The sequence below is a fragment of the Xenopus tropicalis genome, chromosome 4 (assembly GCF_000004195.4).
Source record: "Xenopus tropicalis strain Nigerian chromosome 4, UCB_Xtro_10.0, whole genome shotgun sequence".
NCBI classification, from domain to species: domain Eukaryota; kingdom Metazoa; phylum Chordata; class Amphibia; order Anura; family Pipidae; genus Xenopus; species Xenopus tropicalis.
This window is the reverse complement of record NC_030680.2, coordinates 30235616-30379794: the sequence shown is the minus strand read 5'-3', so window position 1 is coordinate 30379794 and position 144179 is coordinate 30235616. Positions and strand designations below refer to the sequence as shown.

Here is a 144179-nt window from a genome sequence, read left to right as displayed (position 1 = left end):
ATGGGAGCTGCCCTGGGCTGAATTGTAACAATCTTTATTTAATTTGTGGTTTTAGAGGTTTTTGCAATTTTTTTTTTAAATTTGAAATACTGCAAATTCACTTTACAAAATATCTGATGAAGTACTGCTCAGCTTGGCTGTGATAAATGTCAAGAGGAAGAACAAGGAATATGATCTCAGTGAAAGATAAATTGTACTTTGTAACTGAGCCCTTCAAAGTACAGTATGGAATTATCCAAAAACCCCTTATTCAAAAAGCTCGGAATTACAGGAAGATCATCCCCCAATGAAATAATTACTTTTTTTTTTAATCCTTTTTCTCTGTGATAATAAAACAGTACCTGTACTTGATCCCAACTAAGATATAATTACCCCTTATTGGGGCAGAACAGCCCTATTGGGTTTATTTCATGGTTAAATGATTCCCTTTTCTCTGTAATAATAAAACAGTACCTGTACTTGATCCCAACTAAGATATAATTACCCCTTATTGGGGGCAGAACAGCCCTATTGGGTTTATTTAATGGTTAAATGATTCCCTTTTCTCTGTAATAATAAAACAGTACCTGTACTTGATCCCAACTAAGATATAATTACCCCTTATTGGGGGCAGAACAGCCCTATTGGGTTTATTTAATGGTTAAATGATTCCCTTTTCTCTGTAATAATAAAACAATACCTGTACTTGATCCCAACTAAGATATAAATATTCCTTACTGAAGGCAAAACAATCCTATTGGGTTTATTTAGTGTTTAAATTTTTTTTGGTAAACTTCATATATGAATATCCTAATTACAGAAAGATCCCTTATCCAGGAAACCCCAGGTCCCAAGCATTCTGGATAACAGGGCCAAAACCTGTATAAATTTGATGTAGGGACTAGGCTTACTCATGCAGTGAATCCCATTGTTGTTGCAGTCACAAGGGTGGCATTTCAATTTCAGTTGCGCTACTGCAACTGATGTGTCAAAATGAATACAACTGAACTTTGTTGCAAATTGGTTGCAATTGCAAGTTCAGATGACATGTGCGCCATATTATTTAAACACAAATTCACTACACCCATTGATAGAAGATGCTCAGCAAAACCAGAAACTACCACCTGGTCCTAAGGTGGCAGTAGCTCTTGGGTTCCTCTGTAAAAATAGATCAACTGCTTTGTATTCAGAACAGTAAGTAAAATGGACTGAGTGGTGCCTTGTGCAATTATACAGAAGCAAAAAGAGTACATTTTGGCACAAGTGCCTCTAATGAATGGGAATTTATGTGCCAGTGAATGCAGGGAACTTGTGGGTCCTCCTTATACCTCTCCATAGACAAAGAGGCCCTGTGTGTACACATATCAGCTTCTGAATCAGTGTATTGCAGTTATCTATATATATTATACATTTTTGTGTGGAGCTTTATTTCAGAACCCATTAGGTGGAGATCCTGTGTATATATGTGCCAGACTTTCCCAGTCTTTCCTACATCTTGAAGGTTCCCTGGTTTGCTTGAACATCAGCAGATGTTCTGTGTCCTTTGTGGGCAACAGAGTAATCATGTCCTTAAATAAATAGCCAGGAAAAGCTATCAGCTATGAGGAAATTGTGAGTATTACTGAGTGGGTATAAAAGAGTAAGACTATAAATGTTAGAAGATAAAGTGAGAATGGCTGGTGTCAAGGAAAGAGCTATAGGTTGGTAAAGATACTATCAAATATTTGACCTTTTCTTTCTTGTTTAACCTTTTGGAAGATCCTGTTGGAATGTTACCTTGATTTTTCATAAGGTTTGTTTTATGTGCTTATAACATAGGGTAATTTTTGTTTCAGTCAATGAGCAAAACTAAAAAAGTGCATGGAATGTCTTTGGTCACAATTAACTTAATGGATGCCATCAATGAAGTTATACCAATGTGAATGCTCCACTGTGGCAGTCTACTGATCTCATAATCTGTTTCAATAACAATAAGCCTGTCAGGTGTGCCTCCAAAACATAATGTGAGCCATTGCCTCTCATGTTTTTCATGTTATTATGGCATTGAACCCTGATCGTACACCTAAATAAATAAATAATCTGCCAGGTTATGAAAAGCATTTGCCACTACTAGAGATGTCAACACAGCAAGAACGTTCTTCTGACCTGTTTTTGTCCACCACACTCTGCTGTGCCCTGATCTTAGCTGATCCCCATACTTACAGTTTGCCCTGTGCCTATGGATGCTCTACATATATGTATGTATATATATTTTTATTTAAATAGTGCTACTTATGTTTATAGCTCTGTACAGCTGAACAATAAATTGATAGGACAAACAAGGGTCAATACAATAATGGTTACAAATAACGACAGAGTAGAGTTACATTAAAGATTAGGGGCTTAAGTATTAAGCATTAAGAGTTAAGAGACAAACAAACCCATCACATGGCAACTCAAGGGCACCTACTAAGTATAACTGCTTTACTGCTAAGAAATCCAAACATATTTTCTGTATTTTTATTGTATTATTCACCAAGGGGCATGTCTCCTAATTTCATGAAGGCCACATATGTACACTTGAGCAACATATCTCTCTCTCTCTGTATATACATATATTTTAAGTTGTACTACAGCTTCATAACTGTGCTGTAGCTCAATAGAATCTTATATACATTTCCTGAAAGACAATGCCACTCAGAGCTCATCTTGAGCTCCTGAGTTCCAATAAATGGTGATATTCAAAACACTATGAGCCCTTGTTTTATATAATGGAATTATACCTGCAATCAGATATCTTTATATGGCTCAGTGACTTCATGTTCTAAATCAAAAGCTACATTTACAACCACAGTGTAGTGTATGCAGAGCTCAAATGCAAATCTCCATGTTTTGTTTTTCTACCATACAACAATTTACACTGTAATTGTTGTATGCATTGCTGTAATTGAACACAGTGCACCAAAACACATGGTTTTACATGTGAATTTTTGTCAGGGTCAGGCTGGGCCAGTGGGGCACCAGGAAAAAAAAACCTGGGCCCCAGCCCTTGTGGGCCCTGTAGCTCCCACCGAGCCAGTTGGCTTCCTCCACCAACTGCGGGCACTGGTGCATCTCCCCACCCATTTCTGCTGCAAGAAGGAAGTGTGGTACATGGTGGTGGGAGGGTGTTTGGGGGAAGGACTGGGCATAGCAGCCCCAGTGGGCTCTGGGCACCCAAGTCCAACCCAGTCTTTTGTGAACTGCCTGAATCAGTAGACTGAATGGGCGCGTTGGCACAAAGAAAAAATAAGTAAGTGCAAACAGAATGTTGCAAGTAACTTTATAAATAGAGTTTATACAAGCATGCATTTCTGTCCAGTTTAGCGCTCCATAATTGCAATTGTGCTCGTAAATGAGGCGTAAGGCCTTTTTATGGGTAAAGTAAAATCAGTTATAAGGTGTTTAGATGTCAACCTTATAGCCCTTTCTGGCAACCTTCCAGTAGAAATAAACAAATGAATGCATGTGGAATATTTTACACAAACTGAGTTTACAGAGATGCACAACTAGTTTTTTAACTTTAAAAGGCAGATATAGATCAGATGTGATAATGTGATTTTATCTGCATTCAAAGAAAGTAATGTTCTGATAAAATACAGTAAAAAAAACATCACATTTGGCCTAGGCTTCAACATCTGCAAAGGCAGCAGTACCATTGCCAAACAGCAAACTAAAGCATACATCCAATATCTGACACATCCCAAATGCCCACCAAACCGACCAACTCTTTGTAGGTATTATATGGATCAGTGGTTGCAACTCACCGCCATAGTAGGTGAGTTTTAAGATGATGCAGTGATGTGCTCTGGTGTCTAAAACTATGTGGTAGGGACCTGAAGGCAGAACTGGATCAGCAGATTTTATTGAGCTGGCCAGGGGACCCTGATAGGACTGCACCAGGCTACTGTTGCAATGGACTTTTAGAAAAAGCTTTTATGTCTTTGGTAGAGTAAAAAAATCTGTGCTAAAAGACTTTAGGGCTGATTTACTAATATATGTGCTATTCACCAATAAAAAAATTGGTAATAAGTTAGACTTACATAACTGGTGCAATGTACTATCTTTGTTTGCAAATCTGTTCTTGAACTGGAAGCATCCACTGAGGAGAGGGATGGTTACTCCTCTGTATCCTAATAACTTACAGCCAGATTCAATTTCATTAAAAAATGTTATTTTATGGTTTATCAAATGAAAACTTATGGACAAGATTCAATTTGAGGATAAACAGTTTTCTTCTAATTCAGGTCCAGTATTTATGTGATAAAGAGTAAGATAAGTTTTTCTTATTGAATTGCATCTGGCTCTATGGGAAAATCTGAAATTGAATTAGGAGATAAGCTTTTCTCATCATATTGAATCTGACTCTTAATATGAATATTGCTACCATACTAACAGCTGTCCATTTAATGAATATGTGTCATAAAAACCTTGTTTCAGTTACTATATATGTATACTATATACATATACGGCCGAGGTGGCCGGCTGGGTTGCCTAGGGCAACATCGGCCCCAACCCCGCCCTCGGCGGCGTAACCTCAGAGTAGGGGAATGTACAGTGGGAGTAAGAGATCCCAGACTAGGGGTAGTACTACAGGTATAGGACCCATTATCCAGATTGCTCGGGACCAAGGGTATTCTGGATAAGGGGTCTTTCCATAATTTGGATCTCCATACCTTAAGTCTACTAAAAATCAATAAAATATTAATTAAACCCAATAGGATTGTTTTGCATCCAATAAGGATCAATCATACCTTAATTGGTATCAAATACAATGTACAGTTTTATTATTACAGAGATAAAGGTAATACATTTGAAAAATCGGAATTATTTGATAAAAAATAAAGTCTATGGGAGACAGGCTTTCCGTAATTCGGAGCTTTCTGGATAACGGGTTTCCGGATAACGGATCCCATACCTGTATTAGAGAAAAACAACTTAGGAACAAGTGGGCAGCTCAAAACAGGCAATGTGCTTCTTATTGCAGTATTATACAGTACTGATACAATTTATTAGAAAATTACTTACATATTTGAGGCTCTGGCCATTCAGAAATGTGTTATCCTTTCCATGTGAGTGCACAAAATGATCTTTCTCACCATGTTGGACAAGTGAACCTTTAAAAAAGAATGAAGTGGCTAAAATCCAGGATCATAGAGTAATGGAGTTTCCATCATTTTACACATAATGGGAAACTGACATTTTAAATAAAGCTCCCATAATTGTGGTTCATGTTGCTCACTGATTCAGGTAACCGCGAGCAATGTTTATGACCTATAATGGACATTCCCATCATAAAAAGGCAATATTTTATGTATCTAATTTCATTCATTGCAACCATGTCTGACTATGACCCTGAGAGCAAGTGTTCTGGCCAAAATTCTAGGCTCTGTGGGTTTGTGATCATATTCTCAGGGTCATGAAGCCCAGAGTCTCTATTCCCAAGTTCTCCGTTGATTTACAGCTAGATATTTTTTAGGTGTTGCTATTTATAATAGGATGGTACAGTCCATTAATGGTTCATTATTGTTTAGATTTCTAACAAATAAATCAGTTGGTCGCACTGGGAATAAATTAATGACCAATAAGATGAAACAAGTAGGGACGTTATTTTAGAGTTTTAGGATGAATTAGGTGAGAACTGAAATTATTTTATTATCATATTATTTATTGTTGGAAATGGGTTATACTGTTACATTGATGATTTTCTTTCTATTATATGGTGGGAAAAACAATATATAATTATTTTAATATATACTGCTATAATACTGCTAATCCTATTTCAATTTTATAAAAATTGGAAAAATTGGAAAGATTTAATGCTAGTGTTAAATTCTAGGACAGGGGTCCTCAAACTACAGCCCCCTCAAGGTCATTTACCCTGCCCCCACTGCGTCCTCACCCCTGGCTACTACCTGTCTGGCTCAGCGTGGTCCTTGGCCCCAGCGTGTCGGGTCACTGGCACTAATGGTGTAGTGTCACCTGGTGTGACACAGTAATGTGGCACTCTGGGGTAGAGATGTAGCGAACTGTTCGCCGGCGAACTAATTCGCACGAAAATCGGGTGTTCGCAAGTTCGCGAACTTTTAGCGATGTTCGCAATTTTGGGTTCGCCTTAGCTGGAGCCAAATTTTGACCTCTCACCCCAGAGCCAGCAGATACATGGCAGCCAATCAGGCAGCTCTCCCTCCTGGACCACCCCCCCCAACCCTGGACCACTCCCTTCCATATATAAACTGAAGCCTAGCAGCCATTTTACATTCTGCCTGTGTGTGCTTGATGAGTTAGCATAGGGAGAGAGCTGTGCAGGGATTTGAGGGGCAGTTTAGGTAGCTTTGCTGACTAGTAATCTACTTTCTACTGCTCTGTATGTAGCTGCTGGGAACAGCTGTCCTGCTGATCTCATCTGCTGTAACCCAATAGTCCTTGTAAAAGCAGTTTATTACACAAGTTTAGAAATGTAGTGTGATTTCTGCCCTTTACAGCACAAAACGCAACGCTGTGTCAACAACGTATTTTTCAGAGAAATTTTTGCCTTTGATCCCCCTCCTGCATGCCACTGTCCAGGTCGTGGCACCCTTTAAACAACTTTAAAATCAGTTTTCTGGCCAGAAATGGCTTTTCTAGGTTTTAAAGTTCGCCTTCCTATTGAAGTCTATGGGGTTCGCAAAGTTCGCATCTTTTGGCAGAAGTTCGCGAACAGGTTTGCGAACTTTTTTTGTGAGGTTCACTACATCTCTACTCTGGGGCCGAGGACCATGTTGAGGCAGACAGGTAGTAACCAGGGGTGAGGACACAGCAGGGGCGGGGGTCATAGTTTAAAGACTAACTATAGTCCGGCCCCCCAACAGTCTGAGGAACCGTGAACTGTCCCCCTGTCTAAAAAGTTGAGGACCCCTGTTCTAGGATGTAAGCCTGGTGGGAAGAAAAGTTTTTCAATGATAGTCTGTAAAGGTGCCCATGAAATAGGTGGTTTTTAACCATTCATTTGTCTCAGTCTCAGCGGGTAGATGAGACACTACCATATTGGTAATCTAATATTTCTTCTTGTGGGATGAATCCACCTATAGAACCGGGTAACCCATCATGGGTAACACATCATTTGTCTCAAATTGTAACCAAGGGAAAGAGGCCTCATAGAGACGTCATTTAGCTAGAGCACTCAGAAGAGTTAACATGGAGGCCCCCAGACCTCTGCAAAGTTGTTTGCAGTTGTATGCAGTTAGCATCCAAACGGTTATTGCCTTTAATTTAAGTCACATCATTACATAGCCAGTTCAAGTAGTGTTGGCATCCAAGGCCCTCACCCACACAGCCACATCCTGTCCTCCCCACTTGGCCAGCAAACCACCTGCTATTCTCCCCTCTAGTGCTTAGTCTGCACCAACTTCTTCTCCAACTCTCGATCCTCCCCTGAACCTTCCTGAAAACTGGTTCATGCAGATTGCTCTCCCCCAATTGTGGCCCCCCAACAGCATGAAAGACACGCACCTCTGTTACAAACCCGTAGTTTCACCTCTGCATTGTTGCCACTCTATGGTCTGCATTTACTCTTATCAATCAGCATTCAATTGGGCTCTGACCACTCGAAAAGAGTTTCTCCAACAATAACTATAGGTTAGAAATATGAATTACTTCTTTCCTGCTTTCTTCTCACACATTTGAAGTGAATAGTGGAAGCCGATATATTAATTTTTGTATTAAATAATCACAAAAGTACATGGAAGAACAGTGTACTGTGTATGAATGGGGCAGCTATGCGAGCTACAATAGGACTGTAGGGCCCACATTACATATTCAATATTTATATTCATTACATACTCAATGGGGGAGATTTAGTAATCCACGAATCCGAATCCGAATCCGAAAAATTCATATTGGAAACAAAATTTTGAGACTTTTGGGATTTTTCGTATTCGTCACGACTTTTTTGTCGCCGTCGAGACTTTATCATATTTTGTGCGACTATTTCGTCGCCATCGCGATTTTTTCGTATTGAGCGATTGTAAACAACAGAAAAACCAATCTGATTTTTTCGCAACGGCGGCGACAAAGTCGCGGAAAATATACGAAAAAGTCGCAACGGCGACGAAAAAGTTGCGGAACATACGAAAAAGTCGCAACGGCGACGACAAAGTTGCAAAAATACCGATCATTACGAAAAAAACCCATTCGGACGCCCCAATGAGTTTTCAGGGTTAGATGTTTTTTATGGATCTCTACGTTCCTGTAGGTTTAAAACTTTTCCTACAGTATATAAAATAAAACTGAAGATGTCAAGGAATCATTTATTGACAGATGTTCAACAAACAGAAATAATCTTAAATGTACTACCATTTTAAATATGTACATTTTTTGGATGCCCCCCTACTTTTTATTGTAAAAAGTATGCCTTTAATTGCAGATATCACCAACAATGGCCAATACTTGCAGTTTGTTGGCAAAAGGCAAAGAAACATTTCACAATAAACAGTGGCTACCTTATTTATATGATAGCAGTTACTATGTGCTGTGTAATTGAGTTAACCTCAATGAACCTTTGGTTATCTGGCACATTAGGGCTCCCATCTTGGTTTAGTGTTGTGAAGCAGAAAATAACATAATAAACATTTAAGAAATGTCATGAATCAGATGCCAAGGTTTTTCTAGACCAATACAAAGAGGACACAAGAAATACAGCCGGAATTGAGTGTCCTAACTAGCTGGGAAAACCACCAAGCTTGACATCCTTTGCCTGAACACTCCTACCATTAAAAAAAAGTTCTAGAGAACTGCATAGCTGCTCTTGCCAGCTCCTTCACCTATAAGAGTCGGACGAGTCGAGCACATGATCCATTGCCAGTGCCAGCACTGTGAGTCTGCAGATAGCATGGCAAATGTTCTAACCCTAATATCGTGGATCCTGTTCCTTGTTTGTATGATTACTGGGCAACAGCAGCTCCTTCGAGGTAAGAAATTGCTTTTTCATATATAAACAGTTAACAACCTGCAAAGGGAACAATTCTTTTATTCTTTAATATATGGTTCTTTGTATCGCACCCTTATTGTTTCATTCTGTGTTACTGCGCCATTTAGCATGTTGTATTCTTATTCCAACTTCTGAACATGGAGGAAACTTATGAAACTGCAGCAATTTTACTCCAGAATTGTAATTCTTTATATTTATAGTATTAACATATTCCAGAACACTTAATAGAGGTTCTTGTGATTCACATTAGAATAAAGCTAATAACAGCTGTGACTGTGATTTTGTTTAGCGTACTTTCTTCTACTGACTTAATGAATACATCAGCTACGTCATTTAGGAGACGCATTCACTAATGAGGAGTAATAGAGAACATACTGAGACAAACTATTGGTTTAAAATGTGTGCAGGGCTTGTTCTATGGGAAGATGTATTCCCAGCAACCCTTAGTCAGCAGCCATTTGCCTTTGCAAAAATGAGATATCCTATTCAGCTGGACCCCCCCTATTGCCACTAATGACCTTTACAATGATATTTAACCTTGAGTAACATTGGTATGATTTTTTTTTTATCACACATGCAGACAGGTATTATAAACAAATGCCTTTTAGTATTATGATTTTGTTTACAAATTAGTATTATATTAGTATTATATGTAACATATATGTGGTCTCAAAAGAGCATCTTTGTTACTAGACAATATCATCAATTTCATCTTTGTTACTAGACAATAATTTCCAGATACATAAATCCTCATCCATAAATCATTACATCATAGATGTCTCTCTGCTTTACATTTTTACTGTTGTTCATATGTTTTAATCACTTTTATTTCTTTTGATAGTCAACATTATTCATCTTCCAGTCTGTAATTCGAACCACTGTCTGGGTGCTAGTGTATGTGGGACCTTAGCAACAAGTTCCAAACTGTTGAATAACTGTTTAAAATACACAATGGGCCTGATTCACTAAAGTGCGAAAAAACGTGCGCTATTTTTAGCGTGCGCTAAAAATTTTACCGATTGTTGATTTTTGCGACTTTTTGCACAATTCACTATAAGCATACTCGCGGCATTTTACGCGTGATACGGCGTGCGATATTTTATTCGTGCTAAATAACATGTGCGCTACTTTTCGCACGTGCGCTACTTCTGAGGTGCGGTACGTAGCGCCCACGCGCTAATTATCGCATTCCCAAAGCGGTATGGTACGCATGCGCGCTAATTGTCGCGTCTTTATACCGCAAAAAATGTGCGATAATTTGTATCGCACTTTAGTGAATCAGGCCCAATATGTATTATTATGGTCATGTTTACTACTATTATTATTACTACTAGTAGTATTAGTACAATAACAATTTTAAACAGGATGGAAAATGACTGTATTTTAGAACAGTGGTTGCAACTCACCGCCATAGTAGGTGAGTTTTAAGATGATGCAGGGATGTGCTCTGGTGTCTAAAACTACGTGGTAGGGACCTGAAGGCAGAACTGGATCAGCAGATTTTATTGAGCTGGCCAGGGGACCCTGATAGGACTGCACCAGGCTACTGTTGTGATGGACTTTTAGAAAAAGCTTTTATGTCTTTGGTAGAGCAAAAAAATCTGTGCAAAAAGACTTTAGGACAGATTTACTAATATATATGCTAAAGTCACCAATAGAAAAATTGGTAATAAGTTAGACTTACATAACTGGTGCAATGTACTATCTTTGTTTGCAAATCTATTCTTGAACTGGAGACGTGCATTGAGGAGAGCGATGGTTACTCCTCTGTATCCTAATAACGGCCAGATTCAATTTCATTAGAAAAAATATTTTATGGTTTGTCAAATGAAAACTTATGGACAAGATTCAATTTGAGGATAAACAGTTTTCTCCTAATTCAGGTCCAGTATTTATGTGATAAACAGTAAGATGAGTTTTTCTTATTGAATTGGATCTGGCTCTATGGGGAAATCTGAAATTGAATTAGGAGATAAGCTTTTAAAAATATGAATTTTTAATAATAGCTGTTTTTATTATTGTTTTTAATTTCATGAACAAAATGTCTGCTGCATATTGTTTGAATTGGAAATGAAATAAAGTAAAGGTTCTACATAGCTTCAAACATATGGAATAGACAGGGTACGTCAAATTTTCGTTTTCGTTTATTTAGCAAATGGGTGTAAAGGTGGCCACACATGTGGCGATTTGTGATCTTTCGTGCCACCATTGGTCGCACGAAAGATCGTACAATCGGACGGCCACAAATCGTTCAGGGCTGAAATGGCAGATAAACAATAGGATTTCTACATCCTTCTGCCGATTCAGCGCTGAAGGCAGATTTTGGTCAGGCGCCTTCTATGGCGCCCGATCAAAATCTTTTAACTGGCCGAGTCGACCGATATCAGCAGCCTCCTGCAATATCAACTCACCGACTTGCCATACACGCACCGAATATTATATGAAACGAGGTTTTGTACGATATTATCGGTGCGTGTATGGCCAGCTTTAGTTAGCTGTGTGTCACCTATTGTAAAAGTGTTATTTATTTCTAGGCTCAAACATATGATTTCATAAAAACATAATATTTAAATGATAAGGAGATATTATGTTTCATTTGTCAGTGGGATTCAGCTCTTTGACATTTGGTGCTGAAGTTCAATGTTTCTTACATATTTAGAATAAATGTATCGACACACAGTTGTTCCGATATTCATTTTATATCCCAAGAGGGCGCGGTTTTGTTCTACAACTATATAGAGTAATGAAAGTGAAACCAAAGGATTACTTATTGTTAAACATCATATGTAAATAATAGTGACTAGTTTAACCCCTATGATGTCAGGATTGTTATTAATTAAACTGCTAAGGATCATGGTTAGGACATAGGGAGTTAAAAAGCACAGCTTGGGTGCAATTGCTCTTGATTGATTACAATGGATAAAGTCCAACCCCCATACGTAATAAAACCATTTCAGTTAAAGAACTCTCCCAATGTCAATAATAAAAACTAACCTATAGGGTTATGTAATAAAAGCCACTAAGTCTGCCCAGGTGCAGTAACCTAGCAACCAATAAGATGTTTGCTTTTCAATCGGTGACCAGTAAATTCTACTGATTCTGCTAATTGGTTGCTATGGGTTACTGCACTTGGGCTTTTATTACATAACCCACTAGGTGTTTTTATTATTGACTTTGGGAGAGTTTTTATTTAAATTTTTAGTCTTGATTCTACATATTTAAGATTTCAATGGCGTAGAGTCATAGGTTATATATGAGCTTGATAGATCAGACTACCAGTGGAGTTCCTTCAGTTCACTTTATGAGCCTTCTTTCTGATGGCAATTTTGCCATGAAGCAAGGTTAGAATCTTGCTTGAGACTAGTAGACAGGGTGGCATATAGCTGTCCCTAGTAACTGTTTTAACTGGAAATTCAACTGCAGAAAGTACAAGTGTGTTTTCTTCACAAGCAATGTAGGCCACCCCTAGGGGCACATTTACTAATCCACGAACGTCCGAAAGAGTCCAAATGCGCTTTTCTCATAATGATCGGTATTTTCCGCTACTTTTTCGGCGCCGTTACGACTGTATCGTATATTTTCCGCAACTTTTTCGTCGCCGTTGTGAAAAAAACAATTGGTTTTTCCGCAGTTTACAATTGCTCAATACAAAAAATCGCAGCGGTGCCGAAAAATTTGCGCAAAATACAATAAAGTCGACAAAAAAATCACACAAAATACGTAAAAATCGCAACGGCGACGAAAAAGTCGTAAAATTTTCGTTTCCAATCCGATTTTTTCCCATTCGGGATTCAGATTCGTGGATTAGTAAATGTGCCCCCTAGACTTGCTCTGAGCAAGAGAAGTAAGATTAGGGTGGCATTGGAGATACTGTGTCAGATGGCAGCATCTCTACCCCCATTTGTAAGAAAAGACACTAAGTTTGCCCAGGAGCAGTAACCAATGGCAACCAATAAGAGTTTTGCGGGTGGCTGATTGTTTGTTATGGGTTACTGCTTCTGGGCAAACTTAGTGCCTTTTATTACATAACCCCTCTAGTGTCCTGCTCCAATAGCTTTGACCAGTTGCACTATATAAGCCACAATAAAATTGGAATAATCTGTCCATCAGTTTTCTATAGTTTAAAATATTGTATATCGAGACCTTCTGTCTGCTAAAACAGACAAAAACCCCATAATGCAATGTGTGTCCTAAATGCATATACAGACATTTTAGAGTTACAGTTAACTGTTTTACAGGCACAAATGACAAGCAGTATAGATATCTGATTCACATCCCTCTGGAAGTATAAATGTTATATTCAAGTGTGTGAACAATGCAGAACATTGCTTAAATGCCTTGTGATTTAGAACAAGGGATCATCAAAATATGGCATTTGCAAGGTCAATGCAACCTCGGTTTAAACAACGCAAAAGAAAATAAATAGCCAGGTCAGAAACACACCTAAATTGCTGCTCTTTAACCCGAACTACTTTTCCTACCAGGACCAAAGGTAGTAAAGTACAGGTATGGGATCCCTTATCCGGAATCCCATTATCCAGAAAGTTCCAAATTACGGGAAGGTCATCTCCCATAGACTCCACTATAAGCAAATAATTCAGATTTTTAAGAATGATTTCCTTTTTCACAATAATAATAAAACAGCACCTTGTACTTGATCCCAACTAAAATATAATTAATCCTTATTGGAGGAAAAACAATCCCATTGAGTTTATTTAATGTTTAAATGATTTTTAGTAGACTTAAGGCATGCAGATCCAAATTATGGAAAGACCCCTTATCCAGAAAGCCCCAGGTCACGAGCATTCTAGATTACAAGTCCCATACCTGTACTACAAAGGGCTACTAAAGGGCTTATTACAAAGCAAGGACAAAATGCAAGGTGTGGAATGAGGACACAATCCACCATGTTTGTTACCCACAGTGCACTTTATTTCCCAGAATTCCAATGTAATTGAAGGCACCAGTAAAGTATCTGTTGAATCAGAGTTACCATCTATGGGTGCAAATAGCACAGTCGATAATTAAGTAATTTGTGGCAAGGCTCAAAGATAGCCCTTGTACTGTAGCTACAGCTCCTTAAGGGAAAGCTGTTTGTGCAAGGAGCAAATATAAAGGCTGATCATTTGGATAGGTGCAATTTTTGCTTTGTATTGTGGCTTGCCCTTAAGAGTTTATTGTACAGTAAAACTATACTGTATAGTAATAATATAGATACTGGGCCAGATTTAATTCATTAAGAAAAGGTTATTTCATGGTTTGAAACTTAAGGACGAGATTCAATTTTATCCTAATACAGTGAGATATGTTTTTCTGAATTGCATCTCAAATTGAATCTCGCCCATAGGTTTTTATGTGATAAACCATGAGATAATATTTTGTCATGGAAATGAATCGGGCCCATTGTAAACTAAGGGTAAATATGTAAAATTGTGTTAAATATTTTATTCATAAAATAAAGAATACATGGTTAGGTACAATACCTCAATAGATTACATAAGGTCCAAAATACATTTGCTACTATAGTTAATGATGAGCAAATCGGTCCGCTTCTACCGTTTTTGTCACCCATGTCTATTTTTTTGTCACTCGCGTCTATTTTTTGTCAGATATTTTGTTGGATTTTTATGTGACTGCGCCCAATTTTGACGCAACCGCACCTTTTATTGTGTGACAGCACCCAATTTGACGTGACCACGGCCTTTTTGACGCAACCACCATAAAATTTGCGAAGCGCCAAGAAAATTTGCGAAAAGGCGTCAAATTGGTGAAATGCATTTGTCACGTGATTTTTTTTGTCGCCCGTGATTTTTTTGTCGTCCGTGGTTTTTTTTGTTGCCCGCGTCTATTTTTTGTCACCTTCGACTTTTTTTTACACTACAGCACCCAATTTGACGTGACTGTGCCCTTTTGGACGTGTCCGCCATAAATTTTGCGAAGCGGCAAGAAAATTCGGTAACGGCGAAAAATTTGAGAAACACATTTATTGCACGATTTTTTTTTGTTGCCGTGTCTTTTTTGTCGCCCGTGTCTATTTTTTATCACCCGTGGGTTTTTATGCGACCGTGCCCAATTTTGACGCAACAGAAGAAGTAGTCGTCCAGCCATTGTCCATTGTTTCCTATTGGATATTAACTTGCAAAACAGTGGAGAATTCTCAGTATGAGCATTACATTTTAAAACAAGGAAAGCCTATTTCACTAGGAGGTGCCAAAATGTTAGTCTGTATTCATGGGGCTAGTGCTTCAGTAATATTATATGAAACATAACATTTTCAACTTCAGGTGACAGGTGGCAGTAGAAGATGTCATAAAAAAGTGCCAAAATAAAATAATACATTCTTTAAATTCTCTGTCTCTAAATTAAATTTTCGCACAACAATTTGCCAAAGCCGAGATGCGGAATTCCGCTGCAAATCCATGCCTGGTGAAAAAATTTGCTCATCGCTAGTCGGGACTTAGGAGGAAGCTTGACATAGAATAAAAGACCAAAGTCCAATAGTGAAATATTAAAGTGATACTGAAACAAAAAAACTACTTTTTTAATTATGAATCTACATAAAAAGTTACCTATAGGTCATGTTGATTATTTTTTGCTTATAGGGCTGCTTAAGGTTAGGTTCTTAAACCTGACTGTTTTGCCAACCTGACTGTCCCTTCTCAGCCTGTCAGTTACAGCTTCTAATGCTAACGGCCTACTGCTGCACAAATATGGCCGCCCCCTCATAGGGGAACATGGGGGATCAGATAGGGAATGTAAAAGCATCAGAAAAAACTTTTATGGCAAAATTATAAGCTCATGCAAAGACAATGGTAGGCTAGATGTAAAAGGTTTAATTTCTCGTGTCAGGATCTCTTTAGGGTTTGTACAGTCTCTTATTTGATACACAGGCAATGGTCAGGACAGGCAGAATTTGGAATGGTTAGGGACAGGCAGGAATGTCAGAAATCAGATAACCATTAATAATTGTAGTGAAAGTAGAAGACCCAGGAACTTACAATACTGTATAAGGCCTAAAATCAGACATTGAACCCAGGTCTGGAGAGTGCATTAATTTTGAAAGATGAGCCCATTTGACATGGAGCATCATGACATAATGGCACAGTAACCTGCACACCCACCAAAAATATCACCAGGTTGAGGCTCAATTTTCTAACAGCTGTTTTTTTTCTGATACTTAAAAAAGTAAAAAGCTTTGATAAAAAAGCAAAGTACATCAAACAGCCAGGGGAACCTTATTCACAGATAAATTCAAACACATTTCTGCATCTGTGTTATTTCATGGTTTCCACTTCAGTCCAGCAGCCTGCACTTTTTCATTAGTAGGAGATACTTCAAATATATACAAGCTCTACATCACACTGTGTAGAGATATGGCAGTTTAATCTATTTACTGGGATTTATTAGCTTTACTACATTTCAGTACAGGTAAGGGACCTATTGTTAAGAAACTCTTTATCCCGAAATACCAGAAAATACAGGAATGCCATTTTCCAACCTAATCCTGTAGATTCCTATGATAGGAAGGTTGTTGTTACTATCTTTTACTGTGGAAAGCAGGTATGGTTTATGTAGATCAGGGATCCCCAACCTTTTATACCCATGAGCAACATTCAATTGGAAAAGTGTTGGGGAGCAACACAAGCATGATGAAAGGTTCCTGGGGGTGTGAATAAGAGCTATAATTGGCTACTTAAAAGCCCCTGCATGGACTGGCAGCCTACAGACAGCTCTGTTTGGCATTATACTTGGTTTTTATGCAACCAAAACTTGCCCCCTTACCAGAAATTCGAAAATGAGCATCTGTTTTGTTGCCATGGGGAGCAACATCCAAAGGGTTGGGGAGCAACATGTTGCTCACTAACCACTGGTTGGGGAACACTGATGTAGATAAAGGATGTTTATTTGCCAACAGAGTTGACAGCAGTACAGTTCCTCAGGCACTTACTGTATTAATAGACTTTACAAACATCCCCTTACATCTCAAGTTTCATACAGTTGCTTAACTTGAAGATCTCAGTTCTCTGGTAGACTGGACAATGCTGGCATTTGAGAGTGCCACTAATCAATATGTTCCTCTCTGTCAGTTGTGCCCAGCACTTCCGTGTACAACTTCTTCCAGCTTTTATAATGGCAGCTCCCATAAATTGCCACTAATCACAGTACCCACACTAGAAAAGACAAATGCAGGTCAACTACCAAAGCAAAATATTCAAACAAAGATGTAATGGGGATCCATAGATTGGGCACCTTAACTCCAAGGGGGGGGGGGGCAGACTAAAATTATGAATCTTCAATTATTTATATGAGATTAGTTTATTAGGTCCTGGCTAAAATGCCTTGTAATTATGTACTTTCAGTCCACTATTGATTTTCATATGTTTTGTCCTGCATTGAGTACAGTATTCCCTTGTCACAGTAATGTATGGGTTGCCATAATGATGAATCCTGTTTGGGTGTGTATGATTGGTAACATAGTACATCATCTCTGGCGCCACCTGCAGTCATTTTGGGTTGAGAGCGGTGGTGCTGATGTGCTCTTTGCGAGGGGCTGGCATGCTGTGATGTTGGCGTGTATAAATAGTGGCACCAAGGCAGAACTAGGTATAGGCAACAGAGGCGGTTGCCTGGGGTGCAACAAGGTAGTGGCCACAACCCACCGGGGCAATGATGTAGTTCGCTTACATTCAAGGATTGCTCTGATTCACTTATAGTAGATTCATTTAATTATTTCTTAGTATTGTCATTAATATCCACGCCCTGAATGACAATTTTGCACACCTATATCTTGGCATTAATGTATTCTCTGGTCATTTCTCTCTATGATTAATACACATTTGATAAGAAGTTACACAAGGCTGCCCTTTTATATTATTCCAATATAAATCTAAAGCAATGTGCACCATGAGTGATTTCTTTTACTATATCATATAGCTGGGTAGGTCACAATGTGGTCACCCATATGTAGGCAAAGCCACAAAGCTTGTGAGAAGAGTTACATTGCTAACAGACCTGCTCATTTAGTGACTCTTCAAAGTAGATCTCATCTCAGTGTATGGCTGCCTTTACACTATAACACTATTTTTATTATGAATTAACAACTTATAATTAAAATTTTGTTATTGTCTAAGTGCATGGCTTCTGGAACAGGAGTACAGTGCCCAGGCATTTTTCTCCAGTACCTGTGTGCAAGTAGCACTTCTGCCTTCCAGTTCTGGGGTCCTCAGTTCTGGCTTTGGGACTATCTGAATTTGTGTGTTCTCCCTGTGTCTGAGTGGGTTTCCTCTAGGTATTCTAGTTTCAGTGACTTAGGATATCCTTATATTTTACAATAGGGGTATACATAGAGGTACAGGAATGCTTGTGACTTGGACTTTTCCTGATAGGGTTTCTTTCTGTAATTTGGATTATCTTAAGTCTTCTAATAATCATTTTACTATTAAATAAATGCACCAATAAGGAGTAATTAAATCTTACTTAAGACCAAGTACAAGGTACAGGTTTGTTATTACAAAGGAAATCATTTTTTAAAATTAGAATTATTTTCTTAAAATAAGAGTATTTCTATGGTAAGTTAGAGCTTTCAGGATAATGAGTTTCCAGATACATACAGTATATAGGGGCAGATGTATCAAAATGTCAGTTTAGAACTTAATAGATAGGATAATAAGTTTCCAGATATATACAGTATATAGGGGCAGACGTTTTGCTTCGCCGAAAAATCTGCGAATCTTTCAAAAGATCCGCGAAACGGCTAAAATGTGCGTCAAAAAAATTGTCGCCCATGGCTATTATTTTGTCGCGCGGCTATTATTTTGTCGCCCGCGACTATTATTTTGTCTCCCGCGGCTATTATTTTGTCGCCCGTGGCTATTATTTCGTCGCGCGGCTATTCTTTTGACGCCCGCGACTATTCTTTTTTGACACTGGCGACAATTTTTGGACGTGCAGCGAATTTTTCCGCGGTGAATTTTTTCATCCGTTTCGCGAAACAATCCGCCAATGGCGAAACGCGGAAATTCGCCGTGAATCCATGCCTGGCGAAACATTTCGCCCATCACTAATCAAAATGTCAGTTTAGAACTTAATAGATAAAAACTCCTCATGTTCTATTCATACCTATGGAATTTTTAGAAGTGTATTTATCAAATGGTGAAAGTTAGAGCTCACTAAATACACTTTTAAAAATCCCATAGGAAAGATAAACCTGCTCCTAAAAATAATAAAAATGTATTTTTTCTCCTAGGAGCTGTTAAAATTTAGAATATTATCTAAACATGAATATCCCCTTTCAGATATGGAGATCCAAATTATATAAAGATCTCATGTCTTGAGCATTCTGGATAACAGGTCCCAATAAAAATATATATTTAAATACAGCATTCTATTTGATCATTCATAATTGAAAAGGAATAAAACACACTGTACTTTGTTGTGTCATTAAGATAATTTTTATTTTGTTATCACTATTTGGGAAATACTCGGCGCTATTGGTGTACAAATTGTCTCCTTTTCTTTCAGTGTAGAAGTCGGTGAAATGTAGAGCTGTAGTTGCTTGCTGCTTCCTCAAAACATATGATATGCAGAGATAAATCAAAATGAATGTTGATTGACGTGTAATTCAGAACCTTCATAAGGTTCCACGGTTCTTGAATAAGCATGGCTTAAGAAAGTGACCAGTGACCCGTAGTGAAGTGTAGGGAACTTGGGGCATGACATAGCCATTGGGGGTTTAAGCCACGCCCAGCTGGTAAGGGATTGGTGGGTTTTGAATGAGGCAGGCAAGGGGTATAAATAGGGGGGTTGGAGTTTCTCCCGCTCACTTCCATCTTAGGCAGTACATGAAAACGCCCACCCTCCCTCCCTACCCAGGTGAATTGGTATGGAAGTTTGATGGCGGGGTAGTTGAGTCCGGGAACCAATGGTTGCATAGTTATTGGTGGTTGTCACACCTGGCACCTCAGGAGTAAGAAGGTGTATCAGGAGGTGAAGTGTTTGAGGAGTAGGTGGTTCCGGGCTAGGATGGCAGCTGGCAGTGCGTTGTTTGTTATACAAACGTTCAAGTTAGGTTTATCATATGTTCATGATATGTTTACCATAATTTAATGTTATGTTTTGATATGTTATCATATGTTCAGGTGTATCAGGAGGTGAAGTGTTTGAGGAGTAGGTGGTTCCGGGCTAGGATGGCAGCTGGCAGTGCGTTGTTTGTTATACAAACGTTCAAGTTAGGTTTATCATATGTTCATGATATGTTTACCATAATTTAATGTTATGTTTTGATATGTTATCATATGTTCAGGTTATGCCATATGCTTATAGTATGTTTTAAATTAAAAGTCTGTTGTTAATAAATGTTCTGCGGCCCTTTTCATCCAAACTGGTGTCTGTGTAATTTATTTGGGATTCGAGGGATAGGGGGGAGTGGTGTGGTAGGTTGTTAAGGGGCAAGGCAAGTCCCAACGATGCGCCTGTCATGTTCCTTGGCACTTCTAATACCAATAAAATCTGAAAACTTTTGCTTTCTCCTGTATTTTTTCCTCTTTTCCATTGCTGGGCCTGTAAAATCTGCAGACTTTTCCTTTGTTAGGCATATAAAATCTGCAAACTTTTGCTTTCCGCTGTATTGTTTTCTTTGGCCCAGGAAGTTAACAAATCTTTGCTTCCTTATATGTATAGAATTTACACATTTTTGCCTTCTGCTGCTTTGATTTCTGAGGTGACTGAGAGCTGGACTCAATTGGCTCCACTTCCAACAGAAGTTCCTCATCACCACATATATCTTCACTTGGTTTAACAAACACAAGTTTCTCTTTGCTGTGGATTACAAAAAAATTATGAATATTTTCACATGTATTTAATTTGAGTTTGAGTGTTTCTGTATGCATTACACCTTAACCTAATCCTTGTGTGACCCTGTGGTCCATTACTGATTTGATTTGTATATAGGTCTATAAGCAAACCACTACATGCCTACTTGCACCCTGAAACACTACAACTTACTTCTTGTTGTACTAATTAGTGATGGGCGAAATGTTTCGCCATGCATGCATTCGTGGTGAATTTCCGCATTTTGCCATTGGCGGATTGTTTCGCGAAACGGATGAAAAAATTCACCATGGAAAAATTCGCTGCATGTCCAAAAATTGTCGCCCATGTCAAAATAATAGTCGCGGGCGACAAAATAATAGCTGCGCGACGAAAGAATAGCCAAGGGCGACAAAAGAATAGCCAAGGGCAACAAAAGAATAGCCACAGACGATGAAAGAATAGCCGCGGACGACGAAAGAATAGCCGCGGACGATGAAAGAATAGCCAAGGGCGACGAAAGTATAGCCAAGGGCGGCAAAAGAATAGCCACGGGCGACGAAAGAATAGCCGCGCAACGAAAGAATAGCCGCGAGCGACAAAAAGGATAGCCGCACGATGAAAGAATAGCCGCGAGTGACAAAAGAATGTGCGACATTTTCGCCATTCCGCAAATTTTCTGCTGTTTCGCAAATCTTTTGAAAGATTCGAGAATTTTTCGGCGAACCGAAATGGGACAGATTCGCTCATCACTAGTACCAATACTATTTTCGCCCAGTTACTAAAATAAACTTACTATATCTAGGTACACAATACTCTGTAGCAGTCTACTCCCACTACACACATTTGCATTGTTTTATGATTTTAAAATGCTATTGGGCTATAGAAACTAGCAAATGTACCTCTTGGGTTCTGCAGACTGTTTTGGTAAATGGGAGCTTTTTACCAATGTGGAATATATTGGTGATTTATAAATCCACGTCAAAAATAATAATAAAATTAGCTCCGTTTGCAATAGAAGTTCCTCATCACCGCAGATATCTTCCATTGGTTCGATGTGCACAAGTTATTCATCACTGTGGATTACAAAAAGTGTTAATTCTTTACGTTTATAAAATCTGGGGATTTGATGAACAAGTACTACTTTATAAAGTCAATATTTGTATTTAAGATATCATTAAGACTTTCGCACTGTTCTATCACTAAGGGGCTGATTTACTAAGACACGAATTCCGACCGAATTGGAAGAATTCCGATTGGAAAACGAACATTTTGCGACTTTTTCGTATTTTTTGCGATTTTTTTCGGCGCCTTTACGACTTTTCAGAAATTATCGCGACATTTTCGTTACCAATACGATTTGCGCGAAAAAACGCGAGTTTTCCGTAGCCATTCCGAAAGTTGCGATTTTTTCGTAGCGTTAAAACATGCGCGAAAAGTTGTGCTTTTTTCGTACCGTTAAAACTTAAAAGGCGTGACGTTTTGCGCAAGTTTTAACACTACGAAAAAAATTGCAACTTTTTGCGCAAGTTTTAACGCTACGAAAATATCGCAACTTTCGGAATGGCTACGAAAAACTCGCGTTTTTCCGCAAAAATCGTATTGGTAACGAAAAAGTCGCGATAATTTTCCGGAAAAATCGCAAAATACCGATCATTACGAAAAAAACGCAATCGGACGCAATCGGACGCATTCGGCCCGTTCGTGAGTAAGTAAATGGGCCCCTAAAAGTACTACAATCTGAATTTAAAAATGCTATAGTGATTTGGGATATAGAGCTTAGAAATCTCACATCTCAGGTTCTGCAGACTTATGTATACATGTTAATAATAATATTAACAGCTCCAGTTGCAGTAGAAGTTCCTCTTCCTCGTTACCATAGATATTTTCAGTTGGTTCGAGAGGTACAAGTTTCACTTTACTGTGAAGGAGAAACAAAATGAGAAATAAATTCATTCACAACAGTCTGTATCAGTGCACTACTCTGCTACCCAGTATCATTTACTGCAGGGATCCCCAACCTTTTTTACTGGTGAGCCACACTCAAATGTAAAAAGACATGGGGAGCAACACAAGTATAAAAAATGTTCCTGGGGGTGCCAAATAAGGGCCGTTATTGGCTGTTTGGTAGCCCCTATATGGACTGCCGGCCTATAGGAGACTCTGTTTGGCAGTACACCTGGTTTTTATGCCTCCAAAATTTCCCTTCAAGCCAAGAATTCAAAAATAAGCACCTGCTTTAAGGCCACCGGGAGCAACATCCAAGGGGTTGGAGAGCAACATGTTGCTCACGAGCCGCTGGTTGGGGATCACTGATTTACTGTATATACTCGAGTATAAGCCTAGTTTTTCAGCACCCAAAATGTGCTGAAAAAGTCACCCTCGGCTTATATAGTCGGGTGCCATGGGTCCCTCTAGACTAGCACCCTCTCTCCTTTGTGTGCAAATTAGTCCACCTGCAACCAGACCCTCCAGTGCCCTGGCCTAGGCTCCCACTAGCAATACTTATTTCCCCTTACATCTCCTCCGGGACTGGGTCTGCTGCCAGTTTGCCATTGTGCAATGAGAGTGGGGTAGTACTCATATTGTTTTTGTTGACCTTCTTCTCCACTTACAGAGCTAGTTTACTGTTTTTCTTTGAAATAAATATTGAAAAACATATACCCCACTGATGCCTCAATTAATGTAATTTTATTGGTATTTATTTTGATTGTTAAAACTTAGCAGTAGCTGCTGCATTTCTCACCCTAGGCTTATACTCAAGTCAATAAGTTTTTCCAGTTTTCTTAGGTAAAATTAGGTACCTCGGCTTATATTTGGATCGGCTCATACTCGAGTATAATTTTTTTTATGATAAAAAGTAATAAAATCTGATTTTATAAATTATTATTATAACTTAAATACATAATAATTCTGTTAGTTGAATATAAAAATGCTAATGTCTTTCCTTTAGTGTTCTAGTCTCTACCAAAAATAATCATCTTGACTACACTAAAAAGCATATTCACATCCCCACACCGCAATAAAATCCTGAATCAAATGTTTATATAACTGTTTCTATTTACACATAGTATAATGAACTTAGCAAACTCACATCTCAGATTCTGAAGGCTCTAAAATCTCAGGCGGGAAAGTGGAGTTTTCTAGCTCAAATTTCAGTGAGGGCTCCCCTTCCTCCTCACTATAGGGATCTTCAATCTTTTCATAATACACCGAACTATAAAATAAATGAATTATTACATCCCTGACATGTATTTTGTGTTGTGCTGAGCAGGTAATTATTTATGAATTTCATAGGGCATTAACTAAGGGAAGCACTGTTTGGGTTTACAATTCTTACAAGTTGAGGTTTTGAGCAGTCTGGGACTTGCTCTTTATTTCCATCAACCGCTGGAGCAAACCTTCTTTGTCTTCAGTACTTTCTAGAATCTATTCAATTTTCATAGACCGTAGTACCCTGTACAAACCAAAGAGTGTCAATTTAAGGAAACCTCACAAATCTGTATTTGTAAAGAAATAATTTATATAAGCAGCACATTAAAGCTTCTGTTGGATTCTGCTAACGTATAACGTATAAAGCTCTACGGGGCAGGGACCTCCTTCCTACTGTATCTCATACCACATGGCACTTATATATATATATATATATTTATTTATTATCACTTGTCCTCCCTGTGTGTAATTTTGTAAGATTGTACAGCGCTGCGTACCCTTGTGGCGCTTTATAAATAAAGTTATACATACATACATAACCCAAATTTCAGCTTTAGATATCACAGATTCTAAGATAGGGGCCCCATTCCAGCTGTTATTAACACCCCTAGGACTTGCATAAATATTCTCAAAATATTCTATTTATAATTATGGCTTGTAAAAGATAGCATAAAAGATGCATATATTTGTGGTGCTATACTGTACAGATTAATACAAGATATCTATAACAATTTCTTCTTCATCTTATAACCATCCAGTTATTTTCATTTATTCCAAATCAAATGTCAAATCCATAGTTTAATAGTAATTGCTACATTCTTCCTATTAAATGACATAATAAACACATGTGCGGTTTAATATATGCAAAGCAAACTCACTTTTTACGTTTTTTCTGATTCTTAGTCGGCTTTTCATTTAAGGTCACCAGAGGCTCAAGAAAGCTGAAAGTATTAATTGGCACTAAAGCGCCACTTTCAGGTTCTGGAAGCCTTTGCTCTATATGATCTTCTATTTTCTCCACCTTTTCTCTGTGCTTTCTACTGTACAAATAGAAAAGTGTAAACATCATTACACCCTCTATAATCTCTGCTTTGTAGAATATATAATCAGTTTAACTCATAGACATACTTCCTGAGTGTGTAGCTAATAATAACCATACTACTAACCCTAATTTTAGAGTTGTATTATATAGTAATAAAGTATTACTGATTTGTGGGTTAAAGCTTTGACATTAGCATTACCATTAAACCTAGCTGTAGCAGTTGGCTGCTTTAGAACTGGGAGCTATAAGGTAGGGACTAGTGATGGGCGAAATGTTTCGCCAGGCATGGATTCACGGCGAATTTCTGCGTTTCGCCAATGGCGGATTGTTTCACGAAACGAATGAAAAAATTTGCTACGGGAAAATTAGCCGCATGTCCAAAAATTGTCGCCCACGTCAAAATAATATTCGCGGGCGACAAAATAATAGCCGTGGGCGACAAAATAATTGCCGCGGCCAAAGAAATAATAGCCGCGTGACAAAATAATAGACAATTTTTTTTGACGTGCATCATTTTCGCCGTTTCGTGAATTTTACGCCGTTTCGCGAATCTTTCAAAAGATTTTTGAATTTTTCGGCGAATCGACAGATTCGCTCATCACTAGTAGGGACTTCTGCGAGACAGTGTTACTGTTAAAGAATGACTGTTCTAAATAAAAATAACTGTAGGCACAAACCTATCAGGGCTTTCAGATGCTGCTTCAGGCTGAGCTGCTACTGGAAGCTCTGATTTTTCAGCGACTTTCTTTTTCTTCTTCTTTTGCCGTTTTCCTTTATGCACAGAACTTTAAACAAAAAAAGTACATTATTTAAAATTTGAGTGCATGTGTGTATTAAAAGAATCAATCAAGGCAAACAATATATATAGTTAATTGAGGCCTACAAACCTAACAGACCTTTTAGCTGCTTTTAATATTTGCTCAGACTGAGCTGTTTCAGGTGGGTTCTCTACATCTGGAACCTTTGGTTTCTTCTTTCTAATCTTCTGCATAATCTTTTTCCTCAGACACCTGAAGAAGCTATGGAACAAAAAGTTATTCTTTTATTTTTACTTATTTATAGATGAGAATTTTATCAATTGTGGTAAAAAAATCAACCTGTGAACATAGGTCTAAAGGTACATATGGATAAATGCAAATTTAAAAGAAGCAGTGTTGTTTTATATACTCTAGGCTAGGCATTTGATAGTTATGCGCAGTTTGGGCTATGCAGGTTTGGGCCAACATCTACACTAGGGGGCCCATTTATCAATGTACGAATTTCAATTGTTTCGAAGTACGATTTGCGAAAATTCATATTCTTAACGATAATTTCTGATGTGCGGAAATGTTACGAAAATTCCGAAAATATTCAAAAATATCGTGGTACGATCCAAAAGATACAATTTTTTTTTTATCCAAACGATCGTAAACACCGCAAAAAACTTCCCGTACAACTCAATGGCACTCTGCAGCTCCAACCCGGCCCAAGGAAAGTCTCCCATAGGGCTCAATGGCACTCTGCAGCTCCAACCTGGCCCAAGGAAAGCCTCCCATAGGGCTCAATGGCACTCTGCAGCTCCAACCCGGCCCAAGGAAAGTCTCCCATAGGGCTCAATGGCACTCTGCAGCTCCAACCCGGCCCAAGGAAAGTCTCCCATAGGGCTCAATGGCACTCTGCAGCTCCAACCTGGCCCAAGGAAAGTCTCCCATAGGGCTCAATGGCACTCTGCAGCTCCAACCTGGCCCAAGGAAAGTCTCCCATAGGGCTCAATGGCACTCTGCAGCTCCAACCTGGCCCAAGGAAAGTCTCCCATAGGGCTCAATGGCACTCTGCAGCTCCAACCTGGCCCAAGGAAAGTCTCCCATAGGGCTCAATGGCACTCTGCAGCTCCAACCCGGCCCAAGGAAAGTCTCCCATAGGGCTCAATGGCACTCTGCAGCTCCAACCCGGCCCAAGGAAAGTCTCCCATAGGGCTCAATGGCACTCTGCAGCTCCAACCCGGCCCAAGGAAAGTCTCCCATAGGGCTCAATGGCACTCTGCAGCTCCAACCCGGCCCAAGGAAAATCTCCCATAGGGCTCAATGGCACTCTGCAGCTCAAACCCGGCCCAAGGAAAGTCTCCCATAGGGCTCAATGGCACTCTGCAGCTCCAACCCGGCCCAAGGAAAGTCTCCCATAGGGCTCAATGGCACTCTGCAGCTCCAACCCGGCCCAAGGAAAGTCTCCCATAGGGCTCAATGGCACTCTGCAGCTCCAACCCGGCCCAAGGAAAGTCTCCCATAGGGCTCAATGGCACTCTGCAGCTCCAACCCGGCCCAAGGAAAGTCTCCCATAGGGCTCAATGGCACTCTGCAGCTCCAACCCGGCCCAAGGAAAGTCTCCCATAGGGCTCAATGGCACTCTGCAGCTCCAACCCGGCCCAAGGAAAGTCTCCCATAGGGCTCAATGGCACTCTGCAGCTCCAACCCGGCCCAAGGAAAGTCACGATACCAAAGCTTGAATGAATTACGAAACTCTCGTACTGGTTGTGACAAATACGATTTTTTCGGAAATTAACGAAAATATTGTAAAAAAAACCGCAAGGTTTTAAAAGTTAGAAAAAATAAGATTTTTTTGTAATCATAAACCATTGTACATATAAATGGGCTCCTAGGTTTGTGGGTCACGTGGGGATTTGGGCCAAGCTCTTATTTCCACCCTTCCCACCCATGACCTTACTATGCCCCACTTCTGCCTCCAGCAGCCACTATTTATAGCCATGCACCTGCTCCGCCCTCTTCGTAATATCAGAGGTGGGGCAGGGGTGGGCCTATAAATAGAGGTGGATTGTTGGTTTGGGAAAGAATGGGTTAGAAAACTTAGTTGTGGTTTACAAACCTATCAGAGCTTTCAGGTGTTTCAGAAGATTTTTCCTCTGGCTGCACTGTCAAAATGTTTAACTAAACAACAACAGTAAAAAAAAGTGACTTTGAGTAACGTGACTTACCCAGCAATAATACAAAGCAAAGGAATTGCAGCGAATTTCCGCATTTCGACATTGGCGAATAGTTTCGCAAAACTTTGCAGCAGAAAAATTCGTCACACAGTTTTTTTTTGCCACGCATCAATTGGGCGCGTCAAAAAATGTGCAGTTGCGTAAAAAAAGCATGGTCACGTCACAATTGGGCGGGGACACGTCAAAAAAACACGGGCGACAAAAAAACATACACGGGTGACAATTTCGCAATTTCGCGAATTTTCTTGCCGTTTCGCGAATTTTATGCCGAACCGAAACGGGACAGATTCACTCATCACTAATGAAAAATATAAAATGAGTACCTAAACAGAAATATATACGTAAATTATATACAGGAATCGTTCATTAAACAGGGGAACTATTAAATGAGCTGCTAATAATAAAATAGATGTACTGTCTATGTAAATGCTAATATCCCTACCAGGGGTACTCTGGGGTACTCTGGTACCCTACTCTAAAATCCCCTACAGGGCTAACCATAAGAGTTGCTGTCACCTGCTTGACAAACAAAGGAATGTATTAATAAAAAGAATTCACTTTGTTACATGCCATTTTCCGTATGCTCTTATTTACGCAAACAATTTTAAGAGATATGAACATTAAGGAATGGAGCATTAAACGACAGAAAGGCCCCTTATCAGAAAAGCCCTTTGTTCCAACCATTAGTGATGAGCGAAAAAACCCACGTTTTTTTTTGTCGCCCGTGCTTTTCTGCCGCGACCGGGCCCAATTTCGACGTGACCAAGCCCAATTTGACACAGACACGCCCTTTTTTGGCACGGCCAGTTAGACCCGCAACGAAAAAAAATTCAACACAACGATTTTTTCCTCTGCAAATGTTCATATAAGTTTCACTAAACAATGCGCCAATGGCGAAATGCGGAAATTCGCTGCAAATCCATGCCTGGCGAAAAAATTCGCTCATCACTACCAACCATTCCTAAACCAGTAATAGATCCCATACTTGCGTTCTGTATATTGCTGACATACTTTGCTGCCGAGTTAATGAAGTAAGCAAACATACTATGGTTTGTTGAATGTTTTTTTTCTAATATCAAAAGTAGAACATCGAGCACTCCGGACTCAGAGAATCTGCTAAAAAACTCGGTCTTTCAATCGTTGTCTTAGGCAAAATTCAAGACATATTTTTCTATTTAAGATTTTCTAGCTTTTTTGGATTTTTTTGAGTTTTTAAACTTACAGATTCAAAATATTCTAGTTTTTTTATTCAATTAAGTTTTGTATTCTGATTTTTTAATAAATAAAGAAACATTGGCATTCGAAAAAACTTAAAAATGTATAAATAAAACCAGTGATTTTTTGTGATACTTTTTCAGTACTTTAGGATACTCAAGACTAGCGAAGACTGAATTTTTTCGGCCGACATGGATTCGCAGCATATTTCCATATTTCGCCATTTACCGCTGAGTAAAAATTAGTCGCGGGTCAAAAAAATGTTGTGGCTAAAAATTCCTGCAACAAAGGCAACGTTGCACAGATTTTTCGCCGTTTTGGTGAAGGGAAACAGGACAGATTCACTACTCAAGACAGCTAGGGGGTGATTTATCAACGTTTAAATTTTTCCAAGATTAGACATTTTTATGATAAAACTCCCAATATTCAAATTATGGTTCCAAACCTCAAATGTTCTATTTTTATTAAGTGCAAAAAACTTGAAAAAACCCATATGCAAAACATTGGCATCTAAAAGCTTGCGAGTTCATGTAGAAGTCAATCGTTGTCTTAGGCAAAATTCAAGACATATTTTTCTATTCAAGTTTTTCTAGTTTTTTGGGGGGGGTTTTGAGTTTTTAAACTTACAGATTCAAAATATTCTAGTTTTGTTTTTATTCAATCAAGTTTTACGTTCTGATTTGTTTTTAATAAATAAAGAAACATTGGCATTCGAAAAAAAAATAAAATGTATGAATAAAACCAGTGGTGTATTTCACCTTTTGAATCAAATGGAAAGCTTACTTAACACTAGCAAATATCACCAATGCCAAGAAACTACACTATTTTAGCCTAGAAACCATTACCACCATTATCCTTAATTAGAGATACAGGTATGGGATCCCTTATCTCATTATCCTGAAAGTTCTGAATTATGGAAAGGCCATCTCCCATAGATTCCATTATAAGCAAATAATTCTATTTTTTAAAAATGATTCCCTTTTTCTCTGTAATAATAAAACAGTACCTTGTATTTGATCCCAACTAAGATATCATTAATCCTTATTGGGGGCAGAACAGCCCTATTGGGTTTATTTAATGGTTAAATGATTCCCTTTTTCTCTGTAATAATAAAACAGTACCTTGTATTTGATCCCAACTAAGATATAATTAATCCTTATTGGAGTCAAAACAATCCTATTGGGTTTAAATGATATTTCAAGGATTTTTTAATGCATGGAGATCAAAATTATGGAAAGACCCCTTATCCGGAAAGCCCCAGGTCCTGATCATTCTGGATAACAGGTCCTATACCTGTATACTGTAAATGCAACAGTCGCCCCAGCTCTGCAAACTCTTTATTGCCCACAACTCATGTTTATAAAATATGTGACTATTTACATGGTATTATATAGCAAACAGAGGTGTATATTTTTGCACTGTTATGTGACTTTTATAAATAAGCTCTTTAGACTCAATCCCAATTTAGTGTACATTTGTTCAATTAAGATCTGATTTAGTTTTCTTGGCAAGCCCACATCTTGAGAAACTAACTTAATTTAACAATAGGCTATGGAGAAAGACCCTGTTTTTTTATCATTTGACACTCAAACTATTCATTACCAAAAGTGTTAAAGTTTACCGATTGGATCCCCATAAGCTATCACTATTTATTATTAATATAGTTTCAAGGGGAACTCCACCCAAACACAACTTGAGCTTTTTGAAAAGTAAATATCATTTCAAGCAACTTTGCAATGTACAACAATAATAATATATGCAGCCTTTTCTTGATTTTCATGTAATAATATGGTTTGGAACAGTTCCCTAAGCCCCCCCCCCCCCCCCCGTTCCCCTGCTGATCTGGCTGGCTACTTTGACACTCAAATAAAATGTAACAGTAGTCGACTGTCAGCCTGCCTTTGGCCTGCATTCTCCAAATCCCACAATTCCCTGCAATGATGTCAATAAGGAAAGGGACATCACAGTGCAATGCATTGTGGATTATACAGTTCCTGCATGCTGTCTGTAAGCTTTTGCAATTTGTAACATCAGTGTTTTAGTCCCTCCTCCCTTGCCAGAATTTCACATGATGCAGAAAAAGAGGAACTGTTTTGCAGCTGGATTTATTAATGGTATTTATTCATACTTTTTAAAAGAACCAATATCAGTGATAGGTATATTAAGGTTTTCTGTGTTCTATGGGGCTCTTTAACAAAATGATGGTTTGGACGTTCCCCTTTAATTTGGAGTTCCCCATTAACCTTCTATATTTTACTAAACTAAGTTTTCTTGTCCCATTTGTAGTGGAAAAGTCTCATGGACCCAAGAGCCACTGTGTGACGTGGGGCAGTAACCACTACCTAACATTCGATAAAGTTCAGTATACATTCTCTGGGCAGTGCAGCTATCAGTTTGCATCCGACTGTTCCCCCTCTGCAACCTTTGATATCTATACACAAAAGGTTCAAGTGGACGATGACTACAGAGTATATTTTACCGTCATTATTGACGATCTGTTGATTAAAGTGGAAGATGAAGGGATCACTGTTGATGGAAACCAGTGAGTACCTGGCAGTTCAATATTAATGTGAGAAAGTGGCGGCTACTTTCTTTATAGCTGTTGTCAGCAATCTTGCTAGTAAAAGGAAATACACTTTCAATGTTTTCCATACACATTGTGAATGTGTTTGCTGTTTATAAGTATGTTATTAAATATACATTTTTAAATGCCATATATGGCAGAAGTTATAAATATCATAGAAGTTATAGGAGCCATAGAAATCATATAACTCAAACCGCCATATGTAATATAAGGCACTAAGTTTACCAAGTAGCAGGAACCCATAGCAACTAGTGATGGGAGAAATGTTTCGCCAGGCATGGATTCGCGGCGAATTTCCGCATTTCACCATTGGCAGATTGTTTCACGATACGGATGAAAAAAATTGCAGCAGAAAAATTCGCTGCACGTCCAAAAATAGCCGCAGGCTACAAAAGAATAGCTGCGGGCTACAAAAGAATAGCCACAGGTGACAAAAGAATATCCGCGGGTGACAAAGGAATAGCCGCGGGCGACAAAAGAATAGCCGCGGGCGACAAAAGAATAGCCGCGGGCTACAAAAGAATAGCCGCGCGACAAAAGAATAGCCGCGGGCGACAATTTTTTTGCCGTGCAGCATTTTCGCCGTTATGTGGATTTTTCACCGTTACGTGGATTTTTTGCTGTTATGCGGATTTTTCGCCATTACGCGAATCATAAGATTTACAAATTTTTCGGCAAAGCGAAACAGGACAGATTCACTCATCACTAATACCAACCAATAAGATGTTTAAACAGGTGACCATTAAATACTACCTGCTGATTGGTTGCTATGGGTTCCTGCACATGGGCAGGATTAGTGCTTTTTATTATATAACCTCATATGTCATAGTCATAAGTCATAGAAGTCCTCTCATGTGCCTTAATGGCTAATTAATTTAAATCACTGGCACAATGTGTGTTCACATTACAACTGACACTGCTTGTTCAACTGGGACACTACCAGCTTCAAATTTAAACTGAAGGTTGGAGAACAAAAGTTACGTTAAGCAAAGTCCAAAATTTTCAATGTTTCAGTGTTAATTCTAATGTGGCTTATTTACATGTATTTATTATGTATGGTACATTGTGGCAGACAGAAGATTTGATGCACAGTGACAAACTGAAGTTAAGGGTTCTGCGTAAATTCTTCAAATGATCATTGATCATATCTGGCATGTTTTTCTAGAATAGCTTTTCCATACACCAAGAAGGGTGTCGATATCGATGACGCGTGTGAAAATCTAAAAATAAAATCAAAAATTGGTCTGATAACATGGAACTGGGGAGATGACTTCAAGGTGAGTGTATATTCAAGTCATATTTATAGAAAGTTCTTATATTCTATTTTCTATCTATACACATGCAGCCAGTATAGAGTATTAGGTTATAGTAATTTAGGCAAAAGCATAAGTAATAACAATTACTTTCATGAAACACTGACTTTGCACAAGGGTTAACCTTACCCACATATACACAATACAGGTATGGGATCCCTTATCCGGAAACCCATTATACAGACGGAAATCCCGTCTCTTATAGACTCCATTTTAATCAAATTTTAATCAGAATTTTAAAACTGATTTCCTTTTTCTCTGTAGTAATAAAGCAGTACCTTGTAATTGATCCCAACTAAGATATAATAAAATCCTTATTGGATGCAAAACAATCCTATTGGGTTTAATTACTGTTTTATTGACTTTTAGTAGACTTAAGGTATGGAGATCCAAATTACGGAAAGACCCCTTATCCTGAATACCCTTGGTCCCGAGCATTCTGCATAATGGGTCCTATACCTGTATCCAAATCAGTTCCAAAACCCCTTATTTAAAAGTGGTACTTTCCACAACTTGTGCCAATACAATGTTAGGATACAGCGCAAAACTATTGGAAACCTATTTCTACTTCATATAGTCCCAAAAATGTTTTTGTACCTACAGAAATATTTATTCTAACAACGTCATCATCTTCCATAAGATGTAAGGCCTTTTATTATCGTTTGTATTAACCTCAAGATTCTGCAGGTGAATGTTTATTTAATATACATAATATGCTTTCTAGATAGAACTCAGTGACACGTACAGAGGAAAGACCTGTGGACTATGTGGCAATAGCGACGGCAATACCTCAAATGATCTTGTTTGGCAAGGTTAGTGTAAGTGTTAGATACATTGTTTTAGACCTGCAGCTGGTGTCAAAGGTACCTTTAGATAAAATGAATTGACAAGGCTATACAAAAGCTATTGTAGGTGTTGGAAGTTCAGGACCAACTCATAAATCATTGCTGCCTTGCACAAGTATTTGAACATAGAAAAGACCAGAAAGAGAAGCAATAGCTCATATGTCGTAGAGAGATTTACTTAAGCGGGTTGGCACTCTAACACTTTTAGAAAGGGATTCTCGAGGGGGGTCCTGAGAAAACAGCAGTGCTCAAACGTTGGATTTTTTTTCAATAAATAACTTGTTTGCAATAGTTCCCGGATCAGTGCTGTAATGCTGTATGTAGGAACTATTGCAAAGGCTGTATTTTTTTGGAAAGTGCAGGTCCTGCACCCATGCTGGCTTTTTGCACTTTGTTCAGTGCTGGAGTTGGAGAGAGATGCAAAGGGATTCTATCCTTCCTCGGGGGGTAATGCAATAGTTTTGCCCCTTACCACTTCTTACCACAGACAGGAAACTTGGGCATCACAGTGGGCATCAAACTGTTTAGTAGATAAAATAGCGAAACCAGTGCTGATGGATGAGGCTTATTATAATAGTGGGTGTGCCTTATAATTCTGGGTGTGGATTATTTTTTGGACCCTGAGTTAGATGTGGCACACCTAGCACCCCTCCAGTTTAACTGGCCCTAAGTATGTCAAATTTTCTCAGTATACAAAGAGCTTTAAAAGGCTTTGGACACATTCCACTGTTTTTATCTTGTGGAGATAACGCAGTAGTTTTGTTCTGCAAAAAACTGCAGAACAAAAAACCCAGGCTATCTGCCATTTTCTGCTATCTGAAAAACTTCAGGCAATTTCAGATACAAAATTGCATGCTTTCTAGATATGACACTGAGTGCCAGTGAACTTTATATATAAATGCTTTCAGTGCAGTTTACATAGTTCCATAGTTAAGTTAGGTTGAAAAAAGACTGAAGTCCAACCCTTCCAAGTGAACCCAAATATTAAAATTTTTTGGTGTTACTGCCCATTTGGTCGTTGTTCATTTCTATTTATTTTCTTCTGCCGGGCTAATGGACATAGAAGTTGCTCCTAGGGTTAAAACTGACTTACTGTCCAACAGTGGGGGTAGCGACAAAAGGGGTGGTCAGTGATGTCAAAGTGGTGGGGTGATGATGAAAGGGGGTGGGGCCATGAAATCAAGGATGTCCTGTAGAGCGTTGAGGAAAGTGGAAAGGCAGAGAAAAGGTTTGCAGCACATTCCTGGCAGATCAGGGGCGCAATTTACCTGCAACTACATTTCCAGTAAATATGTACTACTGGCCCAGGCCTTGGCAGGTGTTTTATCAGCTAGGACAGTAAAATACTGACCAGGTGGCAACCTTAGTTGCTCCATTGGGATTTTTCCTCTGGCAGAGAAACACTAGTCATGCTGCATGCCAATAATGTGAATGATGGTGGAACAAATGCTCTGGGTGCTATTTGGCTAAGAAAATGAGCATAAATGACCAGTAGTACATAAACCAAATGATAATATTAAGAGGTCCTTGTATTAAGAAGTCCTTGTCTTAGTATTGCATGTATTTAATTCTGTTCTGCAGGGCATAGTGTCTCTCCAGTCCTTTTTGGCAATGTTCACAAGGTCAGTGGACCTGCGGATGATTGCTCAGATGTCTCAGAATTTGACAGTAAAGAGACTGAACAGGAAACATGTAAGCAACAGGTATGCAGTGCTAATCTCTAGGGCTCCTACCATTTGCTAATTTTTCAATGTCTTTTTATTTGTGGAGGTTTTGATAGCAGGATTATTTGTATGTCACTTTGTTCCACTTCACTTTGTATGTAACTTCGTTGACATGTTGTCCTCTGTACTATTGTTGCAAAAGGGGTCACCCCACACTGCTATCAGTCATTATGGTCCAAGGCAAAAATGCCTGATACGTATTTCACCAGCCTCAACAAATAAAATCAGTATCAACAGCTTTGATGGAGGTTCTGTAAATCCCATTAAATAAGATCAAAAGAATAGAGTATCTCATGGAACAATGTTTAAGAAGCCTCATGTGGATTTACAGTTGCTTGAGAGGCAGCATTTTACTGTTATTAATATTTGGAAGCCTAAGAACTCACTGGTATCCAAGGCTTTGGCCTCGTTAATCCACCATATACGCACCAAATATTGTACGGAACCTTGTTTTGTAAGGTAATATTGGCGTGTCTATGGCTGACTTCACCTCACAACAAGGTACTAATTGTACTAGTATTAGCATCCTTGGCAGAGGGAGGCTAAATTGTTTATTTTGGGAGGCTTATTAATATCTGGGCTGAAAAATTATCTTGTTTCAACATGTCCCATGGATTTGTGAAGTGGTAAAGATCTAGATTCATTCGTTATCCCACCCAGTGGATCCATTTGTTATCCCACCCGGTGGATCCATTTGTTATCCCACCCGGTGGATCCTATTGTTATCCCACCCGGTGGATCCTATTGTTATCCCATCCATTTGTTATTCCATCCAGTACAGTAAATCCATTTGTTTTCCCACCCGGTGGATCCATTTGTTATTCCACCCGGTGGATCCAATTGTTATCCCATCCAGTGGATCCATTGTTATCCCACCCGGTGGATCCAATTGTTATCCCATCCAGTGGATCCATTTGTTATCCCACCCTGTGGATCCATTTGTTATCCCACCCAGTGGATCCATTGTTATCCCACCCAGTGGACCCTTATCTTGTCTCTTCACTTTCTTCTTGTCTAATTCCCACTTTTGCACTCTCTTGTTAACCCCACCCTGTTCTGTCTTGGTGTGTATAAATGTCTTATAGTACAGTCTCATATAATGTAATGTATTTAAGCCCAACAAAGAGATGGAATTCTATCATCTCAAAAGCTTTCATTTTTTTTTTCAATTTAATTATCCAAGAAATGTGGAAAGCTAAGCCCTAAGTATATGGATCCAGCATATGGCAATAATCTTAATCTTTGATTGATTGATTGATTCCTTCATCTATTTAGAGGCTTGAATGTGAAAATCTCCTTTCAAGAATGGGTAACTGCAAAGATCTGTTGGATTCATACCCAGATTATCTCCAGACGTGCAAGGAAGACCTGTGCAATTGTGAATCTCTAAACAAGACATCATGCATTTGCAGCACATTGAACCAGTTCTCCAAAGAATGTGTCCTTGCTGGTGGGCATCCTGGCAACTGGCGCCGCCCGGATTTGTGCTGTGAGTAAATATTATTTTGTATCTAGCTGTTTCATTTATGTTTGGATCATTTTATTTTATGATGCTCAGTATGAATAAGCTATTCAGCCACATATACAGAAACATATGACTCATTTTGCTTGCTTGTATTTTTTGTCTATTAATCAGAAGGTTGGACATTGAATACTCATTAGGCACAAGCTACTTCACAGCTGGAGGCATGAACAAACAATAGGGCATTAATGGGTGTGCTACAGTGCATTATATGTACTTATTCGTGGAAGAATTCTATTTAACACTTTGGCCAGGCAAGCCATTGTGTATCATATAGACTGATTTAATACTGCCAGAAATACTGATAAACAATTTAAACAAGGATGGATGGTCCCCCATTTAAAAGGAAAATAATTTGACATGGATTACTGCACATAAAGCAAACTTTACATATATTATATCATTACCCACCTTTCTTCTTAAAATCACTATCCGAAGGAGCATAGATATGCCACTCCCAGTATCGGAATATCGGAATGTACCTTACTCACTATAGGAATCATTCACAAAGACAGAACACAAAGGGGTGCAAAAGCACTACCCTAAGTACTCATTCAAGCAGCATTTCTGTCTATAGTCTGTCTGCACTTTACACCATTAGCCAGATATAAAACCAACAAGGCACAGAGCATCATGCTGGTGGATGGAAGCCAACCTGCCATAGGGCAGGTGGGAAGTACAGGGCCCTATTAAGGCCTGTGACTCATGCTGCTCCCTAACTTGGGATTTTACGTAGCTTTGAAAGATAATAGGGGATATTTAGTAAGACCTGGAGCAGAGCACAGTGTTGGAAGATGCAGGCCAGCCCTGTCCTTACCACATTCCATAAGTGCAAGGAGTACGTAAAGTACCCCATTGTGGCCTGTGTCTGCTGCCATTCCCTGACTTGGACATCTGAATGACAAACAAGTTTATGGATGGGTTGGGGGCAAGAGGGGGGCTACCTATGTACCTCCCAACTGCCCTGGAGTACATTAAGGACAATGAGCAACCAGGATGTGAGGGCAGACATGGGGGAACAGTTTTATATGACATAAGGCTTCTGGGTGTAGGAAGTGGCACTACATACTTAGTTACTACTTAGTTAAAGCCATGTTTACACAAAGGGTGCTACTTTCTCCATTTTCTATCTTTACCAGCAATACAATGTCCACCTACCATGATGTTTTATGAATGTGTGTCACCTTGTCCCGATACATGCTCAAAACCTGATGCAAGTGAATTATGCAGTGAATCGTGTTCTGAGGGATGCTCCTGCCCTCCAGGTATGGTGGGATTTTCATTGTGCCTTTAATGTCTCAGATTATGAGTTGTGCAAGGAGGAAAAAACTGGTAAAATATATAGACCTTCTTACATGTCTGCTATGTATCATCAAGGAAAAATAACTGTTTATATTATTTATTTTATATTATTTATTATTTCAGGGAAACAGTGGGGTTATTGCCAAAATGTTTAACTCCAAAATGTTTCCTACAGCTAAATGTGGTCACTAGGTTGAAAGAGCCTGTACTAATTAGTGATGAGCGAATATGTCCTGTTTTGCCTCGCCATAAAATTTGCGAAACGGCAAGAAAATTAGCAAAATGCGAAAAATTTGCGAAACGCATTTGTTGCAGTTTTTTTGTTGCCCGTGCCTATTTTTTTGTCGCCTGCGCTTTTTTTGCCGTGACCGCGCCTTTTTTGACACAAATGCGCCCCTTTTTTGCAGCGATCGAACCCAATTTGATGCTACTGCGCCCAATTTTGACGCGCCTTTTTTATGCGACCGTGCAAATTTTCATGGAAGTTTCGCAAAATGATTCGCCAATGGCGAAATGAGGAAATTCCCTGCAAATCCATGCCTGGTGAAAAAATTCGCTCATCACTAGTCCTAATGATATTTGAAGTTAAAAAAAGTAAAATTTTCGCAGTTTCGCACACATTTGGCACGGTCATGTAAAAAAAGAATGTACGCCCCAAAAAAGTTGCACGACAAACTAAACGGGACAGATTCGCTCATCACTAGCCTTAATGTTTCCTTAGTAGTTCTGAAAAATACCAGATGGTGGGAGCATAAGATTGTTGATGTACGTGTATTTCCATACTTATTTAGAATCAGAAAAATGCAATGAGAGAAAGGACAACAGGAATCCTGTCCAATGGTCAGATATGACATTCCAGATAAAGCCAGATAAAGCTGACAGTTAGTGGGCAGGGTGGATCAATATACAGGGTTTGATAAATATACATACCTACTTACCTATTGAACCTGAAATTTTAATTTCAAATTTTAAAAAAAATCTTTTATTAAAAATGCCACCCCCTGTAAACAAATGTCCAAAAATATTTAGCTGCCATAAATAAATATTCTATGCAAGTTCTATCATTTTCAAAATGAAGTCAACCATTTCCAGTAGTCACTTTCCTTTTTGTCTGCCTTTACCAGGTCCCATTCAGAAAACCGCCTATCTACGTTAAGACTGCTCAGGTTTATTAACCACAGAAATGGATAGCACTAGTAATAAGTGAATCTGTCCCGTTTTGTCATAAAATTCGCGAAACGGCAAGAAAATTTGTGAAATGCCGAAAAATTCACGATACGCATTTGTCGCACAATTTTTTTTGTTGTCTCCCGCACTTTTTTGACCCAACCACATTCAAATTTTTATGCAACGTACCAAAAAACCATGGCCAATTTGACGCGACCGCACCTTTGTTTTGATGCAGTCACTTTCAATTTGATGTGACTGCACCCTTTTTGACGCTCCTGCGCCCAATTTGACGAGCGACAAAAAAAATTTTACGAGCGCCAAATTTTTCCACTGCAAATTTTCACTGAAGTTTTGCAAAACCATTCGCCAATGGCAAAATGTGAAAATTCGCTGCGAATCCATGGCATTCGCTCATCACTAGATAGCATCAAACTGAGATTAGTTTCAGAAAATTGCCTTGAAGCACTGTCAAGAAGTTTAGTAAGGAAGTTTGCATAACACTGTAGTAGATGAGGGACAGTGCTATATATTCATTTCTGGTTATGCCAAAAGACAAGGCATGAGTGATTTTGGACTACACGGTCATGTCTGGTATTAAGAAAAACAAGGCAAGAGTGATATGTTTGTGAAGGTTCTCATTCATACAGGTCAGGTCATCTATAGTCAAATCAACTGGACTCTTGATGCTCTTGAAGATGTTTCACTAGTCATCCAACTGGTTTCTCAATTCAAAATGATCTTAAATACCCTGGAATGTTGCTCCAATCAGCATTATCTGTTTAGCATAACCATCATGGTGTCATCATGGTATAACCTCATGGAGGTAACCTCCTCAAGCAAGGCAAGGGTGCTTCCAGATATGCACAGAGGATAGCATGAAATAACATTCCTGAACCTATTTAAAACTGATTTTGATTGATAGTAACATTACTATGATATTTGATTGGGCTTGCCACTTATGACTCTGATAAAGTCTCAAAAGTGATAGAGCCGTTACTTAATGTGTGGACCATGGCTGGTGGAATAAACCTAAATAGTCCCAATATAGATAAGCAGGTTCCTGGGGACTGCTTAGTGACTAAATGAAAGACAATTTTAATTGCCCTAATATTTTGCTTCAGTATCTGTTATGACACATTGGTGTCATGATGTAAGTAAATACTGGGCTTGTGTGTTCCCACCAGAAGTGGAAAATATACAGTGTCATATTAATGATATATGGTAAATGCTGTTGTCTTCTTTTCTTTTCATGTTATAATTATGTTGTGCATTACAACTTCAGGATTTTTGGACCAGATTGACATTTCATTTAATTGTACTGTTATAAACATTGAGCCTTTGGCATTTTTACATAGTTGGTCTTTATATTCCAGGAACTGTTCTGGATGATATCCATCACCGTAAACAGTGTGTGAAATTGAGGAATTGTCCTTGTGTTCATGGTGCGAAGATATTTAAACCCAATGAAAACTATGCCACTGCCTGCCACGACTGGTACAGTTTCTTGTATTGGCTTTTGTTCTGGTTTTGTAGTGTTACGGAAATGGAAAGCATGATGCTTATGACTTTGACATGAATTAATGTTTACAAGGTTCTGTCCTTCTTTACGTTTGCACTCAATAGATTAAAGGAGTAGGAAAGGTAAAAACTAAGTAAGCTTTATTAGAGAGGACTATGTAAATACAGCCATAAGCACTCACAGAAAATCCTGTGTTTCTTTTAAAAGAGGACTCAGTGCAGCCACCGAGTCCTCTTTTAAAAGAAACACAGGATTTTTTGTCTCCTTTTTTTGTAAACATGTTCTTAGGGTATCTGACTTCCTCTCTCAGAAACATCCTTTATTTCTGAGTCTGCACAGCTCTCTCCTCTCCCCCCTCTCCTGCTCCCCCTCCATAAGAATTCATAAAACTCACTCCCCCACCCGTAGGAATGTGTAATCTGAGCTACCAGCCTACAGCAGGAAGCTAGGAAGACCAAGCTAAAATGGCAGATGCTATCTTAAATAGAGAGAGCTTCTAGAGCTCTTTACTCAGGTATGGTAAAGCTTTCTGCAGAATAAATATAGTGTTCTAGGTGGCACTAATGTGGCTAATCTATAGGCAGTAAAATGCCAAAATGACTTTCCTTCTCCTTTAAGGGTGATTCTCCTGTAGGGGTGGCAAAATGCGGAAATTATTTTGCCCATCACTAGTTTTTATGTATTAAGCTCTAAACCAGGGATACCCAACCTTTTTTACCCATGAGCCACATTCAAATGTAAAAAGACTTGGGGAACAACACAAGTATAAAACATGTTCCTGGGGTGCCAAATAAGGGCTATGATTGGCTATTGGGTAGCCCCTACGTGGACTGGCAGCCTACAGTAGACTCTGTTTGGCAAAGGTTTTATGCAACCATAACTTGCCTACAAGCCAAGAATTAAAAAATAAGCCCCTGCGTTAAGGCCACTGGGAGCAACATCCAAGGGTTTGGTGAGAATTAGATAAATGCAATTTTCTCATATTTGATCCATTATTCGACTTTAGAGCCACAAATGTGAAACTGGAAATGGGGTCACATTAAGAAGATACTACATTCAGAAAGGAGACATTTGTTTTGCAAAATATTTACTTTTGATTTGGGGATCCAAAAATTGCATCCATTCTTAATTATTTTTTTTAAATTATTACTTGTAAATGTAATTAATAATAAAAATCTACTATATGTAAAGCTGGCCATACACGCACCAATACTATCGTACGAAACCTCATTTCGTACGATATTCGGTGCGTGTATGGCATGTCGGTGAGTCGACCGATATCGCAGGAAGCTGCTGATATCGGTCGACTCGCCGATCGCCCAGGTTAGAAAATTTTGATCGGGCGCCATAGAAGGCGCCTGATCAAAATCTCCCTTCAGCGCTGAATCGGCAGAAGGAGGTAGAAATCCTATTGTTTCTACCTCCTTATCTGCTGTTTCAGCCCTGACGGTGTGTGGCAGATCTGACGATGTTTCGTGTGACCGATGGTCACGTGTATGGCCAGCTTTAGACTACTACCCAGTGTAGTTTGACCCAATTTAATTGTAACTTACTAGTAACCATTTCAAATTACTATTATGCCAAGAAAATTTTTTATTTTTTTTCAGCACTTGCAAGTTTGGTCATTGGTCCTGCACACAATTTGCTTGCTCTGCCAACTGCACTCTGAGAGGAGGATCACATATCAGTACCTTTGATGCAAGGGAGTTTACATTCCATGGAAACTGCATGTATTTAATGTCCAAGGTCTGTATATTATTTCAGCATTATTCAAGATATGCATAGTAGATATGACTAGTGATGGACGAAATAATTCGCCTGGCATAGATCCGTGGCAAAAATCTGCTTTTTGGCATTGGCGGATTTTTGTAATAAAAAAATGATGCACATCAAAAAAAAGTTGTACGTGCACCATTTTCGCTGTTTTATATTTTTTTTGGCATTTCACGAATCTCTTCAAAGATCACCAGTGATGAGCAATAAGCATTTTTTTCCGCCAGGCATGGATTCCCAGTGAATGTCCACATTTCTCCATTGGTGAATTGTTCCGCAAAACTTCCGGTGCAAAAATATTTGCCGCTCCTCAAAAAAACGCAGTGGTCACGTCAAAATCGGCAAGATTGCGTCAAATTGGGCACGGACGCATAAAAATGGATGCAGTCATGACAAAAAAAGATGTATGCAACAAAAAAAGTACACAGGCAACAAAGATGTTGTGCCGTTTAACAAATTTTCCTGTTTCACAAATGTTTCAACGAAGTGAAACGGGACAGATTCGCTCATCACTAGAGACGACCAAAATGATGAAACTGATACTTGGGGCACATAAGTAAATTGTTAAATTGTTTGGGCCCGAGAGCGCTCTGACTATGAAAGGAGGCCATTATGGGCTATATTCATTAAAAGAGAGATTTTTGAAATTTTAATTGTTTACATAAAATTGTATTTGTGTATTCAGACAAATCTAGCAGAACTAGGGAGGCCTTTTAGTTTAGACACACAGATTTCACTGCATTTCTAATTTCTGTTCACATTTTTTTTTTTTTAAATTTCAAGTAATTTATAGGACAACTAAAGTCTCAATCGCTGGGGTTGCCAAAAGTTAGGAACAACCAAGTGATCGTAATAGCAGAAATACCCTGGGCTCCATTTTCAGCAAACAGGAGCACCAGCCCAGGGTAAGCTATTTAAATCAATGGAGTGCATATCATTTTGGTATACCCCAGTGATTTAAAGGAGACATATTTGATAAATGGGAAAAACCTTAATTCTGTAGGCAATTATGAATAATATACGGTGCTGGTTTCACTTTGGGCTAAAAATTAATCCTATCTGTAACAATGGCCCCTTTATTGGAGCTCCCTATAGATCCTATCACTTCTCTGTCAGAGTTTGAAATGAGGGGTGGGCGGGTCCTAACGGTCCCTGCCAGAAGCACAGTAGGAGGGGGAGAGCCAATCACAACCCTGCAGTCACACAAGCACAGACAGGCTTTATCTCCCTATCAGGTCAGCCTAGCTGCTGATTGGTTCCTATCCTACAGTGCAGGGTACAGAGGGCCGCCGGCTCCCCAGCTCATCCAGAGAATTCAGCCAACAGGAAGTGGAACAGATGGGCGGGGCTAGTGGGGTTTAGGTTGAATTTCTCAATAAATCAGTCCAAAACACAACTTTTTTTAGCACAATCCTTCTATATCTAGAGGAGTATAATTCCCTGGTACATTGTTAATTTTTATAGGATATGTCTCCTTTAAACGTTAGTTCTCCTTTATGCCTTTGTTCACATACCAGTCCTTTCCTTGAATATAGGTAAAATATTATCATGTCATTAGCTTTTAAAATACATTTCTATATACAGGTATAGGACCCATTATCCAGAATGCACGGGACCAAAGATATTCCAGATAAGGGGTCTTTCCGTAATTTGGATCCCCATACCTTAAGTCTACTAAAAAATCAATAAAACATGAACTAAACCCAATAGGATTGTTTTGCATCCAATAAGGATTATTTATATCTTAGTTGGGATCAGTTACAAGGTACTGTTTTATTATTACAGAGAAAAAGGAAATCAGTTTTAAAATTGTGAATTATTTGTTTAAAATGGAGTCTATGGGAGATGGGCTTTCCGTAATTCGGAGCTTTCTGGATAACGGGTTTCTGGATAAGGGATTCCCATACCTGTATTGGTTAATTAGAAAGAGAAAACAAAACGGCTAATTTAGGAACACATCCATGCAATCTGCAATATTCAGACACAAATGACTGTTTTTACCCACAATGCAGCATTTGATTCGTCGAGAATTGTTAGCATATGTTTTTATAGTGATCTTTGTTTACAAATATGTGCAATGTCAGTAATGGCACTCGTGTCCAATGCAGTGGATGCATGGAAGATACATGTCTTGGCACAACCCAGTCAGCTGGTGTTTATTTCAGGGTGCATCCATACATACAACTACAAGCAATTCATCAGAGCAGGCTGAATGAGTTTTTGAGTAGTGATGAGTGAATCTGTCCTGTTTCGCTTTACTGTAAAATTTGCAAAACGTCAGAAAATTTTGGGAAACTGCACAAAATCTGGGAAACATGACTTTTTTTTACATGCGCAATTTTTTTGACGTGATCACACCCATTTCAACATGACCACATACGATTTGACCCAACAGTGCCAATTTACTTTTTTTTTTATGCAACTGCGAATTTTCAGCTGACAATTTTGAGCCTCTCTTTGGCATTTGCTGATGCCAAAATGCGGAATTTCGCTGCGAAATCACTAATTTTCCGTAGTTCTGGTATGCCCTTTGTTTTGAATAGTTCTCATCTTTGAGGTCCAAAGGAAGGTGAGAAAGTGAAAAAGAAAATTCTCATGAAGCAAAAATTCTTTTGAGATCAAATGGAAGAATAACATCTCGACCTTGAATAATTTTGCCTCTGTGTGTACACAGGCAGAAGCAACCTCAGACCTAGAGGAATGCCATAGGCCCAGCAAGAAACATTAGATCAAGGGGCAATTCCCCCTTTTTTAAAATGTATTTCACTTTTTGCCATTGCATTTTCTCGCATCATTTTTCTTGTTTTCTCGGCTCTGCCTGGTTATATTTTCTTCGATATAATTTTTTTTCTGTATTCTCTTTTTCTGTTTCCCAGTTATCACATTGTTTTACTGGGCTGGTGGGAAGGGCAAGGCACAAACAGAAAAAAGGTGCCCTATTACCCGGGTATAAACCCTTAGTGTTCTCTTGAACCAATGAGACCTTATGTCCAACTTCAATGCAAGTGTTTATTCTTGTTTTTCTTACTACAAATCTGCAATTTTACAGTATATTTCTGTATGTTTATACTGAATGACAACATGCATGATTTAAATAGATAAATAATAAATAGTGATGAGCGAATCTGTCCCATTTAGCTTTGCCATAAAATTTGCGAAATGGTAAGAAAATTCGCCAAAGGGTGAAAAATTTGTGAAACACATTTGTTGCGTGATTATTTTTTGTGCAATTTTTTTTTTGTTTGTTGCCCGCATCTTTTTTGGTTGCCGTATCTTTTTTTTTTGGCACTACACTTTTTTGATACAACCGCGTCCTCGCCCTTTTTTGACGTTTCCGCACCCAATTTGACGTGACGGCGCCCTTCATTGAAGCAACCGCTCCCAATTTGAGACGCAACAAAAAAATTTACGCACAACAATTTTTTTCCATGCCGAATTTTCACGGAAGTTTTGAGAAAAAAAATTGCCAATGGCGAAATGCAGAACTTTGCTGCCGAAAAAATTTGCTCATTACTAATAATAAACCTTTCTGTATAAGGATAAAAAGGAAATCTCGAATTTTACATTTCTAAATATTTAATTGTGTTTTATCCATCCAGGATACTGAGAAAACATTTGCTGTAACTGCCAAAATTGTCCAGTGTGGGGTATCTGAATCTGTCACCTGCTTGAATGCTGTCCATATCACCATAGGGAAGGTGGTAAGTTGAAGAAATAAAATGAATCAGTGCTTCGGCAGCTTACTAATACATGTAGGGGGCAAAGTGCCAATACCCCCCCCTGAAAATCTCTAAAGCCATGAAGCAAAGAAAGAGGACATCTGCCATTGACTTCTACTGACCTCAACAGCTTTCAGAGGCATATTTTTACTTTCAGATTTGTCTCAGTTTACCGCATAATAAATGGTAACAAAAATCTCATTTTTTTCCCTTGTAAAAATCATCTTTTAACTCAAAAAACACAAATTGTTAAAAAAAAATATGAGTTATGACAAAATACATACTCAAAATAATTCATGACTTTTAAGCGTTTGTCTGTAGTCACAAGTTTGATTATTGCTGTATTGATCATTTTTTCCTATATTTTTCCTGTTTTTCAGAATATAAAAATCTGTTATTGTGGCAATGTATATCTCAACAATTTTATAACTCTGCTGCCCAAATATAAAGGTTTGCTAAGTTTCATATTTATTTGTATTTGTTGCGCATCACGGAAATGCTTCTAAAAAATGTAGGAAGATCAATTTATGCTTCATGTGTGTATGTAAAGTATAGTTATGAGAATCATTAGTAAATAGATAACTCAATGAAACAGTTTGTTCACCTTAGGGTTGCCTCTAGGGATGAGCGAATTTTTTCGGCAGGCATGGATTCGCAGTGAATTTCCGTATTTCGCCATTGGCGAATTGTTTCACAAAAGTTACGTGAAAATTCGCTGTGGAAAAATTTGTCTCGCTGATTTTTTTGTATCGTGCATCACATTGCCCGATAAAAAAAACCCCGGACAACAAAAAAATAGCTGCGGCGCAAAAAAAAATAGATGCGGCCCACAAAAAAGACGCGGGCGGCAAAAAAATTGTGCGACAAAATGCGTTTTGTAAATTTTCCGCCATTCCATGAATTTTCTTGCCGTTTCGCAAATTTTATGACAACGCAAAATTGTCAGATTCTCTCATTACTAGTTGCCACCTTTTTTCCTATTAATATCAGCCTTTAGAGTAAGGCAGGGAAATAGGTGGGTTAGACAGTAGAACAGATGGATGGGGTGGGAAGGTGGGCAGGTGGGGGGGTTAATAGCCAGAGGCTGGCCCCTATATAAAAGGCCGTGATCTGCCATGTAAATGACTCAGGGGATGGAGGGATTATAGGCAGGGTTGCCATCCTTAGAAATTTACCAGTAGATATATTGTTGGTAAATTGTAATACCTAGCTGGATACTTGGATTTTCCCGCTTGGCCGGTCAAATACCAACTGGGTGGCAACCCTAGGTCATCTTTACATTAACTTTAGGATAAATGTTTATTTGGGGTCTGGATAATTTTAGAACCAGGAACAGGCAAACCATTGGTGCTACCCGTGAAGGTGCACAAGAGCCCTGTGGAGTGGTTGGTTCCTGTGGAAGCCACTGTTCTAAATTTTAGTAAAATAGAAGGGGCCCAAACACAACTAATCAAATTGTAACTAATAATGAGCGAATCTGTCCCGTTTCGCAGAAAAAATCACGAATCTTTCCAAAGATTCGCGGAACGGCAAAAAAATGTCACAAGTTACAATTCTTTTGACACGCGACTATTTTTTGGACGCCCGCGACAATTTTTGGATGTGCAGCGAATTTTTCTGCTCCGAATTTTTTCATCCATTTCACGAAACAAGCCGTGAAACATGGATATTCGCCGTAAATCCTTGCGTGGCAGCTTACAAACAATGGAAAAAAACAACTCAAAATTAAAATGATTATTTGTGGCCTGCTACTCAAAAGCAATCTGTTTTGTGAGGATAACTTTCACCTTCTAAATAAGGCTCCAAAACAAAATGGACCCCAAGGGGAACCTTGAACAAAAAAGTGGGTAAAATTCTGCCTAAGAAAACCAAGAAACACTAAATGGTACTTCTAGTACTTGATTAGATTGGTTCCTAAATTCTTTGGGGTTTTCAGGATTGTATCAGTTTCATAATTACATGTTTGTATCTCATTTTATTTTAACATTTCTATAACAAACAGTAACTGTGCTATGTTTATTATTTCCTGCAGATGGTGTCACCCTCTTCAAACCTACTTCTCATGCTGTCAATGTGATAACGCCCTTTGGCATGACCGTTCAGGTCGAAATTAAGCCTATATTTCAGCTCTCCATTAGTGTTAATGCTACATTTAAACATAAAACAACAGGTAAGTGAACCAATAGTTAACATTTTTTATGTGAGTCTTTGCAGCTGATTCTTAAAAGGACAGTATACACCCTTATTTCAACATTCAATAAATAGGGCTTGTGCTATTTAAAAATGACATTTTGACAAATGACAATTGACATTTTTAAAATTAATCTAAAGACACATTCTACTTCCTGGTTCCAATGAGCAAAGTCAGACAAACCAGCAGACCACTGAGAAGCCTCTTTATAATGAGCTGCTCTTTAGCTAAAAAGATAGGGTAGGGAGGGGTTTGTTTATACAGAGGGCTTCTGGTTTGTATGAATTTGCTTTTTTAGGATGTTCATACTGAGTCAATTTTTTACCATTGGCTTATGTCAGTTAGGGTTGCCACCTGGCCGGTATTTTACTGGGGGGCTGGGGCTGGTAAATTTGTAATCATCTGCTGTTCCGCCCTTGGCCCACCCCCAACAGGTCAGCCCTGTCTGATAGATCTCTCTCCCCCTGCCCAACTCACCAAGATTTCTTAAGCGCTAGCCCCATATGCCCCTCCTGCCCCTATCATATTACAACCCTCATGCTGTTACCCCACCCATTTAACATCATAACCCCGCCACTAGCTGACCCCGCCCCCATCCCCTAGTCAGTGTTATTGTTTAAGAAAGGTGGCAACCCTATTGCCAGTACCACATGAATGTAAATCCAATATATAAATAACATGAAAGACTTTGCTTATATAGCTGTGGTGGCTATAATATTTGCAGGCAAGGCAAGTGAAATAAATAGAATAAACAAAAACTTCTTACCCCCATTCTTTATGCTTATCAGTTTAAGTAAAGACAGGGCAGCTGTATATGTGAAACCTTGAACTTTTCAATCACATACTTACTTAGGACTCTGCGGGAACTTTAATGGGGCCCAGTCTGATGACATGAAAACGCTAAGTGGTGTTCTGGAGACATCAGCTTCATCCTTCAGCAACTCGTGGAAATCACAGGCTTCATGCTCTGATGTCGATGACAACTTTGATAACCCTTGCACCAACAGCATTGACAGAGGTATAGCCATCATTACAACATATAACTGCCATCATAATGTCTATGGAACTTTTTGTAATATGAGATGGAACATTTAGAGGTCAGCTCTAGCAAAGACTGAGTGCCTTGCATGTTCTGATTACCAGACCTGTAAAGAAGCTTGCAAGGCATTGTGGGAAATGAAGTCTTGGCTGAAGGAAAGCAACTTTTGCTAAATAGCAAGTTCTAATGTTGATATTGATGTTGGATAGGGGATTTGTAAAGTGAAGTGATAATTCAGAAGTGGATATAACTGGGATACAATAAAACATTTCCGGTTGGTTACTAGAGAGTGTGAAGTAGCTCCTTCCCTCTCTGGGATTGTTCAGTGTGATGGTCTTTTATGTAACATGCTACTTCCTTTCTATTATTGTGTGTGCATATATATCAATACAGGGTTGGACTGGGCTGACAGCACACAGAGAAAAAACCTGGGGGCCTTTTTGGCCTTATTGACTGGACTCCTGGTGGCCCTTTTTGGCCCCATTGATCCAGTCCTGCTCCCTGTCTCCACTGAAAACTGTCTGTGGGGGCAACTGAGAACTCCCCCCCTCCATCAGATTGCATCCATAAAGAGGCGGACGTGCAAGCACATGCAGTGGGGGGTGGGTAGCCTGTGTTGCGATTGGTGTTAATCTTTTCCTGCAGAGAAGCTCTCGACTGGGGTGGGGGGACCCTGAGGTAGCAGCCTGGTGGGCCCCACACACCCCAGTCCCCCAACTTCCTTTATATTCAACTTTAATATATATGAGCAGACTAGTGATGTATTGTTTGACAATATATTGTGATTTAAGGTAATTATTAGACTGCATTGTGAAGCTTTCTCTCATTAGAACCTGTGTGTATAACAAAGAAAGACTATAGGGCACATTCACTTTACCAGATGCAGTGAGCAAAGTGCTATTTTGGACACAATCAGCATGTTTTTTCCCCACAATGCACCACTTTTCCCAGTATTCATGTGTCATTGTGGGCCTTGAATCGAACGCAACTGCACTGCGTCTGACACTTGCACGCTGCGTCTAGTGCAACTGTGCCCGATTAGTCAAAATGGATGCAACTGCAAATGTTTTCTCAGCCTGACTGGCATTAGTTTTGGTATTTGCTCACTTCAGTTGCAGTGTTTGATGTGTGAATGACGTCTGTGCCCAATTGTTTAGTCGCCAGTTTATTCTATTTACACAAGGTGCTGTAGGAACCCTAGGGCCACTGCCTGGTCAGGAGGTGAAGGTAGTTCCGGGGTTCGTACTGTTCTGTGCGTCAATAGACATGGCAGCACTCAATTCGGAATGAAAGGAAGGAAGGACTGATCTGAATTTGGACGCAATTACATTTTGATTTTAAATGCTTGTGCTTAGCAATAGGGAAAACACACATTCAGTATAGTGTTAGGGTGTATTCAGGATATAAGCGTTATTGCTTTTGAGGTTCAGAAGTTTTTGGCTGGCTACACCACCAGCAGTAGGTTGACATGGTCATTTTCAACTAACAGTATGGCTTTAGAAGGAAGTAGGTAGAGCTTGAGGAACAGCATTATTTGGCAAGGATCAGTACAATTCTAACCGAAGCCAGAAGAATTGGTTTGGAGACTTTGTATGTATTTCTGGCTGAAAGTAATGTTCCAGTTATAAGTAAACCTTTTCTTTGCTTGAGCGTTTTCATTACAGTAAATATTTTGATATTATTCTGAGTTTAATTTGTCTAATTTTCCACAGAACAATTTGGCACACATTGGTGCAGCCTTCTTACAAACACCAGTGAAGTATTTGCAGCATGTCATTCATATCTTGAACCTCATTCTTATTTTAAGGTAATAACTAAATTACAGATTTGTTGTAGTAAAGGCAAATGTCCTGTGCCCTGCAGGCAATAGTTTTCATTTTGACACATCATGTGCTATTGGGACTGATACAGCTTGGTGTGTGGCTGCAATTACCTTGAAATTCTGGGGGAAAACAAGGAATACTGTTCCTTGGGGTTAGCTTTATGTTCCAGGGAAACTAGGCCCTATGTACCCTACTAGTGCCAAGTATTACTGGGACACTGGTTCCTCTCTTCCTCCTTGTTGGAGCGACAGCTGCATGTCTCTCTTCCCGTTCACTAACTCTCACCACCTGCAGTTAGCTCCAACAAATGTCTGCTACTACTATCTCACCTAATCTCTCCCCCCAGTTACTTCCGGCTTCCTGGCATCAGTGTACCTTGTTCACTGCATTAAATAACCTCTCCTGCGGAAATCCCCTCCAAGTGCCGCAAAGGAGAACCAGATCTAGAACTTCCTCAGGGGAATCTACCTAACCTACCTAGCCAATCTAGTGGCTGTAACTGAAATCAGATTATTCATACAAACAAAACTATGTGTACTCCTTAAACTTCCCTCTAGGTAACCTAATAACGTCTTCGTTGTTTACTAATAACAACTCACTAATAACTCATGCCTAAGGGTGAAGACACACAGAGCTACTAGTAGCGGCTACTTGTCACAGCTACTAAAATAGACAATGCTGATCATTTACTGGTAATTGTCTCTACGTGTGTTTTAGCAGAGGCTATTCTCAGTATTGTCTATGGCAGGGGATTTTCTGGAGTTTAGTAGCCAAGACAAGTAGCTGCTACTAAGTAGCTCTGTGTGTCTTCATCCTAACCCATCTTACCCACTGAATTGTGCAAAAATAAACATGGAAATATGCATCCACAATGTACTGTAAATGCCCCATATAGTCTTAACTCCTTACCTCTTATTTTTGAGCATTAGTTGTATGTATGTATGTATGTATATCTTTATTTATAAAGCGCTACTTATGTACAGAGCGCTGTACAGTAGAATTCATTAATACAGACAGGGGGTTAAAGATAATGGATAAATACAAAGTACAGGTATGGGACCCGTTATCCAGAATGCTCGGGACCAAGGGTATTCCGGATAAGGGGTCTTTCTGTAATTTGGATCTCCATACCTAAAGTCTACTAAAAAATCAATAAAACATTAATTAACCCCAATAGGATTGTTTTGCATCTAATAAGGATTATTTAGTTGGGAACAATTACAAGGTACTGTTTTATTATTACAGAGAAAAAGGAAATCAGTTTTAAAATTGTGAATTATTTGGTTAAAATGGAGTCTATGGGAGACAGGCTTTCCGTAATTCGGAGCTTTCTGGATAATGGGTTTCCGGATAAGGGGTCCGATACCTGTACAACAATAAATACAAATAAATACAAGGTACAGTTGCAATAAGAGTCAGAAACACAAGATGAAGGAGGTCCCTGCCCCGTAGAGCTTACAATCTATATGGGAGGGGTAACTAACAGACACAAATGGGCAAATGTAGGTGCTGTAGGTCACAGTGGGTGACATTACAATATAAGTGCCAGTTCATTAATCTCTTCTCTTGTTTGCTATTCCCTTCATTCACATTTAGCACTGCATGTATGACGTGTGCAACTCCGACCATGCAGAAAATGCTCTGTGCATGTGGCTATCTGCGTATGTCATAGACTGCGGACACAGAGGAGTGGAGCTACAGAATTGGAGAAATCGAGTTTGCGGTAATTAAAAAGAAAATCCTCTTTATATTATACACAGGGAAACAAAAAAGCAAATATATTTAAATATTTCCAAATGGTGGAGCGGACCAAAAAGTAGACTTTTGGCAAATTGTAACATCTCATCAATGGGCATGGCCAGGGTAGCTTTAGACATGAGTGGTTAAAATTTTAAATTCATGATGACTTAAATTCATTCATGATGAGTTACATTTCTAGCTTTAAAGGAAAACTATACTACCTAAATGAATACTTGAACCAACAGACAGTCTATATCTTATAAAGTGGCCTAATACAGAATCTTACCAAACTGGAATATATTTATATATATCTATATCAGTAAATATTGTCCTTTTACATTATTCCCTTGAGCCACCATTTAGTGATGGGCTGTGTGCTCCCTCAGAGATCAGCTGACAGGGCGGCCCTTAGTAACTAAAATGGCAGTTTTCTTTTTAGATTACACAATGGCACATATCACTAAAAAGTATATTTTGATGAAAATGGTTTATTTAGATAAAGCACTGGTTTACATATTAGCTGTTTTATGCAGTATAAAGACCTATATTGTTTAGTTCCTATTTGAGGAAATATTAAATGTTCTTCTGTCAAGTTGCATATGTGCATCTAATCCTAATCATCTGTATATTCTTTGCAGAATGTTACTTTATGATGGTTTGCTACAGGCATTTTATTTGTATTAGAGCTAAAAGATTTCGGTGATTTTGTGTCTTACCCATCATCATTTGTACTTCAATTCTAAAACTTGCTGATTATGCAGTAGATCTCTTACAGATCCTATAAAGACTTGTCCTGAGACCATGGTGTTCAGCTACAGCCCAAAGCCCTGCAACATTAGTTGTGCTTCTTTGTCTGAGCCTGACCCTTTGTGCAAAGTACCCCATATTCCATTAGAGGGCTGTACATGCCCAGAAGGAACCTTTATGACACCCAATGAGAAGTGCGTGATGCCTGAGAAATGTCCCTGCAATTACAAAGGCCGTAGTGTACCCCCCGACGAAGCAATTAAAGTGGATGAAATCCTGTGGTAAGGTTTTATATACAAACAGCATCTGATTTTGTCTTACTGTCTTGTAGAAGTGGGGGCAAGTAACTCTTGAAAGGAATGACTATAGTTGATGTATAACAGGTATAGAAGTGTGGTATGGTACCTATAGTAATTAAGAGCTGAATAACTCTTGAAAGGGACTAAGGTTATGGGATGGGTTTGAGATAGTGTCCACAGTAACAATGTGGTTAAAAGCCAATGTAAAGTTACAGTTATCGAATATAGCAGGTGTAGTGAAGAGAATGAATCAGGTGTAGAAACATCACCGGCATGCACTCAACGGACTCCAGGACAGCGGTTGTAAAACTTCAAAAAGGCTTTATTCAAGGATCCAGACCTGACACGTTTCGTGTGTTGCCACACGTATTCATAGGTATATTGTATTCATAGGTATATTGTATTCATAGGTATATTGTATTCATAGGTATATTGTATTCATAGGTATATTGTACCTATGAATACGTGTGGCAACACACAAAACGCGTCAGGTCTGGATCCTTGAATAAAGCCTTTTTGAAGTTTTACAACCGCTGTCCTGGAGTCTGTTGAGTGCATGCCGGTGATGTTTCTACACCTGATTTGAGGTCGTGTTTTCCCTTGCTGCGGGTCTGGGGCATTACACCCGGGCCACTGAGAGCAAGCGGTGAGTGTATATCTAACCGTTCACAACTGTACGTAGTATATTAACTGCACTTATATGAAGACTGAATACCTACAAAGCGAGAGGTTCGGGACATAAGCACCCTGACCTGCAGTCTAATTTGGTGAGCGTTTGGCTTGTTATAAGAAACCATTAAATTTAAGCTTAGGTTTATAGTTCACCACTACATAAGTATATAAGTGAATAGGAACGACTGGGAGCCTCCAGACAAACAGAGTGTAGTGAAGAGATTGTACATGTAATAGTGGAAACGTTTCCACCTGAGGAAGGAATGTGGCTGTGGAATAATCTGCAGAGTATGGCAAGGTCCATCCCATTCGTTCGAGAAGGAATCTGTTTATATCAGCTTTGCCCAGCCTGTGACTCTTTAGTTATTGTCGAACAGCAATGCCTAATCAAACCCCAGACCCACCACCACTGAAAATGGCTCTCTCCAGTTGAAGTAAATCTGCTGTAATATACAAACATGAAACAAGTTGATGCAACACAAGTAATAATGTTTTCTGTTCTATGATACACTCACACATAACAATTGTTATTATTTTTTTTTACAGTAAATGTGCACGAGGGAAACTCCATTGTCCTAAAGCTTTTAGTATGGGAGATGGTAGGTGAAAGCTAAAAAATCTTTTTATTCCATGATTATGAACTTTATTACTCTGGTACTTAAATACAGGTATGGGACCTGTTATCCAGAATGCTCAGGACCTGGGGTTTTCCGGATAAGGGATCTTTCCGTAATTTGGATCTCCATAACTTAAGTCTGCTAAAAATCATTAAAATATGGAATAAACCCAATAGGCTTGTTTTGCCTCCAATAAGGGGTAATTATATCTTAGTTGGGATCAAGTACAGGTATTGTTTTATTATGACAGAGAAAAGGGAATCATTTAATCATTAAATAAACCCAATAGGGCTGTTCTGCCCCCAATAAGGGGTAATTATATCTTAGTTGGGATCAAGTACAGGTACTGTTTTATTATGACAGAGAAAAGGGAATCATTTAACCATTAAATAAACCCAATAGGGCTGTTCTGCCCCAATAAGGGATAATTATATCTTAGTTGGGATCAAGTACAGGTACTGTTTTATTATTACAGAGAAAAAGGAATCATTTAACCATGAAATAAACCCAATAGGGCTGTTCTGTCCCAATAAGGGGTAATTATATCTTAGTTGGGATCAAGTACAGGTACTGTTTTATTATTACAGAGAAAAGGGAATCATTTAACCATTAAATAAACCCAATAGGGCTGTTCTGCCCCAATAAGGGGTAATTATATCTTAGTTGGGATTAAGTACAAGGTACTGTTTTATTATTACAGTGAAAAAGAAAATCATTTTATAAAATTAAAATGATTTGCTTATAATGGAGTCTATGGGAGATGGCCTTTCTGTAATTCGGAACTTTCTGGATAACAGGTGTCCGGATAAGGGATCCCATACCTGTACATAAAAAAAACATTTTCACCTAGAGTATTCACTGCTGGTGGCAAGTGGTGGTCTATATGGGGAGTAAGCTTACATCTGTGACATGACATGTGCATGAGTATAAAGGTGAACAGGGTGAAGGCACACAGAGCTACTAGTAGCAGCTACTTGTTGTGGCTACTAAAAAAGACAATGCTGATTATTTACTGATAATTGTCTCTACGTGTGTTTTAGCAGGGGCAATTCTCAGTATTGTCTATGGCAGGGGATTTTCTGGAGTTTAGTAGCCATGACAAATACTACTACTACTGCTACTAGTAGCCCAGTGTCAGGGCCGGATCTAGGGGTAGGCAGAAGAGGCAGCTGTCTAGGGCGCAACGATTGGGGGGCACCAGCCTCTCCTGCCTACCCCTAGTTAAGTTTTGCGGCGCGCCGCTTCGAATCGCGCCGCGCCCCCCCACCCCCGTGCTTGAACTGCGCATGCGCGTCAAAACACACAAGGGGGGGGGGGGGTGCGAAGTACCGGTGCAGGGCCGAGGTAGCCGACTGGGTTGCCTAGGGCGCCCGGTCGGCTCGGCCCGCCCCTGCCCAGTGTGTCTTCATCCTAAAGGAGACGTGCCATGAAGAACAGTTGCATCAGTTGTAGGCAACTTTTATAATGAATAGTGTACCCCCTATTGTAAAATTTAGGTAATGGAACTCTAAGATGACTTCTAGAATCATGTGACACACATGCCATCACTAAGCACTGATTATAACTGATGACATCACTAAGCACCATTTATAAGGATATTATGTATAGGATATTTATGGCTCTCGTGTATTGTAAGGATATTATGTACAGGATATCCGTCGCTCTTGTGTATTATATACATTATATCTACAAAATATTATATACATGTACAGTATTTTATGCTGAGTTCTCATAAATACACAAATGGTTTCAATACAAACTTCAACCTTCTCTCAGGTACTTTCATAAATATATTTTCACTGTATTATATATTTTTGAAACTATCCAAGGCTCATTAATCAATATAAGTGGGTGCCTTATACATCAGCAAAAAAGCCATGCTGTATTTGTTATTCCATGGGCTGGGTAACTACCAGTCATGCAATGGAAAACTCTTGGCATGCTGAGAAATATTGGTGCCAGCGGGCCTCATAATTAAGGCCTAACTTGTGATGGAAAGCTGAAGCAACATAAGGTTCAGCTCCGATTACCAGTTCAAGTGAAAAAAGCCTCCATAGCAGTAACCCTATCAACCAATCAGGACACTTACTTTCAATATTCTGAGTGAATTATGTGTCATTACACAAACAAACAGACGCAAACATGTAGACAGGCACACACATTTTATTATTGTTATGAGCCATCCATCATTTAATAGTGATGGGCAAAATAATTCGCCAGGAATGGATTCGCGGCGAATTTCCATGTTTTGACATTGAGGTTTTTTTGCACGAAACGGGCGACAAATTCATCATGCTCGTCCAAAGGATTGACACGAACGGCAAAAGAATTGTCACGAGTGTCAATTCTTTTGATGCTCGTGCCAATTCTTTTGACGAGCGAGATAATTCTTTTTTCAACGAATTGTCTCTCATCAAAAGAATTGTCTCGCTCATTAAAAGAATTGTCTCTCTCATCAAAAGAATTGTCTCTCATCAAAAGAATTGTTGCGCATCAAATGTATTGTCGTGCATCAAAAGAATTGTCTCGCGTGACAATTTTTTTGACGTGCAACTTTTTTCACCATTTTGCTAATCTTTTGAAAGATTTGCGAATTTTTCTGCAAAGCGAAACGGGACAGATTCGCTCATCACTATCATTTAACAGTAATATAACATTTGACTCATTTTTTACTCTTTGTTTTTACTTTTGCAGCATGTGACCTGCCAATGTATTATTTTGACTGTGAGACTGCCGGCCCAAATGCAGTTGGATCAGAGTGCCAGAAAAGTTGTAAGACACAGGACATGCAGTGTGTAAGGCAAACGTTTGAAATTCATTGCTTCTCAGAAATCAGTGGTAAAAATCCTACTAGCGTATGAATGTAACCCCAAGGTGCAGTATTTTAAAAGGCACACAGTAAATACATATAGCTTCAGGTATTTATTCCATGCCATATTTGTCATGTACCTGTACACCTGTGTATATACCTGTACACCAAAAAGGCTTCTCCACCTGAACTTGTCCCATTGATCTTAATTGCAGATCAAAAGGTGGAAAGATACGCTTTTCTGACAAAGTCACCAAACAAGCAAACCTTTCCCTGATATGCCACCTTGAGGTGGAAGATTTCAGCAATTGTGATACATGGCATTAAGTTAGGTTTAAAGACTTTAGTCAAGCTTTATACTATACTTTATACTATATTTTTACTCTATTTTTAAGTGTTAAAATGAAAGAATATACACATTATAGTGTGTTATTCAGAAGGTGTTTGAAAAGGTGCAGTAGGTTAAATCAAACCCTGGCATTTTGTCTTTCTTTTCAGTACAGCAAGGAATGTGTGTCAGGATGTGTCTGTCCTAGCGGTTTAGTTTGGAATGACGACGGCGACTGTATTTTACCAAGCCAATGCCCCTGTGTATATGAAGGAAAATTTTATGAGACAGGAGTGAGCATTGATATACCCTGCAACACATGGTAGGAAACGTATGGTTATTAACAAGAGCTTCATATCTAAGCATGAAATGTGTTAGGCCATATCTGTAAGGTGTTAATTATGGTTTAAATGGATTGAAATAAATTTCAATTTCAGTGGTATTTGAGACTTTTTCTTAGTTGCTTTATCACTCAGTCATCACTAGGGGGGGTGTTCTCTTTATGCCACATATCACAGTGTTTACTTTTCAGATTACTTTTTTCTTTTTTGGGTTTGAATTCCTTTTTGGTGCATATCTAAGCAGCCTTGATTCATAAATGAAATGACTGTATGCCATGCAATGAACATTCACAGTGTCATTATATGAAATTTATTGTTTGTTCTTCTCTTTACCCACTAGCACATGCAAGAACAGAACCTGGCATTGTACAGAAAACCTCTGCCCGCAAACTTGCACAGTATACGGGAATGGGCACTACTCCACCTTTGATGGATCCCGATTTGACTTCAGTGGGGAATGTGATTATATCTTAGCCCAGGTGAACCCTTTCTACTCTCACTTTGGGAATATTCTAAACCAGTTATTTGAAAAGAAATATATGCATTACGTTTCTTTATATATTAAAAGGGCACCTTCAAATATTCCTGCAGAAGTATTATTCTTTATATAACACCAACATATTCTACAGGGTTGTAAATTCTACATTCTCTGTCCCAATGAAGCTTAAAATCTAGTCCCTATCTCACACTATGGTAAATATTTTCTGGAAATTAACCAGATTTTGTTGGAAACTTCCACAAGCACAGAAGGAACATATAAAACTCTTGCTGGCTGGAATTGAAGCTAAGTCCCCAGCCTTCAGGGCTGGATTTCCAAATTGGCCGCCCCAAGGCCGCCCCCGGTCGCACGCCCCTCCCCCCCCCCAGAGTGCGCATGCACATATAACTTAGCAAATTACCAAGGAGCAGCACTAGTCAGGCAGCCCCCCAATGCAGAAAAACTAAGTGCAGGGGGGTGGCATCCACCAGGCTTCCTCGGGGTGCCACATACATACATACCCTCAAAACACCCCTGGGGTCTCCAAATAAATTCATGAATAGATATAGATGCACACTTACCTCCTGCATCCAAACTTCCTTTCACTTAGGCAGATGCACCGTATGACCTTGGGTCTGGGTTACATAGTTATATAGGGTTGAAAAAAGACCAGAGTCCATCAAGTTCAACCCTTCCAAGTAAACCCAGCACACACAACTTATACTTACCAATCTATATACTCACATATATCAAGTAGGGACTGAATGAAAAGGGCCATATCAGGAAGATATCTGCTTATTTGATGACCACACCAAACAAAGGGATCTTAAGATGAATAACTAGTTCTCTCAGCAGAATTGAAAGCGTACTGCCAAACAGAGCCTCCTGTAGTCTACCAGTCCACACTGGGCTACCAAATAACCAATCACAGCCTTTATTAGTCACCTCCTAGGAACTTTTTCCATGCTTGCATTGCTCCCCGACTTTTTTATATTTAAATATTGCTCACAGGTAAAAAAGTTTGGGGACCTTGTCTCTACATAAACTACAATACACAGGAATAGATTGACTCCATAGACTAAAAAAACCATGATCCTATAGATATGCACATTTGGTCTCAGATTTGGTATATGTAAATTGTAACATAACGTACCTGTAGATGATTTTCTCTCTCTAACGCTAAAACAGCATCTTGATGTGCAAGAATCTTCATATTTTATAATAAATAGTTGCTAACAAAAAGCATTAGCAAAGGCCTAGGAAAGTAGCTGGTTAGTTAAGTACTACCTTACTACAAACACCAAACAATAGTGATGAGTGAATCTGTGCCGTTTCGCTTCACCAAAAAATTCACGAAACAACATTAAAATTTGCGAAACCGCACCCATTTTGACGTGACCGTGCCCATTTTGACAAGACTGCTCCCAATTTAACAGGATAGCTGGTCTCCAGATAAGGGATCTTATACCAGTACTTATACATATGTGCATAGATGCTTTTCTCTTTTATAATTTAATATTTTCTTTTCCCAAAGGACTTTTGCCCTGGCAATGAAAATGCAGGGAGCTTCCGAATCATCACCGAAAATATTGTATGCGGAGAGGCTGAATCCATCTGTTCTCTTGGCATCAAGATCATCTTAAAGGTGAGTTTTAGTCTGTATGGTCAGTGTATATATAGCCTTCTATTGTACAGCAATACAGAATATGTTGGCACTTAATAAATGTGTGTTAAAAAACACATAATAAAAAAAACCCCAAATGAAAAGTTGCTTAAGTAAGACCAGTAAGACCATTTATAACATACTACAATTTAGTAAAAAATACATAAATAACAGAAAATACCTTTTATTGATATTACACTCAGAGCAGTAATGAGTATTCATTTTTGCACTGGTTTGGCCACTTGCATCCATGTTTTTCGTTGCATCTTTGGGAATTTTTTAAAATTTTGGAAATTTCTCTTACATTCTGAGGGGAAAAAATTTTGTTTTAAGCAGGGAAAATTCTTAAATGAAGTCTCTACATCACTGGATCTTATAGTATTTCCATGATATCATACCTCAACGGTAGTACAAGAGTAGTGAATTAACTTTTTTTATGACACAAAATACATTTGTTTAGCACACGGAACAAAGAAAGTTTATTTTTCCAGTCTTGTTTATTTCTTTGAGAAAATTATCTTCAGCCTAATTAATTGTCTTGGTGATGTGGCGCCAAATTAACCTGATGCAACATTGTCTTCCCAAATTGTACTGCTGGTTCACACCAATGATATGAGTTAGTCATAAATAGAGATGTAGCGAACTGTTCGCCGGCGAACATATTCGCGTGGACATCGGGTGTTCGCGAACGCGTATGTTTGGGTTTGCGCCGCGTTTTCCGTCACGTTTTTTATCGTCGCAAAAGTATTGTTCAGTACGCCGCACAAGTCACACATGGCGTTTTTCCGCAAATCCCGTTTTCATGGTGTTTAGCGCGACATAGCAAAAAAGCCGCGTATTTTCGCTAGAATAGCTTGCGTTTTTTGCGCAACTCTGTGCCAACAAAGTATTTTTCAGAGAAGTTTTTGCCCTTGATCCCCCTCCTGCATGTCACTGTCCAGGTCGTGGCACCCTTTAAACAACTTTAAAATCAGTTTTCTGGCCAGAAATGGCTTTTCTAGGTTTTAAAGTTCGCCTTCCCATTGAAGTCTATGGGGTTACATAGTTACATAGTTACATAGTTACATAGGGTTGAAAAAAGACCATTGTCCATCAAGTTCAACCCATCCGAGTAAACCCAGCACACAACCTATACTAACCAATCTATACACTCACATACATAAACTATATATATACAACCAGTAATACTAACTGTAGATATTAGTATCACAATAGCCTTGGATATTCTGCTTGTTCAAAAACTCATCCAGGCCCCTCTTAAAGGCATTAACAGAGTCTGCCATTACCACATCACTAGGAAGGGCATTCCATAACCTCACTGCCCTCACCGTGAAAAACCACCTACGCTGCTTCAAATGGAAGCTCTGTTCCTCTAATCTATAGGGGTGACCTCTGGTGCGTTGATTGTTTTTATGGGAAAAAAGAACATCCCCCAACTGCCTATAATCCCCTCTAATGTACTTGTACAGAGTAATCATGTCCCCTCGCAAGCGCCTCTTTTCCAGAGAAAACAACCCCAACCTCGACAGTCTCACCTCATAGCTTAAATCTTCCATCCCCTTTACCAGTTTAGTTGCAGTCTCTGCACTCTCTCCAGCTCATTAATATCCTTCTTAAGGACTGGAGCCCAAAACTGCACTGCATACTCAAGGTGAGGCCTTACCAGGGACCTATAAAGCGGCAAAAATATGTTCTCATCCCTTGAGTCAATGCCCTTTTTTATACAAGACAGCACTTTATTTGCTGTAGTAGCCACAGAATGACACTGCCTGGAATTAGACAACTTGTGATCTACAAAAACCCCTAGATCCTTCTCCATTAAGGATACCCCCAACACACTACCATTCAGTAGATAGTTTGCGTTTATATTATTCCTACCAAAGTGCATAACTTTGCACTTGTCAACATTGAACCTCATTTTCCAGTTTGCTGCCCAGTTTTCCAATTTGGTCAAATCGCTCTGCAAAGCGGCAGCATCCTGCATGGAACTTATAGTTTTGCACAATTTAGTGTCATCAGCAAAAATAGAAACAGTACTCTCTATGCCCACCTCCAGGTCATTAATAAACAAGTTAAAAAGCAAACTTGTTCGCGAATATTCGCGGGTTTTGGCGTAAGTTCGCGAACTTTTTTTTTTAGGTTCGCTACATCCCTAGTCAGAAAGTCAGAAAGTCTATTGACTTTGATGCATTATGCACATTTTTGAGAAATTTTGGCGAAAATTAAGCGAAATTGGACGGATTTGCCAGTCACTACTGAATTTCATGTAAAATTTGTCCAAGTATTCCTTCAGCTTGACTGCTGCCATTTCTTGACTATGTACTAAAGTTATTCAATCACTGTGTTTAATCATGCAGAATGCAACAATCGAACTCTTTGAAGGTCGGGCGGAAGAATCTAAAAGAGAATCTAACAATAGCAATTTCTATACGATAGATATAATTGGACTTTTCATTGTGTTGAAAACCACTGATGGTCTCACCTTCATGTGGGACCAGAAAACCACAGCTATTGTCCAACTTTCCCAGTCATTTCAGGTAAGAAAATACAGGAACATGTATAAAAAAAATAGATAATATATCAATGCATTTTAGACCCTTAAATTCCCTGCCAGATTACTGACCCCTAGCCATCTTCTACTGTATAAATAAACACATTTTCAAACGGAACCTAACTTATACTCTTTATGCTTAAACCTGGTCTTATAGTGGCATCAGGATTAACCCTGTTGATTCAGCACACTACCTTGGGGTAATCAGTAACTTACCCCATTGCTTCTCTAGTTATATTAATACAATGGTCAATAACTGTCCCTTTGGCATTAACAATAGAGCAAAACTCCATTTGTTGCTCAAGCAAATACTAAAGCACTCATCCATACCATTATTATATCCAGTCTAGACTATAGAAAATTTCTACTGACAAGCATCTCATTACTTTCAAAGCCAACAGTATAGGCCTGTAAAACCGCAGTCAGCTATGATTATTACAATTATTATTATGTGCTTGTGTACCTACACTAATGCATTCTCCACTGTAGAAAACTTGCCAAAGTGCTCCAGCCCAAGACCCTCAGTTCAGGGGAGCAGGCAAGTCTTATGGTTTTTTGGCCAAATGACACTTAATCAATCATAAGCTTACAAGCCTTTCTTTTTTACTTTTTAGTTGGGCCATTTGTAGGTCCTTAAAGTGCCCTACACCCACCTTATGTCTTCATGTCTGCTTAAGGTCCTCATACGCGGACAGACTGTAGCTGCCGATATCGGTCCCTTGGACCGATTTGTGTAGGGGCAGAAACGAGGGGCCTGGCCGACCGATATCTGGCCTGAAATTGGGCAGATATCGATCGGCCAGGTTAGAAAATTCAGTCTGATCGGGGGCCGCATCGGCTCGTTGCCACCAATATAATTTGATCGTTTGGCCCCAGGGCCAATTATTCTTTTTTTTCACTACACGTTCCCCGATATGGCCCACCCGTAGGTGGGGATATCGGGTGCAGATGGGGACCTTTACCCAGGGTCTTGCCTTTCCTTAGGCTTGGGGCAAATCCAAAGTGGGGAAAGATCACTGACCTGTAAATCTCAGAGGAAGCTCTGTTCGTTTACAAAAGTGCGTTAAAATTAGTTGCACAATTTATATACAAATGTAACACCAAATATGTTAACACCAGTTTACTAAATGGCGACAAATATCATTTTGCAATTATTCTGGCGCAAAATATGTGATCGGCAGTTATCGCATTCGGTAGAAAATAGGCAACGTACTAATTAACACCAGGTTTACTATGCAGCAAAATGGTCTAAAGACAAAATTGTTGCTCAAATATTTGCACAAAATGAACTCCTCCATGTAGTGGTGTTAAACTATTTTTTTCCAGAAAATTCTCAAGGGGACAGGAAATATCCCATAATACACTATTTTTTACCAATCATTCTTCTTCATTTGGTTGTAATTGGCTAGATTAAACTGTGTATTTATATGATGCAAACAATTGGTGAAACTGGTTTATATTTGTTTATCTAATTGTATTGATGGGGGTACAGCTTGTGACTGGATGGATTATGAATACATGTTTGATTGGGTAAAATGTGTTTATTATATTGTTGATGGTATTTTCACCATTACTTATAAAGTTTATCAGTTTTGAAGATGCATGTCTGGCCATAAATGTGTCAGTAAAAATAAACACTATAAAATAAGACTATTTTATAGCAGAAATATTTGAAAACTCATTTTGTCGAAACTCACTAAAATTAATGCCAACGTAAATTAGTACGTCTGTGTAGTTAACGCAAATGATTGCAGTGATTTCCATGTGAATAGCTGTTTAGTAAACTTTGACGCCGTTAATATTCTGCCGCAAGAATCTATTCTACAATAACCTGCGGAAAGACATAGACGGTTTTATGACGGTTTAGTTAATGGATGCCTATGTATTTTTAAATAGGTTTTTAATTGCTTCTCTGACTTTTTTTTAAATCCCACTGCATTTTGCAAATGATCAAAACGATTTTAAGAAATGTAGATCTTGGGCCTCACTTTATTTTAACAACAACAATAATAATATCTTACATTTTGCGTTGTTGCTTTTTTTCCTTCTCAGGGACGCGTTTGTGGACTCTGTGGGAACTTTGATGGCCTCTCAGTCAATGACTTTACTTCCTCGTGGCAGTCCTTGGAGGAGAATGAGAACGTGTTTGCAGACAGCTGGAAAGTGACGCCGAGTTGTAACAGCGGCATACGGGAAAACACTTGTTTGACAAACCCCTTTAAGTTCCCCTGGGCTCAAAAACACTGCAGCTTAATTAAAAGTGAAGTCTTTGCTCCCTGTCATGCAAAGGTAACACAACCTTTCAACTTGTATAGGAACCGAGCTACACACATTTTTTATTGTTACATAGTTACATAGGGTTGAAAAAAGACCAGAGTACATCAAGTTCAACAAAAAATTGACACAACGAGTGCGATGCAAGCGGGGCTTAGCTCCTGTGTGTTTATTCAAAGCATAGCAGCAACCAATTTTTTGCTGGACTGTGCTAGGAGTGCCGACACTCTGGGCTGTGCACCGAGTACTAATAACTGGAGGAGGTAAGGGTGTGCTGGTTGAACTTTATTTGTCCATCAAGTTCAACTCTTCCAAGTAAACCCAGCACACACAAACCTATACTGGGTAAAATATAAAATATATATAGAAATATATAGAAAGAAATATGCATTAAAAAATGTAGATGTAGCCCAAGACATGATTTGATCAAGTAGGTGCTTAGTTTACATAAATGCTACATGGTACCTTCTGTCCTCCATGTATGCTGCCTTAAAGCTTTATATACATTTTATAATTTGAATGTCGCTTTGTTTTGGGGGGGGGGGGTAGGGTTGAATAAATGACTTTGGTTGTGGCATGACTTCCATCCCAAAAAGTGTCTGGGGCAAGTAATGCCCAACGTATTTATATTCTCCTGATTCTCCTGTCCTGCACATTCTATGCAACATTTATAGAAAAGTATATAAAGTATATACTAGTTCCTATGAAATAAGCAATATAGACCTGTGTTCACGACAAGTCCAATAACTGGAGGTAAAAATGTATTTCACTAAGTTGAGCTAGAGCTTTATCCTATGGTAAGAACTCTGGTGCCATGTTCAGTTTGAGGGTGCCATAAATAATGTATGCTATGTAATGTAATTCAGCTCAACATTTTGGGATCAGTGAGGACTTATGTAAAGGGACAGATAAGAGCGATATTGAAATCTCCTGCTCCCCATCCAATCAGAATTTGCCCCCCCTCCCAACTTTGTGTAATCTGAGCTACCAGTAACTAGAACTGCAACATGGAAGTCACCGAGACCAAGCTAAAATGGCAGCTGCTATCTTAATCAAACAGAGAAAGCTTCTAGGGCTCTTTACTCAGGTATGGTAAATCTTTCTGCAGAATAAATATAGCATTCTAGCTTGCATTAATGTGGCAAATCTATTGGCAGTCAAATGCCAAAATGCCTTTCCTTCTCCTTTAATGTACATTATGTTTCCTTGCAGGTTGATCCGATCCCATATTATGATTCCTGTGTCACTGACTCTTGCAGTTGTAATAATGGAGGCGATTGTGAGTGCCTGTGCACCTCTATAGCAGCCTACGCTTCTGCCTGCAGGAGAAGCAACATCTGCATTGCATGGAGGACTCCAGACATTTGCCGTAGGGTGACCCTACATTTTCTCTCCATAACAATTTTTATCTTAATTAATAGACATCATTAATGTACAAAAGGTAATGATGATTAATGATTCTATGTTATTATATTGCAGCTGTATTCTGTGATTACTATAACAAGGATGGAAGGTGTGAATGGCACTATCAGCCTTGTGGTGCTCCTTGCCTGGTAACTTGCAGAAATCCCATGGGAAAGTGTGATAATGATACCCAGCACCTTGAAGGTATGTATTACATAATCTAAATAACAGCAGAAGAACCTATAATGCTTTAATATTGGGGGTGTAAAACCAGGACTTCAGTGAAGGAAGCAGATACTGTATTTTGAGTTAAATGCACAGATTCATCTTTATGCTAAAAGCTAATCTACAGATCTGATATAATATCATGTGATTGGTTAACTGGATATTTAGGCCAAACAACTTGTAACATAATGTAAATTATACAGATTGAGCAGGTTTTACTAAAGCATATGATGAACATAGTTAAATCTTTTTGCCAGTTGAAAGGAATGAATGTGTGCTGTATGGGTTATAGTTATCAATAAAGTTAGTTACATCGGTATAAAATTAAAAAAAAAAAAAACACGTATTGAAACATAATGATTACTGATGGGCAAACCTGTCCCTCTTCAGTTTGCAGGAAAAAATCACGAAACAGCAAAAACTTGAGAAACGCATTCAATTTAATAGGCGGTTTTTCACAGTGACTTTTTCCAAGCTCCATGACTTTTACAATACATTGTACAGAGTCTATGAGCGAAACCTGGAGAAAATTTTTGCCCATGATAGTAATTATATTAAAAATGTAAATTCACACATTACTATAATTGTGTATCTACCAATTTTAATACAACAGAGTAAAAGCAAACAGAAAACTGCTAATTAATGTGTTATTTATGGTTATTAAGATGGCCATATTCTGGTTTGGTGTCAGCGGTGTGCAACCAGTCTCCTCACTGATACATCTCTGTAAAGTGGCCATACATGTTTAAGGTCACACGTTTATAGTCACCATCCTATTGTTCTAGAGTCATTCAAAACAACATTGTTCAAAACAATAGTTCCAATAATTGGGACTAGAGGTAAAGTAGGTTATGGCTCCCATTTACTTTCTGATCTGCCCTTGCAAAATAGATTCTCCAAAATGGTGTATCTGCAGATTACATTTTTTGTCAGATCCCATGCCATCTGATAGGTCCATATGGGTGAGCAGTATGGCAGAAATCAACCAAACTGCTGAACAAAACTGGTGCATGTATGGCTAGCTTAATTATTGGCACTGTGTCTCTTTCTAGATGCACTTCTAACTTAACATCTTAAAGATCTATATAAAATATTTTAGTACACTATGGGGCACATATAGGAACGTCATAACCCCAAACCATGCAAGAGTTCCCCAACGCTTAAAACCTACCAAGCTTTATATTTTTTTGGTCACGTTAAAGAAAAACCCGAGTTGCACAAACTAAGCTAATTGGATAAGAACCCACAAGACAGTTTGGGAATAGTTATTGCAAAATAGCCAAAATAGGATAAAGTCAAAAAACTATAAAGAAAAATTCAAACAAAAGTTCAAACATGCAAACTCAGCCCTCTAGTGACCAAAAGAGGGAAGCATGTACAAAGCCTGACGCGTTTCATGCTAATCCAGCACTTAATCATAGGCTCAGAGCAAATTATTATTTGTTCCCAGTTTGGGAATTGTAATGGGTGTAATTTTTCAGCAGGCATGGATTTTAGATTCTAAAATCCAAATGGGTTTCTCCCTTATAATAAACCAAAAACAAATTACCCGCAAAGATAATACATTTCAGTCTTGCTCTCTGAACAATGAATGCATGTTCTCTTCTATACCTATTCATAAAAATGGATTTATATTTTCTTCACTTTAAACCAGGATGCTACCCAACATGTAGTAATACTCATCCTTATTTTGACGAAAACACCAAACACTGTGTCCCAGTTTTGAATTGTACAACTTGGTATGTATCTGCTGAACTCATTTCAGTTTGTTTGTTCCATGAAAAATGACTAATATGTTATTTTACTGAATTCAAATTCTATGCTAAAAGTGTTTGTTGTATTTTTTTTTTCAAACTGAAAGTCAAAATTGGAAATAAAAAAAACTGAAAAATATATTGTTTGTGTAAATACAGTAAACTTCAATTTTACATACCCTAATTGAAAGTGTTCCCTAATTTTACATTGTTTTTTCCCACCAAAATATAATTCAAAATGCATTTGCTTGATTTAACATGTTTCTGGATGATAAAGCATTCTTTTCTGGTTCCCTGAAAAATGTAAAATGGGGGTTCAACTGTAGTCAATCCCCAAAAGTCAACGTTTTGTCGAGCAAACTTTTATAACAAAATCAACTTGGCCATGATTTAGGTAAGTTCATATTAGCTTTGCACACTGTTTGGGAGTGAATTTGGACAAGGTTTGCTCCAGGTTGTTGAAGTTTTCTGGACACTTGTGCACCTCACATGTCACCACAGATTCTGGATTAAGAGCAAATCTTTGACTGGGTCAATCTAAAACATTCACTTTTTTTTACCTTTGCCTTGTGTTTGGGATCATTGTCCTGATGAAAAAGAAACTGTTGCCTATTCTTCCATTTTTAAGCAACCTGAAACAAGTTGAATGTGCAAAACCCCTGACATTAATTCAATTATTATTGTAAAACTGAGGCGTTCAAGATTTATCCAATTAATCTGAACAACCTGAAATATATCTGTCTGGAAGGATAAACCACAATAACCGCTGAACAGTGTGCAGACTGGTAAATCCCTATATAATTCTTTTGTTATTGCTTCAAAAGGTGGTGCTTAAAAACACTGATGAGTAGGGATTGAAGACTTATCCAGAGAACATTCACATGTTGCATTAAAAACTAGTTTTATGCTCCATGTTTAGGGATCCATGTGAGCCACAGTCAAATAGAAAGTTTTGGAGAACAACGCAAGCATGAAAAAACTTCCTGGAGGTGCCAATGAGAGCTGTAATTGACCATAACCCCTATGTTAACTGGAAGCCTATAGAAGGCTCTGTTTGGCAATTACACTGGGTTTTTATGAAACCAAAACTTGCCTCCTAACCAGAAATTCAAAAATAAGCACCTGCTCTGAGGCCACTGGGAGCAACATCCAAGGGGTTGGGGAGCAACATGTTACTCGCGAGCCACTGGTTGGGGATCACTGCTTTAAAATAAAGGGAAGAGAGAGCAAAAGTTTAGGAAAAAGAATTGAATATAGGATCTATTTTTTTTTTGTATAAAAGGAGGGAATTGTTTAGAGGTCAAAATACTACTGACTCAAATTATGAACTCTCTTTGCTTTGTATTATATTAAAAACCAATTAAAATATATACATACCTCTATATAAATGAATGCATGTTGAAATTAGAAACAAGCCAGTTGTGAAAAAACTTGTAAAATTAAGGATTTGACACGTTGCCCTTTAAAGCCCTTGGCCACTTTTTAACTACATTGTTTAATCATGTGTTTAGGAGGATTGTGTGGCTGGTTGTATTTAATATATTTAATAACGGCAGATTTATCAAAATGGAAGATTAGAGCTCACTTTACAGAAATACCCACTTTCTAGTCATTCCTATAGAATTTTTAGACCGTAATTATCAAATGGTGAATTCTTTTATCCACTGAGTTTTTCTGAGTGATAATTTTTAATGTCATGACTTTCGAATCACCAATACGATATTATCGTGACTATTACGATTTTTTCGTAAGCATTTTCGTGACATTTTCGATCATCAGAAATTATCGTATCTAATCTGAATTTTACCCATTTCGGGATTTGAACTCGTACTTTGACGAATCTGCCCCTAAGGGGTAGATTTACTAATCCACGAACGGTCCGAAGGCGTCCAAATGCGTTTTTTCGTAATGATCAGTATTGTTGCGACTTTTTTCGTCGTTGTCGCGACTTTTTCATATGTCCCGCAATTTTTTCGTCGCCGTTGTGACTTTTTCTTCGCCGGCGTGAAAAAATCGGATTGGTTTTTCCACCGTTTACTATCGCTCAATACGAAAAAATCGCAAACAAAATAGTCACTCAAAATACAATAAAGTCGCGACAAAATTTGCGACGCAAAAGGCGCGACAAATATGAAAAAACGAAAAAAGACGAAAAAGTCTCAAAAATTTTCATTCCAATACGATTTTGTCTCTTTCGGGATTCGGATTCGTGGATTAGTAAATCTGCCCCTAAGAGTCATTGTTGAGTTAATTAAGCAGCAACTACAGATGGAGAGGACTTTATTTTGTCATTTAGCTCACTTTTTTATATGTGGATCAACAGTCCTTATCAGCTTAGATTAATTTTTGTGATTTATTTTTATTTTAACAGTGTTCCGGAAGAAAATCTTTGCAATGAAAGATCTGCAGGTAATTTCCACTATTTTACTTTATAAAAGATGACAACCATCGTGGTGATTCTGAATCATAAATTACCCTTAGATAGATGTTGTCACCTTCTGTAGTTTTAGCAACATTTAACAACGTTTAGTATCAATAAATGTACTAAGCATGCTGTTTATTATTCTACTGCCCCTCCCCAGAGTGCCTTTGCTGCCACGAGGGAAAGACATACCGCTTCTTACAGGAGATCTCTATAATCCTGGAGGGAAAAAGCTGTGTGATTGGATATTGTGGCGCTGATGGAGACATTATTTTGACATCCAACGTCTGTGGTGTCATTACCACAGTATCTACACCTGCACGTACAAGTATTCCAGGTACAATAAGCCAGAAAAAGTGCCAAAATACACTTCTTAGATTATCTAGGTGCAGCAGTATGAAATATACATAAATATCCCTTTTCTCCAGAGTCAGCAAAGATAGGCTTGTTAGGGTAATCAGAGCAATTTGTAAGGGCAAATCCAAAAAGCCTCCAATGGCTCAGCAGGTAAATGCACAACCAGTTCATTGTATAGTCTGGATCAGTTAGCCAAAATGCTTGAGACCTGGACTTTTCCAGACAAGAGATCTTTCCTACCATCTTATTTTCAGGAAAATGTGAATTATTTGCCTTAAATGGGCTTTATGGGAGATGGCCTTCCCATAATTCAGAGTTTTTTTATGGAAACAGGTTTCCAGATAAGGGATCCCATACCTGGACAGGGTTCAAACATGGACAAGTCCTTACTGCAGGGGTCCCCAACCTTTCTTACTCGTGAGCCACAGTGAAATGTAAAAAGACTTGGGAAGCAACACAAGCACCATAAAAGTTCATGGAGGTGCCAAATAAGGGCTACAATTGGCTATTAGGCAGCCTCTATGCACACTATCAGCTTACAGGGGGCTTTATTTGGGAGTAAATCTTGTTTTTATTCAACCAAAACTTGCCCCCAAGTCAGGAATTCAAAAATAACTACCTGGTTTGGGGGCAATGAGAGCAACATCCCAGGGGTTGGGGAGCAACATGTTGCCCCCGAGCCACTGGTTGGGGATCACTGCCTTACTGTAACCCCCTGCAAAAGTTTCTTTTAATTGTGCAACATTGGTACAGACTAAGCCCATTTACCATTTTTCAGGTTTTTGAAACCACAACGAAACTCATTTCCATGAATATCAGTCATTTATAAAAAAAAATCTGAATTGGAAAAGTATGAATTGGAATAAAAAATATAAAAACCGTGACTTTATTGTATTGTCACACAAATGTCAAAAAACCCTGAAACCGTCTAAAACCACCAAGAAAGATCTTCCAATTGTAAAAGGGACATCTGCCCATGACTTCTACATGATCTGGACAGGTTTTAGGTGGTGTATTTTTGCTTTCGGATTTGTAATAATAATAATAATAATAATAATAAATTGTAAAAAAATCATGCTTGCATCTTGAAAAAAAGTAAGTGTTAGGAAATGTCCCCCTTAGTGTTGTTTTTTGTACTGTGCCTTTTAGTTTATTTTTTAGTGTGCTGCTTAAAATAACTTATGTCTAATAAATCAAGTGTATAGGTTGGAAACTATTTTAGTTAATGTAGAACCATTGCCATCAATTTCTTTTTCCATGTCTTTTCTCCAACCAGGTCCTCCTTCTACAGGAAAGATACCAACCTCTCAAGTCTTGCTTACAAGCAAGGCAACTTCTACCACATCGGTTCCCATGAAAACCTCTACTGTGCATCCTGGGATTTCAAGAACCAGTGAGAGAACCACCCATATTACAACACCTTATCGGTATTCATTAACACAAAGCTTTGTGTCATTTACTAATTATTCCAGAATATTAATTACAACTAAGGGCGTTTCATCAGCAACTACCTCCTCATTGGAAAGAAAGAGTACATCCCCAAAAACACAAAAAACTTACAGCAGAACCAGTGTGCCTATCCATATACCTGTTACTACACAAAATATCACACCAACTGCCCCAGCAACAGAAAAGACATTTACCCTACTTACAACGGCTCCAGCAACAGAAAGGACATCTACCCTACTTACAACTGTCCCAGAACTAGGAAGCAAATCTACCCTACTTACAACTGTCCCAGGACTAAGAAGCAAATCTACCCTACTTACAACTGTCCCAGGACTAAGAAGCAAATCTACCCTACTTACGACTGTCCCAGGACTAAGAAGCAAATCTACCCTACTTACAACTGTCCCAGGACTAAGAAGCAAATCTACCCTACTTACAACTGCCCCAGCTTCAGGAAGTAAATCTACTCTACTTACAACTGCCCCAGCTTCAGGAAGCAAATCTACTCTACTTACAACAATTCCAAAAGTCTCTTCTAAAAGTGCCACTACGCATGCTATTTCATCCAATGCCACAACACCTTTGAAGACTACAGTAAAGGAACTGAGTGCAAAGACCAAGTTTCCATCTACAACAACTTTAGTCTCAAAAGAAAGAGAAAATGTTACACAACTATTTACAAGAAAAACATTAACAAGTGAGTAGATCTTGCATTGCCTTGTGGGTTGATACTGCAAATTTTACTACCATTTGGTTAGTGAATAAGCCCTATAATGCAATTTCATTTGCAAAATTGCCAAGGTCCATCCCTACTCCTCTCAATAATCCTTTCCCATTAAATGTAACTAGATTATTGGCAGGAATTCATAGTAGTCACCCCAAATTCTTAATATTACATTATTGTAACGGTGCACATACTGTACCCCAGCAGCCAGTTTCTACTATAGTTTCTACTAGTGATGAGTCAGGCATGGATTTGCAGCACATTTCCACATTTCGCCATTGGTGAATTGTTTCCCGAATTGTTTCCAAAAACAAGTTGCGGTCCAAAATGGGCGCGGTCGTGGCAAAATAGGAGCGTTCAAGTCAAAATGGTAGCAGTCACATCAAAATAGGCATGGTCGTGTCAAAAAAGATGCACGCATTTTGCGAATTTTCCTGTCGTTTCGCGAATTTTTTGGTGAAGTGAAATGGGACAGATTCGCACATCACCAGTTTCTACTTTATACCACAATTTTTTTTATACCCCGTCAAGTGTCTCTTTATCAAGCAATTCGGCAGTGACAACCTCTACATGTCTATCATGAGGGATGAAGGTGTAGAGGCTCTTAAGATGCAGAGGTATCAACAATATTCTGTAAGAAGGTAAAATGTGTTTTGCACAGACATTTAAGCTAGTAATAAAGTTAGATGAATGAAGGGATTAAAAGAGAAAGAAGTAGGAGGGTGGCAGTCTGTTTGGCAGTGAAACAGACAGGGACAGAAGCTGTTGGTAGGGAGTATTAGGTCCCGAGGAGGAACAGGGGAGCCCAGAGCAGGAACAGGAGACAGTCAGTACAGCCGGTGTAGAGTAGTTTGTAATCACCAAATAAAAAGAAAAGTTGGTTTCACAGTTGGGGCTTCCAAGTGTATTCTTTAATTTTACAATTACTGTATGTACTCAAGCACCCAAAATGTGCTGAAAAACTCACCCTCGGCTTATACTCAAGTTGGGTGCCATGGGTCCCTTCAGACTAGCACCCTCTGTCCTTTGTGTGCAAATTAGGCCACCTGTAACCAGACCCTCCAGTGCCTATTGTTTTTGTTGACCCTCTTCTCCGCTTACAGAGTTAGTTTACTGTTTTTCTTTGAAATATATGTTTAAAAACATATACCCCACTGATGCCTCATTTAATGTAATTTTATTGGTATTTATTTTGATTATTGGAACTTAGCAGTAGCTACTGCATTTCCCACCCTAGGCTTATACTCGAGTCAATACGTTTTACCAGTTTTCTTAGGTAAAATTAGGTACCTCGGTTTATATTCGGATCGGCTTATACTCGAGTATATACGGTAATAGAAACTCACTAATATAAGATGAAATTCCACATAGGGTCTTATCACACTGTCCACAAAAATAGCTACAGGACAACGTATAAAATTCGCTCCGAATTTTTTTATTTTTAGAAACTCACATAAACTCCTGAGAGTTTTTTGATTACATAAAAAAAAATTGATCAATGATGTATTTATTATAAGTTGATCATGGGAAAATTTCGAATTTTGTTTTGTTTTTATCCGACTTTCTGGAAAAATTTGAGAATTTTGGTGAAAGTTTTATGAAAGTTTGAGAATATATCGCCATTTTTCTGAAAAATAGTAACATTTAAACAGATATTCATTTCCATGAATCCTCTATGTTTTCCAACCAGGAGGTCCTCCAGTAATAATGTGTTTAAGTTCCCCTTGAAAGTGTGTGAAACAGAAAACAATAATATGTTAACTTATTCTTAAATTGTGTGTGTGAAAAATGCTTAACTTCCCCTTGAAAATGTGTCAAGGACAGGCTGTTACTGACTATTCTATTTCTTTGTGTTTTTTTGCAATAAAACATAAGACTTGGGAAAGGTTTAAAATACTGTGGTCTTTTGCAATACGGTATATTTATTGCATAACTATCTGCTGAACACTAGATGGCGATGATTTATAAAGAACTACATCTTGTCATTACAAAATCAAGCTTGATGAAATCTTGTTATTCAGTACAATTGAACAACATATACAATTGTAATTATACAATTAGAATATTTAATAAAGGTTTAAATAGATTCTATTTTTTTGTATTTTAGCTTCATCACCTCATGTTACAATACCAACAGCAGGTAAGTGAAAGTATTTAGCGGTTCACAAACTGTGAACAATACCCTGTGACCCTTCAAGGGAAAGGAAGAAATGCAATTGAATGGGGCAATATCAATGGTCATTTAGGGTGAAATATAGAATGGTCCAATATGGATAAAGCTTTAGCAGGAAAATGACTATAACTGTACTTTTAAATATCTGTCCTTCTTATAACTCATGTTGCAATATAGCATTCCCCGCTATAATACATCCCATTAACTATTCAGCTACCAGATGTCGCAATACACTATAAAATCCACTGCTACAGAGCATCCTATTAACTATTCAGCCACCAGATGTCACTATACAGTATAAAATCCACTGCTACAGAGCATTCCATTAACTATTCAGCCACCAGATGTCACTATACAGTATAAAATCCACTACTACAGAGCAGCCTATTAACTATTCAGCTACCAGATGTCACTATACAGTATAAAATCCACTGCTACAGAGCATTTCATTAACTATTCAGCCACCAGATGTCGCTATACGGTATCAAATCCACTGCTAAAGAGCATCCCATTACCTATTCAGCCACCAGATGTCGCTATACAGTATAGAATCCACTGCTACAGAGCATCCCATTAACTATTCAGCCACCAGATGTCACTATACAGAATAAAATCCACTGGTACAGAGCATCCCATTAACTATTAAGCCACCAGATGTTGCTATACAGTATAAAATCCACTGCTACAGAGCATCTCATTAACTATTCAGCCACCAGATGTCACTATACAGTATAGAATCCACTGTTACAGAGCATTCCATTAACTTTTCAGCCACCAGATGTCACTATTCAATATAATATCAACTGTTACATAGCATCCCATTAACTATTCAGCCACCAGATGTCACTATACAGTATAAAACCCACATCTATAGAGCATCCCATTAAGGGCTCTGGTACACGGGGAGATTAGTCGCCCGCGGCAAAACTCCCTGCTCGCGGGCGACTAATCTCCCCGAGTTGCCTTCCCCCTGCCATCCCACCGGGGAACATGTAAGTCGCCGGCGGGATGGCAGACGCGGCGGGGCGATTTCGGGAAATCGCCGAAAAAGCCTCGCGAGTCTTCTTCGGCGATTTGCGCAAAATCGCGCCGCCGCGTCTGCCATCCCGCCGGCGACTTACATGTTCGCCGGTGGGATGGCAGGGGGAAGGCAACTCGGGGAGATTAGTCGCCCGCGAGCAGGGAGTTTTGCCGCGGGCGACTAATCTCCCCGTGTACCAGAGCCCTAAGTATTCAGCCACAAGAATTCAATATACAATATATTATCGACTGCTACAGAGCATCTCATTAACTATTCAGCCACCAGATGTCACTATACAGTATAATATTGACTGCTACAGAGCATTCCATTAACTATTCAGCCACCAGATGTCACTATACAAAAGGGATCCCCAACCTTTCTTAATCGTGAGCCACAGTCAAATGTAAAAAGACTTGGGGAGCCACACAAGCATCATAAAAGTTCATGGAGGAGCCAAATAAGGGCTGTGATTGGCTATTAGGCAGCCTCTATGCACACTATCAGCTTACAAGAAGTTCACCTTAGAATAAATAATGCTGTTTTTATTATAGAACCTAGGCTATGCATGGCATACCAACAGAACCTTCCCCTCAATCTGCTTAAAGTCAAATGCCTGCTATTTCAGCTAATAATCAGTTATTTACAAATGAATTAATCCATTTTCTTTCAAAGGTGACTGCCAAATGATGACATATAATGAATATATAGCAAAGGGTGAATGCATCACACAGCAGAAGGTATCGGTCAGTTATTGCGCTGGACATTGCCCCACATTTGCTAGGTATGTAACAAGCCTTGTTTATTATCTGTAAAAAGACATCTCTAAAGACACTTCGTTTTCTACCAATGTGAGCCATGCACCCATGGTTATCCCTAATACATTACCATCTGCAAAAGCAAGCATTTATTGTAGGAATGCACTGAAATCTACTACAGGTATGGGATCCCTTATCCGGAAACATGTTATCCAGAAAGCCCTGAATTACGGAAAGCCTGTCTCCCATAGACTCCATTTTAATCAAATAATTCAGAATTTTAAAACTGATTTCCTTTTTCTCTGTAATAATAAAACAGTACCTTGTAATTGATCCCAACTAAGATATAAATAATACTTATCGGAGGCAAAACAATCCTATTGGGTTTAATTAATGTTTTATTGATTTTTTAGTAGACTTAAGGTATGGAGATCCAAATTACAGAAAGACTCCTTATCCGGAATACCCTTGGTCCCGAGCATTCTTGATAACAGGTCCTATCTGTATTTTGGGATTTGGCTGAACTCCAAATCCTTCATGAAACGAAGGGTTAAAGAGAACCATGCTCGAAGCATGTTTATGTGACAGTGATGCGATTTTAAGGCTTTGGATTCGATTCGGCCAAATCCAAATCCTGCCTACAAAGCTCAAATCTTGTCCCAAATCCCGAACTGAATCCTGGATACAGTGTATCCCTAATTTATTGTGATATATAAGTTAAATCAAGCAGTTGGGAACTTAAGACTCTGAACTGATGATACTCGGAATTAATGTTTATGATGTAAATGCCCTTTGAATTGAACCTGAAACTGACATCATGCATCTTTACAGAATAGTTCTGCCCTCAAACATATTCTGAGGCTATATTGATATTACCTGCATAGATTAGAAGGGTGCTTGTTGAAAATAACTAAATGTAATATGCCAGGCCCTATCAGATATAGGTAGCTTTGGTTGGTGAAATAGCAAATTACTGAAGTCCAGCAAACAGTTGGGCAATAGAAAATGCACGGACATACCAACAGGCCCGGAACATCAGCAGAGGCTCCAACCTATTGGCTGCACCATATAATAATACTGCAGTGATTACCGTGCTGTAGCAGGCAATAAAATATAGAGAAATTAATGTTTCTGTAGGGACCCATAGGGTTAACATGCCCCTATGGCTTTAAACCCTACAACTTCCTAGTTTATTTTGCTGGGCAAAGACCCATGTATCCAGTTATAGTTTTACATATGTGCCTTATTGGTTTACAGGTTGACTCCACCATTTGCATTCCAATATAGTGTTTAGCAAAGGGGTGGGTCTTCCTCTTTGGCTGCCTCTGGTATCTCAGGTGGAAGGTCCGCTGAGCCTGGGATAACAGGACCCCAGTAAAGCCAATCCTACCCTAGAGTACCCATCTATACTCTAGAGAAGTCGGGGGACAGGGACACTGTGAATGAGGAACAGATAGACAGTTACACTCCGTAGAGCACTTTTTAGGAAAGTGAGGCAGTTAGGAAATTAAGCAAGAGCGGTTTCTGGCTCCAACCAGGAGGTTAGTTGGTTGTACCCTTCCTTACAGGCACTGTTGCCTTAGTTCAGGGTCACGGTTAAGACATAGGAATCAGGCTAGTACCTTACCCCTGTTCCATAGTCAGCTGTTGGGATCCTAACACAGCTAAGGTATTCATCCTGAGGACTGAGGTATTTATCTAGACTGCCCTCCATAGAGGTGCCATGCTGACCAGGTGCCTTTACCCTGCCATCAGAGTGTGCTACTGTTATTTCTGCATTTGTGAGTATGATCAACCCTGTGAACTAATTGTCTGGGACAATAAACCAAGTTATTATTTGTTTATCAGCAAGAACCTTCTGCTGATAACCATTATTTGCTATTTTACTCTGCACACAGCATCAGTGAGTTTTAGTTGCACTACACCCTTTGATATTTCTACTTAGCGAAAGCCCATCTGAGGGATTGACTCCTATGTACCCCATGCTCTAAACATATTCTAACAGGCGCTGCCTGTTTTTACAGCCAAATAAGTAGTGGCTACTGCTGGATAATGCTGCTGGCAGGGTTCCCAGGCAAGTACTGTATGTCAACTGTCACTCCCTAAATACCGCACAAACGTCTACCTCCTGGGTTCAGCTTGGAGGCTTTTGCGCTACAATTAGGAAATAAGGAAATAAAGGTGAAATATGTGACTGCAAGATAAATCTTCATGAGAGAAAGGCAATATAACTGCATTCTTATTCTTTTGTATACTATATACACTAAGGTGCAGACATATCGAGGTCATCAAGCACTAACCCTAAAATGTATTGTATTGTATCAATGAGGTAGAGAGACTGGTTATTAAATTAAGCACCAACTAAAATTCTGCCCTTTTTTGCCCTCAAAGTCACACACAGCGAACCTGTTCTGAATTGAGTGAAAGTTATCCATCACCTATATTAACAATGATTGGATTTACACACATCTGTTTGTTGTCCATATCTTTCTATGAAACTTAATATATCACATCACTCATTATTTTAGGGTTCAAAGAAACATTCCTGAACTTACATTGTCACCATAATTGAACACTTTTAACTTCACTTCAATTCACTTGAGGACTCCCCCCCCCACCCCCGTATGGTGTCTGAATATAGTTCATAATACTTCACCATTCTACAAGACTTTATCCAGCAGTCTGAGAGTTCTTACAGTGTAAATGTAACCAACAGAAACATTCTCTTATATATAGATGTATTATAGTTTTATTAGTAACCACATAAAATAACCCTAACTGGCCTGAAGCCGTCTTCAGGGAAGGGGCTGCCGGTGGGTGAGTGAATGGGTGAACAGTGAGAGCCCCAGAGGGGGTCCCTGAGGTAGGGATGAACCGAATCCAGAATTTGGCCAAGATTAAGCCTTTTTCAGCAGGATTTGGCCAAACCCATTCTCCTGGGTGAACCAAATCCTTAACATAACGTAACTTTTTGTCACATAAACACAGAAGTTTTTTAACCCTTCTGTATCCTAATTTATATATGCCAATTAGAATTCTTAATTGGTTTGGTATTTGGCCAAATTGGCAAAAATTGTGAATTCGATGCATCCCTGCCCTGAAGTTGCAGCCCTGGCGGGACCCGAAACCTGAGTTAAAGGAGAAAGAAAGTTAAAAAGCTGTAAGTAAGCTTTATCAGAAAGATCGATGTAAATACAGCCATAAGCACTCACAGGAAGTCCTCTATAAAAAGAAACACAGGATTTCTTGTCTCCTTTTTTGAACATGTTCTTAGGGTATCTGACTTCTCTTAGAAAAATAGCACAAAAATACCGGCACAACAGGACTTGTTTAAGAGGGATAAACCCTGCTGATTTTAATAGTAGCAAACCATGTAACACGCCCCTTCGTCAGACAGGTATTTTTGTGCTATTTGGATCATGGTGGAGAGTGCTGACATCTCTCTAAATACTGTGCACCAGGCGGAACAGAGTGGAAGGGCCAGGGTGTGCTGGTGAGTGTGGATTGGCATTCTCTTAGAAAAATCCTTCATTCCCAGGGCCAGAGTCTGTGCAGCTCTCTCCTCTCTCCCTTCTCCTGCTCCTCCCACCAATAAAAATTCATGAAACTCCCTCCCCCCACCCTTAGGAATGTGCAATCTGAGCTATAACAGCTAGAGCTGTAGCAGGAAGCTATAAAGACCAAGCTAAAATGGCAGCTGCTATCTTTAACAAACAGAGAAAGCTTCTAGTGCTCTTTACTCAGGTATGGTAATGCTTTCTGCAGAATAAATATAGTGTTCTAGGTGGCACTAATGTGGAAAATCTATTGGAAGTAAAATGCCAAAATGACTTTCTTCTTTAAAAGCTGAAGAGGGACTAGAGCAAAAACATTGCAACAATCACTGCTTGTCCCTCAAAAGCATATTCTCTGCCAAATGTCACCTTTACCGTTATTATCTATTCAACCAACTAGTTTTTATTTTTCCAGATATTCCTATGAAGCTGAAATGATGACTCGACAGTGTTCCTGTTGCACTGAGACACATAAAAGCACCCGGAACGTTCAGTTGCACTGCCCCAACGGAACTGTGTCCCCCTATACGTACATTCACGTGGAGCTGTGTTCCTGCATGCAAGTAAAATGTTTCCAGGAAACTGTCGGCAACCCTTAAGAACAATGAACTGAGCTTTTCTTATATGTTAAAAATCCTCATATTTTTATGATTTGAGTAGGTGAGATAAACATTGCTATTAGGTTTTTATTTAGAAAGAAAAATTCATATTTTATTCAATGATATCTACCTATATTTTTGCTGAGCAGTGTTCCGCAAATGTCCAGTGCTTTGGTTTAATGAAATATAAATTAAATATATCTAGTTGATCAGGTTACATTCCTGTTGCTTTAATAAAGGCAAAATGCTTGGGTGATCATTAGAAATGGCAAATATTGACTTATGCATTATGGGAACATATCAGTCATGTTCATCAGTTACGCTTAAGCTGTTATTCTTATAGGAATAACAAGGAAATATAAAAGGAATAATAAGAGGGCCATAAAGAGAAACCAGACAAACCAGAAAGATGAAAATGTATATAGACTGTACTGCCGCTGCTCTGTTATTATCTCTTTATCTCTTAATAACACTTTGTATAGTCAGGGGCCTTTACATGTATAGGAATATGCAATTAAATGCTTTTTTATATAATTGCTTGGGCAGCTGAGAATGGATATTAAAGTGTTTATAATTGCATGGTGTGTGCAAAGGTTTTTTTAATTGTCCTTCCTTAATTCTTTCTCTTTGTATAACTTACACTTACTCTATTTTATCCACTGATTTCAGGGATACAATGAATCTATACTTTTTTTAATTAGCCTTAATAGAGAACTAAATCAAAAATGGAATTTACTGTAGCATACAGTGTCATAGATTTATATTTCTAAAAGAAAAAGAAAAACAGCATAGAAAACCTGACAGAAAATAAGGCTCCTATTTTATCATATCATTGAATAACAAACACAGGGTCACCCCCCCTACATACTTGGATGAAAAATCTGGATTAGGGCAGCTTAAGGACGCCATGTTTTTTTCCACCTATGCACAATGCCATAGACTTTGTACTAAGGGCATAGGCTTCAGAAGGAAGAATTAAACCCTATTGCGCATTCTACATGAATCCAATGCCTCCTGCATTGAGCAGCACTGTATTCAAGAGGTCCAGGCTAGGGGCAGCACATAAGTGGCCCCTCTACCACCCCATACCCATACCCTGAATAATGTCAGAGCACATTTCCCCCTCGAGGTGGAGATATTCCCTTGACACAAGTGCTTGTTGGATGATATATTATGCTTTCACTTTCATACAGGTTATAGGAGAAGAACTCTCAAGCATCTCAATGCTTCATCATTTAGAGCGAGTGGCCAAAGTATGATTGGAGCTAAATATTGTCTACTATTGCCTATTGTCTACATTTTATAGTCCCTAAGGATTCTTATAATGGTACAGACTGGTCATGTGTTTTATACTCAAATTACCAAACCAATACATTGTATTAGTTGGTGGTGTCCTTGTCTCCCAATACATCTACAGGTATAATTCAGTAGCAGCTGTAACACATAGCTTGAAGTTTACACTTTCTCTTTGGACTGTCAGGGAAAATCTTCTGCCCTATCTAAAAGCACAAGAATTATTATCCTGGTGGGTTATTATCGATTCATACTACTTAGTAGATAGCCCTGATCTTTGTGCTCCTCCCACAACAACATGTAGGTTCTAACCAAGGAACTAATCTTTATTCCCAGGGACTCTTACTTTATATGTGACCTCTTTGAACCCCATGGGCACACCCTTCACCAAGGCCTTCCACCACGAAAGGTTCCATCCCATTCTCTCCATGGTGAACTATGTCAACACATATTTAGGGGGAGATTTATCAACATCTGAGTTAGATATTTTTCACAATTCACATGTATGGGCACTAATTACGGGCCTGCTTGACCAACATATGTAGCGATATTATTAACTGCAAAAGAATTAACTTATCTAAAAGCTTGAGCATTTCTATAGAAGTTCATGGGAGTTGTCCTAGACAAAGTCAAGCTATATTTTCAAACTCAAATTTTTCAAGTTTGTAAATTCAAAGTTGGAGTTTTCCAAATTAATAAATAAGCACACATTTTCTATGCAAGTTCACCAACTGGAAAATGGATAAATAAGCCCATCATTATCCTTTATTTATTCAGTACTAACATGTTTACACATTAGTTTACATTTTTTTACCTACATATGTCTCTTTTACAGTGGCTCTTAGAATCTCCCATCATATTTACACTACATATTAGGGTCTATTTCAAGAGATAATTGAACTGCGAGTACTTTAGGTTTTTGGAGCGTGGGAAGAAACTGGAGCTCCTGAGGGTGCATAGAAACTCATTGCAGACTGTGCCCAAGTCAAAATTAATCTAAGGACATCATCGCTTCAAGGCAGCATTGTTAACCACGGAACCTGATAAACTAGTGCTCAGAGGAAGATCAAAGGAAAATACCAAAGATGAGCTAAGTGAAATGACAAGTACCTTATAATAGATTGCCAACAACACCCCAAGCCAGCTTTTATGTAAGATGCAGCGTGCCTGCTTACAGTAGTGTCATCAGTGAGAACTCCTGTTTAACCATGGCATATATCAAATAAATCTACAGTTGTTTGGCAGGAGTAGGGTACATAACAGTTTTGAGTCTCGCCCTATGGGAGACTTTCCTTGGGCCAGGTTGGAGCTGCAGAGTGCCATTGAGCCCTATGGGAGACTTTCCTTGGGCCGGGTTGGAGCTGCAGAGTGCCATTGAGCCCTATGGGAGACTTTCCTTGGGCCAGGTTGGAGCTGCAGAGTGCCATTGAGCCCTATGGGAGACTTTCCTTGGGCCGGGTTGGAGCTGCAGAGTGCCATTGAGTCCTATGGGAGACTTTCCTTGGGCCGGGTTGGAGCTGCAGAGTGCCATTGAGTCCTATGGGAGACTTTCCTTGGGCCGGGTTGGAGCTGCAGAGTGCCATTGAGCCCTATGGGAGAATTTCCTTGGGCCGGGTTGGAGCTGCAGAGTGCCATTGAGCCCTATGGGAGACTTTCCTTGGGCCAGGTTGGAGCTGCAGAGTGCCATTGAGCCCTATGGGAGAATTTCCTTGGGCCAGGTTGGAGCTGCAGAGTGCCATTGAGCCCTATGGGAGACTTTCCTTGGGCCGGGTTGGAGCTGCAGAGTGCCATTGAGCCCTATGGGAGACTTTCCTTGGGCCGGGTTGGAGCTGCAGAGTGCCATTGAGTCCTATGGGAGACTTTCCTTGGGCCAGGTTGGAGCTAAAGAGTGCTATTGAGGCCCATGGAAGGCTTCCAAAAACATGCACTGAAGGTTCAAAGTCAGAAAGGTTTTCCCACCATTTACGTTCGTTCGAAAAAATTTGTAACTTTCAGAACTCCATTACGATATTATTGTGACTATTTTGTAAGCATATTCGTGACATTTCCGATCATCAGAAATTATCATATTTATCCCATTTCAGGATTCAAACTCGTACTTTAATGAATGTTCTCCTATGTGTCAAAACCACAAAAATGCCAAATCCAACAATTTGCCAGCTAAAACCTGCCGAGATCATGTGGATGTTGGTTTTTTGTGTGACAATTCGAAAAAAGTTGAGGTTTCGGAGCCACTTTTCTGCAACTTTTTTCCCGCACGGACTTTCCAGTTCAGCCTTTAAAGTAAATGTCAGACATTTGTGGAAATGACTGTATTCGAATTTTTAAAAATAAAAAAAGTGAGTGTTTAATCGTTTAACTGCCAGCTGATTTGGTCACTGCTAAACTTATTGCCAGACCGTTTTTGAACATTTTGTGCCCTTTCACTTTAGGGGTCTTTCCTAGGGGTTACTTTTTGTTTACCTGGTAAAACAATGCATCCTTTTTTTCAAGACAACCTAAGTTTTCAAAATATAAAAATTTTTTTTGTGTAGTTGCACTTCTGTAACAAGATATAGGCTTCTAAACATCTAAAAAATAAAGAAAAACTTTTTTTTCCACAATATAAACATGTATATCAGAAACATAAATAATTTTCTGCACAAAAATACAATTGTTTTTGAAAGTCCCATGTCTCCTGAATGCACCAATACCAAATATATATAGTTTTATGGAGATTTCTCTCTTGTATAGGTCAAAAACTCCCAGCAGTACACAACAAACTTTCCAAAGCACTGCTCCAGAAAGATGCATACTTTAGGTTTCAAGGTCAAAGATATTCCACTTTCAGTAGGTTTACCCTATACATTTCTGGAAAGAACAGATTATGATGAATCCAGAACAGGCAAAACTGTGTTTCTAATCCAAATTACCAAGTTGCAATGCTTTCCTAAATTTGTCCGTTTTTATAAAAATGTGTGAATTTTTTATGAAAAATAATTTCAAAGCTTCTTGTCTACAGCATCTTATCTCCCACATATCATTAGGTACCAATAAAAAACAAACACACAAATACGAATACCAAGGGTCCACTGAACAGTTTGATGCCCAGTGTGCATTGGCATGTAGGGACCCCAATATAAAAATGCCCCTACAGTATATGCTCTATCATTTTTGTCATGTCAGCTACGGCAAAATGAACACATTACATCATTTCATGTGGAGTAAAGCTACAAAATAGTAAGTTAACCCCAGAAAGATATATATTTTTGAAAAATACACATTCCCCCAAATCTACAATGGGTACATGTGTCTTTTTTTGTTTTGTGATACTTCAAAGCACCAAGTCACAAATCTTTTCTAAAATCAAACCTCAAAGCTTCCACTTTGCAGCATCCTACCTTCCACATATCATTGGTTACCAAGTTAAAACATCCCCAGGGGTCCACTGAACAGTTTGCTACCCAGTGTTTATAGGTTTATCAAAGTACATGGCAGTTAGAGATCCCAAAATATACCTTGTGCATACTAATTTCAGTAGCTGACATTACATTTACCTCAATCATAAACATATGGGTAGTTTCATGTGTGGCAAAAGCTGCAAAGAAGTTAGGTGGCCCCTGAAACCCATATATATTTGAAAAGTACACATTCTGACAAATCCAATATGGGAAAAGATGCGTTTCCTAAAGTTAGCAATTTTTATTACGTCTAAAAATTGCCTACAAATGTTGGAAATTGTCACATTTATCTTGCACAATTTCTTACATACAAAGGTAAATCACCCCAAATATGAACACCAGAGGTCTACTGAACAGTTTGATGCCTAATATGAATAGATACCAAATTATGTATAGACTCCAAATGAAAGCAGTGTATTAGAATTTTCTCCCCTGCAAACTCTGTTTCTGCACACAGAGCCCCCTGACCGCGTATTATGTGCCGTAAGACCCCCTTAATTTACAGAGACCCCCATAAAACCATATATTTTTGGAAAGTACACATTCTGACAAATCCAACATGGGTAAAGAGTCCTTTCTACACCAAAGTACCAATCTGCAAAGCTTTCCTAAAGTTAGTGTTTTTTATGACATTTCAGAAAATCACCTAAAAGTGTTGCAATTTGCCACACAATCTCACACAATTTCTAGCGTACAAAGGCAAATCACCACAAATAGTAACACCTAAGGTCTACTGAACAGTTTGATGCCCAATATGCATAGATATACCAAAGTCTGTGGTGTGTGCTGACCCCAAAATGAAAATAGCGCGTATGGATTTCTCGCCTGCCAACTCAGCTTTTGCACACAGAGCCCCCTGTCAGCGTATTATGTGCCGTAACCCCCCTAACTGTACAGAGACCCCCAGAAAACCATATATTTTTGGAAAGTACACATTCTGATGAATCCCACATGGGTAAACACATCTTTCTACACCAAACTACCAAACAACAATGCTTTCCTGACCTTAGCAGTGTTGATGCTATTTCTGAAAATTACTTTAAAATGTTGCAATTTGCTACATTTATTTAATCACCCCAAATAGGAACACCAGAGGTCTACTGAGCAGTTTGATGGCCAATATGCATAGATATACCAAAGTCTATACGTATGGACTCCAAATGAAAATAGTGCATGTGAACTTTCTCGTCTGCCAATTCAGCTTCGGCAAACAAGACCCCACGCTTACCCATGTGTCGTAAGACCCTCTAACTATACAGAGACCCCTAAAAACTATATATATTTGGAAAGTACATATCCTGATAAATCCAACATGGGTAAAGATGCCCTTCCACATCAACTACCAATCTGCTAATCTTTCCTAAAGTTAGCGATTTATATGAAATTTCTGAAAATCACCTAAAAATGTTGGGATTTTCCACATTTTTCTCACATAATTTCTTACATAGAAAGGTAAATCACCCCAAATATGAATGCCAGAGGTCTACTGAACAGTTTGATGCCCAATATGCAAAGATATATCAAAGTATATACTTACATTATGTATGAACGCCCAAATGAAAATAGTGAATATAAATCTGAGTTTCTGCAAACAGAACCCCCGACTGCATATTATGTGCCGTAAGACCCCCTAATTGTACAGAGAGCTAGAAAAAAAACATATAATTTTGATAGGGATGCACTGAATCCTTCATAAAGGATTTGGCTGAATGCCAAACAGAATCCTAATTAGCATATCGTATTTAGGGTTTGGAAGGGTTAAATGTAAGAACATTTTGGAAGAAAATTTCAACTTCCATGTTTATGTAACAAAAAGTCACATCATTTTTAGGATTCAGATTTGGTTTAGCCAGGACCATGGATTTGGTCAGATACGAATCTATCAGGATCAGCCGGGATTCGAACACCACTTGGGGTGTTCCTGACGGCATGCATTTGCCTCTATAGCCACTGGAGGCATTTTGGGCTCTGTTTGTTTCTTCTCTTGTCTCTCTCCTACTTTCTGTCTGCTCCCTTTCCTCCGCCCACCTCATTAACCTCATGTGTTTCCCATCTCCTAATCTTCACCCTTTATAAGCCTTTCCCTGACCATTGCCCCTTGCTTGGTCATTAATTGTTTCTCGTGACCCTGTCTCCCTGTTCCTGTGTCTATTCTTGTTCTCGCTGGTTCCAAGCTCCAGTTCCGTGTCCTGATCCTGCCTTCTGCCTTGTTCCTGAGCCCTTCCTAGTTCTGCCTTGATTTCCCGGTTTTGACCTTGGCCTGTCCTTGACTTCACTTGACTGCCGCTTGCCCTGACCTTTTCCCTGTTTGGATTCTGCCTCTGCCTGCCGTGTTATATATGCAGTGGGTATTTCCTTTGTGTGCACTGTTACGTCACTAGTATTAAAGTTCTTCATTATCATCATGGCCTCTGACACCAGTTCTGTGACTTATGGTTACACTCCGGGTTACCCAGTGTTCAGGCTCCCACCTTCCTGGTACTCCATGGCGTCTCCTCAGGGAGATCATGACAGAATCCTGCCAAAAAAGGTTGAATCTTGTCCAAATCCCGAACCGAATCCTGGATTCAGTGCATCCCTAATTTTTAAAAAGTACACATTCTGACAAATCTAAAACAGGTAAAGTCATTTTTCTACTCCAAACTACCAAATGGCAAAGTTACGCTAAAAAAACTCAACAAACAACAATGCAAGCATAAAACTGCAATAAATTCACAAAAATGAAATACAAATAGTCAAATCAATGAAATAACAAAATAAATGGTTTGACAACATGGTTAGTGGTCAGAATACCTAAACTAAAAGTCACGCTGTGCAATAAATAGTTTTTAGGGGGATAACAAAAGACAAAATGATAAAATAAAAAACAAAAAAAGTATATGTGTATCTGTGTATGCTTGTGTGCACACCTCTAAAAAGTGTGTAAATATGTGTATAAGTATATGTGAGTGTGTAAATATGTGCATAAGTGTGCAAAAGAAAAAAAAACACAGATAAGCAAATAAAAACCTAACTTTAGTAAAATGTGTATTGTGTATGTGTGTAAATTCATGAATGTATGTGTAAATGTGTGTGTATATATTTAAAGAGCCAAGAGGGTCCTTTCTAGCCATGAGGGCCCCAGGAGTGCAGAAGCCAGTAGGCTATACATCATCAGAATAACATAACTATAAAAGAGGCCTTTGTCACGTTGCCCATTTGAAAGTCCTTCATGAAAACATTAAACGTGTAATTATTAACATTTTTATTGCCTATAGCTTTATGTTCGGTATTTTATGGTTTTGGAATTTTGGCATTTAAAAAAATAATAATAGTCCTTTTAAAACATTCCTGTAGGTAACTGAATGCACTTGATCCATATCTTGACTCTTTAGAATAACTTTGTTTAATGTTTCATTTCCTGGAACAAATGTTGACTGATTAGTTCACTGAAACCAGACTCACTATGGAAACTTTGTCTGAACCCTGGGCCTCATTTCGGAGGAATCATAACTCTTTTTAAGGGTATTGGTGTGTAGGTGCCATGTCAGTGCATTGTGCCTGAGTCTGAGCTTTCAGAAGGAGCCAACGCTACACATTAGAACTGCTTTCAGCTAACCTATTGTTTCTCCTACTCCCATGTAACTGGAGGAGTCCCAAGCCGGACTTGGATTTTTTACTATTGAGTGCTATTCTAATATTTACCACTTTTAGCAATACGATGTCAGAAAGCTGCTGTCTTGCTCCCTTCCCACTATTCTGCTGATCGGCTGCAGGGAGTGCATTGATCGCTCCAACTTGCAGAGCAGCAGTAAAGTGTGACTTAAGTTTATCAAAGCACAAGTCACATGGCTGTGGCACCCTGGGAAATGAAGAATATGGCTAGCCCCATATGAAATTTCTAAATTTAATATTGAAAAAAATCTGTTTGCACTTTTAAAAAACAGATGCAATGCAGGAGTAAAAAAGGATAGGGATCCCTGATGTAGAGACTGCTGTTCTGAGACAATCTCACAGTGTTAAAATCAGTTTATGTAAGGCAACTTGTTGAACCCAAGGTTTATAAAGACATAAAGACCATGGGTACTGTTAAACAGAGGTTGGGAAGCCCTGAGCTACAGTATCAAGTCAATGTTCTTTCTATCAAAACAAACATTTAGTGGCACCTCTATTAACTCTCCTGAGGGCTGATTCACTAAAGTGCGATAAAACGTGCGCTATTTTATTTTTCATGATATTTGCGATCTTCAGAAATTATCGTATCCAATCCGAATTTTTCACATTCGGGATTCGAGCATGTGTTTTAATGAATCGGCCCCATAGTATATGATGCATTAAATCCAGTTATTGATTCTTCATAAAAATTGGAAAATTTGTAAAATGATATGAAAATGATTTATGCTGTGGTATCGTGGAATGTATTTTTCTGAATAATTCATTAAAAATAATTAATAATTCACATAAATAAAGACTACTGACATAATAGTGCAAAAACCGCAACTGCACTCAGCAGACAAACAGAACATAACATTTATCAACCAAAGAATAATTAAATAAGGGAAAAATGTACCCCCTTTTATTAAATATAAGGATATTAGAAGTCACTGAGAGCTAAAAACAGTACTTCTTAGGAACAGGTGACAGATAGAGGCCTCTAAAGGAATTGCTCTGACAGTAGCTGAATACGTCTTTACTTGTTCCATCAGTTTCAGCCACTGTCCTTCAGTCAAATCATGCTTGCCTAACAGTTTGAGCTGCCAAATCAGTGGCAGGGGATCAGCGAAGCAGCAGGAAGATCAACTTTGAACTCCTGTCACTTTACAATTGCCATTCTACTCATTGCTGTTGGTCTAGGAGAGTGATCCCCAACCAGTGGCTCGCAACAACATGTTGCTCCCCAACTTCTTGGATGTTGCTCCCCAACCCCTTGGATGTTGCTCCCCAACCCCTTGGATGTTGCTCCCCAACCCCTTGGATGTTGCTCCCCAACCCCTTGGATGTTGCACCCCAACCCCTTGGATGTTGCTCCCCAACCCCTTGGATGTTGCTCCCCAACCCCTTGGATGTTGCACCCCAACCCCTTGGATGTTGCTCCACAACCCCTTGGATGTTGCTCCCCAACCCCTTGGATGTTGCTCCCCAACCCCTTGGATGTTGCACCCCAACCCCTTGGATGTTGCTCCCCAACTTCTTGGATGTTGCTCCCCAACCCCTTGGATGTTGCTCCCCAACCCCTTAGATGTTGCTCCCCAACCCCTTGGATGTTGCTCCCCAACCCCTTGGATGTTGCTCCCCAACCCCTTGGATGTTGCTCCCCAACCCCTTGGATGTTGCTCCAAATGGCAAAAGAGTTTTTTAATGGAGTTGAAAATCTTGAATTTTTTACTACACTGGGAAATAACTGGATAAAAAAAGGTGTTTGAGACAATTCCTATTGACTTTAATAAAAAACTCTGCAACTTTTACTTGCTGAGTTTTTACTAGTGACTTTTCCTTCCTTCTTAAATCTCAACAGGTTTCTGAGGTCAACTGTTCAATTACATGAAAAATTCATGATGATATTTGCAAAAATGTACATATATTCACATTAATTGAGAAAAAACTTAACCTTAACATTTGATAAATCGACCCCCTAAGTGTGCCCTAAGCCTGTGTGCTGATTACTAAATGAGGCCGCCAGAATACTGAACTGAACTGATATCAAAAAGGAAATAGTAAACTACAGGTATATGATCCGTTATCTGGAAACTCGTTATCCAGAAAGTTCTGGATACCGGAAGGCCATCTCCAACATTCAAATTTTTAAAAATGATTTAATTTTTCTCTGTAATAATAAAACAGTACCTGTACTTGATCCCAACTAAGATATAATTACCCCTTATTGGGGCAGAACAGTTTAATGGTTAAATGATTCCCTTTTCTCTGTAATAATAAAACAGTACCTGTACTTGATCCCAACTAAGATATAATTACCCCTTATTGGGGGCAGAACAGCCCTATTGGGTTTATTTCATGGTTAAATGATTCCCTTTTCTCTGTAATAATAAAACAGTACCTGTACTTGATCCCAACTAAGATATAATTACCCCTTATTGGGGGCAGAACAGCCCTATTGGGTTTATTTAATGGTTAAATGATTCCCTTTTCTCTGTAATAATAAAACAGTACCTGTACTTGATCCCAACTAAGATATAATTACCCCTTTTTGGGGGCAGAACAGCCCTATTGGGTTTATTTGATGGTTAAATGATTCCCTTTTCTCAGTAATAATAAAACAGTACCTGTACTTGATCCCAACTAAGATATAATTAATCCTTATTGGAGGCAAAACTATCCTATTGGGTTTAAATAATTTACTAATAATTATTTTTTAGTCTGAACCACATTTCCTGTGCTGAAAGTGTGTATTGATAATTCCACATATGTGCCCTCAGTTTTTGCTTATCACATAAGGCAGCATGTTATCAGTATAATTAATTGATTAATTAGAAAGAGAATCTATCAAATGAGCATCAGTTTAGATGATTGAATGTTTCATTCAGCTAACATAAATGACAGCCATGTTATTCATTCATTTTTCAACTGGACTGACATGAATATTTTTTTGCACTGGGCACAATGTTTTCCATTGATTGCCTTTCAGACTTTATTAATATACACCTTTTAGTATCGCTGCACAGGGATGGGCTGTTCCCATGTAAATTCTTATGAAATAGTAGCAATGAATAGCATACAATATTCTGTTGGAATGCCTGTATCCACTACAACAATATAATGGCTTAGTGTTAGTTCTTTTGAAACGTAATAATAAAAGAGAAAGAATGTTAATAGCACCCAGCTTTTCTCAATGCGTGTAGATATGATTATGTTAGACAACAATGCAACTTGATATCATGCAGACCAGAAAATTGGCTATATTCTGGCTTTAGGCCATGGAGTTTTTATCAAAACAACTAAAATTGTACCCCTATTGATGCAATGAAAATGTTGGCTGCTGGAAGTAGCTATAGACTGCTGCTGTTTCATCTCCTTGAAATGCCAGAGTCTAGTTTTATTTTCAGTTTAGATGGGCGACAAAAGAATAACCGTGTGACTAAATAATTTTTCGGCAAAGCGAAACAGAACAGATTTGCTCATCACTACCCACGGATAAATGCAGTAGTAGTAGGCGTAGGGTTGGGAAGGCAGTGCTGGTCCCTTTAAGTTAATAATGGCACATTCTGATGTAGGAGCACGTTGTTTGTAAGGTATAATTTACAGAGGTATAGAACATAAGATCTGTGATGTAATGCTCTGTATCTGATGATGTTTTCCCACCATACATGGTTTATAGGGTCTGTGTTTATGTTTGTTGAGATACAGCCAAAAAGTCATTCCTTCATTACAATAAAAACTTCATCTTACTTAAAGTCTATCTCTAAATTAATCAATGTATGTCAAACTGATGACCAATTTGTTTTACCCCCTAAAATCAATGTTTTTTTTTGCCCGCCAATGAACAATGAAGTTGTCTCCATGTGTGGTTTAACATACAAGAAATGTATGACAATATTTAAAAATGGCGTTTTGAAGAACTAATGGAGTAATAACATGCTTGTCCAAAACAGAGAACACAATTTACTAATCAAACACCATTAACAAGTAGCCTGTCATGTTCCCAGCCCTCATGGTCCTCTTGAAGGCTTTGCTCGCAGACTGATATATTTCTTAAACTCTGATTGGCCTTCAAATTCACTTGACTTGGCAGTTGCAATAGAGGAAGATGAGTAAATACTGCTATGTACGTGTACTCACATAAAAAAGCAAATGCTTACCCATATTATTTGCTTTCAACCCAATAACATTTGTAACGCCATATTACTGCTGTTGACTTTTTGGGTGACTTTTAAAAACCTGCTTGATTAACAAAGAGCAGAGATGCTTTCATTTGCATCCAAAATGCCACACTATTTGTTGTGAGAGTTATAGCAAATGCAGATGGGATGATTTAAAAACCTGAGGCACAAAAAAGGTGAGTTTTTCCTATCAATCTTGCACCAATATTAGCTTTGGCAGCATCCATCTCACTTAGGTGTTGGTCAAAAGAGATTACCGACAAGTGTATAGATAATTCTCTTACCCGATCTTGCCAAGTTCAATAATATAAAACACAGTTTCTTTTTATTCTGGTATCTTAAGAGGCAACCTTGATATCATTGGTAACCTTCAGTATAATGTCAATAATGAGAAACACCTCTCTAAAGAAAAAAAAACAAAAATAATATATAATTAAAAAGGAAAACATGTTAACAAGGACAATGCATGAGGTTGTCCAAAGTTTTATAGGACAAATTTAAAATGTGCCTAATGCACTATTGTTGGACCAGAAGGAAGAATGATTTTTTTATTGATGATTATTTTACTGGTTAACATAGATAATGTTTTCCTCCCGCCTACTTTCTCTTTAAAATAGTTTAACCTGCCCTGCAAGTCTCATTCATATGTTGCTGTAACAGTTATTGCTTATGTTTATTTATATTGTTCTTTACTATAACTAAGATCATTCCTTACAGTTAATGAGCAAAATTATTCGGCAGGCATGAATTCGAGATGAATTTCCACGTTTTGCCATTGGCGGACTTATTCGCAAAAATTTGCCATGCCAGTTAACACAACCAGCTGTGGAAACCCTGATGCTATTGCAGGTCCTGGGGGATGGGGGTAGTTTCAGGATTCCGCAGTTTCAATAGCTGCACTTTGCACCATTCATGGCAGGGTGGAAACACTTTACATGTTGAATAGAAGTATTTTGGAGGAAAGTACCGTAATAAATTGCAGAAACATGTGTAAAATTTTAATATTCACAAAGGATTCCCGATGGTTGAAGGCTACAATTTAACTGGGTAATTTCCCTTCTCTCCTTTACACTATGGGGCCCCTTCATAAAAGCACAATTTGTTTTTTTCAGAATTTTTTCATTCATTAACTTCCATTGAAAAAGTCGTTTTTTTCACAAAGACTACGACCAAGCTTTGGTATCTTGACTATCTTTTGGCCAGGTTGGATCTGTAGAGTGCCATTGAGTCCTATGAAAGGCTTCCAAAATCATACATTTAAGTTTCAAAGGTTTTTGCGCCATCTACCATTGTTCGGATCCGAAAATTTAGTGACTTTCTGATAACAAATACAATATTTTCGTACGACCAAGAAAATTTTCGCACATCAGAAATTACCGTGGTTACTCTGAATTATTTCCAATCCACAAAATTTGTGCTTTCATGAATGGGCCCCTAGGTATACACAGAGCACAGGAGGGGAGGAACAGAGGGTTCAAGATGGTGAGTGGGATAACAACAGATAGCAGCTGAATACCACTTGTAACTGTAGCCCTCTTAGGCAGTGTGGCAGCAGTGTGAAGGAAGGGCCCAATACAAGCATGGCTGCAGTGCTTACTGCTAGTAATTTAGGGCAGCATGGTACAGAGGGAATAGAAAGCAGATTATCAACAGGATGGGTCTGAACCAATAAGCAGTAACACAAGCACGGTACCAGGGAAACACAATCAGGATTTGTCTAATAACATGTAGTTTATACACTAGTAGAAACTAGTGATGTGGAGATTTTGTCCGCCAGTTGGGTTGGCGAACAAAATTCAGTTGGGTCTAATTTAGTTGGGTCTAATGATGAGCGAATTTGTCCCATTGAAAAATTTGCAACAACTGGAAATATGCAAAATGGTAAAAATTCTGCGAAACAAGTTTGTCGCGCGACTTTTTTGTCGCGCACATATTTTTTTGTCGCTTGTGTATTTTTTTCATGCCCCCACACCTATTTTGATGTGGCCAGGCCCATTTTGACATGACTGTGCCTATTTTGATGTGACTGCACCCAATTTGATGCAACTCATCACTTGTTGGGTCCAAAAAAAATCTGGTAATCCGGATTTGTGCCAGCTGAAATGTTCAAGATGTTTGCATTTGACTCCCTAAGATGAAGGTCTGGGGCTTGAGCACCTGAACCCACCAAAACAAGGGGAAAGCTTCCACCTGTTGTCGTCACAAAACTGTTTTTGTTTATTTTTGGATCTTATCAGATGATACAGAGTCAACCACTTCAAGCATGGCACTGCCAATACACTGAAACATAAGGTAGGGCATTTTATATAGGGGCTGATTTACTAAGACACGAATTTGAATCCGAATTGGAAAAATTCTGATTGGAAAACGAACATTTTGCGACTTTTTCGTATTTTTTGCGATTTTTTCGGCGCCTTTACGACTTTTCGGAAATTGTGGCGACTTTTTCGTTACCAATACGATTTTCGCGAAAAAACGCGAGTTTTTCGTAGCCATTACGATTCGTTCGTATCTTGTCGCTCGTAAGCGGCGGGCGAAACTTTCAGACTTTGCATGATTTTGGAAGCCTCCCATAGGACTCAACGGCACCCTGCAGCTCCAACCTGGCCCAAGAAAAGTCACCATACTGAAGCTTGAATGAATCCAAATGCTACGAAAAAATCGCAACATTTTGCGCAACTTTCGGAATGGCTACGAAAAAGGCGCGACTTTTCACGCAAGTTTTAACGCTACGAAAAAATCGCCAGATTTTGCGCAACATTCGGAATGGCAACGAAAAAGTCGCGAAAATTTTCCGAAAAATCGCCAAATACCGATCATTACGAAAAAAACGCAATCGGACGCATTCGGCCCGTTCGTGAGTAAGTAAATGGGCCCCATAGTGTAGTGGGTACCCAACAAGCCTTATTTACAATGTGTATTTAATTATAAAACACAGCACATTGATCTGTTTCTGCCCCATGGATTCAGTACTGCCTGCATTTGGTCTTGCTTTATTTATGAGGTGATGTAAGGATCCCCCAACTTGAAAGTAATTATTTATCCAGTGAAAGGTGAACAGTGCAGCAAGGCCCAGAGGGGAGGTGCTTCTTGAATGAGAAATAAGTGCTCTAGCACTTGCATCAAGTGAACTTACATGTTTTGGGTCAAAGCCCTTTATTAACTGTGATAAATGGCTTTGACTCAAAACATATTGTTTACCCACAAGCCTATTAAAGGTCACTGGCAGTATTACTGCAGAGCTTGTCTTCCATAAACAATTGAAACAATTTTCTAACTCTATTATGAGCCTGGTAGCGGTGTTGCAAAGATCTTCCCTGAGGCTAAAGCAGGTGGATCCTCGTATGTTTCACGCTTCTTGTTCAAAAGGTAAACTAAAGCACATCACATTTTGTAACTGCGATCTAAAATATTTGCCCCGAAGGTAAATTTGCTCATTCACCTGTCCATTGTTCTCTGGTTATTTAAGTGTTGTCATTTAAATACCTTAAGAATCTGCCTCTGATTAATATCCACCAGTAGCGAAACCATTTATATTCCTATGGCCTAGTTCTGGATACTTCAGATTAGTTGTTCTTTTAGGGGCCTAAATGATTGAATTATATAAAATGTATCATATCATATTAAACATATTTATTATATAAATATTGCTATTTTATTGGTTTTACCTTTCTCTGCATTGCAGGCTGTGTATAAGCCAGTGCACTACTTCCTACTTGTTTTCAGGACCTCATTATAAACCAAGGAGACAAGAAGGTTTGCAGATGGGTGATTATTGGTAGAAAAGTGATTTTTAGAGTGGGGTAGAATAGGGCCCCCTTAAACATAATATTACATAGTCATTTGTAAGGAGTAGGATAAATTCTATTATATAAACTTTGTTATTTGTTAGTGGGGCCACCAGGCAGGGCCGGAACCAGGGGTAGGCAGAAGAGGCGGCTGCCTTGAGCGTATCAATTGGGGGGCGCCAGGAAGGAGCCTACCCCTGCCTACCCCTAGTGCTACTTTGTCATTGCCCCTGCCATTTGTCATTATATGCATGACCCCAGGGAAAACTGATGTATGTATCATACATGTGTCTCCTCCGTGACAGGCACGTTATACAGTAGGTGTTGGCTTTCTTTGTATTGAAGCCTACTTATTTCAGTCTGTGTTTCAGGTTCTGCCGATTGCTCCCAGCTGCTCTGTAGTAACAGGTGCAGCCCATTCCCAAAGACTTTGAGCAGATACTGCTTATATATACTCTAACCTTGCATAGCAACCTGGCCATTTCTTACGTCTGCTGGTCCCTTTTCCTATGGTAGCTAACAATCCTAGTATTGGCCCATGTCTGTCTTGTCTGCCTGAACTCTGCCAACCTTAAACCCTTGTACTGTATTAACTTCTTGTGCTAAACCTTGGGCTTCTCCTAACCTGTTATTAACCTATTATTAAATCTGCGACAGTGCCTACCTTCTGCCTTGCCTTGAAAGCCCTGTCTGTGCATCAAAAAGTTTCCCAACTAACTTAGCCCTGAGACCCTGTTGGGTCCCCTGATGGACATTTACAGTAAGAATTAGTCATTGCGTAGTGATGGGTGAAATGTTTCGCCAGGCATGGATTCGCGACGAATTTCCGCGTTTCGCCTTTGGCGGATTGTTTCGCGAAATGGATGAAAAAATTTGGCGCGGAAAAATTCGCTGCACATCCCAAAATTGTCAGCGCGACAAAATAATAGCCGCAGGTGACGAAACAATAGCCGCGGGCGACGAAACAATAGCCGCGCAACAAAAGAATAGTCATGGGCGACATTTTTTTTTTGTTGCACGACATTTTCGCCGTTTCGCGAATTTTTCGCCATTTCGCGGATCTTTTGAAAGATTCACAAATTTTTCGGCGAAGCGAAACGGAACAGATTCGCTCATCATTAGTCATTGGTTAATTTTATAGTATGACTCTATAGCCTGACTGTAGTCTAACATTTATGGTGATGATTAAAAAAATTATGAATACACAGCAGTTCTTCTTCCATGTTAATGGTTGGACTATATGCTTCTCTAAGTATTTTCCACTCATAAACCCTATTTTCATGGGAAATTGCATAGAGTATAATCTGTCTATAAGATGTCCAGATCCTCTACTGATTAAAAATATAATGATGTTTTATTATTTTTTTCTTTAGTCCCTAGAATAATCATTTGCAATGAGGGATTTTGTCTTGATGAAGCTCCTTTAATCAGATTGGCATTGAATTCCTTGAAGTAGTATCCTTATAGAGTTCCTATGAGCAGAGGTTGTCTTCTTATCTATTATAAATATTTTTTATCCCCTTTAATACATGCATATATTTCAGTACACATATGGAACCTGTTATCCAGAATGCTTGGGGCCTGGGGTTTTCCGGATAAGGGATCTATCTGTAATTTGGATCTCCACAATTTAAGTCTGCTAAAAATGATTTAAATACTTGTTTTGCCTCAAATAAGGATTAATTATATCTTAGTTGGGATCAAGTACAGGTATAGGACCCATTATCCAGAATGCTCGGCACCAAGGTCATTCCGGATAAGGGGTCTTTCCGTAATTTGGATCTCCATACCTTAAGTCTACTAAAAAATTAATAAAAAAATAATTAAACCAAATAGGATTGTATTGCATCTAATAAGGATTATTTATATCTTAGTTGGGGTAAATTACAAGGTACTGTTTTATTATTACAGAGAAAAAGGAAATCAGTTTTAAAATTCTGAATTATTTTATTAAAATGGAGTCTATGGGAGACGGGCTTTCCGTAATTCGGAGCTTTCTGGATAACGGGTTTCCGGATAAGGGATCCCATACCTGTACAAGGGACTGTTTTATTATTACAGAGAAAAAGGAAATTATTTTTAAAAATTAGAATTATTTGCTTATAATGGAGTCTATGGGAGATGGCCTTTCCGTAATTCTGAGCTTTTTGGATTTGGTTTCCAGATAAACATTTGTTTATGGTATATCTCCCTAAAGACCATAATAAAACTTTTGTTCCATAGCTTGATCTTTGCCATAACTGGATATGAGTCCATCAGAGACTACATTTTGCAGATCGCCACAATCTTAAAATCCACTCAACTAATAAATGGGCACTTTCTTCTGTAGGAGGGGGTCATTAACTGACCTACACTTGTAAACTGCTGCATTTGTTTTGAATCCAATGTAATCATATAAAGCATTTGAGAAATTGGTGCTAAGTGGTCTTTAATTGCTATCAAAAGAGTATTTCAGGTTGATTTGGGGAAGATGAGGGATGACGTGGGTTAATGTTAGAAGCTCAAGGTACCCTGACTGGTGAGATAAAAATACTGTTGACAATCAATAGAACAAGTTAAGTTAATAACCAACTCAATGTCCAGTGCCTATAATAGAGTTAAAATAATATTTTTCCCAGAAGTGATAACCATTACCCTTGTTAATCCCTTTAAACCTTTAGTTCACCTGGACAGTGCCCAAGGAACTATTTGATTTGGTGTTGTTGAAAAGGAAATGATGCTTTTAGCCCATGTTACTCATAATAAGGAAACACGTAAAGCTGGGAAGAGTAAACAACTCCTGAATACAAAAGCACTTGTGAAATCTGATTTCTGTGTCACTAGCAAGCATGCCCTCCTTCCCTGCCTTTGTTTGTTTGTGGTGTGCTGCTAAACCCAAATGTCTTCCTTGTGGAGGGTGTCGAAGAAAAAAAAAAGTGACTTTGTTCCAATTAATCAGCACAGGTATAGGACCCGTTATCCAGAATGCTCGGGACCAAGGGTATTCCAGATAAGGGCTCTTTCCATAATTTGGATCTCCATACCTTAAGTCTACTAAAGAATCAATAAAACATTAATTAAGTATTCCCTTTTTCTCTGTAATAATAAAACAGTACCATGTAATTGATCCCAATTAAGATATAAATAATCCTTATTGGATGTAAAATAATCACATAGGGTTGTGATTGTTTTACATTCAATAAGGATTATTTATATCTTAATTGTGATCAATTACATGGTACTGTTTTATTATTACAGAGAAAAAGGGAATCATTTAACCATTAAATAAACCCAATAGGGCTGTTCTGCCCCAATAAGGGGTAATTATATCTTAGTTGGGATCAAGTACAGGTACTGTTTTATTATTACAGAGAAAAGGGAATCATTTAACCATTAAATAAACCCAATAGGGCTGTTCTGCCCCAATAAGGGGTAATTATATCTTAGTTGGGATCAAGTACAGGTACTGTTTTATTATTACAGAGAAAAGGGAATCATTTAACCATTAAATAAACCCAATAGGGCTGTTCTGCCCCCAATAAGGGGTAATTATATCTTAGTCGGGATCAATTACATGATACTGTTTTATTATTACAGAGAAAAAGTGAATCCGTTTTAAAATTCTGAATTATTTGATTAAAATGGAGTCTATGGGAGACAGGCATTCCATAATTTGGAGCTTTCTGGATAACAGGTTTCTGGATAAGGGATCCCATACCTGTACTAAGGTTGTTCTTAAATTCAGACACATTTCACTGGTGTTTGTTGCTGTTATCTTCTCAGCCCTGATGCCCATAAGCCATACACTGTATAACTAGTAACTGATCAGATTATTAGCTTTATAAATAAATATTTTATATAAATATTTTAAATAAAAAGTGAAGAAAAGCTTGGAAATCTGCCATTGAGTAAATGTAAACATTGTCTTTCTTCTGTCCATGGATGAAGGTAAATTGGGCATTGCTACCAGTGATGAGCGAATCTGTTTCGCTTTGCTGAAAAATTCGCAAATCTTTCAAAAGATCTGTGAAACGGCAAAAAATTAGCGAAACGGCGAAAATGTTGTGCGGCAAAAAAAATTGTCAATTTATCTTCTATAATGCATGTTCTGGAACATTCAAGGTTTGCATGGTCATGGCAATAATCTCAGTCTGGAATGTTTGACATTACATGTGATGAGACGACATGTGAAGAGTTGAGATAATATGGGGTGATGATGAGTAACTCAGCATATATACTGCAAAACAAATCACTCTCTATATTTCTAGATGCTTCTACAGGTATGGGACCTATTATCCAGAATGCTTAGGAGGTTTTCTGGATAAGGGATCTTTCTGTAATTTGGATCTCCATAACTTAAGTCTGCTAAAAATCATTTAAATATTGAACAAACCCAATAGGCTTGTTTTGGCTCCAATAAGGATTAATTATATCTTAGTTGGGATCAAGTACAAGGTACTGTTTTATTATTACAGGGAAAAGGGAAATCATTTTTAAAAATTAGAATTATTTGCTTATAATGGAGTCTATGGGAGATAGCCTTTCCGTAATTCTGAACTTTCTGGATAACGGGTTTCCGGGTAAGGGATCCCATACCTGTACTTGTAAACAACCTTCAGCTACAAACAAGCTTGGCCAAAGTTTAGCGAAGCTGGGCCTATAACATGAGGCCTCTGTTAAAGCTTCTCAAATATATTGAAATAAAACTTCAAAATAATCAAATGTAGACTTATCCTCACGTATCTAATTTAACAAGTTACTGTAAACTTTAGTAGTCATGAAAATATGGAGATAAAGCAAGCAATGCTAGTTAGCAGCAAGATGAGCCAGCAAGGTATTGTCCTGTATTAAAAGGGGTAACATCCATGATAAATAATGTGCGCAGATGGGTTCACACCAATTATCACAGAGGCAATTATTTATTAATCAAAATGTGCTCCTTGCGCTTGTATAGTTTCACAAGCTCTGTCTTCCAGTTATAAACTGCACCTTTTGACAGGAACCCCTTGCGACCACAATGCTGTTAAAATGAGGCATTATAGGTAAAAAAAAGCATGCAATTGCACTAGAAACTGCACTTTACATAGGGAAATGAGTCCTTCAATGTGATCCAGCAAGTAAATGGTTAACTATCTGTCTTATGAGCCATTGATGACCAGGTTATTGCAAAGCCACAAGAGAGAGAATCCTAATTAACCCTTGTTCTACCAGGAGTTGCAGGCATTTGTCACTTTCCCAGTGTGAGTAGGGTAAGTAGGGTATATTTTTATTGATACTATGCAGCTTCTATACACACTGCACAGCAGAACACTACATTGTAGAACAAGCATGGTCGGTACAATAATAAATACAAAAAATCAAACTGCAGTTACATTCGAAATTAAGTTTTACAGAGACAATAGGATGTCCCTGCCCCATAGAGCTTACACTCTAAGTGGGTAGGACCAAAATAGACCAAAAAGAGTGCTGCAGTTTGTTTACACAATTAGTTTTTCTCTTTACATCAATTATTACTACTCCCCTAAATTTTCTAAGTGAAGAGTTGACTTAATCTTCTTTTTTGAGAAGCCTTATGAACTGAAGCTGTAAAGAGCCTGATAATGCAAATCACTTAAAGACTCAAAAACTTAAAATATAAAAGGGGTCACTGTTGGTCCTGGGGGAATCCTGGCGCCCCCTGCGTGCTGCACTCTGCAATGAGTGGTGGATAAAAGTCTTAAAATTAATACATAGGGCAGTATCCTTACTGTGTGCCTTAGGGCTGCCACTCTGCATGACATACAAGGTAGAAGTGGGCACTGGGTGGAAAGGGGGGATGCCTACTGCCTCCCTGTAAGGAGCATCTCATGGCACTCCTCTCCACTTCAGCACCACATCCAAAATGGCGGTACTAATGCCAATCACGTGGGGCATGGTGTTGGAGCAGTGATATCATCACCTAGGCATGTGATGTCATTGTGTTGCCCTTGCCTTGAGAATTCAAAAGACATAGGGGTTGATTCACTAAAGGTCGATAAAACGAGTCTTATTTATAGCAGGCGTCAAAATTTTTATTGCCTCTTATTTTTTGCGACTTAATGCTCGATTCACTAAAAGGATAGGCGTCATAATTAAGAAGCGATGTTCTTTACGTTATTTAACTTGCGATGAGCGTTTTTCTTGCATTAATTCCCGCCACGTGCGTTATTTTGCACTGCGCGCAATCTATTTTGCTGCATGCTATATTAGCGCACGATATTACGCATATAACCATTACTTTCGGCAAACTACTGTACTGAAAATGACCATTTCCCTGCAAACTGGAGGCTGCGTCACTCTGGGGCCAACACATACTTGAAAAAATCCCAAGTCCATATTGTGTTGCCAAAAGCTCATGAACTGTACTTTTCTATAATTACCGCCTGCCCCAAGTACGTGTTATTGCATAGTTTCAATACCCAAATATAGATCTTGCTCTGTGAGTTCCGGGAAGTACCTAAATTACTATTTTGACTTTGATCTTCTGGTTTCTGTCTCCCTGCTTCAAATTGGTTCACGTTGATTTGCCTGAATATGACTTTGAGCTTTCCAAATGCTTTGGATACCACAAATTGGAACACAGCTTCCTCCTTATTCCTGACTTCAACCCCAGTAAGGACCAATGGGCCTTGACACTCCCCCATCAGCCCCTATTGAGTGCTGCCTAACACAAGCAGTGGGCTCAAACCAAAGCGCATTCCGCACATCCCTGAACTAAGTGCAAATGTCTGCAGTTATTTGTATAATGCCCCACGCATGTTCTCATGGCAGATTGTGGCCTTTTTTGCACTTTGCACATAGCGGGTGATATTATCAATGACCCCTAATGTAAATTAACCCTACTGCCAAGTATTCCGAGCAGCTTTATAATTAGTAATTGCATTACTGTACAGAAGATTGTGAAATAACAATTTGTGTATGTTGAAAACAAGGAAACAGAAACAAAATGCAAATATCTTTTGATTTGCTTCTGTTTGAAGAGGGGTTGTCTCATTTTTTTGTGTTAATAATTTGTTTTACATAGGAATGCTGCACATAAAAACACACTTATATTTAGAATAACTGGTAATACAGTCATGTTTAAAGTGAAATAATAAAAGGCTCAGTAAAACAGATGCTAAAGGGACGTATTTAAAATGCTTTATTGCATTCTACAAAGAATAATGAGGTGGCAAGGGGATTAATAATGTACAGTTTGCTGCTGGTTGATTAAGAAAGTGATCTTCAGGCTGAATAAAGGAAATAATTTTTGGATTTTACCTAAAGGGTAAATATAAGATAATAAAGGTCTTATACAATAAAAATCTCTTTTATTGATGTTCATTTACATAACATTCCACATACGATTTCCTGTTGCTTATCATATTAAATGACAGTTATTATTTTAATTTTCCCACACAATATTCGTTCGTCTAATAAGAATTGTAATTTTAGTACATTAACTAGGTAAGTAACTAAAAGTACCATAAAGTGCTTTCTTTGTTTAAGTTAGAACTTTCTTATTTACTGACACTGTACTGTATATAGAACTATAAAGATATAATATCATGGTCTGTTGTGCGAGTTTAAAGGAGAAGGAAAGTCAAAATCTATTAACCACACTATTAAATAGTACTACTATTGCTGTGTAAAAACGCTATATTCCTTGATTTACAGAGATACACTGCTAAATTCTACATACTTGTTTAAGTGAACGGCGCTGCCATCTTTACTCCCCCCCCTTCCCCCCCTGCGTCCTTCTGTGTCAACCCCCCAGCAGGCTTCTACCTTCACAGTGCCTCTCTCCTAACTGGAGCTGTGTTGTGTCCAGCAGCAGCCCCCCTTCCCGCCACCGCCTACCTTCACAAAGCCTCTCTCCTGTGTTGTGTCCAGCAGCACCCGACCCCAACGCCCCGCCCCCCCCGCCGCGGCAGCTACATTCACAGTGCCTCTCTCCTGTGTTGTGTCCAGCAGCACCCGACCCCTAACCCCCCGCCGCCATTTTCTACCTTGACAGGAGCTGCCTTTCTCCTGTTCGCAGCCGCCGTCGCCTTTAACCTTCAGAGTGCCTCTCTCCTCCATTGCCACACGTTCTGCTTGCGTTCCCCCTTGCCTGTGTCTCATGCTGACGCTGCTAGGGGGAGCCTCCTGTTTCTGCGCATGCGCCACCTACAGTTCTAAGTCGCTGAGTCTGGGGAGGAGCTATGCATTATGGGAATCTTCTCTACCCAGCTCAGCATTTTTCCTTACTGTTTGGCTTCTGATCCTCTGAATGGGAGAAATATGGGGAGATTTAAGGGCACTATTGAGATAACTGAAGGTATGCCTGCAGCTTGAGATTAACTCTTTACTAGCCTTTCCTTCTCCTTTAAGTAGGAGACCCATGGTTGCAACGTTGCTATAAATTTTTGCTTTGTTAGAGACAAGTAAGACGCAATCTCCTCCATTGGGTATATTTCATTCACACTTGCTATCCACTCCTCTATTGTGGGGGTGTTAATATCCCTCCATTTCCTTAGAATTAGAATTTTTGCTGCTAGTATCAATTGTATAAGGAGGTTTCTTTTAAATCCTTTCTCAGGCTTATCCGTATGAAATAACAAAATTAGTTGTGGATTAAAATATATTTGGCAACCAAGGATCTCCTTACTTATTTTTTCTACCTGTTGCCAAAAGAGTTTTACGGCATGTAAACCATATATGGGACAATGTCCCTTTGTCACTGTTTCACCTCCAGGATATATCATCAGACATTAAATGCATCTTATATAATTGTGTTGGTGTTTTATATCTATATGATAAAATCTTTTATGAATTTTCCTGAAATGTGTTGCTTATGGAGCATTTTGCTACTAATCTAAAAGATTATTCTCATTCTTGCTCTTCCGCTTGATCTGTAGTTCCTGCATCCAAGTGCGCATAAAACAAGGTAAGTTAACATACTTTTTCTGTATAATTATTTCAAACAAATAGTTTTGGAGGGCACACCACAATTGCTAAAGCAGAAATAGCTGGCTTTGAAACAAATACAGCAAAAAAAGAGAAAAAAAAATGGTGCAAATGAGAATCTGTTCCCCAAGCCCACATAGGGGAAACAGAATATTAATACAAATCAATCAATTACTCAATGCACACCTACACAACCACAAGAAGGCAGCAAATGATATGTTTAACATATAATGCCCTTTATATGGTAAATATTCACAAAACAGTAAATACAATTACAATGCATTTTATACATACCACCAGAAAAATATAATAAAACAGAAAAAGCACACGTGTGGATTGAGAAAAACCCCAACGTTTCGGAACACAGTCCTTTATCAAGGACTTTGTGAATCCTCTTGACAAAGGACTGTTTCTGAAACGTTGGAGTCGGTTGGGATAGACACTCCCATTTAATTAATTTTCTCTTTTTGCCATTGGAATTTAAAGTTGGCTTTTAATTGGTTTTCCATTTTCTCTGGCAGGAAGACTAGAAAGAGTTTCCAATATTGTCATATTGGTTTTATAGTTTGACAGTTCCCCATATTCCTTAAGTTCCCTTAGTACAATCTGTAATGGTGTATGTGGTTTGGTCAAGAACAGTAATAAATCATCAGCAAATGCTGCAGCTTTATATTCCTTTGTCTGAACAGTGAGACCTGCTATATCCAGGTTTTGTCTCAGTGCGATTAACAAATTATCCATACATAAAACATATAACAATGGTTAAAGTGGACACCCTTGCCTAGTACCATTTCTAATTTTGAATATATCAGAAAATATATTCACTTTAATATATATTTACTTTCATTTTGGCCATTGGTATGGTATATAAAGCCATTATTTTATTTACATAAGTTTGTCCCATTCCTGACTTCTCCAATACTTTCTTAAGAAAAGTCCAGTGTACTCTATCAAACACCTTCTTTGCATCTGTTGAAAGAAGCAGAGAAGGTGTCCAAGATGGCTTGCCGAGGTCATCACATTTAGAATATTAATTGTATTTTCTTTACCTTCTCTACCTTTTACAAATCCTTCTTGATCTCTATGTATCCAACTTGGTAGGATAGGATTTAGTCTGGTGGCCAAAATGTTTCTATAAAGTTTCAAGTCAATGTTTAATAAAGATATAGGTCTGTAACTGCTGCAATAAGCTAGGCCCTTTCCTGATTTAGGTATGACTGAAATATGTGCGAGTAAAAATTTTTCATTTGAAGGACATGAGGGGCTTATCGCATTGTAACAGGGGGCTAAGTGCATTGAAAAAAACTTGTAGAATTACCCTGTGTAGCTGTCTGGGCCTGGGGCTTTATGTAATTTTCAATTTTTAATAGCTGCTAAGACTTCCTGGAGTTGGAAGGGGGAGTCCAATTTTTTAAAGACTGACTTGTCTATTAACTGTAGTGAGTTTTTACCTATGGTACATGGTGTATGATATAAAAGACCTTTAATGAATTTGTATCGACCATTTGGGTCACAGAGAGTTTCTTCTAGTTTGAAGTCTAAATTTTTACGTAACGCTATTGCTACACCCTTGGTTTTTTGCTCTGGGTTGTTACTACAATACCATTGGGAATAAGTGCCCAGTTTATGTAGTGGTTGTGGGTTTCCCTTAAAATGGGTCTCTTGGAGTAGGACTATATCTCCTCTATTTTCCTCATTATGTTAACTATGTGTTTTCTCTTTTCAGGGACATTTAAACCATTTACATTAAGAGAGAACATCTTTAGTTTACTACCCATCTTTGTTATTTGGTAGGTATAAACATTCAATTTTGTTTCTCGCACAGCAGACTACTGACAGTGTCGTTTGGTATAAGCAAAAGAAAAGAAAGCATTTATTATAGTCAAACTTAACATTAACAAAACTTTTAACAATGAACCTATTAAGTAACTTTCATCAGTAGTAGATAATCATTTGCAAACATATTCTGTAATGGGCATATTGCCCTAAGGCAAATTTTTGTGGACAAATTATTTGTCATGCTCATGTGTGTGGGTGAGGGGGGGGATTGGTGTGCTTTACCAGATTTCCGCTCCAGCTCCTGAAAATATTGTCAGCAATTCTCTGTTGCGTTTGGTGAAGATATTTTCTATATGTATCAAAAATTATGGGGTGCTCTCACATGAGCCATTATCATTGGGTTGCCCCTGGGGGGTTTATGCGGTGTTTGTTTCATCCTCCTCTGTTTCATTTTGGGGGCGTTGAGGCTTCATCCCACGGTTCCTTATAAAGAAGTGGCGTTAGTTTGGGTAGTTGAACAAATTTAGCCCATTCTGCGAGGTCTACTTTCTGTGTGTTGCAGGCCTGTAAAAACTTCTGGATGTTGTCTGGTGAAGTCATTGTTTTTCTTTCTATTGTAGCTTTTATAAAGAACAGGTAGCCCCATCGGAACAGGATTTGTTTGTCTTTAAGTATATCTGTTAGTGGTTAAAGTAATCCCCTCTGTTGGAGAGTGTACCAGGGGCGATCCTGTAAAACGGTAATCTCTGTGTTTTCATGCTTGGGCTTTTGTCTCTTCTTTTTTAACAAAACTTAGCAGACAGCATATAACATCTCTTGGTTTTTCATTAGGTAGGCCCCTTGGTCTCAGTGCCCTATGCACTCTTTCGATTTGTATTTCACTTGTATGAGGTTGGTCCAGTATAAAGTTGAATATAGTTTGCATTGTTTGTTTCAGGATTGACTATTTGTTTCTGGTAGGTCTCTTATCCTGAGGTTTCACTGTCTGCCCTGGTTATCGAGGCCTTCAACTCTACAGGTAAGTAATTGAATTGCTCTGCCTTGCGTTTCTGTGATCGCCAGCAGTGATTCTAATGTAGTCTCCACAGATTAAGACCTATTTTCAATGTTCACTGTTCTAGAACGCAATGGTGCAATCTCGGCCTTTAGGTCAGCTACTGCCTCTTTTAACGTTGCTTTAATCTGTGCCGCTAAATCTAGGAAGTCTTGCTTTGTTGGTAGTGTTTTAAGATAAGTAAGAGTACCTTGGTCTGTATTTATAGATTCTTTGTCTGCGTCTGTTCCCACTGGCCTACCCGCCTCAGAAACAGCCTCATGCACACTGTCCTGCTCCGCTGTCATCAGAAATTTCTTTAGGAACTTTTGCGACTCGGTAAGTTTGGTTCCTCCCTCTGGGGGTCCCTGTTTTTACCGTGTTTCAAATAGATTTCTCCATTTTTGCTCGGAGCTTTGCCAGACAGCCAGAGCTTTTTGTCCATCTTGGCAGGCAGTTGGCCATGCCATCCCCCTATGGTGGCATTGTGATGCAAAAATTTTGTGAGCTCTTAGGTGTCAAAAGGGAAAATTATGGAAAATGCAGTGTTTTTTGCGCCTCAAATCCAGCTTGAGTTAGCAAAGTAACACAATGTTTCCTGCTTATTTGCTCTAGCCCAAAGCAATAATAGATCAGGGCTTGAGTATTTCCTGTATCTGAGTATGCCCAAGTTGGTTGATTTACAAACCTTACTCAATGAATAGAGATTGTTTTGCACAGTGCTAACTTTATTGTAAGGCATAGAATTAAAGAAGAAGGAAAGGTAAAAACTAAGTAAGCTTTATCAGAAAGTTATATGTAAATACAGCCATAAGCACTCACAGAAACGCTGCTCTGAGTCCTCTATCAAAAGAAACACAGGATTTCTTGTCTCTTTTATGTAAACATGTTGTTCCAGTGTCTGACTTCCTGTCTCAGACAAATCCTTAATTCCCATGGCCAGAGTCTGCCCAGCTCTCTCCCATCTCCTGCTCCCCCCTCCCATAAGAATGTGTGATCTGTGCAATAATGGCTAGACTGCAAACAGGAAGCTATTTAAAATGGCAGCTGCATAAAGCAAATGGAGAAAGCTTCTAGGGCTCTTTACGGCAATGCTTTCTGCAGAATAAATATAGTGTTCTAGGTGGCACTAATGTGGTGAATCTATTGGCACTAAAATGTAAAAATGACTTTCCTTCTCCTTTAAGACAAAGGGTTCACTACAGTTGTCAAGAAAGTGGCACTGTGGATAAACCCCCATGCACTTGGCTTTATTTCAGTTCAGCACAAAAGAAATGATCTGATATCTTATAAACACATGTTTAGCCATAATCGCTATACAATGGCAGGGCTTGCTATGAGCAATAATAAAAGTAGGAGCTGCACAAACCAATTATCATTGCGGGTGCTTAACCCATTTATTAAGCCATAACCAATTCAACGTTTCAGGGGGGGGGGTTTGAAGTGTCCACCTTCCTTCGTCAAGAGCTCTTGTTATGAGTTTATAAGTCTCATGCAGTTCTAAAAATAGAAGGGAATAATGTGGCCAAGGTAATCCTGGTACACCATATTGTTTTACATAAAGCTTTGTGATCTTTTTTATTTTCTCTTTCTTACACTTAGATGGGGATGGTGAATTTTGTAATTCATTTTAGGAAGCATGCTCAGTAGAGGCTGAACCCAAAATCCCATTGCAATAAAAGAAGAGATTTGAAGTCAATAGTAAATAATAGGGTAATAATAAGGAAACTAGTGACAACTACCAAGAATTTCTTATAATCTGCTCTGAGGGTCATAGTCTGCCAGCATAGGTAATTTTGAAGTGAAGTAAAAATGGCTGCTGAACTGGTCTTAAGAAACTGGTATACTCCCAAATGAGGGACAAACCTGACCCAGCTAATAAAACCAGGTTTAAAGTCCCAGAGTAGAGTCTGTTGGGCTGTGTTGTTGGCATCCTGCTTTTCTCCAAAAATGCCACACTCACACGGTAACTCAAACACAAGCTACAGATACTGTAAGTTTCTCAACTGAATTCCTCCATGTGACAATTGTCTTGGACCAGAGATAGTTAAAAAGATCCCCAGCACACCAGATGCACAGCCTGAGGAAACTGCACCCCCTGGTATTCAATGTATTGAAAAATAAAAGCCCACACAACAGGTCTTTGTTCAGGAGGATTAACACGTTTATTTCAAAACTGTGACATTTCGGGGACACGCCTGAGTGTCACGGTTTTGAAATAAACACGCAGGGTTAATCCCGCTGCATAAAGACCTATTGTACTGGCTTTTTTTACTTCAGTACCTTGGACCAGAGATGCCAGTCCCTTAGGTCCCGGATTGCCATCCCACAGGCAAAAATGTAAATCGCCGGTGGGATGGCATACGCGGCGGCGCGACTTCAGTGAAGTTGCCCAAGTTGCATCGAGAGGAAACTTGCGCGATTTCAGCAAAATCGCGCCGCCACGTATGCCATCCCACCGGCGATTTACATTTTTGCCTGTGGGATGGCAATCCGGGGAGATTAGTCGCCCGCGAACAGGGAGTTTTGTCGCGGGCGACTAATCTCCCCGTGTGCCAGAGCCCTTAGATGTTGGAAGCTACACTTTAGCCAATCATTCATGCCTAAGGATGCAATAATTTAGAGCACTTGCAGGAAAATAACTTGGAATCCATGCTTTATCAATACAGGTATGGGATTTCTTATCTGGAAAACCCATTATCCAGAAAGCTTTGAATTAGTGAAAGCCCCATAGACTCCAATTTAATCAAATAATTCAGAATTTTGAAACTGATTTCCTTTTTCTCTGTAGTAATAAAACAGTACCTGTACTTGATCCCAACTAAGATATAATTACCCCTTATTGGGGCAGAACAGCCCTATTGGGTTTATTTCATGGTTAAATGATTCCCTTTTCTCTGTAATAATAAAACAGTACCTGTACTTGATCCCAACTAAGATATAATTACCTCTTATTGGGGGCAGAACAGCCCTATTGGGTTTATTTAATGGTTAAATGATTCCCTTTTCTCTGTAATAATAAAACAGTACCTATACTTGATCCCAACTAAGATATAATTACCCCTTATTGGGGCAGAACAGCCCTATTGGGTTTGTTTAATGGTTAAATGATTCCCTTTTCTCTGTAATAATAAAACAGTACCTATACTTGATCCCAACTAAGATATAATTACCCCTTATTGGGGGCAGAACAGTCTTATTGGGTTTATTTAATGGTTAAATGATTCCCTTTTCTCTATAATAATAAAACAGTACCCTTTAATTGATCCCAACTAAGATATAAATAATCCTTATTGCATGCAAAACAATTCTATTGGGTTTAATTCATGTTTTATTGATTTTTTTAGCAGACTTAAGGCATGAAGATCCAAATTACAGAAAGACCCCTTATCTGGAATACCCTTGGTCCCGAGCATTCTGGATAACGGGTTCTATACCTGTATACAAATTTTGAAGTGGGAAAAAATGAACAAATATAATTGCTACCGAGGCCGTTAGTTGGTTAGTAACAGCCCATCGACAAATGCTCATACAGATACCCAAATTATAATCTCACAGTTTGGGTGTGAGAATTGTCGAAGGCAAACTTCTGGCTTTAATACCAAAAAAACCCTATCATTTAAATGACTGTAAGCACAGGAGTCTGAATGTAAATGGGGATTGTATGTCCCTGCCCTCCTCTATACACAATAAATGTAATCCTTGTGTGGTTTAGGTGTGATACACCTAGCTTTTAGTTACACAGGGGGTCAGACTTTCTATGCTCCTTAGCTCTGCATATTTACTGAGGTGTGGGCACTTGACACAAGCGTAAGCCAATCTTTTTCCTGGAGTTACTCTTGTTCTACTGATATCTGGAAGCCATTTGCAGAAGCTCCTATTAACTGGGAATCTGGCATGTGTGTCATACATTAATTACATTAATAATCCATTCAATCAGTTATCATGTCCTCTTTGTACAGGTATGAGATCTGTTATCCAGAAAGTTCTATATTGCTGGGAAGGCCATCTCCCATAGACTCCATTCTAAGCATATAAATTGATCTTTTTTAAATCATTTTTTTTTCTCTGTGGTAATAAATAGGGATGTAGCGAACCTAAAAAAAAATGTCCGCGAACCCGTTCGCGAACTTTCGCCGGAAAGTGCGAACGTTCGCGAACTTTGCGAACCCCATAGACTTCAATGGGAAGGCGAACTTTAAAACCTAGAAAAGTCATCTCTGGCCAGAAAACTGATTTTAAAGTTGTTTAAAGGGTGCCACAACCTGGACAGTGGCATGCAGGAGGGGCATCAAGGGCAAAAATTTCTCTGAAAAATACGTTGTTGACACAGCGTTGCGTTTTGTGCTGTTAAGGGGAGAAAACACACTACATTCCTAAACTTATGTAATAAACTGCTTTAAAAAGTCCGGCATCTACATTCCAATCAAGTCGTGTAAAGGTTACGGCCGGTTCACACGCAAAGACAAAACGCCGCGTTTACTGCAACGAAAAAAAACGCAAAAAGCTTTAATGATACTGTCAAGTGTGCGAATATTAGTTTTTACTAGTTGCTTGTCACCTCCAGGACGTTCGTCCCGTCGGTGGGAATATTTCTGTAGTGGTGTGTTTAGCAGTCACCGTGCTTGTGCACACGTGCATGGTCAGGCAGAGGTAATTCAATGTACAGTGACGTGAACCAAAAAACACTGGTTCTGCAGTGTGGGCCCAGGTTTGTCCTACCTTTTCGATCACCTGTGGTGACCATAAAAGATACGATTTTGCCGCCGTTGCAGAATCCTGAAAAATCAGGAATGTGTACATTCCTAAAAAATTATGTTTTTTTTGTTGCAGCCACTGAAGCACAGAGGACAGAAAAAATATGTTAGATAGATGGTATCATAACCAATCCTGAGGCAGAACCTTTAAAAAATCGAAGATACCGTACCAAGCACAGAAGACAGAAAAAATATCTTAGATAGATGGTATCATAACCATGCCCCAGGCAAACCCTTTCAAAGAACTAAGATAGGGTGACAACAAGCACAGAAGACATTAAAAACATCAAAGCTAGATGGTATAATAACCATGCCCCAGCCAAACCCTTTCAAAGAACTCAGATAGGGTGACAAGCACAGAAGACATTAAAAACATCAAAGCTAGATGGTATAATAACCATGCCCCAGCCAAACCCTTTCAAAGAACTCAGATAGGGTGACAAGCACAGAAGACATTAAAAACATCAAAGCTAGATGGTATAATAACCATGCCCCAGCCAAACCCTTTCAAAGAACTCAGATAGGGTGACAAGCACAGAAGACATTAAACACATCAAAGCTAGATGGTATAATAACCATGCCCCAGCCAAACCCTTTCAAAGAACTCAGATAGGGTGACAACAAGCACAGAAGACATTAAAAACATCAAAGCTAGATGGTATCATAACCATGCCCCAGCCAAACCCTTTCAAAGAACTCAGATAGGGTGACAAGCACAGAAGACATTAAAAACATCAAAGCTAGATGGTATAATAACCATGCCCCAGCCAAACCCTTTCAAAGAACTCATATAGGGTGACAAGCACAGAAGACATTAAGCACATCAAAGCTAGATGGTATAATAACCATGCCCCAGCCAAACCCTTTCAAAGAACTCATATAGGGTGACAAGCACAGAAGACATTAAACACATCAAAGCTAGATGGTATAATAACCATGCCCCAGCCAAACCCTTTCAAAGAACTCAGATAGGGTGACAACAAGCACAGAAGACATTAAAAACATCAAAGCTAGATGGTATCATAACCATGCCCCAGCCAAACCCTTTCAAAGAACTCAGATAGGGTGACAAGCACAGAAGACATTAAACACATCAAAGCTAGATGGTATAATAACCATGCCCCAGCCAAACCCTTTCAAAGAACTCATATAGGGTGACAAGCACAGAAGACATTAAACACATCAAAGCTAGATGGTATAATAACCATGCCCCAGCCAAACCCTTTCAAAGAACTCAGATAGGGTGACAACAAGCACAGAAGACATTAAAAACATCAAAGCTAGATGGTATCATAACCATGCCCCAGCCAAACCCTTTCAAAGAACTCAGATAGGGTGACAAGCACAGAAGAGTAGAAGAGAGAAAAATTCAGGATTTACCTGTCCAAAAAGTTTGGCTTACAATTAAGCCAGTAGGATTTGCACCCTAGTTTGTACGGTGGTGGAGGAGGACGCTAAAGGACAGCTGTGTGTGGTGTCAAGCGGCGTGCAGAGAAGGACAGCTGCATGGGCAGTCAGAACAAGTCTTCCGGCGTGCAGTAACCCTCCGAGATCCATGCCTCATTCATTTTAATAAAGGTCAGGTAATCAACACTTTTGTGACCTAGGCGAGTTCTCTTCTCAGTTACAATCCCTCCTGCTGCACTAAAGGTCCTTTCTGAGAGGACACTTGAGGCAGGGCAAGACAACAGATTTATGGCAAATTGTGACAGCTCTGGCCACAGATCAAGCCTGCGCACCCAGTAGTCCAGGGGTTCATCGCTCCTCAGAGTGTAAATATCTGCAGTTAATGCCAGGTAGTCCGCTACCTGCCGGTCGAGGCGTTCTCTGAGGGTGGATCCAGAAGGGTCCTGGCGCTGCCTTGGACTGAAAAAACTTTGCATGTCTGACGTTACAGAGTGGCCAAAGTGCATTGTCCTTGCAGGTGTGCTCGTGGGAGGATTACCGGCACCTCTGCCCCTGGAATGTGGAGTGACATCACCCTTAAAAGAATTGTACAACATGTTTTGCAGGCTGGTTTGGAAATGCAGCATCCTTTCGGACTTGTGGTACGTTGGTAACATTTCTGCCACTTTATGCTTGTAACGAGGGTCTAGTAGCGTTGCCACCCAGTACAGGTCCTTCTCCTTAAGCCTCTTGATACGGGGGTCCTTCAACAGGCATGACAGCATGAAACACCCCATTCTCACAAGGTTGGATGCAGAGGTATCCATCTCCCCTTCCTCGTTATCAAGGACTACGTCCTCATCCACCACCGTCTCCTCCCCCAGCCACGTACAAGACCAGGGCTCCACAAAAGGTGACCACAAGCCCCCTGGGAAGCCTGCTCCTGTTGGTCTTCTGCCTCCACAAAGCCACCTTCCTCCTCTGACTCCGCTTCTGACACCTCTCCCTGCGTTGCAGCAGGTGCCTGGGAACGTTCTGGTGATTCCGCCCAGAAATCAGGCTCTTGGTCACGCTGGTCTACAGCGTCATCTGTCACTCGTCGCACGGCACGCTCAAGAAAAAAAGCAAAGGGTATTAGGTCGCTGATGGTGCCTTCAGTGCGACTAACCATATTTGTGACCTCGTCAAAAGGGCGCATCAGCCTGCAGGCGTCGCGCATAAGCACCCAGTAACGGGGGAAAAAAATCCCCAGCTCTGCAGATCCAGTCCTACCACCCAGTTCAAATAGGTATTCATTGATGGCTCTTTGTTGTTGCAGCAGACGTTCAAACATCATTAGCGTGGAATTCCAGCGAGTCTGGCTGTCGCAAATTAAACGCCTGACTGGCAAGTTGTGCCGCCGCTGAATGTCAGCAAGGCGTGCCATGGCTGTGTAGGAACGTCTGAAATGGCCAGACACCTTCCTGGACTGCCTGAGAATGTCCTGCAATCCTGGGTACTTCGAGACAAACCGTTGGACTATCAAATTTAAAACATGTGCCATGCAGGGCACATGTGTTAAATTGCCCAGTCTCAGTGCTGCCAACAGATTGCTTCCGTTGTCACACACCACTTTTCCAATTTTCAGTTGGTGTGGGGTCAGCCACCGATTGGCCTGTGAGTGCAGAGATGACAGGAGTACAGATCCGGTATGGTTTCTACTTTCCAGGCACGTCATGCCCAAGACAGCATGACAACGGCGTACCTGGCACGTCGAATAGCCTATGTGGAGCTGGGGGTGCACAGGTGTGGAGGAGGACACAGCAGCAGAGGAGGAAGAAGCCGAGGAAGAAGCCAAGTTAGAAGACGACTTAGAAGACGACTTAGAAGACGAGTTAGAGAGCAAAGGAGGAGTAGAGGTGGTGGCAGACCCGCATGCAACCCGTGGCGGTGACACCAATTCCACTGTTGTTGAACCACGCATTCCCTGCTTCCCAGCCATCACCAGGTTCACCCAGTGGGCAGTGTAGGTGACATACCTGCCCTGACCATGCTTGGAGGACCATGTGTCAGTAGTCATATGGACCTTTGCCCCAACACTAAATGACAGAGATGCGGTGATTTGGCTCTGCACATGCTGGTACAGGTGTGGTATTCCCTTCTGTGAAAAAAAATTGCGGCTGGGTACCTTCCACTGCGGTGTCCCATTTGCTACAAATTGGTGGAAAGCCTCAGAGTCCACCAGCTGGTATGGTAAAAGCTGGCGGGCTAAGAGTGCAGACAATCCAGCTGTCAGACGCCGGGCAAGGGGATGACTCGGAGGCATTGGTTTTTTACGCTCAAACATGGCCCTCACAGAAACTTGGCTGGGGGCAGATGAGCAGGAACTGGAAGGCGGAGTGGAGGGTGGTTGAGACGGGTCAAGGACAGCAGAGGTAGAGCAGTAAGATGCTGGAGCAGAAGGAGGGTGGCTTAGCATTTGGCTGCTGCCTTTGAGGTGTTGCTCCCATAGTGCTTTGTGTTTGGCGTTCATGTGCCTTCGCATAGCAGTTGTACCTAAGTGGGTGTTGGGCTTCCCAAGACTCAGTTTCTGACTGCACTCATTGCAAATTACAGCGCTTTTGTCAGAGGCACACACATTAAAAAAATGCCACACTGCTGAGCCTTTTGATGTGGGCTTTCTAGCAGTAACAGTAGAAGTTGGCGGGTGCGTTGGCTGGCTGACCACAGGTGCCGATTCATGTTGTTGCCCTACTGTTCCCTGGGAGCTGTCCCTGCTTCTTCTAAGTCTTAATCTCCTCCTGCCTCTCTGACTCTCCGCTCCTCAGTCCTCTCCCCACACAAATACAGAGCAGTAGAAAGTAGATTACTAGCCAGAAAAACTACTTAAACTCTGCCTCAAAATAAATACACAGCTCCTCAGTCCTCTCCCCACACAAATACAGAGCAGTAGAAAGTAGATTACTAGCCAGAAAAACTACTTAAACTCTCCCTCAAATCAATCACAGCTCTCTCCCTACACTATCTCTTCAAGCACACACAGGCAGAATGTAAAATGGCTGCTGGGCTTCGGTTTATATATGGAAGGGAGTGGTCCAAGGGGGGGGGGGTTGGCCCAGGAGGGAGAGCTGCCTGATTGGCTGCCATGTATCTGCTGGTTTGGGGTGAGAGGTCAAAATTTCGCGCCAGCTAAGGCGAACCCAAATGGCGAACATACGCCGAAAGTTCGCAAACTTCCGCATTCGCGAACACCCGATGTTCGCGCGAATTAGTTCGCCGGCGAACAGTTCGCTACATCCCTAGTAATAAAACAGTAACTTGGCTTTGATTTCAACTCAGATACAACTGATCCTTATTGGAGGCAAAACAATCCTATTAACTTTAATTATTAACCTTCAAATGATTTCTTAGAAGATTTAAAGGGAAACTATACTTGCACACAATGTAGGTCTCTATAAAAATATACAACATAAACAAGCTGATAGGTAAAACCCTGCTTCATCTAAATAAACCATTGTCGTAAATATATGACAGTAACTCCTATTCGCGTATAATGCTCCGAGCCTCCTCAGGCGAGTTTAGCGCAACAGTAGTGCAATTTTTGGCTACAATTTCTTTTGTAGGAAAACCCCATTGATATGGTTTGTTAACCTTCTGCATATTCTTTGCATTGGGCTAAAGTTGCAAATATGTTGGTCAGTTTGAATTGGTCTGGTAACTTTTTCACATTCCTGAATTCTCTAAGGGAAATCTTGCTATTACATCTCATGGTACCAGATTTGTGGTAGAACTCTTCAGATTAAAGTCTTAAGAAAGAAATCAGGTCTTGAACTTTAATGTCTTCAGAGATATCTCTGATGTGTATGTACATTCTAAACCTATACTTTATGGGGCAGATTTACTAATCCACGAACGGTCCGAAGGCGTCCGAATGTGTTTTTTTTCGTAATGATCGGTATTTTTTCGTATTGTCCGCGACTTTTTCGTCGCCGTCGCGACTTTATCGTATATTTTCCCCGACTTTTTCACCGTCGTGAAAAAATCTGATTGGTTTTTCCGCCGTCTACAATCACTCAATAGGAAAAAATCGCAATCGCAAAATACGATAAAGTCGCGACGGCGACAAAATTTTTGTTTCCAATCCGAATTTTTGCCATTCGGGATTCGAATTCGTGCTTTGGTAAATCTGCCCCTATGTCTGCAATGAAGACATTTCATCCTCGAGATTAATACATATATCTCTTCATCCCTGTTCTCCTTTCACCTAACCCCCTTATTTCTGACTTTATTTCTGACAGCGTTTGCTTAGATTCAGATTGAAGTGTAATGCACATAGGGGCTGATTCACAGGTCGATAACGCTTATGGCATAGTGTTTTGCATTAAAAAGCATGCGATAATTAAGTATCGATTCATCAAAGTAATTTAGCGTGCATTAATCCGCATACCGCGTTATTTCTAATGCATTGCGTTAATTAGCAAATAGAAATAATAATAAAACGCATGATTCACAAACACATATGATGCGTTAAACACGCTAAATATCGCATTGGTCTGTGCGAATATTAACACCTACTTGGGGCAGACGGTACTTAAAGAAAATTGCGGTCTGTGAGCTTTTGGCAACACAATATGGACTTTGCAGTGGAATTTTTTCAAGTCTGTGTTGGCCCTAGAGTGACGCAGCCTCCAGTTTGCAGAGAAATGGTCATTTTCAGAAAAGTAGTATTCTGAAAGTAATGGTTACATGCGTAATATCGTGCGCTAATATAGCACGCGGCAAAATATATCACGCGCAGTGCAAAATAACGCACACGGCGGAAAATAACACAAGAAAAATGCTCATTGCAAGTTAAATATCGCTTCTTAATTATGACGCGTGTCCTTTTAGTGAATCAAGCGCAAAGTCGCAAAAAATAAGAGATAAAAACACATGCTATAAATATCGCTTGTTTTATCGCCCTTTAGTGAATCGGCCCCATAATGTTTAGCAAGTCTTTTTACATTTTTTTTACCTTTAGTGACTGGTTGGATATTCTCACTGTTTTGTTTGGAGGTTTTTGGGAAGACAGTGGGGCTGATTTACTAATCCACGAATCCGAATCCGAATGGGAAAAATTTGGATTGGATAACGAACATTTTGCGACTTTTTCGTATTTTTTGCAACTTTTTCGTTGCCGTTACGACTTGCGCGAATTGTCGCAACTTTTTCATAGCCATTACAAATTTCTTGAATTGTCGCGACTTTTTCATAGCCATTATGACTTTTGTGAATTGTCGCGACTTTTTCATAGCCATTACGACTTTCGCGAATTGCCACGACTTTTTCGTATTGAGCGCTCTAAAAAGTCGCAAATTACCGATCATTACGAAAAAAACGCATTCGGACGCTTTTCGGACGTTCGTGGATTAGTACATGTGCCCAAGTGTGTAACTGTTGCAGCACCATTTTGCAAGGGTTCCATACCCTTCTCCACATAAAGGGTAACAATGGGTTATGGATCATTATGGGTTTATACTCAATGGACGGTATTTGGTTTTCATTCAGTAAAAATGAAGAACTGATATTTTATTTTGGCACTTTTATTGGAGAGTGAATGATACTTTCTCCATTCAATCTTACCGACCTACCTATGCAATGTTCATAATATTTGGGTTCTTTTTCCTTCTTCCTGCTCCAGCTGCCACATATATTCTTCTGTCTGAAATGAGACATGTTTACCAGGATTGTTAAAACAATGTTTGCTTAGTTCTTAGTCAGACAGTCTCAGTATTTACATACTAGTAGTATCATTCGCATTGTTTGGCATAAGCCCTTTCAGAAAAATTCTAAATACTGTACAAAGTACTACAAAATGTAACATGTCTCTGTCCAATTGTACCTCATAATTATATAACTAGATTTTCATGCAGTGGTCAAGGTATGAGCTAAATTAATTACAATGCAAGATATGTCTATTCACTATTCACATTTTCACAGAGGGAGGTGAAGCTGATAATGGTTCTACCAATGGACAGGGACTAGTGATGTATGAATCTGCCCTGTTTCGTTTGCCATAAAATTTGCGAAATAGCAAGAAAATTTGTGAAATGGCGAAAAAATTGCTCGATTTTTTTGTGCCGCCAGCATCATTTTTGTCGCCCACATTTATTTTTTGTCGCCCATGGCTATTTTTTTTGTCGCAAATGCTTTTTTGGCACGACCGTGCCCAATTAGACATGACCACGCCAGTTTTTGCCACGGTGACAAATTTTTCCGCTGCAAATTTTCACTGAAGTTTCGGGAAACAATTTGCCAATGGCGAAATGCAGAAATATGCTGCAAATCCATGCCTGGTGAAAAAATTTGCTCATCACTACCACGGACAATTCACTATGTCTCAGACACCAATCAACTGTGTTGACATATATATATTTATCTAAATAAATCTAAATAAATATTAGATTGTATATTGGTTATCTAGTAATTTTCTCTCAAATATTCCATTTTAGGGTCCTTTCACTGTTTCCCTCTCCCAAAACTCATTAGTAACAAAAAAAAAAAAATGCTAGTTAAGGGACTTGCTATTTTCCTTCTGATTTTCATTAATGTGACTCATCATGACCAGGGCTATGGATTTGCTTCTTTAGAATTGTCTCTAATGCAATTTTTAGTTCCATTTTAGAACAAATCAACAATCTCAGTATTTTATGATTCTTTAACCCTGAACAGCTGGCTCATAGTTATCTTTGCACAAATGTATAACTACAGATAGTGAGAGCTTAACAAGTATGCCTTGTATGGGATGGTTGCCCTTTTCTCTCAAAGGTGTTATTTTTGAAGATCGGGTTTGGTATAGTCTGTCAGCTCGATATCATTGGCTGTTGAGTAGCCTGCAGCATTTTTCACAACGCTTTAGAGGGCGATATCATTGAATATTTCAAAAATGCTCTGGAGTGGCTTTATTGGGACCTTTTTATGAACAATAATACATTCATTATTTGACCAAGAACATTGACCTAGGCAGCTGTTTAACTCTTTCATGTGGCCTTGCGATAACATGATTTCAGAGCATATTATGGCTTTTGTACAGTGCATTGTACAGCATTCCTCTGCCATGCCATATATATTATATTTATAGTAGAGTAGTGCTCTACTATATATAGTAGGGTAGAGTAGATGGATTGCACTTTTAACAATTTACCCTATATGTAATAAAAGGTACAAAGTTTGCCCAGGTGAAGTAACCAATAAAATATTTGCTTTTAAACAGGTGACCGGGAAAAGCTACCTGCTGATTGATTGCTATTGGTGATAAGAATTGTACTGTGTACTTTATATTAAATAACCCCCTCAATTAAAAACATGCAGTTCCTTGGAATGTAGATTTTCCTATTCTTCTTACTGCATATATAGCAGAAAAGGCTTAAATATAATGTATAAAGGACTTCATTTATACAGAAGAAACATTTTAGTCTAGGAGCACATTTTAGTGACACATCATGTTAATGTCCTTTGCCTTTGCTATTTTTCCTCGTCAAAGATGCATTACGTTTTCTATGTACTAAATCATGTCATTCATTTGATGTTTGGTGCAAGTAGAAGGGGTAATCCAAAAGTTTATTCCATGTGTGTGGATCAGGAAAGTATAACGCTAAGATATCTTGTATAGCACAGGGCTATCCGACAGCACAGTCAGTGCATTGCCCTTATACCATATTGCAGGGTTCCTCTGGACCAAATGCTGACTAGAAAATGATGAAACTATTAGTGATGTAGCGAACATCGGCGCAAATGTTCGCGAACCCGTTCGCGGACTTTCGCCAAAACTCGCGAATATTCGCGAACTTTGCGAACCCCATAGACTTCAATGGGAAGGCGAACTTTAAAACCTAGAAAAGCCATTTCTGGCCAGAAAACTGATTTTAAAGTTGTTTAAAGGGTGCCACGACCTGGACAGTGACATGCAGGAGTGGGATCAAGGGCAAAAACTTCTCTGAAAAATACTTTGTAAAAAAAACGCCAAAAAAAAAACGCCAAAAAAACCCCGCAAGCTATTCCTATGTATATGCATAGGCGATAAAACGAAGCGAAAAAACGCGGCGGGAAAACCAAGGCGAAAAAACGCGGCACCAAAAAAAACCGCGGCGAACCCAAAGTGGCGAACATCGGCAAAAGTCCGCAAATTTTCGCGAACGCGAACACCCGATGTTTGCGCGAATTAGTTCGCCGGCGAACAGTTCGCTACATCTCTAGAAACTATTAACAAGAATACTATGGCTAGTGAGCCAGTGTGCAAAAAGCACCTGTGCACTGGATATAAGTAGGGTAATTCTTATCATCTACAGAGGAATGTTATCAAAGCAAGGGTATCAAACTACCAATGTACTAGAAGTGTTCTCCCAAAATTACTTATAAATCAAGACTAATAGTGATGAGTGAATTTTTTCGCCAGGCATGGATTTGCACCGAATTTCCGCATTTCGGCATTGGCGAATTGTTTCGCGAAACTTCAGTGAAAATTTGCCGCAGAAAAAATCATTGCGAGTAAAATCGTTTTGTCGTGTGTCAAATTGGGCGCGGTTGCGTAAAAATGTGGGCGTGGTTGTGTCAAAAGTGTGGGGAACAAAAAAAAGGAAAAAAGAAGCGTGTGAAAAATTTTTTTTACAGAGTGAGGAAAAAGTTGCGGATGCATCAAAAGAAGTCTCACGAGTAAAAAAAATTGTGCGCGTCACATTTCTCACCATTTCAGTATTTTTTTCACAGATTTGCTTATCACTACGGACAATTTATGGCATGTGTGGGGGATGGGGGGAACAACTTGGTGCCTCCCCCCACCTTCCCTTATGAATACAGCCTGCTATAACATGTAGCTGTCTGGCTCGAAGATAGGATCAGTCACAGATTTGACTCACAATCAGCCTACACTCACACTAGGCTAGTCCAGAAGGAGTACAGGAAGTCGGTGGAGTGGACTGGGGACAGTGCAGTCTACAAGTGAGGTAACAAGGAGTAGGCAAAACAATGGTGAGATGTGCTGAGGTCAGCGAAGGCAAAGCTGGTTCAAAGGTCAGTAGTCAGGCAGCAATCAATAAAAGTTAGGGATCCAGCTTGGAGAATAGACAGGACATGGCAGGAAACCAAGCAAGGAGAGCTCTGTTGATCTTTAAATAGGCCAGGAAGGTAGGTGCATGATGTCACGGCGTACTTAAGTTTCCGTCCAATGCCTTACAGCATCATTATATTTATATGGGTTGCAGAGAGAACTGCTTCAGTTTTTCAAGGTGCAGGCCAATTTGCAACCTGTAGAAACCATAGCATTTTAGTGGAGATATAGCAGGGAAGCGAGGCATCCTTAGCTTGGGTTTCTGTGCACTCTATTACAGTAAAGGTTCCATTGTACGGAAACCCATTATCCAGAAAGTTCCAAATTACGGAAAGGCCATCTCCCATAGACTCCATTAAAAGCAAATAATTCTAATTTTTAAAAATGATTTCCTTTTTCTCTGTAATAATAAAACAGTACCTGTACTTGGTCCCAACTAAGATATAATTACCCCTTATTGGGGGCAGAACAGCCCTATTGGGTTTATTTAATGGTTAAATGATTCCCTTTTCTCTGTAATAATAAAACAGTACCTGTACTTGGTCCCAACTAAGATATAATTAATACTTATTGGGGGCAGAACAATCCTATTGGGTTTAAATGATGTTTAAACAATTTCTTAGTAGACTTAAGGTATCCAAATTACAAAGATGCCTTATCTGGAAAGCCCCAAGTCCCGAGCATTCTGGATAATAAGTCCTATACCTGTACTTCAAGATTTCTTTTCCAAACAATTACTTCTGTGTCACTCCATTTAAAATGATGTGTTATAACTTTATCATTGTTCCTATGCACTAATAATTTACTATAGAATTGTTTACCTACTACTGAAGTTTCCAACATTAATAGCTTTGATGAAAGAAAAGATCATTTAAAACACATTTTATTTTTGTATTCTTAGGAACAGATTTGATATCTACTTCAATATCATATTGTTTCCCCTAGCAACTCCTGCTATGAACACTGATAGAAGCAGTTTACCCAGGGCGGCAATAAAGAATCACAAATAAAATATCAAATTGAAGCCAGCCTTAAATATAAACAAGAGCTGTGATTTATTCTACAAGGTCTGTAAATTCCAGGCTTTCCCTTTATTTATTTATTTTTTATCTTAGTTAACTTCTTCTTTGCTGCCCCAATTCCTGATAAGGAAGTCGTTTGACTCATACTTAATAGATAAGGCAAAGAAAGGTTTCTTTTTTACAGCTTGGCCACAGTCCTTGCTCCATTTTATATTGCTGCTAAATATTAGAGGTGACCATAGGTTGTGTGTGCTGGGTTTACTTGGAAGGGTTGAACTTGATGGACTCTGGTCTTTTTTCAACCCTATGTAATAATGTAACTATGTAACTATAATAGTTAATGCCTTTGTAGTTTTTTCTCTGTTTATTACATGTATATCTTGGCATATATACATTTTAGTTCACCAAAGTACATTTTGTGTTAAACTATGAAGACTACTTTAGATAAAACAAGTTGGTAGAGGATACCTGTGTGCATAAATGCTAATATACAAAAGAAGAATGTTCTGTGGACAAGATATGCTATATACATACATAAACCATTCTGTTTTTAACTTGGATATGAATGTAAAATGTCAATGTAATAATGTCAAAATTGTGGTGTACACAACAAATTTTCTATACATACATTAGTGTATAGAATATTTTAGAACACACCATAGTCCATTAAGTTTTACCCCTCCAAATGACCCCCATTTCAAATATACACATACCTATATAGACCTATTAATGGCATTGATAGGTCTATATAGGAAGTGCTGTAGTATTGGATACTATACTAGTCCAAGAAGTCATCCAAGTGACTCTTAAATGCCTTAATAAGATGTGCTATCACCACATTGCTTGGCTGGGTATTGGCAAGAATTCCATTGGGAAAACTGAGCAACTAAGGGCTCGTTTTAACACTCAGTTAAGTAATGGTGTGAATCTTGGGCACAATGACACATGCATAAGACCTGAAAGAAGGTATTAGGGAATTGGATAGGAGCATAACTGGTAATAAAATTAGTGGAATCTGCCACCAAGACATCCTTTCTTTCTCAAACAGAAGCTCCTCAAGCTAATACCATACAGGTGAAGAACTTAACAAACTAGACTTTAAAACCTTCTGCTTCTAAGTTGTGTAAGACTTCCAGTTGCTGGATGCTTTTAGAATGGCTTCCAGTAGAGCAACAGTGTAGGCAGCCTTGGATGGATACAAGTTTGGCCCAAGCTTGCTGTAATGTACTACTCAGTTTAGCATACATGGACTACCAACTGTTGGCTCATATACTGTGGCGGTGCTAGAAAGCTCCAAAAGTACCCGTGTTCGCCAGTGTTCATTTGGTGCCTCAGGATTCTTCAGCAGCAACTCCATAGATCTAACCCATTAAAGACAACAGACTAGGGTTGGCAAGGGAGTGCTCAAAGTCCAGGACTTCATGTTACAGAGTCAAGGGTCAGGACAAGATATATAAATCAGTGGTCAGAGTGGGCAGTGATTAGCAAAGGACAGACTAGGGTCAACAAAACAGAAGCTGACTAGAGTAATCTAGAGTGACTAGATTATATACAGTAGGTTAGTTACCTTGATTCCAAAATAACTGTCTCTAAAGTTGCTTTAAAAGCAGGTGTAGTACAGAGAGATGGAGTCTGCAGCAGTGGGGATTATAGCTTCAGGGTGATGGCTCTGACTGTGGGATAACAACTACAAAAATGTACCTTGTGGCAGTAGCTCATTACTAAGGACAATAGGTTCTTGAAAGGTCTGCAGTTATGGAATACCATGTATAGTAGTGTAAGATGGTGCCCATAGCAGAAGTTGGAAAAGATGGAATGTATAGAAGTTAAGATCATAGCATAATGGTAATGACTGGAGCTAAGGAATAGTAGGTATAGTAAGACAATATGGCAAGAGTAAGGCAGTATGGTACAATAAAATTAATTTATTCAAATGTGTGCACAAAATGATATACTGCAAAGTGCTGCAGGATAGGCAACATGACAATGAGCTGATCCCTAAATCTTTCCGGAAGTTTCACCTCAAATATTTAAAGTAAGTGACTGCAGTAAATCGGTCATAATTATTAGAAATGTTGATTGTATTCAGGGCAAAGGACATTAAACCAGTTAAGCCAGATGGCATGGAATATATGACCCATGTTTGTCCAGGTAGTGTGCCAGAATGAGTCAAGAATCATCACTGAAATATATACGTCAGAAGAAGACATTTTATTGAGATTGGCATGATGCCTGACTTATGTCAAAGTTGATTAATAGACCCTTTAGTTACATAGTTACATAGGGTTGAAAAAGACCAGAGTCCATCAAGTTCAACCCTTCCAATAAACCCAGCACACACAACCTATACTTACCAATCTATACCAACACATGCATAACTATATATACAAACATTAATACTAACTGTAGATATTAGTATCACAATAGCCTTGGATATTATGCTTGTTCAAGAACTCATCCAGGCCCCTCTTAAAGGCATTAACAGAATCTGCCATTACAACATCACTAGGAAGGGCATTCCCCAACCTCACTGCCCTCACTGTGAAGAACCCCCTGTGCTGCTTCAAATGGAAGCTCCGTTCCTCTAATCTATAGGGGTGACCTCTGGTGCGTTGATTGTTTTTATGGAAAAAAAGAACACCCCCTATCTGCCTATAATCCCCTCTAATGTACTTGTACAGAGTAATCATGTCCCCTCGCAAGCGCCTCTTTTCCAGAGAAAACAACCCCAACCTCGACAGTCTAACCTCATAGTTTAACCCTTCCATCCCCTTTACCAGTTTAGTTGCACGTCCCTGCACTCTCTCCAGCTCATTAATATCCTTCTTAAGGACTGGAGCCCAAAACTGCACTGCATACTCACGGTGAGGCCTTACCAGGGACCTATAAAGGGGCAAAATTATGTTTTCATTCCTTGAGTCAATGCCTTTTTTTTAATACAAGACAGCAGTTTATTTGCAAAAAAAACCCCAGATCCTTCTCCATCAAGGATACCCCCAACAAACTACCATTTAATAGATAACTTGTGTTTATGTTATTTCTACCAAGGTACATAACTTTGCACTTGTCCACATTGAACCTCATTTTCCAGTTTGCTGCCCAGTTTTCCAGTTGTTGTCAAATTGTCAAATCGCTCTGCAAAGCGGCAGCATCCTGCAGGGAACTTATAGTTTTGCACAATTTAGTGTCGTCAGCAAATATAGAAACAGTACTGTCTATGCCCACCTCCAGGTCATTAATAAACAAGTTAAAAAGCAAAGGACTGAGGACTGACCCCTGCGGTACTCCACTAACCACACTGGTCCAATTAGAAAAGGTATTGTATCAAACGCTTTAGCAAAGTCCAAGTAGATGACATCAACTGCCATTCCAGCATCGAGATTCCTACTCACCTCCTCATAAAAGGCGACTAAATTAGTCTGGCAAGATCTGTTACACATAAAACCATGCTGGCACAAACTAATAGTATTGTGAACTGCAATGTATTTAAGTACCCTATCCCTTATTACCCCTTCCAAAAGTTTTCCTACTACTGATGTCAGACTAACAGGCCTATAGTTTTCAGGCTGAGAACGGATCCCTTTTTAAATAACGGCACCACATTAGCAATCCGCCAGTCTCTCGGCACCATGCCAGACCTCAACGAATCCTGAAAAATTAAGTGAAGAGGTTTAGCAATCACAGCGCTCAGCTCATTTAATACCCTGGGATGAATCCCATCCGGCCCTGGACCTTTGTTTACCTTTACATGTTCAAGTCTCTTTTGAATTCCTTCCCGAGTGACCCATGCGTCAGTAGCTAAATTACTAGAACTGGGCATATTACAAGGGAAGCCTTCATTATCTGGCTCCTCAGATGTATCGATGCAGAAAAAAACTACACGTAAATCCCACTCACTCCAAGCAGGTACTCATCTAAATAATCCAAATTCATACTGACCAGTACCAGTACATGCTCTCACCAAATACATTGTTTTAATGATCCAATGCAAACAACTGCATGATTAGCTCCATGATATGCTGACCCAATCAATATCACCCTCCCTGGTTGCTGCTGACCAAGTGACCGCCCCCCCCCCCCCCCCGCCACACTGGATAAACCCAGTGACCTTTACCATTTAGTGGCCCTGTGACTTACCCAGACCCATAATTGCCCAGTAATCCCAGTGAATGCTGGATTAGTGAACCGGTTAGTACCTCTATAATGTCTTGGTCTTGTGTTTCATAGCAAATATTTGTTTAGTGACCCCTACTAAAAATTCTTAATAACCTCACTCCTAGCAGATACTAGTTCAGTGAACCCTAGCAACAACTACTGGCAAATTGGTACATAGCAGGAAGTGGCCTAATAAGCATTTTCAGTATCTGCTTCCCACGTACTGCACCTACAAACACATTTGAAGAAGACCTCTTAATATTTAATTATTACTTCCTTCTTCTTTTCGGATGGATAAGGGGGAACCCTAAAATGGTAAAGATATTAATATATGTTTACAGTTTTTAGGGGAAACTAGCAACCTAGATTAGACAGTAATTAATTTTGTTCATTTTAAACCACCCTCCTCAAATGCCGTAATGGCCTGAGTGGTGGAAGAGTATGAGTACATTAACCAGGTAAGTAACTTAAAGTGCTATATTTCTTTAAATTAACACTATCCTATCTATTAACACTGTATATAGAACAGTAAAGATATAGTATCATAGTCTGTTGTGCAAGTTTAAGTAGGAGACCCACGTTGTTATAAATTTCTGTTGTTAGTGACAGGGAAGAAGTAATCTCCTCCATTGGGTATATTTCGTTCACACTTGCTATCCACTCTTCTATTGTGGGGGGGGTTAATATCCCTCCATTTCCTTGGAATTAGAAATTTTGCTGCTAATGTCAGTTGTATAAGGAGACTTTGTTTAAATGCTTTCTCAGGCTTATCCATATAGAATAACAAAATTAGTTGTGGATTAAAGTCTGTTTGGCAACCAAGGATCTTCTTACTTATTTTTTCTACCTGTTCCCAAAACAATTTTAAACTAGAGCAAGTAAACCATATATGGGACAATGCCCCTTTGTCACTGTTGCACCTCCAACATACTGTATATCATCAGACAATAAATGCATCTTATATAGCTGTGTTGGTGTTCTATACCAATATGATAAAATCTTATATGAATTCTCTTGAAATTTGTTGCTTATGGAGCATTTTGCTACCAGTCTAAAAGATTTTTCTTCTTCTTCTTCTTCCAGGTTAATCTGTAGCTCCCGCATCCAAGTTCGCACAAAACAAGGTAAGTTAGCATATTTTTTTTGTATAATTATTTTATATAAACAGGAGACCAGATGATTTGACACATTCTGTATGTTGCATAATAACTCAAAGTCAGTAAGAGGCCGAGGCACTTGTTGTTGGTATATTGTGGTTGGTGTATTTTTGATAATTTTTTTGTAGTTGCATGTATCTCCAGTTATCAGTTGTAGACCAGTTGTTTCTGTTAGCTTCGATTGCAGACATTCCTTTATCAATAATTCCTGTCATAAAGTCCAGATTGTTACTCAGTGGTATCAATGGCGATGGGAAAGGTGAGAGATTATATTTATTATTTAAGCTTGACCAAGTATCCATCATTGCTAGTTTCTGGGAGTTGTTTCCTACTGATAGTTCTTTGTGTTTTTTTTTTATTCCACACTACATTTGCCAGTGTCTGACCTGGCCAGTTCTCTTCCAATACTATCCATTGTTTTTGTTTTTAGTATATGTATGTTCCACTAGTCTAGTTGTTAAACAGGCCTGGTAATATGAGAACAAGTCCGGGAGACCCAAGCCACCTTTTTCTTTTTGAATATATAATATTGACTTTTGTAATCAGGGTCTTTTCCCAGCCCAGAAAATTATTGTCCTTTCTAGGGTTTGAAAAAAGGAATTGGTAGGGTTTGGAACAAATACAATACCTTGGGAAATATCACCATTTTGATAATACTGATTTTCCCTGTCCAAGGGAAATGTTTTATATCCCAATTCTGGAGTTGATTATGGTGGAGAGTATTGGTTTGTAATTGTGTTCATAGACCTTGTTTAGGTCGGTTGGGATAGACATTCCCAGATACTTAAAGGCGACCTGTCACCTTAAGAAATAATTCTAAATTGTTTTCTATTGTGTTTTTGAAGCTAAATAAACTTTACTTACACTATATAAATTATTTTGATCTTATTTTCTTCAGCCTTGGAATTCCCAATTGCAGCAAGCAGGCAGGTGCCATTTTGTGGACACTGTTATCAAAGCAGGCATTGCATCCTGCCAAAATCTTGTTTCTGTGCCAGTATGGGGGGACCTGATACCTATATCCATGCACTGGTTACAAAATTACATGGTGAGGAGGAGGGGGCAATGTGAGGAGTGCAACAACATCTAAGATGTTCTGAATTGAAAGTGAAAGTAACTGTCTGCCCCACCTCTATGTCTAAGGCATAGAGGCGGGGCAGGCAATATATGACTGACAGCTGGGATTTTTAAATGCTTTTATAATGGGTATGGATGTGGTAATAAAAAAATGATCTTGGGTTTCATGTTTAATTTAAAAAGGGCTTTTATTATACAGCTTTTTATGTCTGGGTGACAGGTCCACTTTAATTTTCTCTTTTTGCCATTGGAATTTGAAGTTGGCTTTTAATTGGTTTTCAATTTTCTCTGGCAGGAAGACTGGAAGAGTTTCTGACTTTATCATACTGATTTTATAATTTGACAGTTCCCCATATTGCTTAAGTTCCCTTAGTACAATCGGTAATGATGTGTGTGGTTTGGTCAAGAACAATAATAAATCATCAGCAAATGCTGCAGCTTTGTATTCCTTTTTCTGTATGGTGAGACCTGCTACAGTAGTGAGTATATTGCTTAGAGGTGGGGTTGGAGAATCTCCAGGTATCTATTAGCCTTAACGATTGCAAGGCCTTTATAGCTATTCTTAAGTTTGAAGGGGAGAGTATGGTTTGGCCCTTTGAAGTATCATTTTGAAGATCCAGTGGAAAATTCAAATCTCCGACAATTAGCAGGCCAATTTATTTAGGAAAAGGGTCTGGTTTATGTTAGGCAGGTAAATACTACCTATGGTACATGGTGTATGATCTTTCCTCATTATGTTAACTATTTGTTTCCTCTTTTCAGGGACATTTAAACCATTTACATTCAGAGAGAACATCTTTAGTTTACTACCCATCTTTGTTTCTTGGTAGGTATGAATATTCAATTTTGTTTCTCGCACAACAGATCACTAACAGTGTCATTTGGTATAAGCATAAGAAAAAAAAAGCATATATCAGTCAAAATTAACATTAACAAAACCTTTAACAATGAACCTGTTAAGTAACTTAAGACATATCATCAGTAGTAGATAATCATTTGCTAACATAATCCATAATGGGCATATTGCCATAAGGCAAATTTTTGTGGACAAATTATTTGTTGTGCCCATGTGTGGGGGGGATTGGTGTGCTTTACCAGATCCTAAAAATATTGTCATTGATTCTGTTGTGTTTGGTGAAGATATTTTCTATGCATATATATAAAAAAAAATTATGGGGAGTCCTTGCCTCATCCATTATAGTTAGGTCTCCCCTGAGGGGGCAGTTTTTCCGGGGTTTGTTTTATCTTCCTCCGCTTTGTTTTGGGTGTTGGGTGGACTTCGGCCCACAGTTCCTTATAAAGAAGTGGTGTTGGTTTGGGTAGTTGAACAAATTTAACCCATTTTGCGAGGTCTACATTCTGCGTGTTGCGGGCCTGTAAAAATGGCTGGATGTTGTCAGGTGAAGTCATTGTTAGGGTTTTTCCTTCTATTATAGCTTGTATAGAGAATGGGTAGCCCCATCGGAACAGGATTTTTTTGCCTTTGAGTATTTCTGTTAGTGGCTTAAGTAGTCGCCAGAAATTTCTTTAGGAACTTTTGCGATTTGGTAAGTTTGTTCACCTTCAGTTCTTCCCTCTGGGGTTCCCTGTTTTTACTGTGTTTCCCCATCTTTCAAATAGATTTCTCCACTTTTGCTCGGAGCTTTACCGGAGAGTCAAAGCTACTCGTCCATCTTGGCAGGCAGTTGGCCACGCCCCCCATAGGTGACATAAATTTCTTGCAAATCTCCTTAGTGAGTATAGAGAACGTTGAGGTTAAATGTCCTTAGAACTTTATGGGTCCAGAGTAATTTTCTTTTTTATAATCTCTATTTTGGGCCTTTAAAATGGTTGAAGCATATTGGAGTGTAAGCAGGTATCTGGCCACAACTAACATAGTAACATAGTAAGTTAGGTTGAAAAAAGACAAATGTCCATCAAGTTCAACCTTAATGCCTATATATAACCTGCCTAACTGCTAGTTGATCCAGAGGAAGGCAAAAAAAACCCCATCTGAAGCCTCTAATTTGCTGCAGAGGGGGAAAAAATTCCTTCCTGACTCCAAGATGGCAATCGGACCAGTCCCTGGATCAACTTGTACTAAGAGCTATCTCCCATAACCTGTATTCCCTCACTTGTACTGAGAGCTATCCCCCCTATCCCCTGTATTCCCTCACTTGTACTGAGAGCTATCTCCCCTACCCCTGTATTCCCTCACTTGTATTGAGAGCTATCTCCCCTACCCCTGTATTCCCTCACTTGTACTGAGAGCTATCTCCCCTACCCCTGTATTCCCTCACTTGTATTGAGAGCTATCTCCCCTACCCCTGTATTCCCTCACTTGTACTGAGAGCTATCCCCCCTACCCCTGTATTCCCTCACTTGTATTGAGAGCTATCTCCCCTACCCCTGTATTCCCTCACTTGTACTGAGAGCTATCTCCCCTACCCCTGTATTCCCTCACTTGTACTGAGAGCTATCTCCCATAACCTGTATTCCCTCACTTGTACTGAGAGCTATCTCCCCTACCCCTGTATTCCCTCACTTGTACTAAGAGCTATCTCCCCTACCCCTGTATTCCCTCACTTGTACTGAGAGCTATCTCCCATAACCCCGTATTCCCTCACTTGTACTGAGAGCTATCTCCCCTACCCCTGTATTCCCTCACTTGTACTGAGAGCTATCTCCCCTACCCCTGTATTCCCTTACTTGTACTGAGAGCTATCTCCCATAACCCTGTATTCCCTCACTTGTACTGAGAGCTATCTCCCCTACCCCTGTATTCCCTCACTTGTACTGAGAGCTATCTCCCCTACCCCTGTATTCCCTCACTTGTACTGAGAGCTATCTCCCATAACCCTGTATTCCCTCACTTGTACTGAGAGCTATCTCCCCTACCCCTGTATTCCCTCACTTGTACTGAGAGCTATCCCCCCTACCCCTGTATTCCCTCACTTGTACTGAGAGCTATCTCCCCTACCCCTGTATTCCCTCACTTGTACTGAGAGCTATCTCCCATAACCCTGTATTCCCTCACTTGTGCTGAGAGCTATCTCCCCTACCCCTGTATTCCCTCACTTGTACTGAGAGCTATCTCCCCTACCCCTGTAGTCCCTCACTTGTACTGAGAGCTATCTCCCCTACCCCTGTATTCCCTCACTTGTACTGAGAGCTATCTCTCATACCCCTGTATTCCCTCACTTGTACTGAGAGCTATCTCCCATACCCCTGTATTCCCTCACTTGTACTGAGAGCTATCTCCCATACCCCTGTATTCCCTCACTTGTACTGAGAGCTATCTCCCATACCCCTGTATTCCCTCACTTGTACTGAGAGCTATCCCCCCTACCCCTGTATTCCCTCACTTGTACTGAGAGCTATCTCCCCTACCCCTGTATTCCCTCACTTGTACTGAGAGCTATCCCCCCTACCCCTGTATTCCCTCACTTGTACTGAGAGCTATCTCCCCTACCCCTGTATTCCCTCACTTGTACTGAGAGCTATCTCCCCTACCCCTGTATTCCCTCACTTGTACTAAGAGCTATCTCCCATAACCCTGTATTCCCTCACTTGTACTGAGAGCTATCTCCCATACCCCTGTATTCCCTCACTTGTACTGAGAGCTATCTCCCCTACCCCTGTATTCCCTCACTTGTACTGAGAGCTATCTCTCATACCCCTGTATTCCCTCACTTGTACTGAGAGCTATCTCCCCTACCCCTGTATTCCCTCACTTGTACTGAGAGCTATCTCCCCTACCCCTGTATTCCCTCACTTGTACTAAGAGCTATCTCCCATAACCCTGTATTCCCTCACTTGTACTGAGAGCTATCTCCCCTACCCCTGTATTCCCTCACTTGTACTGAGAGCTATCTCTCATACCCCTGTATTCCCTCACTTGTACTGAGAGCTATCTCCCCTACCCCTGTATTCCCTCACTTGTACTGAGAGCTATCTCCCCTACCCCTGTATTCCCTCACTTGTACTTAGAGCTATCTCCCATAACCCTGTATTCCCTCACTTGTACTGAGAGCTATCTCCCATACCCCTGTATTCCCTCACTTGTACTGAGAGCTATCTCTCCTACCCCTGTATTCCCTCACTTGTACTAAGAGCTATCTCTCATACCCCTGTATTCCCTCACTTGTACTGAGAGCTATCTCCCCTACCCCTGTATTCCCTCACTTGTACTGAGAGCTATCTCCCATACCCCTGTATTCCCTCACTTGTACTGAGAGCTATCTCCCATACCCCTGTATTCCCTCACTTGTACTGAGAGCTATCTCCCATACCCCTGTATTCCCTCACTTGTACTGAGAGCTATCCCCCCTACCCCTGTATTCCCTCACTTGTACTGAGAGCTATCTCCCCTACCCCTGTATTCCCTCACTTGTACTGAGAGCTATCCCCCCTACCCCTGTATTCCCTCACTTGTACTGAGAGCTATCTCCCCTACCCCTGTATTCCCTCACTTGTACTGAGAGCTATCTCCCCTACCCCTGTATTCCCTCACTTGTACTAAGAGCTATCTCCCATAACCCTGTATTCCCTCACTTGTACTGAGAGCTATCTCCCATACCCCTGTATTCCCTCACTTGTACTGAGAGCTATCTCCCCTACCCCTGTATTCCCTCACTTGTACTTAGAGCTATCTCTCATACCCCTGTATTCCCTCACTTGTACTGAGAGCTATCTCCCCTACCCCTGTATTCCCTCACTTGTACTGAGAGCTATCTCCCCTACCCCTGTATTCCCTCACTTGTACTAAGAGCTATCTCCCATAACCCTGTATTCCCTCACTTGTACTGAGAGCTATCTCCCCTACCCCTGTATTCCCTCACTTGTACTGAGAGCTATCTCTCATACCCCTGTATTCCCTCACTTGTACTGAGAGCTATCTCCCCTACCCCTGTATTCCCTCACTTGTACTGAGAGCTATCTCCCCTACCCCTGTATTCCCTCACTTGTACTAAGAGCTATCTCCCATAACCCTGTATTCCCTCACTTGTACTGAGAGCTATCTCCCATACCCCTGTATTCCCTCACTTGTACTGAGAGCTATCTCCCCTACCCCTGTATTCCCTCACTTGTACTGAGAGCTATCTCCCATACCCCTGTATTCCCTCACTTGTACTAAGAGCTATCTCTCATACCCCTGTATTCCCTCACTTGTACTGAGAGCTATCTCCCATAACCCTGTATTCCCTCACTTGTACTGAGAGCTATCTCCCATAACCCTGTATTCCCTCACTTGTACTAAGAGCTATCTCTCATACCCCTGTATTCCCTCACTTGTACTGAGAGCTATCTCCCCTACCCCTGTATTCCCTCACTTGTACTGAGAGCTATCTCCCATACCCCTGTATTCCCTCACTTGTACTAAGAGCTATCTCTCATACCCCTGTATTCCCTCACTTGTACTGAGAGCTATCTCCCCTACCCCTGTATTCCCTCACTTGTACTGAGAGCTATCTCCCATACCCCTGTATTCCCTCACTTGTACTAAGAGCTATCTCTCATACCCCTGTATTCCCTCACTTGTACTGAGAGCTATCTCCCCTACCCCTGTATTCCCTCACTTGTACTGAGAGCTATCTCCCATACCCCTGTATTCCCTCACTTGTACTAAGAGCTATCTCTCATACCCCTGTATTCCCTCACTTGTACTGAGAGCTATCTCCCCTACCCCTGTATTCCCTCACTTGTACTGAGAGCTATCTCCCATACCCCTGTATTCCCTCACTTGTACTAAGAGCTATCTCTCATACCCCTGTATTCCCTCACTTGTACTGAGAGCTATCTCCCATAACCCTGTATTCCCTCACTTGTACTGAGAGCTATCTCTCATACCCCTGTATTCCCTCACTTGTACTGAGAGCTATCTCCCATAACCCTGTATTCCCTCACTTGCTAAAAAGCCATTTGACCCTTTCTTGAAGCAATCTTATGTATCAGCCAGTACAACTGGTTCAGGGAGGGAATTCCACAACTTCACAGTTCTCATAGTAAAAAATACTTTCCAAGTAAGCTTTTATTTCCTACCATTCTAAGCTGAAAGGGAGTGAGGGAAATGAGGCTCTCTCCAAGAGTCTGACCCCTGGAGTCAAAAACCGCTTGGCGGAGAGGGAAGATTCCTAGAGAAATTAAGTTATCTTTATAACAGTTCAGTTGTACGTGGAGAATCAAGTAGCATTGCCCCTTTTCTACTTGAACTAATAATAATGCCCAGTGTGAACAATTTTTTCTTTATGTGAACAAATGTTCCACTGTTAGAATTTACTATAACTTTGTAAACGTTCAAAAGCATTTAGTGACTCATTCACTCATGAAAAAAAATGTTATTTTTTACATGTTTATAAGAAGACAAAATCAACACCAATTGTTTAAGTTCTTACAAAAACATGCTACACACACAACAACTTAGCTATATAATAACAGAACGGGATGTGAAAAGTCAACATTTATAAGATTTATTGAAGTGTTCCTTCTCTAATAGACAGCTTACCTGAAAGCAGGGCACACAGGAATAAACAAGGTCCTTAATGTGGTCACTTTAAAGGAGAACTAAATCTTAACAAAGAAGCAGGCTAGAAATGCTGCAAATAATATTTTGGGCTTCTGTACCAGCCCAAGGCACACACAGCCCTTTAGCAGGGAAGATCAGTCAAAGATGTCCCATTTGCTCCCCATCTTCTTTTCTGCTGATTCCCTAATGCTCTGTGCTGCTCTCAGTTACCTGAACTAAGGGACAGACTCACAATATACTGTGTTTAAAGAATATGAAAGTCAAAATACAAGGCTGGCTATCAATTAATTTGGATTTTCATTACATTGCAGTTTAAACAAGTGAAATTTACATTAAACAAATTAATAATCAGTCTGTATAGCATCAGCTTCTTTGTCAAGTGAAGCATTTACTGCTTAATGATTTGGGATAACCGGTAAGATTAACTTTTTGAACATTTGTCCAGACACACTGAGCATGTGCAGTGTCACTGACACTCCTAACAAAATCCAAGATGGTTACCCCCTTGGGAAAAATTCAAAGGTCTGAATCATTTCTGTTGTAGATATTCGGAGATTATAGGCTTCTGCAATATGTTCAGTTTATAAAATACAACAATTCTTCCTATTTGTTTTATGAGTTTAGTTATCCATTAATCCTTGCACTGTAACAAGTTACATCATTGTAGAAGCAATCTCATGTTATGGGGTCCCAGTCCAACATGTATGATGATCTATGTTGCTTCTGTGGCTATTTAATTAGCTACATATGGAGTTATCCATATGTGTGAGCATTATACCATATAATACCTAGGGGCTGATTTACTAACCCACGAATCCGACCCGAATTGGAAAAGTTCCGACTTGAAAACGAACATTTTGCGACTTTTTCGTATGTTTTGCGATTTTTTCGGCGTCTATACGATTTTTCGTTACCAATACGATTTTTGCGTAAAAACGCGAGTTTTTCGTAGCCTTTCCGAAAGTTGCGTAAAATCTTGCGATTTTTCCGTAGCGTTAAAACTTACGCGAAAAGTTGCGCCTTTTTCGTAGCGTTAAAACTTAAAAGGTGCGAAGTTTCGCGTAAGTTTTAACGCTACGAAAAAAGCGCAAGATTTTACGCAACTTTCGTAATGGCTACGAAAAACTCGCGTTTTTACGCAAAAATCGTATTGGTAACGAAAAATTCGAAAAGACGCCGAAAAAATCGCAAAATACCGATCTTTACGAATAAAACGCAATCGGACTCATTTCGACCCGTTCGTGGGTTAGTAAATCAGCCCCCTAGAGTTGGCCTAGGTACTGATCTTTTTATACGAGCATTGCTTCTAGAACTAAAATAAAAATGTACTATAATGTATCCCCCAAGTATTGTTTCTTGTGTTGAGTTGATAAGGCACATACATCTCAGCAAAAGCCCAATAGGTAAATATTGATCTGAGATAAAGTGTATGCCTAAGCTAAAGCTGAGTCTGCACCAGGTTTAATAAAGGTGCAGCCCTACTGAAGGGAAAGCCCTGCAAGGTTGGGCTTTTACTTTCACCAAAAGTTTTAACTCTTTTCACAGCTATTTAGCAAATGGAATTCCCTATATGAGTAATACTGATTGTGTGCATGTATATATATTTCTTTATACAATATATATAGAGAGAGAATTGCAAGGGATCACTCCCTCATCCCAATTTTAAAAATAGACAGGAATAAGTACTATGCCTATGATTAAGTGCCCATGCGCACGAAACGCGTCAGGCATTTTAAAAGGAAATAAATAAAAGCTAATGATTTAGATACCTTGGCTGTTCACTGTGCTGATTGAAGCCATTTTCATTTTAGGAATAAGTACTACACTAAACAAACACAAGTGCAAATTTATTAATGGTACTGGTCCATCTCAAATCCTATGTTTTGGTCATCTCCATGTGTACTTCATTATGTGTACACTGTCTGCACATATATCCATGTTAACAGTTGCATAGAAATGACTGAACATTTTAGGGGTCATTTACTACTCTGGAGGAGCAAGTGCAAGAGCCGGCCCCTTAGTGCTAACAGCGCATTAGCACCCTGGGGTTGTTGCTTTCTATACCTTAGGGCATGGTAAGGATGGGACTCCCCTGTATGTAAATAACACAGCAAGGTATGGTGGGTACGGGGGGCGGGTGAGGGGACACCTATATGCCTTCTCCCACCTGCTTCTCTTGGACCCTGCACTAACACATTTAGCACTGGATCCAAAGGCTATGCCACAATAAGGCTTTGCATTTGTAAGGGAATTGGTGTTATTTATGAACTTAAACTATCTAGATTGTAAGCTCTACGGGGCAGGGACCTCCATCTTCTTGTACCTTTGACTCTTAACTTCTTGCAACTTAACCTTGCATTTATTTGTATTTATTGTTATACTTTGTATTTATCTATTATTATCTTAATAACCCCCTGTTTGTATTAATGTATTCTACTGTACAGCGCTGCGTACATAAGTAGCGCTTTATAAATAAAGATATACATATATACACACTTAAACATGTTTTTCACATCCCATATAGTGCAGTAAAATTTTCATGGGATCATCCGCCATTTTTTTTTGCATTTTGCACAATTCTTTCTACTTTCTTTGAATTTCCATGGGTCTCTCTGCTTTGGCTCTGTTTTGGAGCCCAAAGACTTGCAGCCACTCTAATAAATACAGTATCCATAAGGTGCAGGAGGGGGGAGACACATAGTCGTCTTGATTCCAGGTCCCTACATCACAAAACTCTGCCTCCCTATTGTGCCGGCTGACTGACTGACTGGAGAAGCAGGAAGTGAATAAGAGCTTCAGCTCACCTTCACTTCTTTATCTGCCCACGCACTGGCTAAAATAGTGCATCAGTAAAGACATTTTTAAAAACGTATGACTAACAAACAGACAGATATCCATGTACAAAGACATTAGTTGCAATTGTCCCATCAACATCTATTTTTAAGCAAGTGTATGGCCAGTTTTAGTTAGCCAAAAGAATTTTCAAATCAGTACAAAATTATCTTTTTTTGCTGCATTTGTATGCACTAAAATTAATTTTAATTCAATTCCTGGAAAGGAATGTCTATAAAAAAATGAAAAAATAGGTCCATGCTCAGTGGGGTAAAGCCCAAAGCCCTTTTACATACCCCCTTTGTCTAACATAACCCATGCTCTACTGCAGAGAGTTAGAAATGTGGAATTTTGATGTTAAAATAACAAATATGTTAGTGTGCCTTTGGGGTAAACAATTATATTTTCTTTCATTACTACTGGTTTGGTCTGTGTCATGACTTTTTATCTTATCTCACATTAAAGCCAATAGTGGGTGGAGGCTGGAATTCATGGTTGCTTGCTCAGAGTAGAATTACGCATGACTTGTTCCATAGCTACATGTGAAAGTGTTTTGGGAAACATTTGTCTTTGCTCGGTTCCAAGGACTGCAGTAGTTTTATTATCTCTGACTGCATAATGAACTGCACTAACCATTTTATTTTTTTAGAAATGGATACAATATACTGTACTCAAAGTTCTACAAAATGAATATGATATACTGTACTTAGTTCTATGAATATGTGTACTGATCATTCCTGGTTGTTAGCAACCCTCAGTGGCCACAAGGTCCAATTGCAGAAAACTTCATTTATACAAATAAGAGAGGCACTCAAGACAACAAAATGGTGCATTAAACCCTCCACATATGTTTATTCCCAGAGCCACATGAGCCCTTCATCAGTGTATAACTCAAATAACCCAAGTAACATTCAAGTCAAGTTCTTCTGGTCGAATATCTACAAAGGGGGGTTTATGCCCCTTGAAACATTTGTCATATTTGTTCCACATAAACAAATATAGAGGCTTTATTGAATAATTTTGTAGGCTTCAGTGCTCCTTTTCTTTGTATATCCTTTGACTATTACAGGTATGGAACCTGTTATCCAGAATTCTCAGGACCTGAGGTTTTCGGATAAGTGGTCTTTCCATAATTTAGTAACTTAAGTCTACTGAAAAATTATTTAGACATTAAATGAATCCAATAAGATTGTTTTGCCTCCAATAAGGATTCATTTTATCTTAGTTGGGATCAAGTACAAGGCACTGTTTTATTATTACAGAGAAAAAGGAAATATTTCTGAATTATTTGATTATAATGGAGTCTATGGGACTTGGCCTTACTGTAATTCATAGCTTTATGGATAACAGGTTTCTGGATAATGGCTCCCCTACCTGAAGTATACTGATAGAACAATTTAATCAGTTATTTCAAAGCTTTAAAAGCAACAAGGGATACAAGCAGAACCGGGA

General features: G+C 39.3%; 1 protein-coding gene across 1 annotated transcript; it reads left to right on the top strand.

The window, feature by feature from the left end:
• The first annotated feature begins 29411 nt into the window (after window positions 1–29411).
• On the top strand, window positions 29412–134162 carry LOC100493606 (mucin-5B-like). The gene is made up of 36 exons (XM_031901319.1): window positions 29412–29454; window positions 31507–31762; window positions 32970–33081; window positions 33842–33929; window positions 35544–35665; window positions 36962–37136; window positions 39302–39391; window positions 41054–41174; window positions 42807–42945; window positions 46572–46673; window positions 47072–47141; window positions 48724–48861; window positions 49736–49900; window positions 51634–51728; window positions 53341–53467; window positions 54260–54512; window positions 55749–55801; window positions 58514–58614; window positions 59127–59278; window positions 59638–59776; window positions 61310–61420; window positions 63796–63975; window positions 66042–66278; window positions 67476–67632; window positions 67743–67871; window positions 69547–69631; window positions 72018–72055; window positions 72229–72405; window positions 73702–74571; window positions 76706–76738; window positions 109687–109750; window positions 110700–110757; window positions 111002–111111; window positions 132240–132280; window positions 132458–132572; window positions 134153–134162. Exons 1-36 carry the CDS (start codon window positions 29412–29414, stop codon window positions 134160–134162), a joined length of 4956 nt encoding a protein of 1651 aa, XP_031757179.1.
• The last annotated feature ends 10017 nt before the right edge of the window (window positions 134163–144179 follow it).

Bases quoted from the DNA above. Each gene is read 5' to 3' on its own strand.
- LOC100493606 (XM_031901319.1), top strand. From the start codon at position 29,412: ATGGATTCGCAGCATATTTCCATATTTCGCCATTTACCGCTGA. The intron at 66,279-67,475 runs GTAACACAACCT...GTTTCCTTGCAG, and splicing joins TTGCTCCCTGTCATGCAAAG to GTTGATCCGATCCCATATTA. The intron at 72,406-73,701 runs GTACAATAAGCC...TTCTCCAACCAG, and splicing joins TGCACGTACAAGTATTCCAG to GTCCTCCTTCTACAGGAAAG.